The sequence below is a fragment of the Bos mutus genome, chromosome 25, assembly GCF_027580195.1.
Source record: "Bos mutus isolate GX-2022 chromosome 25, NWIPB_WYAK_1.1, whole genome shotgun sequence".
Lineage (NCBI taxonomy): Eukaryota > Metazoa > Chordata > Mammalia > Artiodactyla > Bovidae > Bos > Bos mutus.
In genome coordinates this window covers 19,974,200-20,096,095 of record NC_091641.1, presented here as the reverse complement: position 1 = coordinate 20,096,095, position 121,896 = coordinate 19,974,200, and the positions used below count along the sequence as shown (strand labels likewise).

Sequence of the window (121,896 nt, the reverse complement as noted above, 5' to 3'; positions counted from 1 at the left end):
CCCTTCAGCACCACGGACCTAAAGCCTGGTCGTTAGGCAGGCGGAGGCGGGGCAACAGGCGGGGAGCTGTCCCTTCAGCACCGCGGACCTTTGCCCTCCGATGAAACCTCTCGGCCCCCGCCCCAGGACTGTCTTTTCTCCAGTTTGAGCGGGGGTGTCGGGAGCAGGCGGTGAGCTTTCCTGGGAGGCTGGGGAAGCAATGAACACTCTTCTCAGCGACTCGCCTCCCAGCAGTGCTATTTTTTGCCATCCGCCCTCACCCCCAGCACACGCGCTCGCACACACACGCACGCACGCACACACACACACACACACACACATAGCCCTCTCTGGATTTCTTTGCCTTGAGTCTCCCGGGGCTGTGAGGAGCTAGGCGCATCTCAGATTGAGCTGGCAGCTCCAGGCTCCAGAGCCATGCCCTGCACGGACCCTCATCCTTACCAAGCTCCCGAGGAATGAAAGGAAACCAGGGACCCTCAGAAGGCAGCGGTGATGTGGACCAACCCCCTGGAGCCTGCACCCTTCCGAGGGCCATAGGCGACCGAGGGAACTGGAGAGAGCTCCAGACAGGAAAACCCAGCTTTCCCAAAGTCCCTGTGGATGCCGACAAAAGGAGACCCGAATTTTTGGAATAGCCTGTCCTAGGTTACCCAGCTGCAGAGTGATTTTTCCCCTCTGGCATTGAATCTCCCTCTCCAACGCCCAGCCGTCCAGAGTACCATGAAGAATTATGAGGATGTGTGACAGAGGAGTCCAGATGTTGATCACTACTGTGGGAGCCTTCGCAGCTTTTAGTTTAATGACCATTGCAGTGGGCACGGACTACTGGTTATATTCCAGAGGTGTGTGCAGGACTAAATCTACAAGTGATAATGAAACCAGCAGGAAGAATGAAGAAGTAATGACCCATTCCGGGCTGTGGAGGACCTGCTGCCTAGAAGGTATTTACTAATTCCTCTCAATGGCCCCAAACAATCCAGTTTCTGATTTTTTGCTATTCCAGTGTGTGGTTGGGGAGACAGAGGCAGTGTTGGGGAAAGAGGATAGTTCGAATTATTGCCAAGAATTTGCAGATGTCCAGACTGTTCCAAGAAAGACTAATGCAGTGTGGGATGAAAGGGTTGGGTCTTGTTGGTCGTTTTTGGTATGAGCTTCATGAGATGAGATTTTGTGGCTCTCCGGGAAGCTTCTGCAGTTGAGAAAAGTCTTCAAATCTAAGATCCCCAGGCATATTGTGAACTACTTTGCTTTGATCTCTGGCTTTAGATGGGGTCTCTGGCTCTGCTTAAATTGCAGTTCAGTGGGGAAGAGGTGACAAGAGAGGAAGGGAAGGAAGGGAAAGCGGCAGGGGGAGAGAGAGATTGATTATGACCTAGCCTGGCATACTCTCAGCTATTTCCTGATTTCACACCATAGTCTTATCAGTTTAACTTCTGAGTTTGGTCTAACTAGATATTTTCATGAACTTCCATTGCCAATCAGTTCCAGACTAACCTATATGAACCTCTACATGCACACACACACATATTTTATGAAAACATTAATACATGTTTCTCCATTTGGGATCAAAACAAAACTGAAGTCTAGGTATTTAGTGTCCACCTGTCTTCTTTCCTAAAGCATTTGCAAAGCCAACATATATTTCTATGACATTTGCATAAGACTGATTCTCAAGAATCACAGCATACCACTTCTCATTCAAAAAATTGAAGATTCATTCTAAATTACAATGAAGAGGACAAACTAATTTTAGAATGTCAAGCCTGTCTCGCTATAAACTTGCCTTCAGAACACCAGAAGTCACTCTCAGCATCATTGGGCAATGCCTGGATGTCAGTAGGAGTAAATTAAAAAATAGAGAAGGAAATCAAAGCTCTTTAGAGACTGTGTGCCTGAGGGGAAGGAACTGGATTAGAGGGGCAGAAGGGAGTTTTTTCAGGCTTCTGAGGAATCTGTGAAGCTTGTCATAGTGATGAGCAAGGAAATCTGTGTTTCCTGTGTGCTTTCCTTCCCTGCCTGCCATTGGTTCTCCATGCCTGCATTCCCACTGGCTGGCATTTGTCAGGGCTTCTTGAGAAGTTGCATTTACGTAAATTGCTTAGGAAATCGTGCTATGACATCACTTGCTAGTGTAATATTGCATCATTCCCTGGCCTTCGTCCCATGATCTGACACTCTGAACAACTGCTCTCCTGACTGTAGCACTACTAGAGTTGATTCTGTTTCCACCGCAAATTTGCAACTGGTGGGAAGCCCAGGTAGGAAAGGATGACTTTAAATGCAACAGGATTACTGCACTTGCTAGCTGAAGACCTTGGTAATGCCGCAAACTATCTATGTGACCTTGGCTAAGACATTTACCTATCCAACCCTGAGCATATTAATCTGGTAGATGATTATTTTGGGATAGGTATTCATGAATTAGCACTATCCAAGGGTCTTATTATAGCCAATGTACTGACAGAAATTCTTTCCTAAACTTTGACAAAAATCTGATATCTGTGATTATTTGTAGTCAGATATGGTGAAGTCATTTACCTTAGGGAAATGCCATAATTCTCTTTCCGATGTTAACAATAAGGAATTGAGCCATCTTTATAAAGCTGCAATTTGGTGGATGTTTTGGTGTCTATGTGATTCTAAGGATGACATAAAAAAAACCTGAAGTGGCTTCCAAGCCAAAAATGGCATATAGGTAGACCATGTTTCATTTATTTCCAAATTTTCTGCCTCTTTGATGTAAATCTGGGAATACATAATTAAACCCCAGTTTTGGCCTCCCTCATTAGGTCCTAAAATTCCTGAATCCTTGTTCAGAATTTCTCAACTGATGGTTTCACTTTTCTCCAACATCATGTCCTACACCCACAGTTTGTATAAGGAATTGGAATCCCACCCAGGCATTCTGTGGGCTTAGTGGGAGAAGTGAGGATTTGAATCAAGAAGAAATTGGATTATCCTAAGATATGTTCTTGGTCAGGTGAATTCTTCTAAGAAAATTTTCTTGCAGTCTCCTTGCAATGTGACCCAGGTATTTTATTTTTTACATTTTTGAAGTATTAATACAGTGAGCTGCACAAACTTTAATGAATCACAATGAAATTTTAGCTATGTGTTCACCCATATAATCAACACCAAAATAGGCCTAGATGAAATCTGAAGCTAAGATTTTCCTTCATGCAATGAACATATCAAGTGTTCAAGGAATTTGCAGGAGCATCTGCTTTATGCACGGGAAGACACATGCAGGAGGCAGCATCCATCTTCTGCTGGAATGAAGGTGTACAGCCATCTCCTGCTCCATAATCTCTTGTCTTCCAAAGCCTCAGCATCTTCATTTTACTGGCCCTTTAAGTGTCAAAGGATAACTGGGTGGGAGAGGGCATCCATACTTTTTTAAGAGTCATGAGAGAATGTGGCTATTTCGTACAAGAAGGAGAGAATGCTCCAGAGGGACATGACAGCTGTCTGCAAATATCTGAAGGGCTGTCATATGGAAAAGAGGCTCAAAATGTTCTATGTGGTCTCAAGAGGATAGAATTAGGAGCTAGAGGAAAACAAGTTTTACCTCAGTATAAGTAACTCTCCAGTATGTCATAAGAAGCTTTCAGAGGTTATGAGTTGTCTACTACCAAAAATATTCAAGTATAAGAAAACTACATTAATTGTTTCCAGATTTAACTAGTCATCAGAATCACATAGAGAGCTTTAAAAACTAGATAATAAGGCCCCACAACTAGGTTCTTGGCCTCCATGGGTCTGCGGTAGGTCACTTGGAATCTTAATTTTCTGAAAGTCTTCCAAGCAATATATGTTAATGCCAAACCACATTGAGTATTTACAATGGGTCTGGGAATAACCATGTGTGTTAGGAAGGATCACATCTCTCAAGTGAGAGAAGAGATGTTTCCAGTTTTCTTTTCTGTAACTCAGCAGAACATCATACATATTTAGCACTTATTATGTGCTAGGATTGTGCTAAGAACTTTGAAAAATTAACTCTTTCATCTTCAAAGGCTGTCAGGGTGGTGGGTATAAGTATTAGCCTCATTTTACAGATGAGAAAACTGAGGCCTGGAGAAGTTATAGAACTTGCCCAAGGTCTCATACCTAAACTCAGCAGACACTACTGCACCTAAGCCATGTTGCTCCACCTAGCCCTTGCTAGAGAACATTAATTCATGCTCCAGAGGATAAGTTGCTACTGGTACAAATATAAGCCTGTGAGAGAACCCAAACACATGGGTTTTTCCATTCAGAAGCCCCAGATCCCACCATGCTTGTGCAGCATCTGCAGGGGTGTAGGAGCCACCAGACAGGCAAAAACTCAGAGGCAGTAAAGGACACTGTTTGAATGAAAAACCAATCGACCTATGTAGAGACACCCACACTGAGAAGCCAGAACAAATGCCTGACTCATTAGCTGGAAAGCACGCTAGGCATTCACAAGGCGGTGCCCCGACCTGCTGTGTGCTCTCAATGGCGGCATGTGAATTTGAATGAGAACATGTTCCATATGTGATTCTCTCATTAAGAAACCTCTTGAAGTTGTAGGTATAATCAAAGGGATGTGTGTAGATAACAGAAAGACCACTGGCCTAGTAGGAAGGACGCCACCAGGTGCTAATCACATTCCTATCTCCAGCAGTTGTGTATGTTAGTACACGCAGCAGTTGTATATGTAAACTGTGTATGTTATTTCCTCCTTTGGAGCTTAGTTCACCCAGTTCTAAAGAGAGAGCTTCAGGTAAGATTAGTAAGTAAGTAAAGTAGCTCTGTCGTGTCCGACTCTTTGCGACCCCATGGACTGTAGCCTACCAGGCTCCTCTGTCCATGGGACTTGCCAGGCAAGAGTACTGGAGTGGGTTGCCATTTCCTTCTCCATCAGGTAAGATTAGGAAGAAACAAATCCAAACATCCCTGTGGACTAGGCAAGTAATGTAAAGTGTGAAGTAAGTATTTCGCAGTCCTCTTAGCTCAGTTCTATTGTTGTGAGAAGAGGAGTAACACTGCAAATGAGCTGTCCATGGGATTCTCCAGGCAAGAATACTGGAGAGGGTTGCCATTTCCTTCTCCAGGGGATCTTCCCAACCCAGGAATCGAACCCGTGTCTCATGTCTCCTGCACTGGGAGTCGGGTTCTTTACCACTAGTGCCACCTAGGAAGCCCATGAGAAGATATCCAGTAACTGAAACTTGGCTTCAGTGTGGTGGCAACAGAGAGTGGTGGGGACTGCAGCAAACTGGGAACAATTGCTATGTGGCTTGAGTTGATTTTCACTCTGGGAAAATGGATCCCAAACTTGGCCCAATGCTCCAAATTTTAAAAAACCAGATGTTGAATCGCCTGACTTTTAAAATGTGGGCAACTGGCTTAACTTTTTAAACACACAGTTCCAGCCAAACCAAGCTCACTTTATGCCTGAATTTGCCCTGTGGGTTGCCTTTCGAGCCCTGAAAATGATCTAAAAGGCCCTTTAAATCCTAATTTCTGATATTTTCCGTAATGAAGTTGTCCTTCATTAAGCGAATTATCACTTTTTCAACTCATTAAAAAGTTGCTACTAAGAAAAACAAAAAACACTTCGGATTTTAGAATAGGGAACTTAAAATTATGAAAAAGAAGTTCAAGAAACTGATGTTTCTGCTACAGATGGGCCTGGATGATATCAAACATCTGGCTGAAAAACTGGAAAAAAAATTAGCTGGTCATTAGAAGTTCTCCCATATTTCCAAATCTCCAGATGGTTGACTTTTTCAGCCAGATGGGGTTCCAGCTTTATTTATGTGTTCAGAAGCCTTCGGGGAAGCTTCAAAGATGTGGTTGAGGACAGGGATGGGAGAAGGACATGAGTACTTCCTATGTACCAAGCCCATTCTAGGTGCTTTAACCTATATTAATTTACAATTTTCACATCTCCTATCTGCTCCCCAGTAGAATATAAACTCCATAAGGATGGAGATTCTTGTCTACGGGGGGGCACTACTATATCCCCAGAGCTTAGAAACAGTACCAAGTAGACCCTTCTGCTCCTCTGCCCTAGATTAATGCTGCACCTCCCCTTAAATGTGGGTGCAGAATGCGTCTGAACTCTCTTTCCCACTCCTGACCTTCCTTGTTCCTTTCTCTCCACTTTTCTTCCTTGATCTTAAAATCCAAGAGGCAGACAAAAGAGAGAAATGGGATGGAGGCTTAAGGCAGGATGGGAGAGACTGACCATGACTGTGTTTGGGGGCAGGTTAGGATTTGGGGAAGTGGCAGAGGCTGAGGTGTGAGCATGACTGACATTCAGCCAGAAGATGTTTATATAGCCATACTAGATGTTAAAACATGGAAATACTTCCTTATCTGTTGATAAATAGTATCTGTTGGTTCCCCTTACTGATGAATTCAATATAATTTGACATGAGCTCTCTGTGTATTTTAAGAGAATTATGTTTTTGACAATTTGAATGGTATACTCCAACATGTGAAAGTATCCCCAATAAAACCAGTCCTCACCAAAGCCCCACCACTAGCCCTTCCTCGAACCTCTCAAACATCCATTAGATCCAACAAGTAAAAAGTAAAAACCTGGCCCAGCAGGGCCATCAGGATCGTGTTCCAGGCCTACAGAAGCATCAATTCTAATTGGCTCATCTTATGTCCTACTGGTGGTTAAATATTTTTGGATCTTACTCTTAGCTATGCCATTCTCAATGGAAAGAATTCTCTTTTTTCTACCTCAAATCCAGACTTCTACCTTCTGACTGTAGCATTCTACCCATCTGAGAAAGTAGATAGCTCAGATATACTTTTTGCTTCATCATTTGAGATGTTATCTCTGGATTGGAATAAAGGCAAGTGACCTGCAATCCAAGGCTGGGTGATCAATGTGGGCTAGTAGCGTGGATGATTAGTATGAGTTACCAGCACATATGGAGAAAAGCAACAACAACAAGAAATCAGGCAAAAAGATGGGTATGCCCTTTTAATGTTTAATATCACAGGGTAGTGTCTGACAAGCTTACTTAAGTGGTCATCTAATTCCCTGGAAGTGTACCTTTGTTTGACCTAGCTTTTATTATAGATTCAGGCCTAGCTATATAGTTAAATGTTTACTTGTAGAAAACTTGGGAAGATGAACATTTATCTTTTTATTCAGTGGAGGTACAAATAGTTTCTGTTCATTAGAGGAGATAACTCCAAATGTTGTGGACAATTTGCCCATTCCCTAGGACATTAGTCAGTTTTATATATAACTTAACAATATTATTTCAGTTTTTTTCATCTAAAAAAAAAAAATAACATCTTTCTTTGAGCCAGCTTTGTCATTCTGCTGGTTCCCTTCACTGATGAATTAAATAAAATTTGACATAAGCTCACTGTGTATTTTAGTAGAATTATGTTTTTAACAATTGAACATTCTACCCTAACATGTGAAAGTATTCCCAATAAAACCAATGTTTCTGAGATTGAAAAGAAGCCTACAAAAACTCCAAGATTGATTTTTTCCCCCTCATTCTATGACCCTGCCGAGAGCCCATTTTTCAATATAGAAGCAAATGGGCCTTTAATAATTTATGGAAGATCCCAAAGAATATTAAATAATAGCAGGGGCTTTGGGGTCAGGTAGACCTGGTTTCTTACCTGAATCCTGCCATTTTCTGGCTATACGACTTCAGAGATTGCCAACCCTCTGAGCATGAGTTTCTTTACCTGTACAACAAGGAAACAAAAGTAGCAAGTACTTTCACCTGTTTCTTTCTTAGTTCTTAATTTATGTCTTATGGTTCCTTCATGCCTCTAAATAATATGTTGACCAGTAGTCCTTGATTCATGCGTTTTAGACAAGATGCATTTTCTAAGACAAATGATTTTGCTTTCTTACACTACTACCCTTCCTTCAATACTTTTAGCTTCCCAATAAGTTACCTGTGGCTTCCAAGAAGAATCATTCATAAAGCCTGAGGGCAGCTGGCATCTCATTCCTGGACTGGATACTAGCTGAGGCAGCACGACTGCTCATCTGCTCATGTGCACATTTTAGCAAGGAAGTCAGAAGACAAGAGCAGGGCTGAGAGAGAGAATGGCAGTGGGGCGGCCTGTTCGGAAGGGAGAGGTCTTATGAGTTGAGTGGATCTATGGTGGATACCTGAGAGCTTATGCCATTTTGTTCACATCCCACCCAGGAGAATAGCCAGTTAGGCAAGTAGACCCTAGACAGGGCTACATGATATTCAGGAAGATTGCCCTGCAGTCTGTTGCCCTGCACAGGGCTGCCTGGCCAAGGGGTCAAGCAGAGATTAACAGTCAGTCCATGTGCCATTCCCCAAACCACACCTGTTGATCCAGAACTGAGTCTATCCAAAGGGAGGCAGACCTTTAAAAGCATAAGGGTTCTGTATGGGGCAACTGCAGGTCCAGCAGCATAGGGCTATGCATTGCCAGTGATGGGAGCCACAGTGGGATGGCAAAGACTGACCAGACTCAGGTATCTCACATCAGGGAAGGAAGTTGCAGTGGAAGGTCCACAGGGCCTCCAGTAACTAATGCACATGCTTCTAATGGGAAGTCAATGTGTTGACTCCTGCATGCAGAGAATCTGACCATCAGTGTTAGATGCAGGAACAGTAGCAATGAACAGTAACGCTTTGCAAATCCACCCGCTAAATAAAGTGACATTTTGGCCTTTTTCCCTTCCTGTTCTTGGCCACAGCATACTGAATTTACTCCCAAATGAAAGAGGGAAGAGTAAGGAAATAGCTTGCAACCAGGTATGCAGTTGCAAGTTTTAACAACCAACAGTGGCTGGAAAGTTATGAAATCTGCCCAAAATATCACTAAGAAAATGAGGGATTGGACATAACACAGTTGAAAGCCAAAATAAAACAGTTGCCTCATTATATGCCACTTAGTTGAGACTTATCAATAAATAGGAAATATGTCATCACGCTTTGTCTCTAAAATTCTAAAAGTTGAAAACTCAGTGATGTACTATGTAGGTACTATGATACATAATTATATTTCAGGAGTTGGCAAATTACAGCCAATGGGTCGGATTTGGCCCATGGTTTATTTTTGTGTAATCCAAAAGCTAAGACTATTTTGTACGTTTTCAAATGGCAGAAAAAATTAAACAATATCCCCAAATATTTCACAATACATAAAAATGATAAGAAATTCAAATTTCAGCATTATATAACTCTTAGTGTTGTATATTTTTAAATTATGGAAATTTGTTTTCTTTCCTGTTATGTTAATACCTATATAGTATCCTCAATTTTGCTGCTTGGCCTGCAGAGCCTAAAATATTTACTGTCTGGCCCCTTAAGCAAAAGTAGTTTGCCAATCCCTGCTACACCTCACTGCAGAGATATGTAGGAATCTACAATAACAATTTATTTCGAGAAGTACCCTTTGTATTCCCAAGAGTGTTGAATTTCTTTCTTTTTTCCTGGTACTACGTTGCCTTTATCATAGACTGTTCATCTGATCAGGTATTCAGGTATTCTGTCCTCTCTTCTTTCCTGAAGAACTCTCATTTAGTTCTTTGCCCAGACAGTCCTTGTCCTCTTTCTGAGCCATGAAAAGTTTGAAAGAAAGTCAACGAGATCTTCCCCTCTCTAATGGTATCTAAGGAAGACAGCCCCTGCCAAGGTATGTAAGGAAAAACATCTGTTGGAGCCGGCAAGAGAAGAAAACTTTGGTAACCTGTGTTCTGGTGGCTACGAAGAAAAAAAAAAAAAAAATCCTAGAGGCAGACTGAAGTAGACTCAATCAGACATGGCTACTGGGTGAGTGAGGGTGAAGAAATTAAGTCCACAAGAGGCAGCTGGTATTGAAAATCTAGACAGAGCTACTCATCCATATAGTTCCAAGAATAAGGTTCATATGATTATGAAACTCCATGAAAAATATTATATGAATGGGCACTTTTTTAGAAGTAGTTTCATTCTCCCAAAGTGTTAAGAATCAGTAATACAGAGTTTAGGGCAGTGAAGAAACCTGGGTTGATACTTAGGATCATCTAGGCATAGGTGGTAATTGAAGACACAAGAGTACACAAGAAATGGCAGAAAAACCCCAGATGACTACAAAGAGGGAAACTGACAGAACCCCTCTAAGTAACATTAATACTATGGGGCAAGGATCAGGAAAAAAAAAAAAAAAAGTGAAAGTGTTAGTTGCTCAGTCGTCTGACTCTTTCTGATCCCATGAACTATAGCCCATCAGGCTCCTCTGTCTACAGGATTCTCCAGGAAAGAATACTAGGGTAGGTAGCCATTCCCTTCTCTAGGGGATCTTCCTAATCCAGGGATCGAACCCAGGTCTCCTGCATTGCAGGCAGATTATTTACCATCTGAGCCATCAGGGAAGCCCCATGGATCAGAGGAACTTGTGAAAATTTAAAAACAACAAGACCAACAACAACCAGAAAAAAGAGAACTGAAGAGGAGAAAGAATTCAGGATTTAAATACCATTTTGAAGTCTACTAAGGCTTGCTCCAAAACGATGCAAATGAACAGAAACATCTGGTGCTAGAAGCTATCTGGCTTAGATAGCTCCTAGCAAGATGGAAAGTCAACATCAGTAGGCTATTTCCTGGGTTTGTGGGTCCCACAAAAGGGCCTGCTTCCAGGATAGGTCTGCCCTTCCTTCTGGGATTGGTAAGCAGGTGAGATATCAAGGTGGACCCTGGAGGATGCTTCTAAGGAAGTTGCTGAAGGAGAGAATGGGTCATGAGAATTCCAGAAAGAAGTGCCAAGGAAATAGTAAAATAATAATTAGCTAACACTTAATGAACACCTTCTGTGCACGAAGCTATGATTACTGGAGCAGATTGAGCGTTCATTTAGGGGCTAACTCCTGAGCATTTATTTATTTATTTAACAGACACATGCTTTATGCCAAGCACTGTTGTAAGTGAGCACTTGACAAACATTATTTAATCCTCATGCATTCTTCCGAAGGTAGCCATTACTATTCTCCCCATTTTACAAATGAAGGGATGCGGACCCAGAAGGGACATGGTTAATGAGAGGCAGAACTGGAATTCTGATCCCACCCTGTGTTGCCTTTCGTTACTGTACTCTACCTGCTTGGCCTGCTTGGCAGAGGATGAGATGATGGGATGGCATCATCGACTCAATGGACATGAGCTTAAGTAAGCTCTGGGAGTTGGTGATGGACAGGGAAGCTCTGGCATGCTGCAGTCCATGAGGTCTCAAAAAGTCAGACATGACTGAGCAACTGAACTGACCTGCTTGGCTAAGCACTTAGTGTAGACAGAAGGAACTGATTCTCATAATAGCCCTGGGGACAACCAGCAGGCCTCTCCCACCAATAACGACACTGAGGCTTGGACAATTGAAGATCACCAGCTAGGTGGTGGCAGGGCTGGGACTTGAACCAGAAAATTCACCCTAATCTCCACACTGCACTGTCTTAATATAAGATTCAAGGCCTGGTGGGCTGGGCTTCTCTAACCTTCCCACTCCTGTATCCAGGAGAGTTTGATGTTAGTCATGGCTCTGAACCATTCAACAGATGGAACTGTGGTGAAAAATAATTAACCCAGCCTTTGCCAACTTTTATTACAAAACCAGAAGCAAGATCAAGGGAAAGATATGGTAGAGCTAGTGAGACTGAGATATGGTAGCAGTAGGTTCTGAAGAAACACCACCTCTGAATAAAAGGTAAGTTGAAAAAAATTAAAAGGCAACACCAAGCATTTGAAATAAGAGCAATGTTTCTTTTCCAGAGTTTGACTAGAGGCAGATGAGTAAACTATTAGAGACTCTTGCATCCTCTACCTTAAATTTGTGGTGTTTGCAAACTTAAGAGTGCCATTAGATTCATGGGTGTCCCACTTCCTGAGGACTAGACTTGGGCACATCATTTATTTGACTTCTTTGAGCTTTACATTCTGTGTCAGGCAGGAGGAGTCAAGGTGTCTGACTTGGGTAACTCTGGTACTTAGGGTCTGCAGCCTGATTCTCACGCAGTACCCAAGGCCAAAGACATCTTTGAAGAGCACCTGAGTCACACCAGACATGCCAAAGACTCTTGTACCACCAGCTCTAGCTCTTAGTGACCTTGGGCGTGAGTAGGCTCACAATAGGCTGCTGAGGTGAGCTTGGGGCAGCAAGACTTAACACCATCGATCCACCTTTTAATTTTCATGTTATAAGAAATACTATCACATGTTATCTATCACATATGCTTTTTGGAGAATATGTAACATATAGCATATATGTAGCATATAACACATGGAGCATGTGTAACATATAACATATATAACATATAACATATGTCTCCTCCCTTTAAAATATTTGCTAATTTATTTTTGGCTTCATCAAGTCTTACTTGCAGCATGCAAGATCTGTGTTGTAGGAGGTAGGCTTCTCTCTAGCTGTGGCACACAGGCTCAGTAGTTGTGACGCATGGGTTTAGTTGGCATATGGGTTCTCAGTTCTCCAAGCAGGGATCGAACCTGCATACCCTGCATTGCAAGGCAGATTCTTAACCACTGGACCATAAGGGAAGTCTCCTGGACACTTTATCCACCACATTTCCCTGAACCACTGCCTAGAACAAGAGCCTGACACACAGTTGATGCTTAATAAATATACATTGAATTTATTGCTTGTGAGTAAGTAATTTCATTACCTTGAATTTCTCTGAGTGAATCCATGCTAATCCCTGACAATCGTTGTTCTGCCATTAAGTGCTTACAAACTACTTTTAAAATAATGTATCCTATAATCCCTGCCACAATGAATGGTAATTCAACAGTCTGTGTTTTGAACAAGTCTGACGTGAAGATCTCAATATTGTTTGTCCATAGCTCACTTTCCATTTTTTTCCCCTCAAAGATGATCCATAATATTTTAACCATCTCATTTAAAATTTCCCTCCATATCCTGGGTGCAAACTTGGGGAAGGAAAAAAGAAAATACATGTTGTGTGAGACATATTGTGTACAGATCCGGCAGGCACTGTTTCTATTCCTTGTGCTTCAGATTCTGTATATATTTGGTTACCTGCATATTTAGGAAATGGAATTTCCACCACTCTATATTCTGCAGCATATGCTATTCAGCATCATGCATAGCTGCCTTGGAATACAATAATACCTACCTGTTAAATTAAAGTGACTCCGAACCTCATGGGTAATAGCTGAGGTGTCTTCCATCACCTCATCTATTACAAAATTCTACTGTCACCTACGGAAATTGATTTTGGCATTGAGCCATTAATACAGATGCATATTTACAACAAACCATTCTGACCCTTTGCAAATCACAGGACGGCAGAACCAATTAGCTGTTTATCAACTTAAAATGTCTTAAAATATGTACTACCAAGTAAGTCCCGGCTTTTCAAAATATTGCTTTTCACCAAAGATGAATCTGGCTTGCAATCAAAATGCCTTAAGTGTTTAGAGAAAAAGAAAAAGATCAAATCAACAGGCAATGATGTTAATCTGAGTCAAAGGCCTGCTGCACAGCATCATAATTGCTCTTTTCTGCTTTTTCACTCTGTGCTGAGTGATGGCTTAGCTCTGAGCAGTGGGGAAATGGCAAGGGTTGGGTTCTAAGAGATAATAAGGTCTGAACCAAGGAAAATTCATTCTGGGCCACCCCCAAAGATGATTTTCCAGTTGGAGTCCCTGGGGCTGAGCATAGGAAATGGAGAGTCTTAGCCCAAGACCGGGGACTTTCTCCAATCTCTCTTAAAGCAGGCAGAAGAATGGGGTGGGGGAGGAGTGTGAAATTGTAAACAGCATGGTCAAGGTCAGCTTCCCTGAGAAGGTGACATTTAGCCCCAAATTTGAAAGAGGTAAGGAACCAAGTCAGGTGGGAAGAACGTTCCTGCCAGGCAGAAGGAACAGCAGGTGCAAAGGCCCTGAGAGGGGAGATGCCTTGGGTGTTTAAGGAGCAAGGAAGTCAGTGTGACTGGACAGGATGAGTGAGGAGGAAGAGAGAACAGGTGAGAAAGATGGAGGTCGGAAGGAAGTAGTAAGAACTTGGACTTTGAGTGAACTGGAAGCCTTTGGAAGAGTTTTTTAATTAATTTACTTCTTTGGCTGTGTGGGGTCTTAGTTGTGGCACACAGGATCTTCGGTTACAGCACATGGATTCTCTGGCTGTGGTGCTTAGGCTCAGTAGTTACAGTAGGCAGGCTTAGTTGCTTCGAGACATGTGGAATCTTAGTTCCCTGACCAGGGATCGAACCCACATCCCCTGTATTACAAAGCAGATTCTTAACCACTGGACCACCAGGAAAGTCCCTGAAAGAGTTGAATCCCAGGAATGACGTATTCTTGGATTTGCTGTGTCTGAGTCTTCTCACCTGCATTATTTGCTGCTTGACAGAAGGAGAACTTTGAACTGTGACCTTTCTTGCTTCCACCAGGCAAGAACTTCAGCTCTAACCTTTAAAACTTTCATCCCACCTGGTCCCCATGCTTCTCTAAGACTGGGCACAGTGGAATAGCATCTCTTCAGCCTCCTCTTCCTTCTTCTCCTGAAAACAAGCCACGGTCCCTCACTGTTTTCAGCATCATATTTCTCACTGTGAGGAAATGGGGTTTAAATGAAATGACAATGATGCGGAAGTTTCTAATGCTTTCTGGATCTTACAAAGCTCTTGGAGTCATCATTCCTGTTGGGTAACCCCTTCCTGACTCACAGATTATCCCAGTCAGGCTGGCATCTTCTCCTGTGCTCTGGTCCCTCTTCTCAGCCTGGAGAGACAATAAGACACTTCGAAGTAAGTGGTTTGCATTTGAGGGAACCTCCAGTCTGCCTCCTGCTCTGTGAGGGCTTATTTAACACCTACTATGTGCCAGACACTGTTCTGGGTGCCCAGGATTCAGCAGAAAATAGACAAGTTCACAGTTGTGTAGGAAAGATGCTGAGTGCACCTAGATGAACAGTTCAGGATTCTCCCAGGACATAGACCAGGGGATCCTGGATTAGGCAGGGGGACTATTCACTGTCACAGCAATGATCTCTTAGGGCTTGTGTGTCCCCAAGGTGCCTGGCCTACAATATGTGTTCAGAACACATTTGTCTAATGCACGAAGAAACTTGTGGAGGGCACACAGAGGAGAGCTGACCTCTGCCAGGTGCTGGGGGCTGGAGTAGAAATGAATTCAGAGCCCGTGGCTTTTTATCCTTCAGCAGAGGGGAAAGAGAACAGAAAAACAGTCTACCTAAAGGTCCATGGAGACTAACTGATGACACATCTGTCTCTTTTTCGAAATTCTTTGAACTTTTTAAAAAACAAATAATCTTGGATATTTGATTTTTGTCACGTTCTTTTGAGTGGCATATTTTTCCTATTGTATTTTCCTAATTAAAACACCTTGAATATAAAAGTAATAGAAAAACATATCCTCAATATCAACTTTTAAAATAAAATAGACAAGGCAAGTTTTCCCCTGGGCTCTTACAGCAATCTCATCCCCTTACCCCCAAACTATTGCTACTTCAGTTTGATGAATCTCTAATAAATATTATTTCCCTTCTTTTCCGGTCTACCATGTCAAGAAGATTAGAAAGCATATATTTTTCTCTTCCAGTTCAAATTATTCATAATTTACTCAAAAGCTTTAAAATGGTATCTTACAATTTATTAAGATATTTAATCATGCACACTATTTTTAAAAATCAAATCATACAGAAGGGCTTTTAATGACAAGCATGTACTTCAGGGGGCTTCACCCCTTCCCACTTCAAGTACTACTCCTTAGAGCAAGCTTTTTTTAAAAAAAAAAAAACATTTCTGATTCAGTTCCTCTGGTGGTTACATCCACATCTCTAAATAGTATGTTTCTTCTTTGATAAACATATCATAAACATTTTTTGATTTATAATCTATTGACTTCCTGCCATAATAGGCAAGGATTTAGCTAACTCACTCTACCCTCTGTATTGATTATCTTTCTAATTTCTAAAAATAACATTAATCTTCATTTCTTTTTCCAGCCACCTTGGGAAGAACATCTTTGCTTCCCACTTTGCAGAATGAGGATGTACATATACCCTCCTTCCTACCCACCCATGTCTGTCAGTTATGTTTGGACTTTTTCATGGTCAAGATTCACTCCATTTGCATTCTATTCTATAAATATGCTAATGTCTTCCATGCTGGGGCTATAGATTGACTCTGGAGTTTGAAAAACAAATGAACATTATTATGATTATGTAGACAATGTTTGATACAAAGCTAAGTTGTTTTCTAGGATTACATGTTTTTCTTTATGCTTTCAATGTCATTGCAATCTGAGTCATTCAAAGATAAATGTCCTTATGGAGTCTCCTTTCTAACGCTCAACTAGTTGTTCAAAATCATTCCATATATTATTTGCTACAGTTTTCATTTTTCCTGGAGTTTCTGATTGACTCAAAGAGTTTTCTAACTGGTCATTTAAGAGCAAAATTAGGCTTTTTAAACAGAAGCCCTGTGGCAGGGAAAGGAACGTTTTGGAAAAAATCACTCCGCCTTGTTTTTTTTCCTGTTTCCTCAGTACAGGGTAGTGGTTAAGAACTCAACTCCTACAGTTAGACTAGTTGGGTTCAAATCCCAGGTCAACCGCATATGGTTATATAACTTTGGATTTGTCCACTAATTTCTCTGTGTGTTTCCTCATCTATAAAGTGGTGATTATTACTCATAAGGTTGTTTCAGGGATTTAATGAGTTAGTCCTTGTATAGCACTTAGAGCAGTGCCTGGCACACGGGAGTACTAACTTGGTGTTGGTTGTTACCATCCTCCTGTGATAAACAGATCAGACAAAATCTGCCCATTGGCACTGTTCTGCCAACAGCAAGGACTCGCCCAGGCTATAGTTACCACTGTACTGTTAGTCCCCAAGAATTTTCAGTCTTGGCTTTCCTGAGGCAAAGCCAATGATGTAGCTGATTGCAGACCCTATCAAGAAACAAAATTCATGATTTTTGGTGATACACCTTGGACCTGATTCCTTTCATACTGGTTGATGTACGTGGTCAAAATGTCGGGGAATATGTATTCTAGAATATCCCCCAACTGAGCCACAGTGAGGAACCATTAGCACTTAATACATAACAGTAGCAAGGGCATACTGAGTACCTGTATGCATTATCTCCCTTAGTCCTCTCAAGAGCACTATGGGGTATTTATACTTACTTTACCAATGAGCAAATGGGCTCAGATGGCAAAGAAGCTGCCTGCAATGCAGGAGACCCAGGTTCAATCCCTGGGTCGGGAAGATCCCCTGGAGAAGGGAATGGCAACCCACTCCAGTATTCTTGCCTGGAGAATCCCATGGACAGAGGAGCCTGGAAGGCTACAGTCTGTGGCGTTGTAAAGAATTGGACATGACTGAAGCAATTCAGCACACACATGCCAGTGAACAAATGGAACTCAGAGAAGTAACTGTTCAGATTCTCACAACTTGTGAGTGGTCGTAGAAGTGAGATTGAACTCCGGGTCTTTTAAATCTGAAAACTGATACCCTTAAGGCTGCTGTCAAGAGTCCTCAAAATGTCTTTTGTTAACTACGGAGCCTCCCAACATCATTTCATGGGGTCTGCAAAGTCAAAACTATTTCATAGTGATAATAAAATGTGATTTGCCTTTTTCACTGTATTGACATTTGCACAGATGATGCAGAAACAAAGGTGGAGAACACTCCTGAAGTCTGGAATAATGGCAATACGCCAAGTGGTTCCAGGTGTCACAGTGTTCACCACCGCCACCCACTCACAGTGAAAGGAAGTGCTAGTTTCACTTTGTATGTAACAACACGGGAAGGACAGGTAAAGTACTTCCACCATAAACCAAAAGCCACCGCTGGTCTCCAGCAAAGCCACTTGTGCCACTGAGGTGCGAGCTGAACTAGCTGCTTTTCCCCCACGAAACACCCTATTTACTTGAAAGGATGACTGACAGGCAAATTATGGTTATTCAGACTTGGGTATTTGGCAGACATTTTCTCGAAAATGAGCTAAGTGAGCCTGTCACTTCAAGGAAAGCAACTGACAGTGTTTATTGCCAAGGAAAAAAATTCAAGGTTGCAAGTAAAATTACAATTTTGTTTCTATCTGCCCCCATAAGTGAATGCAATTTTTTTTCTATTTGTAATGAAATGTGCCAAATTTGGAAGGTTTGTATAACTCAGTGAGCTGATATTTCCCGAGTGACCAATGCATGATGTTAAAAATGATCCCTGGATAAATGATTCATTCAAAATACAGGATTAGAAAGAGCCATGGATTTTAATGTACTAGAGCATAAAAAGTTAATGCATATGTTTTCAAACTCCACATTGCAACTAGCCATTTAAAAAAAAAAAACTGCTTGATGAGTTTTGGCGTACTATCAAAGGAGATATCCGTGATCATCTTCAAAGGCTATTCAAATTCATTGATCTTTGCAGAGCACATATTTGTATGAGGCTAGGTGTTCTTCATATATTTCAACAAAACATTTGACAACAGATCTAATGCAGAAGCATATATGAGAACCTACCTCTTTTTTTTTTTTCTATCAAGCCAGACAATAAAGAGATTTGCAAAAATGTAAAACCAAATGCCACTCTTCTCACGTTTTTTGTTTTAGAAAATAAAGCTATTTTCATATAAATATGTTATTTATGTTAGCATGCAATTGGGTCTATCATTGTTTTCAAATGAATATGAATTTTTCTGAGTTTTATTTTCTAATACAGGAAATACTGTTAGATTTAATGCACAGAAATATCTCAATAATGTGCACAAGTGTAATAGGAGTCCTGAGACCAAAACACACCAGAATCTCTTTATAGATAAACTTTTACTCTTGTTGACAAACTTCAAGTGGTCGAGGAGAGAAACTAAAGAAGCCATGTTCACACTTTTGTCAGAAGCTTTCCTTCTAGTTCTGTCTTTTCTTTTCCGCTGGGACCTAAAACACGGTCCCTTGGCACATTCTGGTCTCTCTGTTTTTGAGTCCTCTTTAGTTGCAGCTGAGCTCAGCCATTGTTCGCCCATCACTGGGATGTAAGAGGCAATGTGAGATTCCAGCAGGCACTGAAAGAGGTGTCTTTGATTAAAATGCAACCCTGCTGGTATCAAGTTTGACAGGGCCTGAAGGATTCACCGTGTCTTGTGTCTTTGTTCACAAACACTGACAAAGCTTAGCCATGTCCTCACAAAGAAGGGAAAGCTCGGGATTTGTGGTGTGATTCCTTACATGTGAGACAAAGCAGAGGGCGGGGAAACTGAGCTGTGAGTCCTCAGGATTCTGTGGGTAAGGATTTAAATTGATAAATTGTCTGTCTTCTACCTCAAAGTAAAGGAGACCATGTGTGAGGATGAAAAAATTCAGAAATGGAAGGGACTACTGAACAGTCACTGAACAAATATTTCTTGTGCCCAGTCCTAGTGCTAGGCACTGGGAAACAAAGAGAAAAATGGGAAATCAGAGGGAGGCTTGGGGATGCTTCCAGAAACGGCTGTTCCTGTTTGCGTGTTGTTTTACCAGCCCCACATCCACCCCACTTTTCTGGTAAAAGTACTCTGTTTTTCTTTTCGGGGTTACCATGTCACCCTATCACTCTGTCCACATGATTTGAGAGGAACTGACTCCAGCCTGACCCTCTGGATGAGCATGTGACTCAGGAATGACCTTGACAATTATAAAAAATTTAAGCTAAGTAGCGGTTCTCAATATGGTATAATTTTGCTCCCCATGGGACGGACATTTGGCAAAGCCTTGCGACATTTTTGGTCATCACGACTTGGTAGGAGTGTGGGGGAGTACTCCTGCATCTTGTGGCATCAGGGGATGTTGCTAAATGCTCTGCAATGCACAGGAAAGCCCCCACAGTGGAATTTTCTAGTTCTACGTGTCAACAGAGCGGGGGTTGATAGCCCTGATCGAAAGATAATAGGAAGACATTGAAAGGTTTTAAGCAGAGGAGTAATGCAATGTGAACTGATGTTTTTAAAATTATAGTCGGGTGTCATGCGGCAACAGATTTTAGAAATCAAAGAGTGGAACAGGGAGCGGGTGCGGGAGTGCTATTGCCATAACCCCGGTGAGAGACTAGAAGTTTGGAAAGAAGTTTGATTTGGAAATAAACATTTGCAAATCATCAGAGGCAAAGCGTAGAGACTTGGATGAGAATAATAGCCTCCCATAAGGCTGTGAAAAAGAATAGAATAGAACCAAAGACAGAGCCTCTGGAATCACCCATGTATGGCACGTAAAATAATGATAATATCTAACATCGTCTGACAGTTTATGCGCCAGCCACTATGCCAAGTCATTTACGTGATCGCGTTTAATCCATTTATCAAAGCTTTCATCACCATTCTACAGATAAGAAAACTTAGGCACAGAGAGGTTAAGTAACTGGCCCAAGGCCACACAGTTAGCTATTGTCCAAGAGAATTAGAACTAAAAAGATATGATCATATCGCTTTCCCACTTAACTACCAAGCTGCCTCCCTGGTCTAAGAATTTTCCAAGATAAAAACTACAACTCTCACAAGAACTGAAGGATGAATGTGAGTTAGAAAATGAAAGGATGGAGCAGTGTTCCAGGAAGAGGAAAAAGCACATATGGATGTCTGGAGGCTGGCACCACAGAGGAACTAAAACACTCAGTAATGGTTGCAGAGAGGTACACATTCATAGGTGGGCCGAGTGCACAGAATGGCAGGGGCCAAGTCATGCAGATCTGGGGAGAGTGTATTAGGTTAGACTTTATCCTGGGGGCAACAGGAATCCTTTGGAAAATTTAAAGTGAGAGTTGGAAAAACTTATATGAGGTATGTTCCTGGTGGTCCAGTGGTTAAGACTTCGTGCTCCCAATGCAGGGGGCCTGGGTTCCATCCCTGGTCAGGGGAATAGATCCCACATGACACAGCTAAGTTCCTGCCTGCTGCAACTAAGACCTGGCACAGCCAAAAAATAAATAAATGGTGAATAGTAAGAAAAAAAAATCTGAGATGATAAAGTTTTCATTTTTGAGGCCCGTTGCAGATGCAGTGTGGACAGTGGATGGGAGAATAGAAGGCTAGTTAAGAAGCTTTAATGCAATAATCCAGGAGTAATGATAGATTTCCCCTATTGGTGATGGGGAATCACATTACTTTGGGAGGTGTGTAAAAGCTAAAATCCACAGAAGTTCCTATTTGTTGCTTGTCAATTGTGAAGAAAAATAAAGTCAGGGGATTCTTGTGCTTCTGGCTTCACCTTCGGATGAGCAATGATACCTCTTACTGATGGAAATTTTGAACAGGAAGATGGTGAGTTTAGTTTTGAACAGGTTGAGTTTACAGCTTCTCATCTAACATTCAGCTGGGGGCATTAAGAAGGTCATTGAATACACTCATCTTGATCTTGTAAGAGATGTCTTGTCTAATTACTTCTCCATGTATGTAGCTAGGCTTTTTGATCAGAAAACAAATGTGTACCTTCCAACCTCTGCTAATTCTAATAGAGTCACCCTGGACAGGTCATTCAATGAGGTTCTGCGTGACAGATTAACTGATGTTAAAAGTCTGATTTCAACATCAGGAGGTCACTGCCAATCTAACTGGGCACAGATAGAGTTTACTGGGTCATGGAAAGCAAGTAGTGTAAAACCATTGTTTCGACCTCATCTGCTTCCATTGTTGACTTATCATCTGATTTGGGGTGAACATTAAAGAATCTTTTCATAATGATGACCTTTTGAAATTTGAAAAATGGTTTCTGGTTAATTTCCATTCCAGCCCTGGGGCTGCTGCTTGAAGGTCATGAGCTTGAAGCTCTTGACTTGTTTCTAGCCCCATGCTCTCAACCAGAATTGGAAAAGGGCAGTGTTGTTTTTATCCTTTACATGCCCATCACTTGGATAAAGGATTGTCATACATAATTGTGTGACCAGACACTGAGGATGAAAAACATATAAAGTGTTGAGTTTCTGTTACTAACACGACCCAATCTGTTCTTTTCTGGAGAACCTGGGAACATTTGGTTTTAGGTCATCACAGTCCAATAACACTGTTTTATCACTTAGAATTCATTCAATTGCAAGTGACAGAAAACCCAATTCGAACTGAGAGAGAGATTCTACCAGGTCACATGCTTGGACAGTAAAGGTATGGCTTGATGTACTGAATTCACAAGTAACGCTATTTTTCTTACCATTCTTTCTTCTCTGTTGACTCCAGTTCAGAGTAATGGATTAGAGACTCAGAGACAGATACATAACAGCAACTCTCAGGGCTGAATGCTTCTTTGCTTGAACTCAGCAAAAGAGTATGAGATTCTTGCCCAGCAAGTGTAAATCTCATTGCATTTCATTGGCTCTGATAAGGTTCATGTCTGTTACTGAACCAATCACTGTAGACAAGGTGTCCCAAAGGGCTGACTGGTTTATGTGGTCAAACCTTGGAGTAGGAGACGCATAGATCCCAGAGATAATTACAATAATGAACAACAAGCGTCAGTTACTACATGTCAGGCACTGGTCTAAGCAGTATGCGTGCTTTTTAATTTGCTATTTGGAACAACCTTTGGGGTAGGTGCTATGGATATCACCCTTTCAATGATGAACAAAGTCAAAATACAGTGAGGTTAAGTAACTCGGGGCTTCTTTGATGGCTCAGTGGTAAATAAGCTGCCTGCAATGCAGCAGACTTGGCTTCAATCCGTGGGTCAGGGAAAATCCTGTGGAGGAGGAAATGGCAACCCACTCCAGAATTCTTGTCTGGGAAATCCCGTGGACAGAGGCCCTGGCAGGCTACAGTTCATGGGGTCGCAGAAGAGTCAGACCATTTAGCGACTATACAACACCAACGTAAGTAACTTTCTCAAGAACCCACAGCTGCTAAATGACAAAAGTAAGGTTCAGAAAGGTGAAGGAACCATCTTCAAATCAGACAGGTGGTAGATGATGGAACCATAATGTAACAAACACAGGCAGCCTCTCACCATAGAATGGGCTCTTAACCCATTCTCTGTGACACCACCCTAAGTTAGAGTGGGGCTACTAGATGTCCACTGTCACTCAACACTTCACTGTTACAGAGGGCTTTCATATAGACTTCAATTTCCCTCACCGCCTTATGAATGAGTCAGGACCTGGGTGCATTAGCCCCATTTTCGGATGAGAAAATTGATGTTCCGGTTAATTGAGTGATTCGCTCTAGGTCAAACATCAAGTAAAAAATAGTGGAACAGGGTCTAAAATCCCACACCCACCCTTTCTTTTCTTACTTTATTTTATATTTATTTGGCTGTGCCAGGTCTTAGTTGAGGCATGTGGGATCTTTGATCTTTGTTGCAGCTTGTGGGATCTGTAGTTGAGGCATGTCAACTTCTAGTTGGGGCATGAGAACTCTTAATAGAAGCATGTGGGATCCAGTTCCCTGACCCAGGATCGACCCTGGGCCCCCTGCACTGGGATCATATAGTCTTAGCCATTGAATCACCAGGGAAGTTCCCACAGCCATCCTTTCTAACCCTGCAATTACATACCCTGACAGTTTAGTGCATATTTTAAAAGCCTGCAGACTTTACTGGACTCATTGCAGGCTGGTCCTGAACCCTTGATTCCTGGAAGCTACCATCATGTTAATTTCTTTCTGGCTTTGCTGTTGGCAGATAAGAGAATCTCAAGAACTTGGACACAAAGCTTCCCTCGATATTTAAACTGCAAATTAAGCTATTTATAAAACAGTTCATCCACACTGAATTATGGCCTTTTTCTTTGATTCAGTTCACATATACACACACACACACAAACAAATCTGTATCTGCTTCTGGACTTTATATTCTTTACTTTGATACTTCTATTTCTGAGGTTCTATCATACTTTTGTTTGACTTAATACCACAGGTTTTTAAGATTCTTATTACCAGAAGGGCATGTACTTCCTTATTATGCTGCTGCTTTTTTTCCCTAAGAGTGGTTTGATTACCTTTTAAAAAATATCTATTTAGGTGCAGTCTGGGTCTTAGTTGCAGCACTGGGGATCTTTTTTAGTTGCGGTATACAGGATCTCTAGCTGCAGCATGTGAACTCAGTTGCAGCATGTGGGATCTAGTTCCTTGACCAGGAATCGAACCCTGGCACCCTGAATTGGGAGTCTTAGCCACTGGACCACCACCTCTCTGCTTCTTTTCCAGTACGTTTTCAGTTCTTCTGATTTTTCCCAGTGAATTTTCTGACCATTCTGTCAAGTTGCCAGAGATATGGAATATTAAGAAAAATTTAATTAACAGAGTTATTTGGGCACAATCGACATCTTCAGAACACTAAATCTTCCTCAACAAAAAGGTAATAAATTTCCCATGTGTTAGCATTTCCTGTAAGGTCTTTTAGAGAAGTTGTGCCAGTTTCCTCATTTAAGCTTGTGCATTGATTGGGTATATATTATTTTCAGGTAGCTTTTATGTTCTTGGTTGCTAATGTTAACAGGTACCTTTTCCAGGATATTTTCTAAATAGTTTGTATGTGAGGAAGGTATTGATTTGCAATTATAAGCTGCTTGAATTTTCTTATTGTTGCCAGTTGCACTGTAGTTAATTTCACTTGGTTTTCCAGGTAAACAATCATGACATCTGCAAATAATAGATAAAACTTAGTTTCTTCCTGCTCGCTTCCCTTTGACTGAGCCCCAGAGGATGAAGGCCAGAAATGGTAGTGCTTAAAGTGCCTTGCCCCTCACTATAAATGCCTTTGGACTGTAGTTCTCAAAGTGATTTATCTAGGTATAAATCCCCAAGTTTATGCAAACTTGCTAATCTGCATTTTAGCAAGCTCCTAGGGTGATTTCTTCTCCCCTAATCCTGCTTTTCACTGTTTCACCAAGAGGCATGGTTTTTGCTGTTGGTTTAGAAAGGTTTTCTTTATCATGCTAGGGAGGCTTCTATCAATGTCTAGCTAACTAAGAATCTTAAACAGGTATGGAGGTTTACATTGTTCTTTGGAGGTTTACATTTTTTGATATCTACTGAGATTGCAAGCTTTTTCTCCCTTGACTTGTTAATAATATGTTTTTAAATTTAAATTTATTTATTTTTTAACTGGAGGAAAATTGCTTTACAATACTGTGTTGGTTTCTATATATCAACATAAATCAGCCGTAAGTACACATATGTCCCCTTTCTCTTGAACCTCCCTCCCACCTCCCACCTCGTTAATGCCTTTTGTAATAAATCCTTTTGGGCTTTATTTTGCTTTTGATATATAATGCTGAAATAAATCTGCTAATAAATAATTTAGACCCCTGCTCTATATTGATCAGTAAAATTTATCTGTAGTCTGCCTTTTGTGTGCTATCTGTGTTTAGATATCAAAGTTGTGATAGCTTGAGAAAATGATTTGCTATGCTCTGAAATAGATTCAATAACATGGAGATTTTCATGTAAAACCCTCTGGGCCTGGGGCCTTTTTGAAAGTAGTTCTTTGACAAAATCTTTCATGTGTTACTTGCTTGTATCAGGCCTTTTTTTGGAGTCATTTCTGTTTCCTAGAAAATCATTCACTTCATAGAAACATACAAATGTTTTGGTATAGAGTTGAACACTGTAATTGCTTAAAGCTTGTGTTTTTCCAAGTCTATCTTTTCTCCTCTCTAGTTTATCATTTTGTCTCCAACTGCGCGTACAGTTGGTTCTGTTTTTTCCAACACTGTGCCATTGAGTTGTCTTTCAGCCTTCAATTTTTCAGCTTTGAGGTTTCATCTCTTTCTGGGTTTTTATGTATTTTTTAAGAAGCTGGGAAAAACTGTTTGAAGGCAGCTAGCCAAATGCATTTTGAGCAACATGTTTTTTCTCTTGGGACTTTTTAACCCAGATTTAAAGTTTCATCTTGTTCAGGTTGGCAGGTTTTAATGGGAAGAAGTCCTTTTGGGGATCCCAACTCATCCAGCAAAGGCACTAGAGTTCCCAGCTAAGTGTCATCTGCCAATGTGATTGACTAGCTTGCCACTCTGATTCTCACAGAGTCATTGATAAAACCACTGAAAAGGGAAAGTTCAAGAATGTAGCTCAGTGGTAAAGAATTAGTTAAGCATAATCATTATCAGAAGATTCATCTGAATATAAACTCACTTCAAGTTCAGTGAGTTCACTGAAAAGCCAGAGCCCCTAACGCTGGCTGAGTTAAGTGTTATTCACTTATATTATACAATCATTGAGTATTTCCTCTGGGTAAGAAAGGCACCTTGCTGGTCTTAGACACACAAAGCTGAAAAGATGCAGCCCCTTTCTTCGGACACTTAGGTTGTGAAGAAAATCCTTTCTTAAATTATGTGATCACACAAGCTTGCCTCACAAGCAAGCTTTTCTTATGTAGGCAAACGTTAAGTTTCTTTTTTTTTTATGTAGGCAAACATTAAGTTTCCCCTTCAAAAACTACAGAAGTATCATATTTCCTGTAATCAGTGAAACTATGAAAACATAGAAAAGGTAGTAATAATATACCCTGCTCAATTCCAACTCTATTTCCACATTACCCTACTCCAAAGCAATCCATGTTAACAGCTAGATATGTTTCCTCAACATCTTCTTCACCCTCAAAACACACACATACATGCACAAGTGGGGCGGGGGGGATTTTTTTTTATTTTTAAAATTGAATGAGATATTAGCTGCTACTTGCTTTTCTCCTTGAATACGTCATGGGTTTCTTTCCAGGGCAATAGACACATATCTAACTCAATCCTTTTAATAGCTATATCATATTCCATAGAATGGAATCACTTCAGTGTATTCAACCATTTCCCCATGGGTGAGCATTCACCTTGCTTCCAGTTTTCGTCTTGTTTCTAGTCATTCTTACAAATATGTCACTACATACTCGTGCTTTTATTTTTATAGGCTAGATTACCAAAAGTGAGATTGCCAGATACAGGCATGGGCTTATCATCCTAAAAGGTATTGACAGACTTGAAAATCTTGAAAGATTTTAGCAAGTAGGGGATGGTTACCAGGCAAATACTATAATTATTAAACTAAAATGCTGCCTGCCCACACAAATTCAAGACATTTGTTTGAAAGGAAGCTTTCTAGAATGGGTCTGTTGGATGCACAAAATCCAGGGGGCACTGCTCTGAGAACAGTAATTGTTGTTGTTGTTAGTCACTCAGTCGTGTCCAGCTCTTTGTGGCCCCATGGACTGTAGCCTGCCAGGCTCCTCTGTCCATGGGATTCTCCAGGCAAGAATACTGGAGTGAGTTGCCAATTCCTTCTCCAGGGGATCTTCCTGACCCAGGGGTCGAACCATGGTCTCCTGCATTGCAGACAGATTCTTTACCATCTGAGCCACCAGGAAAGTCATTGAGAACAGTAAAAACAACAGCAAAGCCATTTACTGAGCCCTTCCCATGTAATCAGCCAGCACCTTAAGTGTGCATCTTTCATTTCACTCTCGCTGCCATAGAAAACAGATACTGTTTATTACCATCCTAACTTTCCAGAAACAGACACAGGCCTAGCAAGTTGAAGTCACTTACTCAAGGTTACCCATCTAGTAGGTGGTGTAGCTGAGATCTGGCTCCAATTCTGTGTGGCTCCAGGACCTGTGCTCTCAACCACCATATGGGATTTCTTCCAAGGATGCCTTTGCTGACACTGTTTTACTTGAGCCCCAAAATGATGTGACCTTTGATGTTCACTTTGAACAGGCTAAGCTGTGCCTCCTGCTGGGAAGGAGGAACACAGCCGCGAGCTTGATTGACCTCCACGTAGGACTTCCTCATTCAAGGGGAGCTGAGTGAGAAGTGAGCTCCCAGGATGCTAGGTGGACATGTTTGTTTGCCCTGCACACAACTCCAAAGCCAGCTTTCTCCTCCTCTTCCCTCTCTCCTCTTTTCCTCTCCCTACTCTCTTTCTTTTTCTTTCTCAGAGAACTGAAGCAACTAAGAGAAACTGGGAACTTTTTACCTGTCTCCATTCTCTCATGATAGCCAACACACAATCATGGTCAAAAGTATAGACTCTGGAGTCGGAATGACCTGGGTTGGAAACCAACCTGCTATCCATCCTTGAGCAAGTTTCATGAGACTCTCCAAGCCTCCTGGTCTCCCTGGCAGCATAACCATCCCACTCAGTGTCTTGTCTTACCTATTAGAGCATCATCTCCTTGGGGACCAGTCAATGCCCATGCCTCCCAGTTTACAGGTCCTGAGGGAACCTGCATCATGCTGGCCCAATATTGATTCTCAGCAATTAGATTTGATGATGTTTTTAGTAAGACTCAAGGCTAGTCAGGGGAGAAGGGAAATGAATCCAGCTTTGAGAGCCTATGTATTGAGTACTGTCTTGGAACTTAATAAACATTGACTCAACTCTGTGACCTAGGCATCATTATTTCCATCATACAGAGGAGAAAAATGACACTCGGCAGAGTCAAGATCATCTTCCTAGAACTGCAGAGTAGAAATGATAGTGATGGTTGTGATAACTACTGTTTATCAAGCATTGGCTATGAGTCAGTACTACATCAAGAACTTTGTTTGCACTCTCATTCAGTCCTAACAAAAACCCAACACATGAACCCTATTATTAACCCCTTTTACAGATGAGAAAACTGAGGCCCTGAAAGGTTAAATGACTTCAAGAGCACTCAGTAAGTGTAGGAGCTGGGATTTGAACTGAGGTCTTTCAGATTCCTTAGAAGCTTACCTTGCCCTTCCTTTGGTAGTGAAGACCTTGGTGGCAGTTATTCAAATTTAAACATTCAGCTTCTTGGACCATATCTAAATGTCATGTCATGCAGCTGTTTAGAAGGCCAGGCCTTTGGAAGAAGGAACCAGATTGCATCCCACCAATCTTCATCCCTTCATCTTCTGAGGTGTGTGGGCATCACTTGCATGGCAAGATTCTGCATCCTGTCTCGTGGGCACACGTACCGTCTGTGCTTGGCACAGCCTGCTGCCTCCCTGGAACATCTGTGGCTCCCTACTACCGTGAGTGATTCTATTTTCCACACATCTCCAGCTCGTTAGAAAGCAAGGCTCCTATTTGTTGGTAGATGTTTGCAATCTGAAGCTGAAACACTGCAAAACGATGATTGAGCTGATTCACACTGGGGGAGAGTCTTTGACACATAAACACACACACACACATACATGCACACGACACTTAATTAGTGAAGACTGAGCTGGCACCTGATCCAGTGGGCGTGGTAACTGTCCACTGAGGGCCATCTGGCTCCTGGTGACAGTTGCAGAACCGGAAGCTTTTCACACAGCCATGGTGGTCTTCCCTGGCCATGGTTGCTATCCAAATGTCCTCTGGGTCACCCAACTCACTGAAGTGTCAGTGTCCCAGGGATGCACTCTGTCACTCAAGGGAGTGAGAAAGCTGAAATAAACAGCATCACCCCAGCAGACCTTGGGTTATGCAGCAAGGAAAGAGCTTCCCCTCTGAACGTGTCTTAGAACTTCCTCAACGTTCCTCCCAGAGTCTCCACTTCTGGTCTTTGGCCAAATGCAATCTTTAAAAATACACATTTGGCAAGAATCTGAAAGAAAAAAAAAAAAAAAAAACCTTCAGATTGTTATGTGATGGTGGGGAAAAGACACATTTTTTTAAAACTCTAAAAAAAGCACCTTAGCATTTGTAGGCTTTTATAATTCTGAAACAGCTGAAATGCTAAAACTTTCAAGTTGGCAGGATTGAAACTGAAATCTGCAAAGCCCGTTCAATTTGACAAGAGTGGGAGCCTTGCATCTCAGAGGGATTTGATGAAGCCTGTGGGCCTGAGCCATCAACACAATGGGTGGCCACCCACTCTCAGGGGGCCCTTTCCTTGCCTCCCTTCCAGCTTCCTGCAGACCTCATCTTCTGGGGCTCTGTCCACTCAGCCCACCAAGGCTGTCCCACTGCCCTCAGAGTGGCTGGGAGCACAGCATCTGGCTAAGGATTCGGGTTGTGAAGTCAGACCACTTGGGTTTGCAGTACTGATTCCATGACCTACAAATTCTGGGACCTTATTCAAGTTACTTGATTCTTCTGTGCCTTGGTTTCCTCATCTGTAAAATGGGAACAATATCTATCTCATGACATAACTCTAAGTGAGTTATGTCTTGAAAGTGCATTAGAGCAGTACCAAGTACATGGGAAACATTTAATAATGCTGGCTATTATTTATTAGCAGAGACAATGCAACCACAAAAAAAGATGTGGGATTATGGCTAAAAATGGTGGGAAGCCCAGGGCTGAGGGGTTAGAGAACCTTAGATTCTAGCCAGTCAGGGGTGAGGTTAGGACAAAAATCATCATAGGTATAATCAAGACCTACTATGTGACAAAAGCTCTATGGGGATTCAAAATTAATATTTAATATATTTGTTGATTTATAATCATCTTCTTGGGCTTCCCCGGTAGCTCAGCTGGGAAAGAATCCGCCTGCAATGGCAGGAGACCTGGTTTCAGTCCCTGGGTTGGGAAGATCCCCTGGAGGAGAGCATGACAACCTACTTCAGTATTCTTGCCTGGACAATCCCCATGGACAGAGGAGCCTGGCAGGCTACAGTCCATGGGGTCGCAAAGAGTTGGACACGACTGATCAACTAAGCATGGCACAGCACAATCATCTTCTTCCAGAAAGAATATAAGGCAGTTTCTAGGTACATAACATAAGAAAAGATAGGTTCAATACTGGATTAAGAAAAACGGGACAGGACCACGCCAAGAGTGAGAGTAAATGCATCTCATAATGAAATATGTTCTTGGAAAAGTGGTTCCTAAGGCTGCCCATAAACCAGGCTTCCTTGAACAAGGGGAAAGAAAAGAAAAGGGAAAGTGAAGTCGCTCAGTCATGTCCGACTTTTTTCGACCCTGTGGACTGTAGCCCCACCAGGCTCCTCCATCCATGGGATTCTCCAGGCAAGAATACTGGAGTTGGGTGCCATTTCCTTCTCCAGGGGATCTTCCCCACCCAGGGATCAAACCCAGGTCTCCCGCATTGCGGGCAGACGGTTTAACCTCCGAGCCACCAGGGAAGCCTCAACAAGGGGAAGCTTGGTCAGATGCATGGCTGCAGCACTCGAATGCAGGTAAACCTGAGGGCTAAGCAAACCTTTGATCAGGCCCACCTGGGGTCCCAGACGTGCTTCAAGGCTTGTCCCTTTGCAAATTACTTAACCTCTTGGAGTTCCTTCACCTGTCATGGGATACTGTGTGTGGCCATGGGGTTATTTCAAGTGTAACTTGGAATCATAGATGAAAAACATTTATCACAGGGCCAGCCACTTAGCAAAGAGTCCAATAAATCATTGTCAAAATAAATAAATTTCAGAATATATAGATACCTGCCACTCTCTTTGATACCAAGCTCAGAAAGTACTGTTTCCCTTCCTAAAAGGATGCTGTTTCACATAATAAAACATGATATCCTCATCGTGGGGACGATGGCAAAGTCCCCAAAGCCACCGTGCAAACCCCTGAGGAGCAAAAACAGAAGTACAGGTTCAAGGTCGAGCTCTACTGCTACTGGCGGTGAGATCTCTGATCCCTCGCTTCACTTTCCTGATATTTGGGTTCTATGTCTGTAAAAGGGCAAAATACTACTATTAATGCTTTTCTTATAGGGATGTTATAGAAATTAAATGAGATAATGATTGATAAGATATTTGGCATCGTTTGGGCATGTAGGTAGCACTCGGTGGCCCTGACGTTGTTTGTTGCTGATGTTGCCAGCAATGGTTCATCTGCACTGGTCTGGCTTCATCCAGAGGGACACCCACAATGCCTGATAGGTGGGGGGTCTGCATATCCCTCCGGCCTGGCGGGGTATCTCCTCTGTGTGATGACACACTTACAGTCCGCATTTTTCGGGCAACCATTCAAATATTTTATCTTGTCAACTGAGGACAAACCATGTAGCTTAAATCAAGCGAGGGGTAGAAGGATCCTTTCGGAGAGGACGAAGTGCCCTTGAAGGGCCTGGACCTGAATAAATGGCCATTTCTGTGTCCTCCTTAGAATGGGTTGTGTTGGTGAAAGCCAGCAGGGCAGGGCTGAGGTATTATGGCTTCATGGTTAGGAGCATAGGTTTGGGAGCCACCCTGTTCAGGGTTCAAGATCTGATTCTGCTACTTACTGGCTGTGTGACCTGGACCAAGTTACCTAACCCCTCTGGGTCTCAGTTTCCTCATTTCTTAAACAAAAGGGGACAGATGATAACAGCTTCAACCTCATATGACTGTGATAGGATTAAGCAATCCGAAAGATGCCGTTGAACAAGGGGCACAGTAGGGTCAGGCTAAGTGTTAGCTGTTCTTATCACGGAGAGTACAGAAGGTGAGAACCCGAAGACGCTATGGTGGTGGCGGAAAGAGTTAAAGGGGTTGTACTTCGTCAAGGGAGGCAGACTGGAACTCCAGGGTGAGCCGTGGGGAGGGAGACTTGGGTAAATGAGGGGTGCTTACTGATGAGGTAAGGACCTGGGGGCGACAGACGAGCCCGGCTCCCGGGCACAGGTGGAGCGGATAATCGGGGCCGCGGAGGTGGAAAGCATTCAGGCTGAGCAAGGTGGCAGCTAAGTTTAGCGCTGGAAGGGAGGGATTTGAATACGCGTGAACTGCCCTCCCGCGGTGCCAAACGGCTGAGGTTTTCAATCGCTCCTCACAGGGAGTCATGCATGAATGGGGAAACAGAGTCAGCAGGAATCCCCCTCTAGGGGGCTGTGTGCCCATTTCTCCCGGGTTCGGGCCACTGGCTTCCCACCCCGCGTCGGGGACCAGAGAGGGGCCTTCCTTGCTTTTGTCCAATGAAACTAGGCGTTTGGGGCAGTGGATCTCCAGGGAGTGGATTCCTTTTTGACATCAAGGAGGCCTGGTTTGGGGTGGTAGCTTGTACACAATCAGAAGTGGGAAAGGGTCCTGGCTCACTTCCTGGTACACTCCCTGAAACTCACATCCCCGGGTCCTGGCCTGCCTCCCCTTCCCTCCGCTGCCCAACCCTCCCCAGCCTCTCTCCTCTCCCCTTCCTCTCTACCCCTCTTCTCCTGTTCCCTCTATCTCTCTCCCACAAATCTATATTCAGTTTCTGTCTTCCAAAAAGAAAAACTGAGTAGGAGGACAAATTGTTTAAAAGCAATGCATCTATTTTAACAAAATGCTTTTTCCTTTGAGTCAGTCCTAAGAAATTTGGGTACCATCTAAGCCAGAATGAACCAGACAATAATCCTGAACGATGAAATGGATTTGGGAAGAGAGCCTCACCTGCTGGGACCGGGTGGAGAACAAGGAAAGACAGAGAGGATGTCACCCCAGTGTGTTAGAGAGGTAACCAAGCCAGGGTGTTTGATTAGAAGACCTGAAAGTCAGCAGAGAGAGAGTAAAGCATCTGTTCAGTCATTTGGATGTCAAGTCCATCCTGTGTCAAACATCCGGCTCTTGGAAATGTGTGGATGATTGCTTGTGTAGACCTGACCTTTCAGATCTTGGCCACCCTGGTTCTCATCCCAAGTCAAGAAGTCCTTCCTTAGTTGATGCATAGTGCAGGGAGTTCATCCTGGTGCTCTGTGACAACCTAGAGGGGCGCGATGGGGTGGGAGGTGGGAAGGAGGTTCAAGAGGGAGGGGACATGTGTGTACTGATGGCAGATTCATACTGATGTGTGGCAGAAACCAACACAGCATTGTAAAGTGATTATCCTTCAATTAAAAATAAATAAATTCTTTAAAAAAGAAGGGCAAACAACAACAAAAAAAGAAGTCCTTCCTTGTCCTCTGGATTTAAAGATCCCAGAGCTGTCAGGAAAATATTGAAGTCTTTTCTGTTGGAAAAGCCAGAATCTTAGCTCTAGTCTCAGCTCTGCCCCTTAGCTCTGAGCTGTGGAATAAACCATTCCCTGTGGGGCCCCTGTTTCCTTCTCTACACAATAAGAGGATTAGACTAGGCGACCTCAAGAGGCCTCCAACTGTGACCTTCAGCCTCTGGTTCTCTTTGTCCTTGTCACTCCACTTGACAGCCAGCTAAGAGTGTGATTTTTGGAACCACATCACTGGCAGTCATATATTGCCTCCATCCCTGGCAGCTGTGGATCTGCACACGCTACTTTTAACTCTCAGAGTCCTCAGTTTCCTCATCTGTAAAATGGATAACAGTACGGTTTTTCACTGCACTTGTTTTCCCCATTCCACTCAACAAAGCTTATCAGGAAGCCACTGAGTGAGAATAGAACCTACCCTGATTTATAAAAATAAAATGTACATCCCATGCATATTTCAGAACATACACTGTAATTGGTAATAAGATTCTTGGGATGCCTTCTGCAATTGACAGGGAAATATTCTGCAGCTGAGATTTGCTGGCTCCTCCAATCTGGGTCCGTTTCAGCTTTGCTTGAGAAAACTGAGGATCAGACCGGCCCAACTATCTGCCCAGGATCATCCAACAGATGTTTTTGAGTGTCGCTGAAAATGCCAAGGGAGATCTAGAGAGGGGAAGTCCTCTCTCACTCCTATACCCTGCATCTGGTTCTGGGATTCATACTGGAAACATTATGGGTAGAGGGGAGAAAAAAAAATCAAACCCGTGAATCAAGAGCTTTCCGATCCTTCTGCCTCTTATCCCCATCCATCTGATCTACAGCCTCTTCTTCTACTGCAGGAATGTGTTCTCAGAGAAAACTGCTTTTGCCTTATCTCCCTTCTGAGAAAATTTGCTGCTTCTGAAAAGATATATTTGTGCCACAAACTTCGTGTTTGTGCACCTGATTGTAGGTGCAGGAACAAGAAGGCAAATCTGGGTAGTAAAATTGCTTCCTTTTGCTTATCTGCAAACTCTTGACTTAGAGAGGACGTCGGAAGAAGACACCAGAATATCTCCCCCTCAGGCAGCTGGTCCCACATCCTCTTGGCTTGGGTACGAGAAATCCCCTGAGTTATTCAGTGTGAAGGGACATAACGGCATCCCTACTGGCAGCAGAACAGCCTATGCCAAAGCCCCAGGGTGCCCAGTCTCTGTTCATTAATGCTGCCCACAGGCTGCAGGAGAAGTCCTTCTGCTTTGACAGGCAGAAGGTCCAGGTTCCAGGGCACTGGAGGAGATAATTGTCTTTATAGCCAGGGGATGCTTGGCAAAGAGGTCAACTGACTTTATACACTCCCCTAAAAGTCTAGGCAGATGATAGTGATGAAACCATATTGTTCTTAACTCCTGGCAAAACAAACAAATGAAAAGATGTTTTAGAAACAGCATGCTCTAGTAGAAAGTACAATATGGGGTCGATATCTGGGGATCTTGCCAGTTATGAGTCCTGTGCTGGCTTCGCTGATGTGTGCTCAGTTGCTTCAGTCGTGTCTGACTCTTTGCAACCCACCAGGCCGCTCTGTCCATGGGATTCTCTAGGCAAGAATACGGAGTGGGTTGTCATGCCCTGCCCTAGGGGATCTTCCCAACCCAGGGACTGAACCCGCGACTCCTGCATGGCAGACAGATTCTTTACCCAGTGAGCCACCTGGGAAGCCCAGCTTATCTGGCAAAATTAGATAAATGATTCTTGCTCTGTGTATTTCCTTGGGTTGTTATGAGAATTAAATGAGATGCTAGGTATTAAAAGATTTGGGAGAATATATTGCACTTCTTTATTTATTCAAATCGTGGAGGCTGAGTGTTCTCTAGATGCCAGTAGTTGCAGATAGGGTGGTGCTAGGGGGTACCTGCTCTTACATACAGGTGGGCGAAGGCAGGTGTGCCCTGAGCTGAGGAATGGTTTCTCCAGAGCACCCTCCAGAGGCCACATCCTAGCCCTCCACCTACCAGGTTAGCTGGAAGTACAGATTTTTTCCTTAAGTCTCTTAAGTCTCCAGATTGCTTCCTGGGGTCTGAACGGTCACTCGGCTTCCTCCAGATTTGCAGCCTGAACTCCAGCCCAGATGTGCTCCCTGGAGTAGGGTATGTCACAGCTGCCCCCTGAGATGCCAGCTTCAAAATGGGCCTCCATACAGCCAAGTCCCCCAGCCTGCTGCTGGGAGGGGAAATACCCAGTAGATTCTCAGCTTGCTACTCCTGGTACCAATGACAGCTAGATCTCAGTCCCCAGAGAGGGTGGGATTTCTACCAAGGCTTTTCTGATCCTTTAAGGTGTGAATAATAAAACAGCTGATTTCTACTGACTGATTTATCAATTGATAAACTGGGTATTATCCTGAGCATATTTCATACAGTAACTCTTTCAATCTCGAATTGAAAACAACTCTGTGAGGGCAGGATTAGGATTATCCCCATTTTACAGGCGAGGAAATCAAGGCTAGGAGTGACCCTCCTAAGTCACAGCTCTATGTGACAGAGCCAGGATCTGAACCAGAGCCATTGCCTCTAACTGCTAACCTCTCCTGAAGGAGCAAAGGAGGAGACTTTTCCATCATATACCAAAATAGGGCATATAGATTCAAGTTCAAGTCTGCCCTCAGGATGACAAGGTCAGGGGTGCTTCCAGTGTCCACCAGTTCCTGACTTAATGTCCTCAGTCCTGGTCCTGTCTTCTCCCATCCCGCCCCGCTCCTGCCCCGCTCTGGGGTCACTTCCATCTAGGAGTCTGCTTGCCCTCCTGCACGTCAGCTGGGCCAGTTTGCACTAAACAGCGTTCCACAACTTCACGTCTTGGTCTCCTTCTGTGAATTTGTCCTCTGAACATGCAGCTCTTCCGGAACTACAGTTTCTCTTGCAGAAAACAAAATTAAACCGCTTCCTCACCAGACACCCAGCTGTGCACAAAAAATTAATCAATTACTTTTGAGATAAGAGCTGCAGAAGAGAAGCTCAGGGGGCTGTGGTGATACTGCTGTTATCTCTGAAGACACTCCTCAGCCATTCTATGCAAAGGGAGGCTGGGTTTGTTGAGGACGAGTGTTCATCCTGGTGGATGTTTCGAGGCCTACAGATGCCCCCATAACCTCTCCTGCCGTCTCCTCTCTCCCTCCCTCCCTCCCTCTTAAGTAAAGGTATCAAATCATTAACCCTGCTTAACTACTACTGTGTGATAGGGGCTTCCCTGGTGGCTCAAACGATAAAGAATCTACCTGCAATGTAGGAGACCTGGGTTAGATCCCTGACTCGGGAAGATCTCCTGGAGACGGAAATGGCTATCCACATCAGTATCTTGCCTGAAGAACTCCATGGACAGAGGAACCTAGTGGGCTACACAGTCCATGGGGTACAGAGAATCAGACATGACTGAGCAACTAACATTTTTTCACTTTATTATGTATAATGGCTCTTTTACTGTAGAAGCATTGCACTATTCACTATAAAAAACTTAGATAATAAAAGTTAGCTTGAAAGTAACATTAGTTATCCTTATATTCTCTTATCCCAGATATAACCTGGAGATATAACCTTTATTGAATGTATATGTTTAGGTTTTCTATATTTTCTAGTTATCCCTTACTTTTAACTCAAATGGAATTATACCACACATTGTGTGTGTGTGTGTGTTAGTCGCTCAGTTGTGTCCAACTGTGTGCTAACTCATGAACTGTAGCCCACCAGGCTCCTCTGTTCATGGAATTCTCCAGGCCAGAACACTGGAGTGGGTAGCTATTCCCTTCTCCAGGGGATCTTCCTGACCCAGGGGTCAAACCTGGATCTCCTGCATTGCAGGCAGATTCTTTACCATCTCAGCCATCAGGGAAGCCCACCATACACTTTTTATAGTGTCCTGTTTCCCTTACTAAAGCATCATGATCATCTTTTCTATATCGACAAATGTTTTCCCTTATCATCTAATGACTGGATAATATTTCATTGTATGCTGTGCCATAACTAATTTAATCTCTTTGGGTTGGGTATTTAGTTTGTTTCCAGTTAAAAGCAATAGACACACATACATTGCAATGAATAAATTCCTGCACGCACTCATGATAATTCCTTATGGAGAATTTCTAAAACTGAAAATCACTGGATCAAAAGATGTACATATTTTAAAATATACTTTTTACTTAGGATAGTTTAGATTTGCAGCAAAGCTGCAAAGACACTAGAAATAGTTCCCACATTCATTTTCCCCTGTAAAGTTCTCAGACTGTGATGTATTTGTTCCAACTATAAACCAATATCGGGCTTCCCTGGTGGCTCATATGGTAAAGAATCTACCTGCAATGCAGGAGACCGGGGTTCAATTCCTGGGTGGGGAAGATTCCTTGCAAAAGGGAATGGCTACCCACTCCAGTATTCTTGCCTGGAGAATTCCATGGACAGAGGAGTCTGGCGATCCCGTCCACAGGATCACAAAGAGTTGGACATGACTGAGCATCCAACACCTAACATAAACCAGTATTGGTACATTATTAACCAAAGTGAAAGTGAATTAGCTCAGTCGTGTCTGACTCTTTGCGACCCCCGTGGACTGTAGCTTACCAGGCTCCTCCGTCCACGGAATTTTCCAGGCAAGAGTACTGGAGTGGGTTGCCATTTCCTTCTCCAGATATCATCCTGACCCAGGGATCGAAGCTGGGTCTCCCGCATTGCAGGCAGACGCTTTACCATCTGAGCCACCAGGGAAGCCCTATTAAGTCACATGCTTTATTCTGATTTCCTTAGCTTTTGCCTAATGTCCTTTTTTCTGTTCCTGGATTCCATCCAGGATGTCATATTACGTTTAGTCATCACATCTCTTTAGGCTCCTCTAGGCTGTGACAGTTTTTCCTTGTTTTTGATGACCTTCATAGTTTTGTGGAGTACTGACTAGGTATTCTGTAGCATGTCCCTCAGTTTGACTTTGTGTGATGTTTTTCTCATGATCACATCAGAGACTATGGGGTTTTGAGAGCAAAACCCACAAAAAGTGCCATTCTCATCACATCATATCAAGGGTACGTGCTGTCCACATGACATCACGATTGGTGTTGACCTTGATCACCAGACTGAGGTTGTGTTTATCAGGTTTCTCTGCTGTAGAGTTACTCCCCCCACTTCCTGTACTGTGTTATTTGGAAGGAAGTTACTCTGCAGACAATTACTCTGATTCCCACACTTAATGAGTGGAGAGTCATGGTCCCCTTCCTGGAGGCGGCAGTATCTACATCAATTATTTAGAATCCTTCTGTACGAGAGAATTGTCCATGCTTCCTTATTCATTCGTTCATTCATTTATATCAATATGAATTCACAGACGTGCATTTTATACTGTGGATTATAATTCATTACTCCATTATTTATTTTGCTCCTTCAATTGTCCCAGCTCTAGCCATTGGGAGCTCTTTCACTTGGCTCCTTTGTCCTTTTGACATTCTCCCATCAGTTTGTGTCTGAGAGCCTCCTTATTTTTCTGGACTCCAGGATGTTCTGGGCTCATCTTGTACATTCTCTGCCCAGAAGAAGTCGTTTTCCCAAGAATTCTTGGTTCCTTTTACAGGAGAACGGGATTAGAAACCAAGACTGGGTGCTGGTTATGCACTTTGCTGTTTACTCCAGGCCCTCCTGGCAGACGGAGCTCGGAAACATATGTGTGCATTGAGCCATGTGCATGGACGTGTCTATCATCATTTCTGTATTTATCCACCTGTATCTGTTTTAAGCTAAACATGAGTTCATATTCATGTCTCCAGTTCTAGTCCAGTATGACATGGTTTGCTTTAGCTTTCTTCTTTGCCATTAGCTATATATATTTTTTAATTGAAATATAATTGACATACAGTATGATGTTAGTTTCACGTGTACTGCATAGTGATTTTACATTTGCATACACTGTGAAATAATCACCGTAATATGTCTGGTCATCATCTGTCCTCCTACAGAATTATGACAGTATTATTCACCACCATATTCTTTAGGCAACATATTAAATCCCTGTAGCTTCTTTTATAACAACTGGTTTGTATCCCTTTCACCTATTTTGCCCCCCAACACCCCTTCCTCTCTGGCAAATACACATTTGTTCCCTGTATCTATAAGTCTGTTTTGATTTTGTTTTATTTGTTAAGTTTGTTTAGATTACACCTTTAAGTAATCATATGGTTTTTCTTTCTCTATCTGACTCATTTCACTTAACATAATACTCTCTAGATCCATCCATGTTGTACAAATGGCAAGATTTCATTTTGTTTATGTCTGAGTAGTACTCCATTTCGGAGAAGGCAATGGCACCCCACTCCAGTACTCTTGCCTGGAAAATCCCATGGACGGAGGAGCCTGGTAGGCTGCAGTCCATGGGGTCGCTAAGAGTCGGACACGACTGAGCGACTTCACTTTCACTTTTCACTTTCATGCATTGGAGAAGGAAATGGCAACCCACTCCAGTGTTCTTGCCTGGAGAATCCCAGGGACGGGGGAGCCTGGTAGGCTGCAGTCCATGGGGTCACACAGAGTCGGACACGACTGAAGCGACTTAGCAGCAGCAGCAGTACTCCATTTTATATATATGTGTGTGTGTGTGTGTGTGTGTGTATATATAACGTATCGTCTTTATTCTTTCATCCATAGATGCACAATTAGGTTGCTTCTATATCTGGACTATTTTAAATAATGTTGCAGTGAACATTGGTATCCGTATAGCTTTTCAAATTAGTGTTTTTGCTTGGAAGATAGCTATATTTTAAAGGCTTTTGACTTATACTGCCATATTGCCTTCCATGAACTTCTTTTGAGGGGAGGACAGGAGTTAGAGAACTATGCCCTGAACCTCTTTGCTGACAATCAGGTTAGAATAAAACTGATCACACACACTGCCTAGAATGACACATTCTAAGCTAACATTTCTCATGCTATATGAGAGATATGAAGTCCCTTTTTGCTTGAAGAGATCAAAATCTGAAAGTACTTGTGTGCACACCTCCCCCACTTTGAGAATCAGAGACCACTAACATCAGAGAAGCGCTCCAGGTGGAAATCTGTGGTTATTTCTTGCTTTGTTGAGTACTTTTTTGAGCCATGACTAAGATCTTTTGATCTGAGTGGCTTCCAAACTGCTTTTAAGTCCAGATAAAGAGTAGGTCTTTTATTCCCAACTTGTGGACCTGAGACCTCATGGGGTAAACAATGGACTATGGAATCTGTATAAAGGGTCACAAAACTCAGGTACCTGCAGAACCAGGTGGGTTACACATGAGGGAAAGACTGCTGGCAAACTGGGAAACTCAGGGCCTGGTTATAGAAATGTGGGCCCAGTGTCACCAGGGCCTCTGATTTCTTTTGAAGAAGCCAGAAATCTAGATTTTTGTGTGAACCCCTGCAATTTTTAAATGGTGGTCATGATTGGCAATCTTTCCAAAACACTGTCAGAGCCAGCCAAAATATGTCCTCTGGCAAGATATGACCTTCAGAATTCCTGTTTGGGACTTTGGTATTGGCACTCACTTGTTCATAGGAAAACCGTTAAGTCAATTACGTGGGAATCCATGACCATCTTTTTATACTATAAAGGGATCCCACACACAACAAGTTCAAATAACACTGGGTTACTGGGTTACAAGTTCAAATAATTTGTGTTCAAATAACACTGGGTTACTTTGTCTTGCAAAAGCATTCATTTAAAAAATTTTTTTATTTTGTATTGGGATATAGCCAGTTACAATGTTGTGATAGTTTCGGGTGGACAGAAAAGGGACTCAACCATACATATACTTGTATCCATTTTCCCCCAAACTTCTCTCCCATCCAGCCTGCCACATAACGTTGAGCAGAGTTCCATGTGCTATAGGCTTCCTAGGTGGCACCAAAACTGAAATTGTTGGTCACTCAGTCGTGTCTGACTCTGCAATCTCATGGACTATAGCCCACCAGGGTCCTCTGTCCCTGGAATTCTCCAGGCAAGACTGGAGTGGGTTGCCATTTCCTTCTCTAGTGGATCTTCCCGACCCAGGGATTGAACCCGGGTCTTCCACACTGTAGCCAGTTTCTTCACTGTCTGAGCCACCAGGGAAGCCCTATTGGTAAAGAACCCACCTGCCTACCGATGCAAGAGACATAAGAGATGCAAGTTCGATCCCTGGGTTGGAAAGATCCCCTGGAGAAGGAAATGGAAATCCACTCCAATATTCTTGCCTGGGGAATCCCCATGGACAGAGGAGCCTGGTGGGCTACAGCCCATAGGGTCGCAAAGAGTCGGACACGACTGAAGAAACTTAGCAGGCACATATGCACCATGTGCTATACAGTAAGTGCTTGACATTTATCCATTTTAAATATAATAGTGTGTACATGTCCTTTCCAAACTGCCTAACTATCCTTTCCCCCCATCCTTCCTCCTGGTAACCATAAATTCATTCTCTGTGAGTCTCTTTCTGCAAAGAGAAAGAGACTTTCTAAAGACTTTCTCATTCACTTTTTTAAAACGTTATTTATTTTTCAATTGGAGAATAACTGCTTTACAATATTGTGTTGGTTTCTGCCATACATCAACATGAATCAGCCATAGGTATACATATGTCCCCTCCCTCACCTCCCACCACTCTAGGTTGCCACAGAGCACCAGGCTGAGCTCCCTGTGTTATACAGCAGATAGCCAGTGGGAAAACATTCACTTTTATTTCTTTCCTCAATCAGTGAGTTTCCAAACAAGTTAGAATTCAGACTCTCTGGAGGCTGAGGGATTAAGACTGGAACGCAGCAAACCATTAGTGGCAGAATAAGCCAGGTCAACTTCATGGGGTGTTGGGGGAAATGTGACTCCCCTACCACCACCCAAAATAATCACAAGATGTGTGGGGACAGGGGGGACATCTGCCCACCCTGTGAAGGCATGTCCCCCACACTCTATGGTCTTCATTGCTTCTGCTTTTCTGACTCATGAGTCTTTCAGGGCTGTGGGGGATTGATTTAAAAGCATCCCATAAGGCAGGGAATGGAGCTGAGGGAATTATTATCCATCCAGCAAGATTAAGCCTCCAAATGAAAACCATACTTCTTCGTTCATCTTGGCATGCAGACCATGTTCTCTCACCCAAGAGAACACTATTAGTTGGCAACCAAAAAGCTGCGATGTTCATGATCATTTTCTTAAGTTTTTGAACAACTGTATTTTCTTCTGGTCCTCTGGACTTCCCTAAATTGGCATCTCCTTTCTGCTTCCTAGATTTCTGTGTTTGGGGCATAGATCTGGGTTTGAAAGTTATTACTTGGATGAGTAATTCTTCATGGAATAGTTCTGAGTGTCTAGTGAGATGACATAGAAAGGGATTCTAATTTTTATTTATTTATTGTTGGCTGCACTGGGTCTTCGTTGCTGTGTGCAAGCTTTCTCTAGAGGTGGCACGTGGGCTTCTCATCGTGGTGGCTTCTCTTGTGGCAGAGCATGGGCTCTAGGGCATGCAGGCTTCAGAAGTTGTGGTGCAGGCTCAGTAGTTGAGGTATACGAGCTTAGTCACCCCATGGCACGTGGGACCTACCCAGACAGGGGATGGAACCCATGTCCCTCGCACTGGCTCATGGACTCCAAACCACTGGATCACCAGGGAAGTCTTAGAGAGGGATTCTAAATTAAACACCGGGACACTGTAAATTCTGAATCTTTCTTCTGTTATCCTGATGCCAGGGATCCCTAGGACCCAGGCACATGGAAAGCAAGAGCAGTCGCTCAGCTTTTCCCTTTTACTCCCTCATCTCTTATCTTCTGGCTTCCACTGTGTTCTCCTTCTAATCCATTTTCCTCATTGTCTCCTGAGTAATCTTTTGAAAACACCCATAAGGTCGAGCTCTCCTTCTGCTTAATATTCTCCAAAGGCTTCCCAAGGTTCTTTTAAAAATAAGCCTTCTTATCACAGCCCCGTTACATCTTGCTACTCGAAGTGTGGTCCTTGGACCTGGAGCATCAGCATCTTCTGGGAGCTTGTTAGAAATGCAGCTGCTGAATGCAACCTACTGAACCAGAATCTGCATTTTCACAAGATCCTCCGGTGACTGGGCTGCCCATCAAAACTGAAGAACCTATGGGCTTCCAGGCACACACTAGTAGTTCTCAGCCCAGGTTGCATACTGAGTCACCTGGGAAGATTTTGAACACATCCTGCCCAGCCCCCATCTGGATGTGGTAGATTCCAGACTCTGGTATATTTTTTTTAAATCTCCCCAGGTGGGACTTCCCTGGTGGTCCAGCGGTTAAAAATCCACCTGTCAGTGCAGGGGGCGTGAGTTCAATCCCCGGTGTGGGAAGATTCCACATTAGGCAGAGCAACTAAGCCAGTGAGCCACAACTACTGACCCTCTTGCCTAGAACCCATGCTCTGAAACAAGAGAAACCACCGCGGTCAGAAGCCCACACACCTCAACTAAAGAGTAGTTTGCAACAACTGCTGGCAATAACTAGAGAAAGTCTGGGCGTAGCAATGAAGACTCAGCGCTGCCCCCTCCCCCCAAAAAAACTCCCCAGGTGGTTGTAAGATACAACTAGGGGTCAGAACAACTGCTTTACTCTTGCTTGCCCCTCTGGCTTCATCCCCCAAGGTCCCCACATCCATCTTTTTTTTTCATACTCTAAAAATGCCGAGTGACATGAGTCTCTCGCCCTCATGTTCCTGCTGCCTAGGAAGCATCTCTTGTGGTCTTCTTATCGTTTAGAACGCTACTTCAACATCAGCGTTTCAGGTCCTCTTCCTTGGCTAGTCCCACTGCCCACTGGATCTGTACCCCACTGCCCTGTTTGATTGCCTTCAGAGCATTTATTGCTATCTGCAGGTAACAAACATGCTTCTGTATTTCTTGGCCCATGAAATGGTTGCTTTTGTTCATTAGAATTTCAGTTTCAGGAAGACTGAGACCTTGCAGGTTTTATTTACCATCAGGGCTGGATTCATGGTAAACTAAGGACGTGCTTTGCGCAAGAACATGTGGTGGGGGGAGAGTGACAGAAAGAAAAGCTTTTTAAAAACAAGATTTGATATTTCAAAAGCTGACCAAAGTTAGTCATCATGGGAAAAAAATTAGAATCTGTTGTACTTCCTTATACATATTTTAAAATAGTTCTTAAAAAAAAATACAAGAGGGAAAAGGTACCAATCATCTTTTTAGTACTTAGAGATTTAAAATTTTAAACTTAAAAAAATTAAAGTACAACGCACTCCAGCATTCTTGCTGGAGAATCCCATGAACAGAGGAGCCTTGTGGGTTACAGTCCATACGGTTGCAGAGTTGGACATGACTGAAGTGACTTAGCACAAATGCATGAAAAGTGTAACATGCATACAGAGAAATGCATCCTCAACTCAGTGAAATTTCATAAACTGAACACTCCTATGTATACATCACCCGATCAGCGTCTAGAAGCTTCTCTCATGCTCCTTCTGACCACTGTCAGCCCTCATTCAGCATAGACTCAGTTTTTGGAAAGTTCTAATCCAACATTGACACCTCTGTGGCCCCATGACTAGAGCAGTGCCTGGCAAATATTGGGCGACCAATCACTGTTTGCTGAATAAATGAATTGGCTCATTGATTAATTACTTCTTCCAATTATCTCTATGCACACTCCCTGATTGGGGAATCCAGAGAGGGCAGCTCTCAGAGGCTGGAATGTATAATTCGAACGACCAAAATCATGTGATAGGCTCAGAGCTGACCTCAGTCTCCTTTAGGATGCCAGCAATTGATGGCACATTTTCCAGGTCCAGTTGGTCTGTGAGCCTTTTGATGGAAGCAGGGAGGCGGTTTCGCTTTGGTGCCTGCCCCTCGATGGTACCCATCCAGCTGCACCACCGCCCATCAGCAGGAGTGGGAATTATCACACCAGTGGGCTGTTCCTGGCGTCACTGTGGTCACTGCCCTTTGGGTTTCTTTGCATTTAACTGAGGCTTATATTTCGCCCCATGGAAACTCAGGGCTCCTATTCTTCCTTCTGGGCTTTTCGTTTTTTCCCTTCTAGTTGATGAAGCAACCGTGCTGAGCAAGGTAAAAAGGTTGAATTGCAGTTTCAGAAGCAGAGAGGTACTAAACCACGGTTTCCTGTGCAGCAGGCGTGTGGGACAAAGGGAGGAGGGCACTGGCACTGACCCCAAAAGACAGGGACACGTGGCAGTCCATGGCCTCTTGCGCACCATTGTGCTAGGAAGTATTCCTTCTAGCCATTGGCTGTGCTGCTGTGCTGAGCTTAGTCGCTCGGTCATATCCAACTCTTTGCAACCCCATGGACTGTAGCCCACCAGGCTTCTCTGTCCATGGGGATTCTCCAGGCAAGAATACTGGAGTGGGTTGCGTGCCCTCCTCCGGGGGGCTAGCCATTGGCTAACCACCCCCAACACATACACATTTGCCTGCGTGTCCAGGTACCACGATGCCTTCAGAATTCAATTGTCCCCAGCTGTAAGAAGATTTCCTGGACACAATTCTTCCCACCCCCAATTCCTGCCACTATGCTCCCCCACCACACACACACAAGTTCAACAGTTTGCGTTAGGTGTGATGTCTGGCTCTATCTCAGGCATAAACACAACTTCTCACAACACTGCCACGCCCTGTGCTGCAACTTCACTGGCAGCCCCTCATTTAGTCCCCATCCCAGCTCTATGAAGCCCCTCCTGGCCTCATCCCCATTTTACAGATGGGGAAAATGAGGCTCCTGGAGGTTGACTTACCCAAGGTCTCTCAGCTAGTAAGTGGCAGAGCCAAGACTGGCACCCCTGTCTGTTCGAGTGACAGATGCTGGACAGCATCTGACCAGCTACAGGACTGCACCTGCAGACACGGCCCATTCATAGCTGAGCCCTCGGTATAAAGAGGATACAGTATAAAGAGCTCTCTGGAAATTGCCCTCAGTATAAAGAGCTGCCTTGGCCAATGTCATACACCTTTCGCAAGGGGCATCCCACATCCAACAGCTGCTTAAGGTATGGGGTACAAAGACCCCGCCCCCTTGCTTTCATTCAGGACATCTCTAAATATCAGCTCAGCTCCAGAGTCCCCATACCCATAGAGCAGACTGAGACCACATAACAACCACATCACAGTTGCATATGCCCCCTGGCCGGCCCTTCTTCCCTTGCTCCCCCACCACACAGGGAACATCCCCAGGAGCCCATCCCCAAAAAACCTGACATGCAAATCTTCAGGATCTGTATCCTGAGAACACAAACTGTGAAAACTCCAAGGCACACACTAGACTCTGAGGTCTGTAAACTTTACCTATGGTTTTCCCAGCCCGGTACCCAGCAGGCAGAGATGGGAAAACAACCCAAGCCTGCCTCTTCTCCATGCACCTCTTGGAAAAATTGGATGTTCTCACTTATAACAAAGGGCTTCCCTGGTGGCTCAGACAGTAAAGAATCCACCTGCAATGCAGGAGACCTGGGTGCAGTCCCTGGGTCAGGAAAATCCCCTGGAGGAGGGCATGGCCACCCACTCCACTATTCTTACCTGGAGAATCCCCATGGACAGAGGAGCCTGGCGGGCTACAGTCCATGGGGTCTCAAAGAGTCCCCAAACATGACTAAGCATAGCATAACTTATAACAGAATGATTGTAGGGGTCTTCCCTGGTGGTCCAGTGTCTAAGACTCCATGCTTCCAATGCGGAGGGCCTGGGTTCAATCTCTGATTGGGTTGCATGCTGCAACTGAAAAAAAAAAAAAAAAAAAAAGATCCCTCATGCTGCAAGGAAGATCAAAGATCCTGCATCCCGCAACTAAGACCTGCTACAGTCAAATAAATAAAAATAAATGTATTTTTTTTAATGGTGTAGGACACTATGTGACCAGGGAAGAAATCTTTCCTGGGGTGTGATAGGCAGGGACTCTGATCCCCTGAGGACTTCACTGCATTGATATTCTTTCTGACTCGCAGCCCTACTTCTGGTGGCTGGTGGCATCTCCCCAAATAGGGGGTGGGGTGGAGAGGCCATGATCCCTCCAGCAGACCCAGACCTGCAAGAAAAGGATCTCCCTGTGCCCATCCAGGGGCGTGAGATCTGTGTTCCTGATGGGCATCTTGCTGCTGTGTCTGCCTCCCTGGCTCCATGCTGAACTCTCCACTGGGCCGTATTTGTATCTGAAACTCCTGGGCATCTGACAGGGCCTTTGACTCTGTGGACACTCCAAAAACCTTGAATGAGCAGATGAGCCAGGGACCCAGGAGGAAGGTCGATAAAGGGGGAAGGACCCCACGTGCTAGGGGGTAGATGGTGGATCACCACCAACACCGTGTCCCCATTCATTGGTGACCTTGGTCCCCACCCCCGAGGAAGAGGGTTCAGATCCACACCTCACAGCTTCGAGTCTGGGTGTGGCTGTTCCTGAAGCCATCTGCTCTACCAGTGTCTACAGCGGCCAGGGCAGAGGCGGTGCGCCCACTTCCTTCCTCTGCACGTCGGAATCTGCACAGCATGTACGACTTCGCTGGCTGGGCCCTTGTCTCTTCCACACCATCCATCATCTCTGCAAGCTGTCCTTGCAGCCGGCCTGTGTCTTACTTATGTCTGGATTCCAACATCTTCTTGTCCAGGCCGGATCTCATTGTAAGCACCTAACCAATTAATATTATCAATGGTAAAAGCTAACAATAAGCATTTGAAACATTTACTATGTACCACTGGCCTAATTAGCACTTCGCTGATGGCTCAGCAGGTAAAGAATCTGTCGGCAATGCAGGAGACCAGGGTTTGATCCCTGGGTTGGGAAGATCCCCGGGAGGAGGATGCAGCAATCCATTCCAGTATTCTTGCTGGGATAATCCCATAGACAGAGAAGCCTGGCGGGATTGAAAAGAGTTGGACGTGACTGAAGTGACTGAGCAAGTATGCGCTGGCCTAATAACCTCTCCCGAATGGACTTATTTAACCTTCACAGCAGCTCTATGAATTGTTGTTCTCACGTTGCAGAGGTAGAAACTAAGGCACAGAGATATCAAGCAACCTGCCTGAAGTCACGCAGCTAGTCAAGTAGGACAGTCAGGCTCTGAGTGCAAGTGTTTCAGCAGCACTTTGTACCTCCCCAGTGAGCACAAAGTTAGGGCGATACGGACAAAGAAAAAAGGACTGATGAGTAGATAAGGTAGAAAAGGAAGGTAATAAACAAATGCTATTTAGTGCTTAATATGTGCTCAGATCAGATCAGATCAGTTGCCCAGTCGTGTCCGACTCTTTGCGACCCCATGAATCGCAGCACGCCAGGCCTCCCTGTCCATCACCAAATCCTGGAGTTCACTCAGACTCACGTCCATCGAGTCAGTGATGCCATCCAGCCATCTCATCCTCTGTCGTCCCCTCTTCCTCCTGCCCCCAATCCCTCCCAGCATCAGGGTCTTTTCCAAGGAGTCAACTCTTCTCATGAGGTGGCCAAAGTACTGGCGTTTCAGCTTTAACATCATTCCTTCCAAAGAAATCCCAGGGCTGATCTCCTTCAGAATGGACTGGTTGGATCTCCTTGCAGTCCAAGGGACTCTCAAGAGTCTTCTCCAACACCACAGTTCAAAAGCATCAATTCTTCAGCACTCAGCCAGGTACCTTCTTATAGTTTTTCTCCCAACACCTGCACAGTGAGATAGGAGAGGCTCAGAGAGGTTAAGTAACTTGCTCAAGGTCATCACAACAGGCGTCCATCTGTCTGGATTCAAACTCAGACCTCCTGACACCTGTTAGAGCAACCTTATTCTTTATAGGAATGAAATGCTTTCAGCATGAGAAAACCACCAGGTAAGCCTCTCACTCAGGCTGTGACCTCCTGATGGGCCCACATAATATTCGTTTGTCTTGGTTTCGCACACACGTCCTAACACAAAGCCTGTTGAGTGAGCAAATGAATCATCGTTCACGTACTTTCACAGAGGGGTGCCTGATGGGACTTCATAGAAATAGTGGAGGGATGTGTTGCGAAGGTAATGATTTCTCCACAAGGCAGACAGAAATGATCTTCAAAGAGTGAATCAGATCATTCCCACCAAGGGATGGCAGGGAAGGCCTCTCTGAGGAGGTGACATTTGAGCTGAGACCTGCAGCTCAAGAGAGAAGTTGCAGGGAAGAAGAAGCCGGCCATGTGAGAATATAGGAGAGATACATTCCAAGAAGAAGAAACAGTGTGTGCTAAGGCCCTGGGGCAGCAAAGAGCTCTGTGTGTTTGTAGCTGGAGGGACCAGAGCATGATGACCCATGGAACAGCATGGTAGATGAGGGCCGGAAGGTAGACAGGGACCAGATCAGGACGACATCATAGAATTCAGTGGGGACGTCAGATGTAGGTTTACATGTAGTGGTGGTGGTGGTTTAGTCGCTCAGTCGTGTCTGACTCTTTGTGACGCTATGGGCTGTAGCCTTCCAGTCTCCTCTGTCCATGGGATTCTCCAGGCCAGAATATTGGAGTGGGTTGCCATTTCCTTCTCCAGGGGATCTTCCCGACCCAGGGATCGAACCTGGGTCACCTGCGTGGCAGGCAGAGTCTTTGCTGTCTGAACCACCAGGGAAGCCTAATTCTAAAAATAGTGGGAAGCTATTGGAGGACTTTAAAGCAGAGGGGAAGACATGAAGTGATCTTCTTTGTAAAATATCACTATGGGAAAGAACTGAATGAGACCAGAAGCAGGGAGACCATTAGGAGGAGACATCCAGGTGGGAGGGGATGGTGGCTTGGACCAGTGTGAGGAAGTCAGTTCAGTTCAGTCACTCAGTCATGTCCGACTCTTTGTGACCCCATGAACCGCAGCATGCCAGGCCTCCCTGTCCATCACCAACTCCCGGAGTCCACCCAAACCCATGTCCATTGAGTCGGTGATACCATCCAACCATCTCATCCTCTGTCGTCCCCTTCTCCTCCTGCCCTCAATCTTTCCCAGCATCAGGGTCTTTTCAAATGAGTCAGCTCTTCGCATCAGGTGGCCAAAGTACTGGAGTTTCAGCTTCAGCATCAGTCCTTCCAATGAACACCCAGGACTGATATCCTTTAGGATGGACTGGTTGGATCTCCTTGCAGTCCAACACCACAGTTATCCAACACCACAGTTCAAAAGCATCAATTCTTCAACACTCAGCTTTCTTTATAGTCCAACTCTCACATCCATACATGACCACTGGAAAAACCATAGCCTTGACTAGATGGACCTTTGTTGACAAAGTAATGTCTCTGCTTTTTAATATGCTGTCTAGGTTGGTCATAACTTTCCTTCCAAGGAGTAAGCATCTTTTAATTTCATGGCTGCAATCAGCCATCTGCAGTGATTTTGGAGCCCCCAAAAACTAAAGTGTGAGGAAGCAGCATTCCTAACAGCAGCAAGCTTTGGCAATTGAGTTGACAGACATTGATAACAAACTGGATGTTTGAGAGTGAGGGGAAATCTATGAAAAACTCACCTGCCTGAGATAGGGAAGACCAACAGTGAAAATAGCTATTGCTTAAACAGCGGTTGCTAGGTGCTGTTTTCATCACTTACTGTATGTTAATACTTCCTTTCAGCTTCACAGCAGCCCGAGGAGGAAGCTAATGTTATTCCCATTTACAGATGGGGAACACTGAGATACAGAGAGATTAAGCGATGTGCCCAAAGTCCCACAGCTAGTGGGTGAGAGTGCTGGGATTTGAGCCTGGATTCAGATTCCAAGCACTGGCATTTCACTGTGGATTCTTCCCCTTAGAGAAGAATGTTGACAAGGTAGGGGGCTTTCTGGACTCCCCCACATCCTGCTGTGAGCTGTCAGTAGGCAGAGATGAATAGCTATTCTCTTGAGGCTGTTAGAGTTCAAGTGGATGCACGTACAGGCTTCCCAGGAGGCTCAGTGGTAAAGAATTTGCCTGAAATATAGGAGATGCAGGAGATGCAGTTTTGATCCCTGGGTTGAGAAGATCCCCTGGAGAAGGAAATGGTAACCCACTCCAGTATTCTTGCTGGAGAATCCCAAGGAGAGAAGTGCCTGGTGGACTATAGTCCATAGGATTACAAAGAGTCAGACACGACTGAAGCAACTTAGCGCACGCACACACACACACACACACACACACACACACACACACACACACACACATGCATGGAGACACATATTCCTCCTAGATACACGCCAGGTGATGACCCTTCAAGGCCCCAAACCAGGGACTCCATCGGGTCCTGCTTCCTGGCCAGCTCCCCAGCGTGGACACAAAGGAACCAGTCCTTAGGGCGTTTTCAAGCTGTTTCCCTTTTCTGGGTGGAGACCCTTGAGCTGTCTCATTCAGCCACAACATGGGGCAGAAGTTAAGAGTAAAAACTCTGCAAAGAGATGTGAGGCACATTACTTGACCTTTCTGTGTCTCAATTTTCCCATCTGTAAAATGGGAACAATGTTAGTTATAATGGGGTTATAATGAGTTAATATATATAAAGTATTATTAAAAAGTGCTTGGCACATTCTAAGAGCTTTTTCACATGGGTGCTAAGAAATAAAATGGTGATAGGTGAGGGCAAGGGGGAGATGCAATACTTCTCCAAGCCAAGATCATCATCCACAGAACAAAATGAGCACACATGTCTATCCAGGGACCTGACCTGTTTGGGGGTTGATGTTGGGGAAAATGTTAAAATCAGGCTTCAGTCCATCTGTTCTAAATATGAAATCAGAGTCAACAAGAAGGAGTAGGATGTTAAATATTGGTGGCTGGGCTGGACTGCATTAGGCAATAGGAGCAAATATTTTACACGATGAGCCACGACCCCCTGGCTGGGAGGCTCCAGGTCTAAAATGGATCAGAGTGTGAACCCAGGTCAGCGTCTCAGCCCATCAAAACAACCCACATCCCACTCCAGCTTTGGTGAATTGTGTTAAGAGAGGAAAACAGTGTAAAAGTGCAGAGCTAGACTGATTCAATGGAAAAGGGAATGGCACCCCTCTCCAGTATTCTTGCTTGGAGAATCCCATGGACAGAGGAGCCTGGCAGGCTACAGTCCATGGTGTCGTAAGAATCAGACACAACTTAGTGACTAAACCACCACCACCAGACTGGTTCAAAGCCCAGCTCTCCACTTGTTAGCTGTGCTTCTTTACACAAGTCACTTACCTTCTCTGTGCCTCAGTTTTCCCATCTGTAAAACCTTGGGTGATAGTAATAATAATATGTATCTTATGGTGCTGTAGTGAGGAAAGAATGAAAAGTATGATTCTAGCACCCAGTAAACACTGAATAAATAGCAATCTCAGTGTGTATAATGCTTTGTCATTTTTAAAAACATTAATCTGCTCTTATTTTAATTAATTAATTAATTTTGGCCATGCCACATGGCATGTGGGATTTTAGTTCCCTGACCAGGGATTGGACCTGTGCTCCTAGCATTTGAAGCGGTCTTAACCACTGGACCACCAGGGAAGGCCCCATGATGTATCTTTTCTAAAATATTAAGTTAAAACTTCTATATTAAGAACTTTATATGAACTGATTTATTTCTCACAACAGCTCCCTGATATAAATCCTATTACTGTCCCTCATTTGCTGATGGAAAAAATGAGACTCAGAGAGGTTAAGCAGTTTGCCCAAGGATACACAGCTTGAAGCATCAGGACTGGGATTTGAATCCAGGTAGCCTGGCTCCAGAGTCAAGGCTCAAAATACCACACTAAGAGGGTTTTGTTTTGTTTTTAATGCAATGATATTTTTAAAAGCTTCATTTTCTGCACTGTTCAGGATCTGTTTAAAAAAGATGAAACTGGCCAAAAAGATATACTTACTATGTCTTCACTATCCGAAAGCAGAGCTCCTGGGACTCCCCTGGTGGTCCAGTGGGTTAGGACTCTGCACCTCTGATGCAGAGGGCGTGGGTTCAGTTCCTGGTTGGGAAACTTAGATCCTGCATACTGCGTGGTATGGCCCCCCAAAAAAGAACAGATACCCGATTATGACGGGGCAGAGCTTCTCTCCAGAGGTAGGCTCCTGGTGAGCAGAAATAGATCCATACTTTAATAGACCCAGTGCAAAATGAAATTTTTTTTCATCATTTCAAAAATATTAAGAATTTCAAGACGATAAGAACAAAGCATTCAACCAAGGCCAGGATTCTTCTGAGCATGGGACGCTGTGAGGCTGCTCCGCTCCTCTACCCTTGGAGCTGCCCTGATGCAGGGGCCTGGCTCCACTTCACCCGCAGGGCAGCCCCGTGGCCCTGGCTGAACCGTGTCACCTGAGAGGTTGTGAGTGGCCTTGACCTTTCACCCCAGGGCACCATGCTGTGAAAAAGGAAGGAAGCCCTGCCTTCCTGGATGAATCTAGAAAACACTTCTCCTCGGTCTGAGCCAAAGCCCCATTCTTTCCCCAGGATTTATCAGCCTTCAGAATGCTTTGTATGTATGGGACGCCCCCCATCCTTACAATATGGATGTTGCTATACACCTCTGTGTGCCCACAGATGCCCCAGCAACCCAGCTTCATTCTGAAACCCAGCAAACTCCCCAAGGATGCCCCGTCCCCTTCTCAGTCCCTGCTCTTCCTTCTTTTCCTTCTCCTCCTTCATCCCCTCACTCAACCTCCTTCATCTTTATGCCATCCAGAAGCCTCCACAGTCAGGAAATCCAGGTAGGAAGAAAGTGAAAAGTGGAAGCCGTGGGCTCTGAGTGTTATGTGATTGAGAAATCAGGGAGTCTGTAAGGGTGGGAGCCCCCCAGGCTGCTGTATTAGGGAGCTGTGGGTGCGTGCGGGCTTTTTTTATTCTCTACCAGGTTCTTCGGGAAGTTCCTGGAACATGGGAGCGGCCTTGCCCACCTGAAGATCCTAAGGAGGTGGCTCCATCTGGGAGCTTCCAAAACAAACCCCCCACTCCCGCTGGTGCTTCCCTTACCCAGCAGCCCCGGCTTCTCCTCTGTGCCTTGCAGGATTATTTTTGGAACTCTACTAATTCAACAGGTATTCACTGAGCGCTTCCCCGAGGCCAGGCCACACTTGTCAGACTGCTGACTCGCTTTGTATCTTGGGTGGAGATTCACCCGCCTCTGTGTCTCTCCCAGCCCAAGAGAGGGCTCTTTGAATCCAAAGAAGGGACCTGTGTGCTTCTTCAGCTGTCAGAACACACCTGCCACCTCACTGCTCCCTCCTCTGATCACCAGCCTCACCACAGCGGTATCATCGGATTGCTGGCATTTACTGAGCACATACTATGTCCCAGACAGCATGGTGCACCTAATGAGGTGGTACTGTTATTATCCTTGTCTTACCAAGGAAGAAACGGAGGTTCGGAAAGTATAACGTGTCCGAGGCCCCATAGCCTGGGAGCCAGGCTGGACCTAAGGTCTTCGCCACCTGGAGGATCTCAGGGACCCTTTGGACTTCATCCATCCTGAGACATCAAGGGCAGACACAACCTCCCTTTTACCATCCCTGGCAGGAGCCCGTCCTGTTTGTCTGCCAGTGCCTGCCCTGCCACATGCCCCGGGCCCTCCCCCATCAGTGCCCTGGCTGAGCTCCGGTGTTAGCCTTTCCTTGAGCCTCTGCCTGAATGCCCAGCATGCTGCGAGCAACTCTGAACCCTGGGCTCTCACTCTGGCTTGTGAGCCTGTGCTTGTGAGCTCCCTGGGGAAGGTTCTGGCCCACTTCCCCGAGCCCCCACGGAGCCAGTGCGGAGCAGGCAGCCATGCCGCTTGCTGGGGTGACAACGGATTGGCCCATCCGTGGCTTCGTTCTGCTCTGTCTTCCCAGACCTTCTCCCAGCAGTCCGACTGAGATACCCAAGACTCCACCCCACCCCCAGCAGCCCTGGAACCCCCCAGCTCGCTCCAAGCTGTGCCTGGTCTGCACTTGGATCCTCGGAGTGAGAGACAGTTTGGCACCCCGCCCCCCAAAGTCCTGATGTGGTGGCCCCGTGGGGAGCAGAAATGAACAGATCTGGGTACAAATTCCAGCTTGGCTACTTGGCCAGGTCATCAAGCATTCCTTGACTTCCCTGATCTGCAGTCCCCTCACTAATGAAATATGGATAAAAATGCACAAATAATAACATCAGTTCAGTTCAGTCACTCAGTCGTGTCCGACTCTTTGCGACCCCATGGATTGCAGCACAGCAGGCTTCCCTGTCCATCACCAACTCCCGGAGCTTACTCAAACTCATGCCCATTGAGTCAGCGATGCCATCCAGCCATCTCATCCTCTGTCATCCCCTTCTTCTCCTGCCCTCAATCTTTCCCAGCATCAGGATCTTTCTTTTCTAATGAGTCAGTTCTTCATATCAGGTGGCCAGAGTATTGGAGCTTCAGCTTCACCATCAGTCCTTCCAGTGAATATGCAGGACTGATTTTCTTTAGGATGGACTGGCTTACAACATAGTGATAACACAGGGGAAATGTCTTCTGTAGTACCTAGGACACAGACATCACATGACAAGTAGGACCAGCTTCCAAAACTAGAGAATGAGTGAATGAATGTGAATGAAGGGATCTCACAAATGACCCACCAGGCTGCAGAGTAACCATCATCACCCTTATTGCCCACATAGGCTAGGTCCCACGGACATGCTCCATGCTTTATTTATATTATCTCATTTAATTGGCCATTCCAGCTTTCCAGTTAAGGAAACTGCAGCTTGGAGATGCTGAAAAATTCAAGCAAGGCTGCATGGGCAAGAAGGGGCAGAGACAGGAGACAGTTTTCAGCTTGGGGTTGGCTATGCCTGAGCCTGAGCTCTTAACCACTGAGTTATGCCTCTAGGCTGGCTCTCTTTGAGACCATTGCGTGCGTGCAGGCTAAGTCTATTCAGTTGTATCTGACTCTTCACAATCCCATGGACCAGGCTCCACTGTCCATGGGATTCTCCAGGCAAGAATACTGAAGTGGATTGCCATGTGCTCCTCCAGGGGATCTTCCCGACCTAGGGATCAAACCCGTGTCTCATGTCTCCTGCACTGGCTGGCAGGTTCTTTACCACTAGCGCCACCTGGGAAGCCCCTCTCTGAGGCGGTTAGACTCCACCTAACCATGGAATCACATGGTGGAAGCGATGTGGGTAGGGTGGAGGTGATGGGTGTGTTCCTCAGCCTGTTCCAAAGACTACAGACAGAACATGAAGGAGCCACTGTTCACAGGGATGGGTGAGCCCTGGGGGCTACCGTGGAGCCCCCAGACCAGCAGCAGCAGCAGCAGCAGCAGCATCTCCTGGGAGCTTGTTAAACGTGCAGAATCTAAGACCCATCCCAGATCTGCTGAGTCAGAATTTCTCGGGAATCTGCATTGTAACAAGCCCTGCAGGGGACCCTGTGCCCCTGAAGTTTGGGAAGCGCTGCTCTCAAGGGTTCCAGCCTCTGGGCCTTTGCACTTGTTGGTCACCCAGCTAGGATGCTCTCCTTCTTGCTCTTGGCATGGCTGGCTCATGTTCTGCATCCAACCTCAGCTCAGATGCCCCTTCCAGAAGCTTCCTTCTCCTCCCGCTGTGACTGGCTATGTTACACTTTGTTGATTTCCTTCATAGCATGGTCCCCCTCATGCTATGTTGTTTGAACAAGAAAGGCTTGTTCTTTCTCTCTCTTTCTCCCCCACATCCACAAGGGCAGAGATTTTGTTCATTTCCTGGAGCCAGGTGTTATGCTTAGCACCCAGTAGGCCCTCCGTAGACATTTTTATGGATGAGTGAATGAACAAACACCACCTTCCTGCCTGGCATCAGCTCATAGGCTGGCTACCATCTGGTTATTATATGATAGCCCTTTCAACACGAAGTCTCAGCAACACAGGCCCGAGGGGCCTTGTATATTAGGCGGAAATGGCCTGTTACAGGGTGGTTAGGGTGGCTTAGGGAAAATTTTGGCTCAGACGGTAAAACATCTGCCTGCCAAGCAAGAGACATGGGTTCAATCCCTGGGCTGGGAAGATCCCCTGGAGAAGGAAACAGCAACCCACTCCAGTATTCTAGCCTGGGAAATGCCATGGACAGAGGAGCCTGGCGGGCTACCGTCCATGAGGTCACAAAAGAGTTGGACACAACTCAGCAACTAAGCAACAACAGCAAATCACATTAAGGGCCCTTATTAAGGCTGTTCCTTGAGGCATTGAAAATCAGTGCCACCCAGCCTAGATGAAATGAGGTTACCTAGCCCTCCCTTCTGCCTGGGGGTTACCTGATAGCCCACCCACAGAGGCTCCCATGCCTCAGAAGGTACCTACCATGGCTGATGCCTGGAATCTGGACATGGCATTAAATAGCATCTTACCACATGGTGAGAAAGCTATTTGCTTTTCAATTCACAGTGTCTAGCTGGAATTTAATAACATCATTTTGTTTTCATTGTGTTTATTTTCGAGGTGGCCTTCTATTTATGGCCAGCAACACTAGTTCTCCATTTACAGTCAGGTTATAAAGCCTCCTTTTAAATAAAATTGGGTTTTAAAAAAATTAAGTTGATTTAAAGAGACGTATCAGACAAATACTAAAAGGTGGTGTAAATATATGGAGACGGCCATAAAGGCTGGGGAACACGTAGTTTGCTAACCCGAGTACATTTCATGCATCAGAGTGTTTAGAATTTTAGAGAGACTAGGGTACATTTACCATAGATGGCTTTATGACCCTGGGTAGCGGAGAAGGCAATGGCACCCCACTCCAGTACTCTTGCCTGGAAAATCCCATGGATGGAGGAGCCTGGTAGGCTGCAGTCCATGCTAAGGGTTGGACACAACTGAGCGACTTCACTTTCACTTTTCACTTTCATGCATTGGAGAAGGAAATGGCAACCCACTCCAGTGTTCTTGCCTGGAGAATCCCAGGGACAGGGGAGCCTGGTGGGTTGCTGTCTATGGGGTCGAACAGAGTCGGACACGACTGATGTGACTTAGCAGCAGCAGCAGCACCCTGCCATCAGATGCATTAGTTACTCTGTGGCAAAACTTCAAAATAGTTCCAACAAGTGAAATCTGTAAAGATGACAGTTACTTTCTCAAGTTAGATTGTTAGGTCAGGTTTTATCAGCAACTGAATCCATGTCATGACCTCACAGTTTTGTTACCAAATACATAGCAAGGAACTTTTTTTTTTTTCAGAGCTTTTTGGATTTCAGAATTTTGGATAAGGACTTGTAGACCTTGGAAATAATACTCACACAAATCCTAAATGGGAGTTCATGAGCATTTCACCCTGTGACATGCTTCCCCTTATGTGATCTCATTTAATCCTCATGACAACCCCAAGAGTCAAGAACTATGTTTATACCCATTTTCCAGATGAGGAAACTGAGGCCTCAAGCAGTTAATTCACCTGCCAAAGTTACACAGACAGTGGGACTTCTTTGGTGGTCTAGTAGCCAAGACTCCGAGCTCTCAATGCAGAGGGCCCAGGGCTCAATCCTGAGGGCCTGGGGTTCAATTCCTGGTTGGGGAACTAGATCTCACATGTTGCAACTAAAGAAAAAAGATCCCACATGCTGCAACTAAGACCCAGTGCAGCCAAATACAGAAATAAAATATTTGTTTAAAAAACACAAAGGGAAACAAACTTACACAGCTAATATGATAGTGGGACCTGAATTGGAAGCCAGACAGACTGGAGGAGAAGGGCAGAATGACCTGGAACTCAGATGTATCCACCCCCATGGCCACTCCATGACCTATTGATGATTCCCACTCTCCTAGCACTGAAATTCTCACATCAGCATCACTCCTTAGCTAGGTGAGAAAAAAGAGCCACCGTCTCCAGATGCCCAAGAGAAACAAGCCCAGCCAGTGCCTGAAAACAGCTCTATGATTTCATTAGCACTTCGAGGGAGCCCTGGTCACCCCTGGGTACCCGCCAGAAACTGCCAAGACAAGCTGTGAGCTTCATGGCCACAGTTTCTTTTAGCCTTCAGACCTGCCCCTCCCCACCAGGCACACATTGCTTCTTTTCCTCTCTGGTTGCCATTTTTATTGAACATAAAAGCCCTTTGCCAGACACTGATCAGCTAAACATTTTCTTAAACACTACCTCTGTTTCTGGAGGGGAGCTTCCTTGGTGGCTCCGTGGTAAAGAATCCACCCACTAAGGCAGGAGACACGGGAGACCCAGGTTTGATCCCTGGGTTGGGAAGATCCCCTGGAGAGGGAAATGGCAACCCACTCCAGTATTCTTGCCTGGGAAATCCCAGGGATAGAGAAGCCTGGTGGGCTAAAGTCCATTGGGTCGCAAGAGTTGGACATGACTTAGCAACTAAAACCATCACCACCTCTGTTTTTAGAAGAGTTTTTAATTTGAAAAATATAGGGAAATGAAACCAAAAATATAAAACTCATTCATGATCCACTTTAAAATGTAGAGTAAGAGGGGAAAGTTCCCCCAAACCCATTCTGCCGCTCAAATTCTATCCCCTCCACACCCCACAAAGGTAAAGGAAACCTGACCTCTGCCTAGAAAGGCAAAAGGAAGAAAGCTGAAGCCGACTTTTATTTAGCACCTAGTATATGGGCTTCTGGAAAAGGCAATGGCACCTGACTCCAGTACTCTTGCCTGGAAAATCCCATGCACTGAGGAGCCTGGTGGGCTGCAGTCCATGGGGTTGCTAAGAGTCGGACACGACTAAACAACTTCACTTTCACTTTTCACTTTAATGCATTGGAGAAGGAAATGGCAACCCACTCCAGTGTTCTTGCCTGGAGAATCCCAGGGATGGGGGAGCCTGGTGGGCTGCCGTCTATGGGGTCGCACAGAGTTGGGCACGGCTGAAGTGACTTAGCAGCAGCAGCAGCATATGGGCTTCCCTGGTGGCTCAGAGGTTAAAGCATCTGCCTGCAATGCAGGAGACCTGGGTTTGATCCCTGGGTCAGGAAGATCCCCTGGAGAAGGAAATGGCAACCCACTCCAGTACTCTTGCCTGGAAAATCCCATGGAGAGAGGAGCCTGGTAGACTATAGTCCATGGGATTGCAGAGTTGGACACAACTGAGCGACTTCACTTTATATGCCTAGCATCTTGCTGGATGCTCTGTAACACATTATTTCATTGAATGCCCCCAAAGACAAGCAATAGCAGTAAAGCCTTTAGAAAAGATAATAGTGTCCTTGTTTATAGAAAACTGAAATTCAAGGGCAATGGAAACTGCCCAAGATCACACAGGAAGTGGTGGAGCTGGGGTTCCAATCCCCTTCTTCTTTGCTTCTATTTCTAAATGGATACAGATCTCAGCCTAAAATCCCAAGTCTGCATGACACAACTGTATTTTTCTGCGGGTGAATTTAGTGTCTTAATTTCCTTCTGAAACACGCTCCTTGTCCAGTTTTCCCGTCTCATTTCCTGGGACCACTACTTACAGCGCTCTCACAGGCCAAAAATGTAGAGAACCTCAACGTCTCTTTTCTCCCCCGTCATCCAATGACCAAATCTTTTCAGCTCTGCCTTCAAAATACAGAATTAACCAAGCGCTTCTCCTGCCTCCTGTCTTCTTAGTCCTAGCTGTCATCATCCATCACTCCCACCCCAGGACCACATGGCCCCAGCTTTTAGGCTTCTCTCTGTCAAGACCACCCTCCACCTGGCAGCCTGAAAATGAAAGTCACTCAGTTGTGTCCGACTCTTTGCGATCCCATGGACTCCATGGAATTTTCCAGGCCAGAATACTGGAGAGGGTAGCCATTCCCTTCTCCAGGGGATCTTCCCAACCCAGGGATTGAACCCAGGTCTCCCTCATTGCAGGCAGATTCTTTACCAGCTGAGCCACCAGGAAAGCCCAGCAGCCTGAGATGTCATTAAAATGTCCATCTAGTCACATCACTTTCCCACTTACTCTCCCTCCCCAAGCCCCCACCATACTTGGAATAAGACCCCAGTGCTGTTCTGTAGCCCACAATTCTTGTCCCCTCCTCTATAGGCTCAGCCTCCATCTCCTCCCCACTCGAATCTCCTGTTCCCTACTGGGTCTGCCCTGTCTCTCCACAGCCCAGCTCACTCCCACCTCAGGACCCAGTGCTTCCTCTTCCTGCCACCTGAGGTGGGACTCTTTCATTCCCCATTCAGTCTTCAGGCCACACATGCCCCTCAGAGACACCCCGATGGATCGTGCTTCCCGAGCTTCTTGTCCTGCTTGAGATTCCTCACAGCTCTGATCACTGAAGTCACTTGTTCATTCGTCCTCCCCACCCTCCAGAAGGACCTGGTAGCTTCTGAGAACACCAGAAGGGGTGCTTTCTGAGTCACAGAACAGTAGTTGCAATGCAGTAGTTGGAGTCCTGGAAACTAGGAGGTGGCTCATAGTTATTTCTTTTCTAACATTTATTTATTTTGCTGCTCCGGGTCTTAGTTGCAGCATGTGGGATCTAGTTCCCTGTGCTCAGTCACTCAGTCATGTCCGATTCTTTGTGACCTCATGGACTATAGCCCGCCAGGCTCCTCTGTCCATGGGGATTCTCCAGGCAAGAATACTGGACTGGGTTTCCATGTCCTCCTCCAGGGGATCTTCGCAACCTGGGCATCGAAGCCAGGTCTCCTGAATTGCAGGCAGATTCTTTACCATCTGGGTCACCAGGGAAGCCCAAGAATACTGGAGTGAGTAGCTTATCCCTTCTCCAGGGCATCTTCCAAACCCAGGAATTGAATTGGGGTCTCTTGCATTGCAGGAGGATTCTATACCAGCTGAGCTACCAGGGAAGCCTGACCAGGGATCAAACCCAGGCATCCTGAATTGGGAAAGTGGAGACTTAGCCATTGGACCACCAGGGAAGTCCCCTAATAGCTATTTCTTGAGGGACACGAATGAATTTCTGTTATGAGCTCTGCTCCATTGGAGGAAGGATTTCATCTCAGCCAATCCCTTTCTTTGAAAGGCATCTAAGCTCAGAGGATGGAAATGTCTGGTCTGGGTCATCTTGCCTGCATGTGCCATCTGCTGAGGCTTTCTCATTTCTTTCACCTCTTTGGGGTGAAAGGAAGGATGATGGAAAAAAAACGATTGGGGAACATCACTTAATTTATAGCAGAAGAGTCAATGACCACACAGCTTTGTCCCACTTTATTCCTTCATACACTTCAGACCCAGCACACTCAGTAGCCTGAGTCCCAGAGATACACAAGCCTCGCCCAAGCCAGGGAGCTCTGCTCCTGGGGGACCATGCTCAACACTGTTCCTGGGCCATGGCCTCACTGATTCTCACAGAAAGCCTGAGAAGCAGGACAGGTAGGACTGGTGATCCTCATTTCACAAACGTGAACACCAAGACCAGAAGTGGTTATATGAGTTACCTGGGTTTGCAACATGGGTTTGGGGCAAACCTGAAGTTGGGAGACAGATGTGCTTTGCTCTGGGTTCACCAATTTTCTTCAGTGGGTAGCTTTTAAGACACCTGCTGGAAGTTGAAAACGGGAGGAGTGATGAGAAATCAAATCCTGATGACCTCATTTGAGATCCTGGATCCAGCCATGCCTGAATCAGGATCACCTCCTGGATGTATCAGTAACTGCTGATGGTCAAGCCAGCCCTTCCAGCAGGAGGCACACCCATTCATTTACGAAAGAAATATTTACTGAGTAAAGAAACAGAATCTGGATTCCTTGGGGTGAGACTTATACTTTGGTGAAACAAAAGTCTGTGTCAGGGGAGGGTCGGAGGGGGAGGCACAGGCTTAGACTGTGACATGATTGAGAACTCTCACAGCCAGGGAAAGCCCTGTGGAGGAATTAGAGTCAGTGAGAACCTAGAAAAGGGCTGGGTATTGAAATCTTCTTTAGTTAGTCACAAGGAAGCACGCTGAGATTCTGGAGTCAGAAGAACCTGGATTTAAGTTGTCAATCTGCCCCTCTCGGGCTGTGTTAATTGGGTAAGATACTTACCCTCACTGAGCTTCAATTTACAAATTGTAACGTGTCCATGACAAGAGCTGATCCATTTCAAGTGATGTGGTGTAAGGATGAAATACTGTGTGGCCAACACTGAGCAGAGTCAGTACAGGAAAGAGACAGGCAGGGCAGGAGAGTGGTACATGCATGGTCTCTGGAATGAGTCTCTGGGTTTGAATCCTGAGTTTGCCACAGGTCGCCTGTGTCATCTTGGACAAGTTACATATTTCTCTATGACCAGTTTCCTTATCAATAAGATGAGTACCTATCTCATCGGGTTAGACCGAAAGTGCTTAAAACTGGACTTGGCAGATAACAGGATTTTTACTGTTCCAAGAAGATGATCCTATATTTGTGAAGACTCTCATTCGTAAATGACAGAAATCCATCTCAAATAATTATAAACTGCCTGAGGAGCTGGCACTACTGGAAAAGAACCCGCCTACCAGTGCAAGACACGTTAAGAGACATGGGCTCGAATCCTGGGTTAGGAAGATCCCCTGAGGAGGGCATGGCAACCCACTCCAGTATTCTTGCCTGGAAAATCCCGTGGACAGAGGAGCCTGGTGGGCTACAGTCCATAGGGTCACAAAGAGTTGTACACAACTGAAGTGAGTTAGCATGCATACATGAGGAGCTACTGGCTTATGTAGCTGAAACACTCAATGGTTTACTTAATTAAGACATGGCTGCATCCAGGGGTTCAAATGATGTCAACAAGATTCAGACCTTTCAACACCTCTGAGCTCTACATTCTTGTCTCTGTTTCACCCTCAGGCTGGCCCTCTCCAAGAGGGGTCCTTGGCAAACTCCAGTTCCAGCTTACTACCTTAGCAACCCAGTGGGAAAGAGCACTTTTCTTCCTTAACAGTTTGAGCCAAGGCTCCAGGACCATTCCTCACCAGACCAACTTGGTCACTGGCCCATCCCTGAACCAATCACTCTGATCAGAGAGATGGAATGTGTTGGCTGGTCAAACTTAAGTCACGTGTTCCCCGCTTTAGTCAACCACAACAGCCAGACCTATTTGGAATTTTGATGGGTCATCGCACGTCCACCTCTAAGCTAATAACGTCGTCACTCTTCTCATCCCACCCCTGACACACAGGCTGAAGTGAGGCAGAAATTGTTTCCTACAGTGGAATCAGGGTGCTGATACCAAAAGACAAGAGTGTAGACCCTCCTCAGGCAGATAGAACACATGTGCCCTCCAGAGTCCTGGTACTGACCTCAGCCTCCCTGGTCATCAGAGAGACCCACCTGATCTCTCCCCACCATGCCCTGATCCTGAGCCAGTTTAGTTAATGACAGCTGGCTGTAGGCTCCAGGCTTGAGGCTGACTGACCATGCCCGGGGACAGCACTGCCAGGAACCCAGGGAATGTGCTGTGAACCTCAGCATCCCTCCTGGGAAAAGATGCACATCTCTAAGTAGTGGGCTGGGCTTCAGGACCCCAAGAGAAAAAGCCACAGTCCTGGAGGAGGAAAAGGCAAGGGGGCAATTCCAGGGCCCAGATTTTGCAAGGCTCTGGAATTAAGAGGGTCTCAAGCAGTGAAGAGACACTAACACAAGAAACTTAGGGAAGAATTCGGACTTGGAGGAAATGCTCCATACTCATCCCTTCACTGACTTATTTGTTGATTTGATGACCTACTGTGTGCCAGGAACTGGGAAGTCAGCAGCAAACAAGGAGTGTGTTCTTGGAGTTTATGGTAGCACAGAATAAACAGACATATAATTAAACCCATAATTAATTATTTATAATATGTTCCCCCAAAAGAGAAACATGGGGTGCTGTGAGAGCAAACAATTAGATGGCATCAGCCTGAGTACATGTGGATGGTAAGATCTTAAGGGCAGGAGGAATTAATCTAACAGGGAATGGGTAGAGAAGGATATATGAGGCAGAGAGAGTGCAGGTGCAAAGTCCTGAGGCAGGAGCAAGAGGAGTACGGGCAGAAGAATCTGGAGCTGGGAAGAGGCCAGATGACACAGGACTGTGCAGAACTTCTGTCCTTATCCAACAGGAATCCACCTTGTCTAAAATTCCCTCAGGTACAATACACAACAAACAGACGTTTGATAAATACTGATGAATCACCTACTATGTACCAGACTTTGTACAAGGTGTCTGAGATACAGCAGTGCTTATATTTTAGTGAAGAAGTCAGAAATTAAACGAGGCAAGAAGGGCTTCCCTGATGGCTCAGTGGTAAACAGTCCACCTGCAATGCAGGAGACCTGGGTTTGATCCCTGGGTGGAGAAGATCCCCTGAAGGAGGAAATGGCAACCCACTGTAGTATTCTTGCCTGGGAAATCCTTGGACAGAGGAGCTATAGTCCATGGGTTGTAAAAAGAGTCAGACGTAACTGAGTGACTAAATAGCAACAGTAAATATAAACAAGATAATAAACAACTTACATATAATCATAAACGATGTGAAGGAAGCAACTAGAGGCAGGTGGAGACCTAAATGTTGAGAACGAGACAGCTCCGAAAAGGGCCAGGAGAGAGCAGGGCAGGCAGAAAGCTGTGTTCCTCAACCTCCTGCACATTAGAATCACATGTGCATGCTCAGTCTCTAAGTCATGTCCACCTCTTTGCAACCCCATGGTCTGTAGCCCACCAAGCTCCTCTGTCCATGGAATTTCTCAGGCAGAAATACTGGAATGGGTTGCCATTGTTCATCAGGGGATCTTCCCAACCCAGAAATCAAACCTGAGTATCCTGCTTTGCAGGCTGATTCCTTACCACTGTGCCACCTGGGAAGATGCAGCATTTTAGAATCACCCAGAATAGCTAAAAAAGGCCAACCCCCACATCCAGAAATGTGGGTTGTGGATACCAATACTGTTTAAGAACTTCTAGGATGGTTCTGGGGTCAGCTGGGACTGAGAACCCCTGGGTCAGACCTGGCTACTCAAAGTGAGGTCCACGGACCAGCAGCAGCCACACCACCTACAAGCTGGTTAGAAATCCCAGAAGGGACAGAACCTCAAGCCCTTTCCCAGACCTACCAGTTTCAAATCTGCATTTTTTACAAGGTGCCCATGTTAAAGTTTGAGAATGGTTGACCTAGAGTGTAGTGAAAGAGAGAGGTGTAGGTAGGACAAGGTGGGACTGGAGAGATGAGAGGAGGTCAGATGAGCTTCACTCTAGGGGCCTCGCTTCATTCTAAGTACAGCACAGGTACACATGCCACACCCCAACACACACACACACAGCACACGGGCATGCAGCCATACCCACACGTGGGCACCAGGCCCGTTTACATTCTATGCTTTTCTAAAATATATTTGCACCCACCTCTGATAACTTCAGGCTTCCCTGGTGGCTCAGACGGTAAAGAATCTGCCTGCACCACGGGAGACATGGGTTTGATCCCTGAGTTGGGAAGATCCCCCGGAGGAGGGCAAGGGAACCCACTCCAGTATTCTTGCCTGGAGAATCCCCATGGACAGAGGAGCCTGGAGGGCTACAGTCCAGGGGGTTGCAAAGAGTCAGACACGACTTAAGGACTAAGCACTGATAACTTTAGATGCCCTCCTCAGGGTAGGTAGGGGCATCCCTATCCCATCTCCTCTCTCTCTCTCTCTCTCTCTCACACACACACACACACACACACACACACCCTGCCCTTAGACTCACCCCACCCACAGACACCCCTGCCTCACTCCAATCATATTGCAACTTAGAAAGACTCCAGTGGGTGAATGTGCAGGGAGAATGGAGGATCTAGAGGAAGAGGCCACACCTTCTTTCTCCTGCCCAGATGGGGGAGAAACCATCACATCCACACAGGTTACAGGGAGGCAGCCAGGCTCTGTACTTTGCAGAACTAAATCCCAGGATGGAGTTTGCTCCAAACGCCAGAACTATTCCTGGATGTCAGGTGCAGTTAATGGTTGCCGTGGCAACCACCCATGCTTAATGACTAGAAGAGAGTTAAAGATGCTGGATAAATGTCAGGGCCCAGGATGGATTTGCTGGGAGCAGATCTGTTCGCACGGGGCAGAGTTGCCCAGTGAAGGTTGAAATGAGCAGTTCAGGGTAGCTGGAAACAGATGCAGAAGACTCTCTCTCCCCCTTCTCAGGTTAGTAGAGTCAGAATGGCACAAAATGTCAAAAAGTGTAGATTTCTACATGGACGGTTTCTACATAGACTCCAGGTTTGGGTTTGATCCTGCAACATGTTCTCAGAGATTGCAGAGGGTGTAAATCTAAGTCTAGGTCCTTGATGAATTAAAAGATGTCACTTTATTAAAAAAAAACTTTTCTGGAGGGCATCCCAGGTGGCACTAGTGGTAAAGAATCTGCCTGCCAATACAGGAGATGTAAGAGACCTGGGTTCCATCCCTGGGTGAGGAAGATCCCCTGGAGGAGGGCATGGCAACCCACTCCGGTATTCTTGCCTGGAGAATCCCAGGGACAGAGGAGTCTGCAGGGCTACAGTCCATAGGGTCGTAAAGAGTCGGACAAGACTAAAGCAACTTAGCACACATGCATGTAAACTTTACTGGATTACTTTTTTAATGAAGAAAATGCCAAATTAGTGCTGAAAAAACAGCCTTTTGTAAAGATGATGTCCATAAAATGAGATGATAAGCCACAGACTGGGAGAAAGTATCTGCCAAAGACACAGCTGATAAAGGGCTGTTACCCAAAATATATGAAGAACTCTTGAAACACGTATATTACCATATGTTAAATAGATGACCAGCACAAGTTTGATGCATGAAGCAGGACACTCAAAGTTGGTGCTCTGGGACAACCCAGAGACATAGGGTGGAGAAGGAGGTGGGAGGGGGGTTCAGGATGGGAGGGACACATGTGCACCCATGACTGATTCATGTCTGCTGCTGTTAAGTCACTTCAGTCGTGTCCGACTCTGTGTGACCCCATGGACTGCAGCCCACCAGGCTCCCCCGTCCCTGGGATTCTCCAGGCAAGAACACTGGAGTGGGTTGCCATTTCCTTCTCCAATGCATGAAAGTGAAAAGTGAAAGTGAAGTCGTTCAGTCGTGTCCGACTCTTGGCGACCCCATGGACTGCAGCCTACCAGGCTCCTCCGTCCATGGGATTTTCCAGGCAAGAGTACTGCAGTGGGGTGCCATAGCCTTCTCCATGATTCATGTCAATATTTGGCAAAAGCCACCACAATATTGTAAAGTAATTATCCTCCAATTAATTAATTTTAAAAAAGAACTCTTAAAGACCAACATTAAGAAAACAAGGAGCCTGATTATAAAATGGGCCAAAAACTATAACAAACGTGTCACTAAACTCAAATTAAGACAACGAGATACCACCAAGCACCTAGTAGAACGACTGAAACCCAGAACGCTGACCCCACCAAAAGCGGGTGAGCAGCAGAAGCTCTCATGCATTGTTTCTGTGCTGGGCTAAGTTGCTTGTCATGTCCAACTCTCTGTGACCCTATGGACTATTGCCCTCCAGGCTCCTCTGTCCATGGGATTAGTGGGTTGCCATGCCCTCCTCCAGCGGATCTTCCCAACCCAGGAATCGAACTTGTGTCTCTTTATGTTTACCTGCATTGGCAGGTGAGTTCCTTACCAGTAGCACCACCTGGGAAACATTGCTGGTGAGAATGCAAAATGGAACAGCTGCTTTGGAGGACAGTTTGGTGCTTTCTTACAGAGTAAATATACACTTAACATACAATCCAGCAATCATATACCTTGGTATTTGTCCAAATACTCCTTGGTATTTATATCTACACAGCAACCTACACATGGATATTTATAGCAACCGTGTTCACAATTGCCAAAAACCTGGAAGCAATCAAGATGCCCTTCAGTATGCATGCGTGTATGCATGTCGTGTCCGACTCCGTGCCACGCATGGACTGTAGCCCACCAGGTTCTCCTGCCCGTGGGATCCTCCAGGCAAGAATACTGGAGTGGGCTGCCATGCTCTCTTCCAGGGGATCTTCTCGACCTAGGGACAGAATCCATGTCTCCTACATCTCCTGCACTGGGAGATGGGTTCTTTAGCTCTAGCACCACCTAGGAAACCCGTCCTTCAGTATGTGAGTGGATAAATAAACTGTCGCACATCCGAACAATGGAATATTGTTCAGTGTAGAGAAAAAAGCTATGAAGCCATGAAAAGGCATGGAGGAATCTTAAAAAATATATTTTTTATTGTGGTAAAAGTCACATAATATAAAACACACTGTTTTGACTATGTGACTGTACAGTTCAGCAGCACCAAGTACATTCACCTTGCTGGACCTCTCTCACCATCATCCATCTCCTGAATTTTTCACCTTCCTAAGCTGAAACTCTGTCCCCATTAAACACTGACTCCCCATTCCCCCGTCCCCATTCCCCATCCCCTGGTCCCTGGCATCTACCAATGTGCTTTCTCTTTTTAACTTTTTATTTTGTATTAGAGTATAACTGATTAACAATGGTGTGATAATTTCAGGTACGCAGCAGAGTGACTCGGTCATACGTATATACCAATGTACTTTCCGACTCCACGAATTTGACTGTTCTAGGTACCTCATCAGAGAAGGCAATGGCACCCCACTCCAGTACTCTTGCCTGGAAAATCCTGTGGGCAGAGGAGCCTGGTGGGCTACAGTCCATGGGGTCGCTAAGAGTCGGACACGCCTGAGCAACCTCACTTTCACTTTTCACTTTCATGCATTGGAGAAGGAAATGGCAACCCACTCCAGTGTTCTTGCCTGGAGAATCCCAGGGACGGGGGAGCCTGGTGGGCTGCCGTCTAACGGGTCGCACAGAGTCGGACATGACTGAAGTGACTTAGCAGTAGGTACCTCCTACAAGTGGAATCAAGCAGTATTTGTCCGCACCTAAAGTATATTGGAATGCACTTTCCAGGTTAACTTAACATATGTCCTACAAACAGACTGTGTCTTCTTTTTATTTCCCCCTGTGCTATACAGTAGGTTCTCATTAGTTATCTGCTTTATACATAGTAATGTAGGGGGTGGGATAAATTAGGAGATTGGGACTGACATGGAGGAATCTTAAATGCATATGGCTACGTGACAGAAACTGTATGACATTCCAAGTATATGACACTGGAAAAGACACAACAAAAGGAGACAGTAAAAGGAATGGTGGTCAGCAAGGGTCAGGAGAGAGATGGATGGATAGGTGAAGCACAGAGCATTTTTAAAAATTAATTAATTTATTTTAATTGGAGGATAATTTCTTTACAACATTGTGGTGGTTTCTGCCGTACATCAACATGAATCACCCACGGTGCATATGTGTCCCCCCATCCTGAACCTCCCTCTCACCTGCCTCCCCACCCCATCCCTCTGGGTTGTCCCAGAGGACCAGCTTTGAGTGCCCTGCTTCATGCATCGAACTTGCACTGGTCTTCTATTTCACATATGGCAAAATACGTGTTTCAATGCTATTCTCTCAAGTCATCCCACCCTCGCCTTCTCCCACATAGTCCAAAAGTCTGTTCTTTACATCTGTGTCTCCTTTGGTGCCTTGCATATAGGATCGTCGTTACTGTCTTTCTAAATTTCATACGTAAGCGTTAATAAATTGTATTGGTGTTTCTCTTTCTGACTTACTTCACTGGCACAGAGGATTTTTTAAGGCAGTGAAAACTATTTTGTGTGATACTATAATGATAGATACGTACTGTTAGATATTTGTCCGAACCCAAGAATATACAACATCAAGAATGAAATAGAATATAAACTATGAATTTGAGTGATAACGATGTGTCAGTGTGGGTTACACAGTGTAACCCATGTGTCATCGGTTATAACAAAGGTACCATTCTGGTGGGGACGCAAATAAAGGTAAAGTAATGAGTGTGTGGGGCAGGAGGGTATCAGAAATCTCTGGGCCTTCCCCTCAAGTTTGCTTGGAACCTAATACTGCTCTAAAAAGTACAATCTATTGAAAAAATAACAATAACTTTTTGAACCCCACGTCTCCACCTGTTACACTGTAAGTGTGCCGTTCACATGCTGCTTACTCGTGTTAAAGAACACAGGCAGGGAGCCAGGAGTCGGTTCCAAGTTGCACAGTGGGTGTCTCTCCAATGTGTCTCTGTGACGCTGTGTGGCGCTGCCCTTGGAACTGCTAGCACCTGGGAATGTGGAGGCCAAGTCCAAGGGATCAGCTGCTCTGAGCTCCCCACTCAGGGCAGGGACTCAGGGCTGTGTGATGCTCCCTTGTTGAAAAAAAAAAAAAACACTTGTATGGCCTCAACCTCAACCTTGTAAGAGTGAATTGCTTTCCACAAACCCTTGCAAACCCTATCTGGACCTGCTCCACGGTCAAGGTCTCACAAACTCACAGAGGTCAAGTTCTTTGTGTGTGTGACAATGATCCTGTGTCTGTCTGGCTGCAGAATGTGGCTCTCAGACTCTGGTGAACCTCAGAATCCTGCAAGAGCCTGCTAACAAGCAGTTTCTCAGACTCTCCCTAACTCACTGCCTTGTGTAGAGAACCCAAGAATACACTTCTTTTTTTCCTAACAAGAGCCCAGGTGATTCTCATGTGGATGCGCCCAGCTTTTCCAGGAATCCAGAGAAAAAGGGTTTCCCCCAGAACCCCTGCCATGGCCATTTGTTTGGTCTGGAAACTGATGGGTTCTTTGACTACTGCCAATGCTTGCCAAGGTGAGATTAAGATGATTTTTCACTAAAATGATTATGGGGATCATCCCCCACCCTCATAGATAATCTGATATTAAAATAACAATAATAAGCTGTTAAATAAGGAAGGACAACACATTTCAGGATTTTTTCCATGCTATTTTAATTTTGTTGTTGTTCAGTCACTAAGTTGTGTCTGACTCTGCGACCCTGTGAACTACAGCATACCAGTTTCCCTGTCCTTCAATATCTCCCAGAGTTTGCTCGAACTCATGTCCATTGAGTTGGTGATACCATCCAACCATGTCATGCTCTGTCACCCCCTTCTCCTCTTGCCCTCAATCTTTCCCAGAATCAGGGTCTTTTCCAATGAGTCACCTCTTCAGCTGGCCAAAGTACTGAAGCTTCCTCAGCATCAATCCTTCCAATGAATATTCAGGATTGATTTCCTTTAGGATTGACCGGTTTGATCTGTGTTGTCCAAGGAACTCTCAAGAGCCTTCTCCAGCACCACAATTCAAAAGCATCAATTCTTTAGCTATTTTAATGATATTTTGTAAAAGTCAAATATCGATTAATTTCCCATCCTCATTTTTTCCTCTCTCTGTTTTTACCCCTGCTTTCCTGGTACCCCCAAACACATGGCTTATTCTGCCTAGTTGGCAGAAGTAGGCGTTCTACATCAGTGCCTAAGAAGTTTCAGGTGCCAAACTGGGCATCCAAAACACAGAAGTGGAGAGAACTGCTGTCTTGGCTAGGATGGGCCAGGCTCTTGACTCTGCACTTCAGAACCAGCTAGGACCCAGGCTTTGGGTTAGAATGGAGTTCCAGTTGGGCCTGCAATTGACCAGATAATTAAAGACCACAAAAAATTTTTACCCCAAACCCAGCAAAGGGGCTAATCAAGCAAAATGCCCAATGTCAGGCTCTGCAGAAATAAATCAGACCTAGAACTGGTGCAGAGAAGGACAGACAGCACCACAGGCCCCTGCTCTGAGCTCAACTTTCTGTACTTGCTTCTAAGGCAGGACACTCACTTGATAAGGCATCTCTCTCCGGGTGGATGTGGCTGGACTCTGGCTGGATCATTGTTCCTCCCCCATCACCAGTTACTTCTTCAGAAGGTTCATGATAGCTTTCAATGACTCCTCTGATGATGCTCTTCCCTTCCTGCGCCTATGCAAGCCCCTGCCACCGTCTAAGAGATCTTCTAAAACTGTAAATCAGATTGTGTTTCTCACCTATGTAAAGCCCTCCAGAAGCAGGGACCACACACCTCTCCAGCTCCCAGCCCTGACCTCAAAGGGACTCCATCCTCTGGCTCCTTTGTGGACCTGTTTTTTTTTTTTTTTTTCATTCAAATGTTCATAACAGCTTTATCTATAATATAATATTTCTACTTATGAATAATTCATATACAATGAAATGCACCAATCTTAAAATTTTGTAATTCATTACGTTTGGGTTAATGCATGCACTCTTGTGACCCACTCTTTATAAGATTTAAAACGTTTCTAACGCCTCAGAAAGTTCCTTTGTTCTTCTGGTTAATCTCTGCTACATCACTCCATCCCCAACTCCCAGGGTATTTAGTAGTCTGATTTCTTTCACCGTAGATTAGTTGTTTTTTTTTTATTTTATTTTTAAACTTTACAATATTGTATTTGTTTTGCCAAATATCGAAATGAATCTGCCACAGGTATACCTGTATTCCCCATCCTGAACCCTCCTCCCTCCTCCCTCCCCATACCCTCCCTCTGGGTCGTCCCAGTGCACCAGCCCCAAGCATCCAGTATCGTGCATCGAACCTGGTTTTATCCTGTCTCCCCCTTACTCTGCTCCCTGCACTTCCCTCGATTCCAGAAACACGCTCCATATTACCCTGCCTTGGGGCCTTTGCACTTGGGGTGCCCTCTTCCTAGAAAGTTCTTCCCTCACATCTTCAAATCTTGTCACTCAGGTAATCTTCGCAGAGAAGACTTCCCTATCCACCCAATCTTACAGTTCTCTCCCTCCCCTCCCAAGACACTCTCTCTCTCTGGAAATTATTATTTTCATGGCATTTATCACTATTTGAAATCGCCTTTTCCATTTTTACAGAAACCTTTGTTTCATTTATTTATTCATTCACTGTTGGTCCCTCTGCACTAGGCTATAACAGCCTTGAGCTCCAGAACCTAGTCTGTTCATTCACTGATGAATCCCATGTGCCCAGGACACAGCTTAATGCAAACCAGGCACCTTGGCAGACATCTGTTGAACAAAAGACTGAATTTGGATGTGCACTGACAGCAGTTCGGGAGCCTCAGAAGAGCCTGTTTATTTCTCCTTAATTCACTCATTCCTATTAGGAGCCATGAGCCATAATTGCTGTACCCCCAAGTGCTGCGTCTTGCTCAAAGACACCTAGTTCAGGGTCCTCATTATTGGTGAATTCATTATCCAAATCCTGCACATGCGAGGCTGCATGGATGAGCCAGCGAACTCCGTCTTACTGTGAATGTGTGACCTGACCTTTCATAAAATCAGTCTCTGCTCAAACACACCCCCAGCCCCATCCCACCACACCCCCGTTGAATACCCTGTGGTTCATGGTCCTGGCCAGGCAGCCTCTCTCTGATTGCCAGCTCATGTCGACATGTGACCAAACCATGCAAATAGGAGGCAAAAATGACTGCAAAGTGAGAATGGGTGTCTTGCAGCATAGTCAGGACTTCACGAGATGGATGTGAGGGTTGTTGGGGATTTGGTGGCGTGGGGTGACATGCCAGCCAAGGGCAACCAAGAGCCGGCGCAGAAGGGCACCGGTTAACAATGGGAGAAGAGAAACCCAACAAGAGTGATGATGTGATAGGCGCATCCCAGCCATTTGAATATCAAAGGATCAAGAGGAGCCCTTGAGAAAATGATGACGTGCTCAAACATTTTTCGCAAAAGTGACCCACTTTATGATCCGGCTCCGAAAGTCAGACTTTATAATCCAGCCGGGAAAGCGAAGGATTTCATATTGCACCATCATGCGATTGTATCAGACAAAGGTTGCCCCCTCCCACCAAAAATCCACATAACTGACTTTTGGGTTCATTGTAGTGTATAGTTAGAAAAGATAAGACAAAATAAACATAGTCTCACTAGTGATGATTCTATTTTCAAGATAAGGCTGGAAGAACAACCTTGAATTTTATTATTTGCTATGAAATGATGGTCCCTATTTTTATTTATTTATTTTTGGCAGCTCTGGGTCTTCACTGCTTCTCGCGGGCTTTCTCTAGTTGCGGCGATTGTCACGGCGCACGGGCTTCTCATTGGGGTGACTTCTCTTGTTACAGAGCACGGCTCTCTGGTCCACAGGCTTCAGTACTTGTGGCCAACAGGCTTGGTTGCCCCGAGGCACGTGGGATCTTCTCAGACCAGGGAGTGAACTTGCATCTCTTGCACTGCAAGTCAGGTTCTTAACCACTGGACCACCAGGAAAGTCCCGGTCCCTATTCTTAAGTGAGCTCTCCTGAAGGCTATGAGTCTCAACCTTAGTTGATCAGTTATATTTATCTGGGCAGCTTTACAAACTCCAGATATCCAGGCTAATTAAGTAAGAATCTTCAGAAAGATTCAGAATCTTCAGAAACTAAGATCAGCATTTTCCAGCTGTGCCCTCAACCCCTGAAATCCCCATGTGCATCCCATGTTGGGAAGCACTGTTTCAAGGTACCCAGCATATTCAAAAGCAGAGACGTTACTTTGCCAACAAAGGTTCGTCTAGTCAAGGCTATGGTTTTTCCTGTGGTCATGTATGGATGTGAGAGTTGGACTGTGAAGAAAGCTGGGCGCCAAAGAATTGATGCTTTTGAACTGTGGTGTTGGAGAAGACTCTTGAGAGTCCCTTGGACTGCAAGGAGATCCAACCAGTCCATTCTGAAGGAGATCAGCCCTGGGATTTCTTTGGAAGGAATGATGCTAAAGCTGAAACTCCAGTACTTTGGCCACCTCATGCGAAGAGTTGACTCATTTGAAAAGACTCTGATGCTGGGAGGGATTGGGGGCAGGAGGAGAAGGGGACGACAGAGGATGAGATGGCTGGATGGCATCACTGACTCAATGGACGTGAGTCTGAGTGAACTCTGGGAGTTGGTGATGGACAGGGAGGCCTGGCGTGCTGTGATTCATGGGGTTGCAAAGAGTCGGACACGACTGAGCGACTGATCTGATCTGATCTGATCTTCTGTAATAAAGATCTGCTTTAATATCAGGAACCCAAGCATCTTTACCATCAGGTGGTGGTTTTTGCTTTCTTAACACAAGTACTTTCAGGGCACAGACTTGATGTTTGTTCTTCTTTCCTGATTTCTCAAGGCAGATTCATCACAATGAGCATTTAACAAAAGACATATATCACTGGACCCAGATCCCTTGTCTCAAGTGAGCCTCGGTTTTCATTCTGAGCTGGAGTTCAGGGGCCTGACATTTGACTGCAGCAGCCAAATGGAATGGGTGCCAAGGTCCAGGCACTGGCTTGGCTGTGTTTCTGGGCTGGACCAGGTTCTGGGCATTGATGCTGGGCTGGGTGGGGCTGGCTAGGAGCATCCACCCTCAACCTGAACACATGGTCACTGTCCAGAGACTGCTCAGAAGTAATCCTTTGTCAGGTCAGATGGTGCCACAGCCACCAAATTCTGCCCCAGGACTATCAACATGGGCTGCTCACAGTCTGCAGGAGGTGGATGGTAGGAGACCCACCTGAAGACCACTGAGGGGCTCTGCCAGACTGATCTCCTCCCTTCAGAGGATGGACATCCTGTGGACAACTGCCCTCCATTCAGGGTCTCCCTTCAGGACTGCAAACTTGAAAAAAGGATGGTTGATTTGATTTGAATGACTCTCTCACTTCCCCTGGTCTTTCTGCTCTGGGTCTGGTATTTCCCATCTTGAAGCCAAAACCACTGAAATCAGAGCTGTCTTTAGCTGACCCAGAAAAGCTCTGTCGGGCCCTTGCCCAAACGTGGTACAGCCGGCAGTCTAGGCCTGTTCCTGCTGGGGTGTGGCAGCTCCTCAGGCTTCCTGCCTGGCTCATCTCTATGTGGGAATCACACGTGTGCACACGCCCACACACAGGTCTGTGCATGTATAGACATGTCCATGTGAGGGTGGCAGGGAGAAGACACGATCTCCAGCTTCCCCATGGCTTCCTTTCCCCCTGTGCCCCAAATAGTTAGTAACAACATTAATAGCTGTCCCTTGGTTTGGGGTTGTTTTTTTTTTTTTTTTTGGCGGGGATGGGATGCAATAGGAGTCACACAATGTGGCATGCAGGATCTTAGTTCCCCAACCAGGGATTGAACCTGTGTCCCCTGCATTGCAAGCTTCGAGCCTGAACCACTGGACTGCCAAGGAAGTCCCAGAAGCTGTCGTTTGTTAACGCTGTTCTTGGGGCTCAGCACCATGTTAGTACCATTTAGGGGATTTTGCTAAGACCTCAGGCTCTGAAGTTAGACAGACCTTGGTTTTAGGCCTCAGGTTTCCTGTCTATAAATGGAGTGATTGGATTAACACACACATAATAGTAACCATCAATCTAAAGCTCTAGACAAACATTAACTCTTTTAATCCTCATTTAACCCCACAAGCTATATACCACCAGTATTCTCAGATTACAGACAGGAAACTGAGATACACGTAAGTTCAGTAACTTGCAACACAGCCAGCTCTCACAGTCAGGCATTTTGGCTCCTGAATCCACGCTCCTCACTCCAGTCTACAACCAGCAGGAGTACCCGCTTCATGGGGTTGCAAGCACTACACAAAGATCCCTTAACTTGACGCGTGGCACAGGGCACATCTAAACAAACAGCAGGTAACATACTTATTTCTTTGAGAAGTTATTTGCAGATTATTGTTTTCTTACAGGAGACCGAGGCTCAGTGGAATAAATAACTCATCCAAGGTCGCTCAACCAATGAGTTAGTAAGTGGTGGAACAGAGATTTGAACTCAGGCCTGAGGGCTCCAAAGCTTTGTTCCTATGACTGTGCCACTGGACAACCTCTTTCTAAGTCAAATATGTAGCTGCTAAAGAGGTGTTGTTCAGTTGCTCAGTCGTGTCTGACTCTTTGTGACCCCATGGGATGCCAGGCTTTCCTGTCCTTCACTATCTCCCGGGGTTTGCTCAAACTCAAGTCCATTGGTGATGCCATCCAACTATCTCATTTTCTGTCGCCCTCTTCTCCTCTTGCCCCCAATCTTTCCCAGCATCAGGGTCTTTTCCAGTGAGTTGGTTCTTCATATTAGGTGGTCCAAAGTATTGGAGCTTTAACATCAGTCCTTTCAATAAATATTCAGGATTGATTTCCTTTAGGATTGACTGGTTGGATCTCCTTGCAGTCCAAAGGACCCTCCAGAGTCTTCTCCAGCACCACAATTATTTGAAAGCATCAATTCTTCGGTGCTCAGCCTTCTTTATGGTCCAACTCTCACATCATACATGACTACTGGAAAAACCATAACTTTGACTATGTGGACCTTTGTTGGCAAAGTGATGTCTCTGCTTTTTAATATGCTAAGTTCATCATAGTTTTTTTTTTCCTAAGGAGCAAGCATCTTTTAATTTCATGGCTGCAATCACCATCTGTAGTGATTTGGAGTGCAAGAACATAAAGTCTGTCACTGTTTTCATTGTTTCCCCATCTATTTGCCATGAAGTGATGAAATCGGATGCTATGCTCTTTGTTTTTTGAATGTTGAGTTTTAAGCCAACTTTTCCACTCTTTTCTTTCACTTTCATCAAGAGGTTCTTTCGTTTCTCTTCACTTTGTGCCAATCTCACCTGCATAGCTGAGATTATTTTTATTTCTCCCAGCAATCTTGATTCCAGCTTGTGTTTCATCCAACCTGGCATTTCACATGATGTACACTGCATATAAGTTAAATAAGCAGAGTGACAATATACAGCCTTGATGTACTCACATCAAGGGAGTAATTTTGAACTAGTCCATTTTCCATGTCCGGTTCTAACTGTTGCTTCTTGACCTGCATACAGGTTTCGCAGGGGGAAGGTAAGGTGGTCTGGGTTCCCGTCTCTTAGAGGGTACAGCCTTTATTTCTCCAAATTACAAGAATCTGACCTGTTTGTAAAAATTCCAGAAAAGTATACTCAATATTTTGTAATAACCTATAAGGGAAAAGAAGCTGAGAAAAATGGATATATGTGTGTGTGTGTGTGTGTGTGTGTGTGTGTGTAAACTAACACAGCATTGTAAATCAACTATGCTTCAGTTTTAAAAAACTTGAAGAAAAAAAAAAAGAAATTCCAAGCAAAACAGCCTAATCCCCACTTCATGATTGTTGATGGCCATTTCCCAAGATCAGGCTGGGTGCCCACGGTACTCAGATCTGAAAGGAAATATTCAGGATGGAGACTGAGCCAGGGAACGTGGAAACACCACTTTCCCTGGAGATACGTGACAAGGGCTTTATGAGTTAAAAACACAAACATCCCATTTTCTGGGCTCCCTCCCCAGCCTGGCTGCCTCCCTGACATGTCTGGAAGCCCCTCAAGGCCATGTAGATCCTTTAGGTTACCCCGACCCTCGAGGCCATGTAGATCCTTTAGGTTACCCCGACCCTCAAGGCCATGTAGATCCTTTAGGTTACCCCAACCCTCAAGGCCATGTAGGTCCTTTAGGCTACCCCGACCCTCAAGGCCATGTAGGCACTTTAGGCTACCCCAACACTAAGGAAGAGATGGAGGTGACCTTGGTCCTTGTGCAACCCGACCTCTGAGATATTCCATAGACCTCAGTGCTGAAGGCACAGCTTGAAGGGCAGCTGATGGACCCAGTAACACCCCCACAAGAAGCCCTCTTCCACCCACTGGCCTCCTTTCTGTTCCCCAAGCTCATTCCCAACCCCAGACCCTTGGCCCTTGCACTGCCCTTGGCCTGGAAAGCCCTTTCTCCCGCTCTTCACACCACTGACTCCTTCTCTGTATTCAGGTCTGAGCTCATATGTTCCCCTGGACCACCCTGCCCCAAGTTGCCAACCATCTCCCCCACCATCACATCATCCTGTAGGGTTTCTTTACAGCAAAGTTATCTTATTCTTTTATTGAATAGTCTATAGACTCTCTTTTCCAGCAAGGATATAAATTCTGAGGACCAGAATCTTCTTTGTCTTGGCCACTAGTCAATTCCTAGGACTTAAAACAGCTCTGGTACACTGTGGGTGTTTGATAAATTTGGGGGAAGGATGGAAAGAAGGAAAGGAAGGAGGGAGGGAGGGAGGGAGGGAGGCAGCAGGAGGTTGAAGCAATCAATCTTCACAGCCCAGTTCTCATGCCTGCCCTACCCCAGGTATCCATCACCTTATCACCTGTCACCAGTGGCTACTGGATCTGTCTCCCAGACCAGCCACCATCGATCCTCTTAACACCCTGAATCACTCAGAGGACCCAAAGGAGTTTTTCTTTCACTCACTCCCTCTCATCATCTCACAAGTTATTCCACTCTGCCTGGAGCCACACACCTCCCTTACTCTGATTAACTTTTAATTAACCTTCAGATCTCAGTTTAGACATGATTTCATTCAACATTCAGTTAACAGAAATCACTCTACGAAGTTATCAAGTGAGAGAATTTTGGGTGATGAAGGAAGCGCTTTTCCTTTAATCTTATGCCTTTTCTATATACACTGTTTGAATTTTCTAACTACATACATATATTCTTTTAGTTTAACAGGGGTTATCTGAATACAGAATAATGGATTGCTCCTTATTTTCTTTCTAACATTTCTCTGCTTTGAAAAAATATCCTAATAAATGTACTTTGTCAATGTCAGTACCACAATGACTTAATTATTACAGCTTTGTTTTATGGTTTAATATCTTACCAGGAGCCACCTTCCTGACTTCTTTCATTCATTCTACTATTTTTTTCATAGTGAATTGCCTCCAGCTTCCATTACCAAATAGACAATTCGATCACCTGGAAAGAAATGATAATTTTACCCTATTTTTTATCGTGTATAACTCTTAATTCTGTTTTATTTCTTCTTGTATTGGAGCTTGTAGAACCATGGTACATAAGAGAGGCAATTGTGGGCATTCATATCTCATTCTTGATTGTAATGGGACTATTTCTAGGGTTTGACCTTTGAAAAGGATTGTTGGTTTAAAGGAGGTGTCTTCCTCATAGGAAAGAAGTATTCTTCTATTGTCAGAGCCAGGGATGAGCTATTAGTGTAAACTTCTCTGCAAGATGAGTCTTGTTGTCACCCCAAATCCAGTCCCTGTAATTACACTTCAACACTTCAGGAAATCTGTCTTGGGTCTCCCTGTCATTCCAAAGCTCTTTTTGGGGTCCTTAGGTCTGTGAGTGCTCACAGCCTAGCTCCCTATGTGCTCTACTTGGGGTTCCCATCCCCTCTCACCTGTAACCGCTGGTCTGTCTCCTAGACCAAGCACCACCGAGCCCTCTCCTGGTGTACCACATTCCTGGTTTCTGCTTCTCTCAGCCCCAGTGTCTTAGCCTTAGCTGTACTAGGACAGTGCTTATCTCTGTATCCCGACTTCATCCTCGCAGGGTACCTGTTTTCAGCATCTCTCTTGGTTCCATCCTCTGCAATTCATGGGCAAGTCCAATCCCATCCTTTGTTTTCCTTAGATTTTACTGATGTGGGGAAATACTGATGAGAAAATATAAGTGAGAATAAGAACAGCAAAATCTTTATTTAAAAAAAAAAACTATTTGTGTGTTACAGCCTGGGGGGTGTGGGGAGAAGGCTGGAAGGAAACATACAGAAATGCTAAACAGTGGTTATTTCTGGGAGCTGGCAATATGCTACTTGTACGAATGGCCAAGTTCACTTTTTGATGAGTGTATGACTTATGGTGCCAGCAGCTTCATTTTCAGTGTGGAGTCTTCCTCAGGGAAATTCTTGATTCCCTTTCCTTTTGTATTGCTTTTTAAAATCTCATCATGGCACCAATGTGTCTCTTCTGGTCCTAAAATACCTCCCCAAGCCAATGGTAGGAATAGTTATAATTTATTGAGTTCTTACTATGTGCCAGGAACTATACTAAGTGCCTTTCGTCATTGCCTGATTAAAAGAGTTCTATAGAAACTGCTGAGTACAGCACTACTATTACAGCCTCGATTAATTCTCATGACAACCTCATGAAGTTATTATTGTTATTATCTTCATCCTGTAGAAGAAGAAATTGAGATTTGGAGCGGTAATTCGCCACAGGTAGCTCAAGTGATGTAGAGCCGGGTGGGGACTTTGGCCAACTAGAGAAACTCACATCCAGTCCAAAGCAGGGGAGGGGTTACTGATGCCCAGCTGCTGGGGATTGTTTCCACATGGACACGTGGGACAGAGCGCCCCATTGTTCAAGAGAAGCTGCAAATCAGATTTTCCTGGGACATATCCTGAATTTTAAATTGCAGTGATATACTTAACTTATAAAAATATACAGGACTTCGCTGGTGGTCCAATGATAAAGAATCCACCTGCCAGTGCAGGGGACATGGGTTCGATCCCTGGTCTGGGAAGATTCCACATGTTTAGGAGCAACTAAGCCCATGAGTCACAACTGTTGAACCTGAACTCTAGAGCCCGGGAGCCACGACTACTGAAGCCCGCGTGCCCTACAGCCCATGCTCTGCAACAAGAGAAGCTACTGCAAAGAGTAGCCACCTACCCCCAAGTCTCCCCAACTAGAGAAAGCCCTTGAGCAAGCCCACATGCAGCAAATATGACCCAACACAGCCAAAAATAATTAATTTAAAAATATTAATAAAATTTAAAATCAAAATACAATAAAATACAAGTGAAAAACAGAACGTAAACAAACAAACACACCAAACAGAACATTCTTCAGTCCAAATTTGCCCTAGATGAACATTATCTGCTTCAGAAGCTCCAGCTTGGATTAAGTTCTCCAGCCCCAAGAAGGCCCATTTGTTTCCCACTTTGCCCCCACCGCAGGTTGTACACAGTCTGTGTCTGACTCTTTGCAACCTCATGGACTATAACATACCAGGCTCCTCTGTCCTTGGGATTCTTCAGGCGAGAATACTAGAGTGGGTCAGGGATCTTCCCAACTCAGGGATCAAACGCACATCTCTTATGTCCCTCGCATCGGCAGGTGGCTTCTTTACCACTAGAGCCACCTGGGAAGCCTCCTTAGGCAAACAGTCAATAATTTTGGCTTTGCTGTCTCTACCACAACTACTCAGCTCTGCCATTTTGGCACAAAAATCGTAAACAAACGGGCATGGCTGGATTTCAATACGATTTTATTTGCAGACTCTGAAAGTTGAATTTCGTCTAGTTTTTTTTTTTAATGTGTCATGAAACAACATTCTTCTTTTGATTTTTCCAACCATCTACATATGCAAAAACCAGCCTCAGCTCGTAGGCTGTACGAAACAGGTGGTGCAACGCTTTAGACCACTTAAAATTCTTGACCGTTTCTCCAGGAGCCACTGGTGTTCGCTGGCTCTGCATCCTAGCTTCAAGCTGCCTTAAGCCCCCTTAGGTAAGGCGCATTTCACAAGCAGATGCGGGCGTGTGTGTAGCCCTCCAGTCCCGTGTGGTTCTGACTGGTCTGTTTCAGTAGTTCTCACATTTAGTCTTCAGCTGAACTTTTCCTTCCTGTGAAATCTCTTGTTGGGAATGTGAAATAGCTATTAATAGGTGGTCCTACAACCACTCTTCTTGCCCTGCCCAGTGGCCCCTGATGTAAACCCTGGAAAAAGCATAGTGGATGGAAAAACCACCATCCTATGGTCTGGTTTATAACAGTGGATGGACCATGAAATGGTCATAGAGCCATCTGGCAAAGGACTTTGCTTACAACCCTAAAATGTGCTGAAGAGAGTGCAGTTCTGAGTAGTGATTATGAACTTGGCTTTGGAGTCTGAAAGACTTACATTTGAGTGTGCCGCTTGTAGCTGTATCCTTGGGAAAATCACCTGCTTTATAGATTTCCTCATCTGTGAAATAGGGCTCATAAAACCAGGTACCTCAACAGGCTGTCTTGAGTGCTAGAGAGGATTTAGAATGGCATGTGGTATACGGTAAGTGCTTCACATGTGTGACTTATTCTGATTTGTTATCCAGCCAGGTGGAAGGGGATGGGGCTTAAAAACAAACAGGAATCTGGCTGAAACTCTCAAATCCAAACAAGAAAAAGGAAGGCCTTTTCTCAATATCAGGGAAGGAGTTCTGAGTTTGTCCTTCTTCCAAGAATTTCTTTGAGTCTTCAAGCCTTCTCTCCAAGACTCCCCTTCTTGGTTCTGAGTCCCTTCTCTGCCTGGTAAGTGGAGAATCAAAACCAAGAGAATGGGCTCATATCGCATGCCATTTTCTGTGAAATGCCTCTGGTTTGGAGCATACTTGTAGTGCGGGTTAAATACATGGCTCTCCTCAAGACAAGGAAGCAACCTAAATGTCCATCAACAGAGGAATGGATAAAGAGAGTGTAGTACGTATACACAATGGGATGTTGCTGCTGCTGCTGCTGAATCACTTCAGTCGTGTCCGACTCTGTGTGACCCCATAGACGGAAGCCCACCAGGCTCCCCCGTCCCTGGGATTCTCCAGGCAAGAACACTGGAGTGGGTTGCCATTTCCTTCTCCAATGCATGAAAGTGAAAAGTGAAAGTGAAGTCGCTCAGTCGTGTCCAACCCTCAGCGACCCCATGGACTGCAGCCTTCCAGGCTCCTCCGTCCATGGGATTTTCCAGGCAAGAGTACTGGAGTGGGGTGACAATGGGATGTTACTTAGCCATTAAAAAGGATGAAATAATGCTGTTTGCAGCAACACGGGTGAACCTAGAGATTATCATACTAAGTGAAGTAAGTCAGAAAGAGAAAGGCAAATACCATATGATGCTACTTATATGTGGATTCTAAAATATGATGTAAATGAATTTCCACAAAGCAGAAATAGATGCACAGACATACAGAATAGACTTGTGGTTGCCAAGGGTCGGGGTCGGGGGATGGTAGGGAGAGGGATGGATTGGGAGCTTGGGATTAGCAGACGCAAACTGAGACATATAGAATGGATAAACAACAAGGTCCTACTGTATAGCAAAGGGAACTATATTTAATATTCTGTAATAAGACATCATGGAAAGAATATGAAAATTATATATATACACATATAACTGAATCATTTTGGTGAACAGCAGAAACTAACAGAACATTGTAAATCAACTACACTTCATTAAAATTTTAAGAATATACACGGCACGGGACTTCCCTGGTGGTCCAGTGGCTGAGACTTTGTGCTCCCAATGCAGGGGGCCCAGGTTCGATCCCTGGTTGGGGAACTAGATCCTGCATGCCACAACTAAGATCCTGTGGGGCCAAATAAATAAATAAAATGTATTTAAAAATGCATAGCGCTCCTATTATTATCAGATAATAATAGACATAGTGTAATGGTAAAGCCAGATGCAAATATTGACTCTTCCCTTCACCAGCTATGACAACTCTCTCTCCTCTGCGATCCTGCGTTGGCTCATCATTGAATGTCAGTGTGAACAGTCCCTACCTCCTAGGGTGGTGGATGAGAGTAAATGAGAAGAATGTAGGTTTTAGCTCTGTGCCTTGCCCACTGGAAGCACTTCAAAGGTGCTAGCCATTATAATGATGCGCCTAGAGCTTTGCAAAAATTATCTTACTTCATATATGATCTTATTTCTTACAGTAACTACTCTGAAAATATAAGCCCAGCTGTGTGTGAATATAAGCCTTGTCTGCGGTCCTCGACACCACCTGGCCCCTCACCTCCACGCCATCTCTACGGGCAGAGACAAGAACAATAAGGCATAATTTCACACTGTGTTGTGGTGAGAGGTTCTGAAATTGTTTGTCATTTATGAGAACTGGCAGAGCCATTAACTGCCCTGGAGACTGGCTAATTGGCTAGTTAACAAACACCCACAACGATTATCAAACACCCGCAATGAGTTAACTCAGGCTGATGGCGAAGGAAGAAAAGGAAAGAGAATGCTGACTGTCGTTTCCCCAGGATATACCCGTGCAATTCTGTCCTCCTGAAGGAGTGAGCTGCACAGCAGAGCCCAGCAAGCTGTGGTTCCAGGCAAGGGGATCGTTAAAGGGGACTATCCTGTGTTATCTATCAGAGAGAGTAGGTTACTCCGAATCCGTGCCTGGAATCCACACCGAGGAGCCAGCAGACCTTGACTGTGTTCTGGCTCACCTCTTATGCATTTGAACGCAAGCACAGTTTTGTTTTGTGTTTTAATTGGAAGATTATTGCTTTACAATGTTGTGTTGGTTTCTGCCATACAACAACTAGAATCAGTCATAACTATATATTAATATATATCCCTTCCCTCCCGAGCCTCTCTCCCATTCCCCTCAAAAATATTTATTTGGCTCCTTGGGGCTTTGTTGAAGCATGAGGGGGTCTTAGTTCCCCTGACCAGGGATTGAACCCAAGTCTTCTGCATTGCAAGGTGGATCCTTAACCACTGGACCAATGCTATTGGCCAGTTGCTTCATCTGTAAAATGGGACGATAAGATTTTATATATAAATATATATATACACACATATATGTCTACCCACTGGGTTTTCCCCGATGGCTCAGCAGTACAGAATCTACCTACAATGCAGGAGCCACAGGAGACACATGTTTGATCCCTGGGTCGGGAAGATCCCCTGGAGGAGGAAATGGCAACCAACTCCAGTATTCTTGCCTGGAGAATCCCATGGGCAGAGGAGCTTGGCAGGCTACAGTCCATGGGGTCGCAAAGAGTCAGACACGATGAAGCAACTTAGCACGCACATGCACACACACACATGTATATTCCACTTTCTTTTCCCCTTTCCCCTCATTGACTGGGGAAAAAATAACAGCTCTCATGATGAATGCTTATGCTTCCTAGCTCTTTGCCCGTCTAAATAGATCCCAGGATCATGCAAAATCTAAGCAGAAAGTTTCTGTCTCCAGCTTTATTTATTTTTTTCCTCTGCTAATCTCCTTTTTGTGCCCCAAGAAAGATGCTGATTGACCCACCAAGGCAGAACCACCAAGTCTGAAGGATCTTCACTGTGGGAGAGGAGAAGCCCCAGGCTGGGCCCAGGTGTTCTTTCTGCCCCCCTCCCCCGACTCAGGGCCACACTTGTTTCCACAGGGGCTTTCCGAGGCGTGTGCAAGAAAATTGATCACTTCCCCGAAGATGCTGACTACGAACAGGATACAGCTGAGTATCTCCTGCGTAAGTTTCCCCGACTTCCAGGGTCCCCCTGGCGGGAGGGTGATGAGGAGGGGTGCCCTGCAGTCACCCAGCTGCCTCTGAGTTTGAGGCTCCCCAATACCTAGCCTCAGAAATGGATATGTGCAATGAAGCTTCAGGAAAATCTTTGCTACTAGACAGAGACATTCAGGCAGTTCTGATATCTGAGTCTCTTTCATTTCAGTGAACTAGAAACAGGAAAAGAAAAAAAAAAAGGTGAATCAAACCTCAAAAGTTCTTTTTAGTCCACTTACAAGAAAATCTAAGGGTTTTCTTCAACTTGAATACAAGTTTTCACCTGCCCCAGAGGGTGGATTTGAGGTGCTAATGGGTGAGGTGCTAATGGATGAAGTGCTAATGGGTGAGGTCCTAAGGGGCAAGGCCTGGGAGAATAAATGTAAACCAAGGTTCACCCTTCTTCAGTTTCAACAGCATTGGGGCAGGGCTAGTGTCTCCCCGTAGATTGTCCCAAGGTCAGTGACCCTGATATGATGGGGAACTGTCATGAACACAGAACGTAGGAGGCAGTAGGGTATGCTGAGCAAGGGCTCTGGATTCTGGTCGACCAGGGCTTTTACTCCTCTGACGCCCTACTAGCTGGGTTAGATGTGGGCCAAGGTGCTTTACCTCTCATTGTAAAACCAAACACTATAAAACTCTTAGAGGAAAACAGAGGCAGAACACTTTGCCATAAATCGCAGCAAGATCTTTTTTGACCACCTCCTAGAATAATGAAAATAAGAATAAACAAATGGGACATACTTAAACTTAAAAGTTTTTGCGCAGCAAAGGAAACCATAAACAAAACAAAAAGACCATCCCCAGAGTGTGAGAAAATATTTGCAAACAGAGCAATTGACAAGGAATTAATCTCCAAAACATACAAAGAGCTCATGTAGCTCAACATCAAAAAACAAAAACAAATGACACAATAAAAAAATGGGTGGAAGACCTAAAATAAACCCCTCTCTAAAGAAGACACACAGATAGCCAACCAACACATGAAAAGATGCTCAACATCTCTAATAATTAGAGAAATGCAAATCAAAACTGCATCATCAAAAAGCCTCTCACCTTTCTTTATAGTCAGGAATGAAGACTATAACGTCATCCATTTAACAGGGTCACAAAAATTACATAAGCTGATGCACATTACACACCGCCTGAAACCATACGTGTTGGCTCTTTTTTGTGGCATGGGATGAACAACAGCCAAGGCCAACAGCAGCCAAGGGCCTGACATTGATCCTGGCACAGAGAGAATTGGAAACAATGTAATTTAAATAGAATTTCTTCAACAGGAAGCCTGAGTTTCCTCAAAAGGGAAATTTTAAGGCACTGACTAATCTACTATTAGAGAGTGTTAAATGTAACATTTTTTTAAAAAAACTACTACAGTAATATCAATAAAAACTTCAAGAAATTGTGGTATTCTGATTATGCCTGTAACTCATAACTCAAGCAGAGTGTTTTACAATTAAAATCAGTTTTCACTCTACTCATGCTTGCTAGTCTGCAGAGGGACTGTGGGTATTCATATGAGCCTTTAATCACATAACAATATAAGTGGTGCTGGGGGATCAGTTTGAAAGAAACAGACACTTCTAAGCTAAATTTTAAAATGTAAACATATTATTTCCCTTTTTTCAGCTACTTGGATTTGTCCAATGCTGCCTAGGGTTTATATGAGCAGCTCAAAAAGATCTGATGTGGGAATAGAAGCCACATTTAGAGAGGGAGCTTGACCAGAGTTTGGGGGATGACATAGATTATTATTACTTGGACTTCCTCAAAAAAAGGATTATTCTAAAGCCATCACAAGTGGGCTTTTATCAGAGTGCCTAAGTTTTTACTTTTCTTCCCTATTTTGATGTTTGCCCTGCTGGGGATGAAACAGAACTGTGAGTTCTATTTCACAACTTGCAAAACTGATTTTAAATTCTTCCAAGAGATGCACCTCTTTTCCAACAAAGTATATCTCTCCCCTCTTGGAAGGTGAAGGTGCTCACCATCAGCCACCGAACCAGGTTAAGGAGGGACTGTCCCAAGCACATGAATTTCCTGCTGGGAATGTTGGAATCCCTGACCCAGTCACGTGGGGCCAGGGTCCCATTCCTGCAGGGGTCTCCAGCCCGTCCAGTGCCATGCTGCTAGTTCCTGCTGTGACCACACCCCAGGACAATGGGATTCTCCACACTAATTTGTTTGCTTTTTCTTCTTTCTTATATGTGGTTGGGGAGGTTACAGCTTAAATCTGTAGCAGAAGGTTTAATCGCCCACAGGTCCTGTTGACCTGAGCAGTGGTCCCCAACCTTTTTGGCACCAGGGACTGGTTCCATGGAAGACAATTTTTCCATGGACAGCAGGGGTCGGGTGGTGGAGGGGATGGTTTCAGGAGGATTCAAGCAATAGCGTTCTGGCTCCTGTGAGAATCTAATGACACTGATCTGACAGGAGGCAGAGTTTAGGCAGTAACGTGAGTGATGGGGAGCAGCTGTAAATACAGATGAAGCTTCACCCACTGGCCCGCCACTCACCTCCTGCTGTGCAGCCTGGTTCTTAACAGACCACAGATGGGAAGCTGTCCAGGGCCTGTAGGTTGGGGATCCCTAGACTAGAGAAATCCCTAACATAGCACTGGACCTGGCCAAGCCCTGCTCAGACAACGAAGGTGAAATTACCTTGGAACAAGCTTCCCTCCCCACTCCTAGGACCACAGCTTAACCCCATATAGATTAGGGAGGAGAAACAGGGAAAGAAGACAGTAAGACCTCTTTAATTGTCCTGACGCCAGACAAAAACCTTCTTGTTCATCTAGATAAACCAAATCCAAGGTTGGGAATTCCCTGGCGGTTCATTGGTTAGGACTTGGTGCTTTCACTGTGAAGCTGGGGTTTGATCCCTGGTGAGGGAACTAAGATCCCACAAGCCATGCATCACAGCCAAAAAAAAAAAAAAAAACCAATGAATGAATCGAGGGTAGACTCCACCTGACTTAGGAGAAAGTGGCAGCAGAGCACATCCTGTGTGAGGCTGGCACCTGTAGCCAGAGTCTTTAGAACCTGCTCTGATCCCGCCCGTGGGGCAGAAATGGGATCTGGCCACCGCCTGGTTTCCAGATGGTTCCCACACCGCATAGGAAGCAACCACATTCCCACGTCTCACAGCCACACATCGCAAATACACACAACCAACGCAATTCAGTAGCTTCCAACGCTCAGATCATCTCCTTCGGGCATAATCACACTGTAATCATACTTTGAAATTTTTTTTTAATTGTTTTTAAGGTGCTCTCCTTTAATCAGTTGAACTCATCACATTGAATATTCCAGCAATTCCCATCAAGGATACAATGCAAACGATTGCCTCAGAGATCTGCACAAGAGTTCCTAACAAGTCCTTGATATCCCTGGGGGTAGACCCACTTCTAATATTTGTGGGGCTCAGGGCCAAGGTTCATATGGAAACTCATAGGCCATATGGGTAAATATTTAGATGCTATAAATAAGCTATGCCCACCAAAGACCCCAGAGCTTACTTCCCAGGATGCCCCTTGACATGGGCACTAGAGGAACCAGGGGGCCCGCCCTGCCCCCTGCAAGCCTGCGTGGGGCCCCAGATGTGCAGGGCAAGCCAGGCCTAGGCTAGGACTCCTGGACAGTGACTGACTGGCCTGAAGCCAGGATGGGGACTGATCTAATCACCCTCCCAGGGGTCAGGACATCCAGGACCCCTCCCTTCATGCTTCAGGTCTCCTATCGAGGTTTCTAGTTAGTTTGAAGCCCCTCCCAAAACTTTCGCATCACGATGAGGACAGTTACTGGGATCCTGGTCTGCCCAGACCCCAACACTGGGTGACTTGGGGTGGTCATCCCTAAACAAAAGCTAGAATTTTTCTCATTTTCTTCTTTTCATGAAGAGAATCTCACGCCAGTTCTCCTCTATCGGCCCTCCCAGGCAGATCCCAAATCAGCTACCAAACTTGCAGAAAACTTTTTCCGTGAAAAAGACAAAACAAAACACCAGCAACAACAAAAGCAGAGCCCAGCCCTGTGCCCTTGGAGCGGGAGGACCGCCACACTGTAGCAGTAGGAAGAAAGCATCCGTGAGAAAACAGACAGGGCCGTGAAGTTCCGAGCACTGAGCTTGAACTTCAACGCCAAGAATGCACTGACCGCCTTTTCCCGCTGCCCTACTGCTCCTGCACACGCGCCGTGATTTTAAAGATGCTACCGTCTGCTCAGCGGCTAAGCACCAGGCCCTCGAGTCATTGTCAACCCCTCTTTCTCTCACGTCCCACTGCCAGTTCTTTAGGATTTACCTTCAAAATGCATCCTGAGTCTCTCACCACCCATCTACAACCGAGTCCATGCCACGGTCAGCTCAAGTCTGGGTTCTTACAGCCCTTTCAGCCACACCAGCCCCACCCTTAAAGGGCCCACACTTGGGTCCATGCTCTCTGCTCTCACTATCTTGGAAGTCTTCTTTTTTTATATATGCCTTTGACAGTCACCTTTATTTCATCTTTTCTTCCAGTTTTATTGATATATAACTGATATACAGTGCTGTATAGATTTAAGGTGTACTGCATCATGGTTTGACTTACATACATCATGAAATGATGACCATAGAATGTTTAGTGAACATCCACCATCTCATACAGACACAAAATTAAAGAAGCAGAAAAAATTTGTTTCCTTGTGATGGAACTCTCAGAAGTTACTCTCTCAGTTTTTATGTATAATGTCCAGCTGTGTTAATTTTATTTACCATGCTGCGCATTAAATCCCTAGTACTTATTTTTCTTATAACCTGGGAGTCTGTACCTTTTGACCACCTTCATTTCATTCCCCCTTCCCCTTAGTCCCCACCTCTAGTAACCGCAAATCTGGTCTCTTTTTCTATGAGTTTGTTTTTGAAGTAGATCTGACCTACAATTGGAGCTTCCCTGGTAGCTCAGCTGGTTAAGAATCTGCCTGCAATGCAGGAGACTCCAGTTAGATCCCTGCTTCAGGAAGATCTGCTGGAGAAGGGAACAGCTACCTACTCCAGTATTCTGGCCTGGAGAATTCTATGGACTGGGGTCCATGGGGTCGCAAAGAGTTGGGCATGACTGAGTCACTTTCACTTTCTAACCTACAACACTATGTTGGTTCCTGTTACACAACAAAATGATTTGATATTTCTATACATTTCAAAATGATTGCCATGATAAGTCTAGTCACCATACCATCTTGAAATTCTTAATAATTTTATAACAAGAGGCCTTGCATTTTCATCCTGCATAGGGCCCTAAAAATTAGGTAGCAGCTCCTACCCGTCATCTCTGTTAGAATGCAAGTCCCATAAGGGTGGGACCTCAGCTCTTTTGTACCTCAATGAAGGCAGAATTTATCCAACTGATATTCTGGCCCAAGTATTTCAGGAAATACTCTAATACTGGTTGGGCAAATACTGGAATCCCCACCTGAAGGCCCCTTCCCCCAAAACCTTAGGGCCTCTCTATGATCTAGTAACAAGAGTTAACACACTTGTTTTGAAGACTTGCCCTGGGCCTCAACTAGCATCCTCTCTTTCCCCTTTGAAGGGCCACACCTGTGCCCCTGGGGGTGTTTAAACATTTCTGTCAGTATGCCAGGACCCAGCAGAGCCCCTGGCATTTTGTAGGTGCCCCAGAAGCCTTGATGAATGAATAACTAAATTCATGTGTTTATCCAGTGACTAAATAGATATTGCATGGTCATTGCCAGACTCAGTACTAAATGAATGTTCGTGTGTTTTGGGAAAGAGAGCTTGTGATCTAATGGGAATCCCAGGATGCCCCACCAGCTACCTAAATTGCAGGACCCAGGGCAAAATGAAAATCCTGGGTTTCTGGTTCAAAACGCTGGCCAAAAATGCTGTTTCCCTTCTTCTGCCTTCTCTCTCTCCACCTGTCATGGTGTCTTTTACTTGCTATGTAATGTCACACTCCCTCCAGCATAAGGACACTCAAGGGTGCCCAGGGCTTGCACCCAATCCTGATTCTCCCTGTGTCCATGCTCAGGAGCCGAGGGTAGCAGCGGTCACTTGTTGGGGTGGGGAGGGGCAGCTAGGAACCACCCCACGGAGAACGGGAGGTAGCAATGTGGTGGGGAGTGGGATGCCACATGAGTCGAGGTTCGAAGCCCATGGCGCATGCTCCATTGGCCCATCAGACTTATTTGAAAAACACACATTCAAAATAAAGCTATTATGCATTTCAGGATGATGACTACAGACCGTTAACCCCAAGCCCAGGGTGTTAGATGTAGACTCCTCCTGCTCACGTGCTGTCCTCCAACCAGGCACCCCCATGTCTGTGGAGGGGGATCTCAGGGCTGGCTGGGTGCAGGCAGAACCCTCTCTCCTTCTCTCCACAGGGGCTGTGAGGGCCTCCAGCGTCTTCCCTATCCTCAGCGTCACGCTGCTCTTCTTCGGCGGGCTCTGCGTGGCAGCCAGCGAGTTCCATCGCAGCAGACACAACGTCATCCTCAGCGCGGGCATCTTTTTTGTCTCTGCAGGTGAGCATCTTGGCTTCTGCCCAGAGAGCATCACAGACACCAAACCCGAGCCAGGGCCAGAAGGACAAAGCCATGCTATTCAGGGTTCCCTCCAGGGAAGGAGCAAGAAAATGTTCGACCTGTGTGTTAAGAATGAGAACCAAAGGCTTTAATAAGAACCAAAGATGCTGACAATCTAGCTGGAGAATGGACAGAGGGAAGATGAGGAGGAGATGGGTACTTAGGTCGGCTCAGAGATGGGAGAATGATTAATAAGAATGTGCCTGTGTATGTCTGTTCAGAGTGGGCAGGGAGCGTGTATGGTGTGTGTAAGGTGTGACTCGAGAGATGAGTCCAGTGTGTTTTAAAGGGGTCCAACTTCTGGATACGATCATACACTATTTCTGGCCCCGTGAGACCTGGGTTTACTGGTGAACTACTGGTCACAGCTCTTCAAGAACTCAAATCCTCAGGCTGTCCAGAGCATCTCTGGGAACAACAGAAAACCCAGCAGCCTCAGATGCTCTCAGGAAAGATCTTATCAATAGCAGCCCTGACCGGAAGGTGGCAGAGGGTGGTAAGGAGGATGAGACAGTCTCGAGAAGGGTTCCTGTTTCTGCCTCCTCTCTCCTCCTTTATCTCCATCCCTCCTCCACCCGCTCATCTTCCTCCCTTTTGGGTTTCCACGCCTCTTTGCTTTGCAGTCTCTTCCCACCCCACCCTTCAGTCGATGCCATCTGAATGAAATGCTTTAGAGATGAAAAGAGGGAAGAGAGCTTGACTCTTTGATGACGACCTCCAAACTTTAACCCATAATGGCAGAATATTTACTTGGGTAGAAACAGAGAAGAGGCTTCACAGGTGGTGATAGTGCTAAAGAATCCTCCCGCCAATGCAGGAGATGCGAGAGATGTGGGTTTCTATCCCTGGGTGGAGAAGATCCCCTGGAGGAGGAAATGGCAACCCACTCCAGTATTCTTGCCTGGGAAATCCCATGGACAGAGGAGACTGGCAGGCTACAGCCTATGGAGTTGCAAAAGAGACAGACGCGACTTAGCGACGAAACAACAACCACAAAAACAGAATAGCTTACCTGCCTGGATTTGAATTTTGGCTAAACTTATGGGACCCTGGAAATGTTACCAAATCCCTGTAACTTGATTTCCTCAACTATAAAATGGGGGGAAAAGTACCAGTGCTTATTTCATAGGGTTGTTGGAAGGAGGTTGAACGTAAAAAGCACAATATTATTTTCTAGCAAGTTAAAAGCAACACAATAGTTCTGAAGTTGGAAGCCCAGCTTCCCAGCCCCCTCTAAGATCTTTCTCAGTATCCTCCCTATTCTTTTCCCTTCTTGGAAAAGGGGAAGGAGGACGGAATCCAGCGCTGAGTGTCTGGGAACCAACTCGAGCCACAGACCATCTTGTCAGGAGAATAAGATCAGCTTATGATTTTATTAAAGGTGACACTCTGTGTGGACAGACGCTAACAGCTGGCAGACCCAGGGACTTGCATTGCTTTGAGGCACGTTCTAGTTGTCGGGGGCCCCTCCAGACCTCCCGGTCTCTGACTGACCCAGGGGATGCTGTGTTGTGCTGACATGAGGGTTTCCTAAACAGGAGAAGATCATTATTTTGTCCCCCAAGGGGATTGTGAAGGGAGAGTGTGTCACCAGCAAACGTCCTGTTACAAGGGGTGTTGTGAGAGACAGCAGGTAGAATAGACTCACGGGAACCGGGGAAGACAAGGGGCAGCAACAAGGGCCTGAGGGGAGCCAGAAGCTGGGGGTCTGTCTAATCCTAGCTCTCCCCCCACCACTGACCTCCCTGAGGGCCCTAAAGAGCCTCTGTTCTTCCACCTACAAAATGAAAGTAGGATTCAGCACTCCCGAAGGCTCTTTTTGCTCAGTTATTCTAAGGTCCTATGATTTCTGGCAAGCAGTCAACAATCCTTTATTGAGTACCTACTATGCGCCAGGAACTGGGCATTATGCTCAAGACCATGGGCTCTGAAGTCAGGCTGCCTGGGGCAAATCGTGGCTCTACCACTCCCCTGTGTGGTAACCTCAGGCAAGTCTCTTAACCAATCAATGCCTCCATTTCCTCATCTGAAAAATGGGGGTAATAATGGCTCTACTTCTTAAGCCTGCTCAGAGGATTAGATAGTTGGTATGTGGAAAATGCCTAGAACTGCATCTAGCTGGCAGTAACTGTGGGATGCATAGTGCTAAGTCACTTCAGTCATGTCCAACTCTGTGACTGCATGGACTGTAGCCCACCAGGCTTCTCTGTCCTTGGGATTCTCCAGGCAAGAATACTGGAGTGGGTCACCATGTCCTTCTCCAAGGGATCTTCCCAACCCAGGGATAAACCTGCATCTCTTATGTCTCCTGCATTGGCAGGCGGGTTCTTTACCACTAGGACCACCTAGGATGCATAAAAGCTGGTATTATATATGTTGTACCATTTAATTCTCATGTTGATTCAATTCAACAAATATGCACTGTGCTCTTGCTTCGGGTCAGGCTCTGGGCAAGGAGATAAGACCATAGCGGTGAACAAACCTAGCTAGATCTGAGCTCAGGGAGCAAGAGACAATCTTGGGTTCAAACCCCACCTTTGCCATTTCCCAGGGCTTCCAAGGTGGTAAAGAACGCACCTGTCCATGGAGGAGATTTAAGAGACACCAGCTCAATCCCTGGGTCAGGAAGATCTCCTGGAGGAGGGCATAGCAACCCACTCCAGTATTTCTGCCTGGAGAATCCCATGGACAGAGGAGCCCGGTGGGTTACAGTCCATGGGGTCACAAAGAGTCGGACACGACTACAGCAGCTTAGCACAAGCACACAGGCCATTTCCCAGCTGTGTTGACTTGGGAAGTTATTTTCTCTGTGTCCCAGTTTCCTCATCTGTGAAAAAAAAAAAAAGGTTTTTTGTTTTTTTGTTTTTTTAAAGCAGGACTGTTGCAATGATTAATTGAGATCATGCACGTAAAGACTTTGCACAGTGCCTGGCGTATCATCAATGCCATAGAAACAAGTGGCAACTCGCTTGGCTTGTCACCTCCTTTAACCTGCGCTGACATCCAAGTATCTCTTTGAGTTTCTTTCTTTTTTTTTTTTTCAGCAAGACTTCTTTCCAGGGCTTCTCAAACTTTGCCACCAAAATTTCCCTGCAGGCAGAGGAGAGTGAAAAATGTGACCCTGGGGAGTCAGGGGGCATCACCAGAAGCTGCCTTCCATGAGCTGAAATGTCTTTGAAGTCTGTCTCCCATTTATACTTAAAAATTCATGTGAATTCTGCTCTCTTCTCCTTATTATATCCATGTTCATTTTAATATAAAAGAATGTGTCTTCCCTACTCATCTTCAAGCCAAACTGACACTCCAGAAACAGGAGCCGTTTTTTTCACCCTGTGGTTTTCTGCAGCTTGACACAGGGCTGGCCGTGTCAACCCCCATATGAAGAAATAGCTCCATGATTAGAACCCGCTGCCTACCTGCTGAGTGCCTGTGCTGGGTAAAGCCAAGAGGAGACAGGGAAGAAGCAGACCCTGGCCCTGCCTTCTAGGGGAGAGTCCTAGATGGAGTGTGGCCAGAGATCATATTCAAAACATGAATCCCTTTAATGCATGAGCACCAGTCAATCAGAACTGGAGTAGAATGGAGTGGCCCTTGCTATGCCAAGCTTTAACCCTTTGTACAGATGAACCTATTTGCAGGGCAGAAATAGAGATGCAGATGTAGGGAATGGACATGTGGATCTGAGGTGGGGGGATGAATTGGGAAATTGGGACTGACATATGGGCACTGCCATGCATAAAACAGATAGCTAGCAGGAACCTACTGTAGGTTCCTACTAGCTCAGTTCGGTGCTCGGTGGTGACCTAGATGGGTGGTAGGGATAGGGGGTGGAGAGGTCCAAGAGGGAGGGGATATATGTATGCCTATTGGTAATTCATGTTGTTGTACAGCAGAAACTAATACAACATTGTAAAGCAGCTATGTTGCTCAGTCACTCAGTCATGTCCGACTCTTTGCAACCCCATAGACTGTAGTCCGCCAGGCTCCTCTGTCCATGGAATTTTCCAGGCAGGAATACTGGAGTGGGTTGCCACTTCCTACTCCAGAGGATCAAACCCATGTCTCTTGGGTCTCCTGCGTTGGCAGCCAGATTCTTTACCACTAGTGGGAAGTTCCAAAGCAACTATACCCCAATTAAAAAGAACAATAACAACAACAACAAAAACTTGGTTGCTGGACTCTGGGGAAATCCTGAGGATCCCCAGGAAGAGTATGAGGTGTTCAATGGTGGGGATGCTCAGCAGGCCAATGGAAATGGTTATTTACCAACTAGTACTGGGAACGATGGGCTTTCCAGGTGGCGCTAGTGGTAAAGAAACAGCCTGCCAATTCAGGAGATGTAAGAGACCTGGGCTGGATCCCTAGGTCCAGAAGATCCCCTGGAGGAGGGCACAGCAACCCACTCCAGTATTCTTGCCCGGAGAATCCCATGGACAGAGGAGCTTTGTGGGCTATGGTCCATAGGGTTACAAAGAGTCAGATATGACTGAAGTGACTTAGCACGTACACACTGGGAACTGTAAGAAGGGACAACTTCCATTTAGAGGCAGCCTGGGTTTGTAGGCTAGAAGACTCCAGCTGATGTACAAGCCTCCCTGAGTCATTACTGGTATAAGGCTTAGATGAGGCCCTTAAAGCAAAGAGACACAAAGAGATATTGTTAGCTTTGGACAATCGTGTGAGAGAAGCAGCCACAGACCCTCAGGTTCTTTCATTCCTTCTTACTACTCCCTAGAGAATCAATTCTCTCCAAGCGACTGGACAGCTCTTTCCAGAACTATTCTTTTGGCCCTTGGGGACACCAAGTCTGCAGACCTTGCCTACTGAGGACAACAGCTTCACATTCCCCAATTCCTGATGTTTGAACAATAGCTAATTTAAAACATTATTGTATCCCCCGTGCAGATAAAAAGATATAGTTAGTTACTGTCCCTTACCCATGGGTCATTCTTTCTCCAAACTTCATTCCAGACCCAGAAATATCCACTGGGAAGCCATATCTGGACTCTCAATAAGCACTTCTAACCCCGTTCTTCTTCTCTAAGCCTCCTCTCTCTGCTGCCTCTTATTGAGGCTCAAGATGCCATCAACCTTCCCACCATCCAGGCGAGACTGCTACTATAAGTTATTCTCAACTCTGTTGTCAACAGCCTTTCATCTCCTGGTGAGCCAGGAGCTGTTCAGGACCTGCTCAAACGTCACCTTGTCTTCAGGACAAAGTGGCTGAGTCATCTTCTCTTTTTGCTCCTGAACCATTTTATGTATGTCTCTGGTGGAGCCCTGACTGTATTTTGCTGTAATTGCATTTACATGTCAGTTTCTCCTACTAACGGTGAGAAACTCAAGGGCAAGAATCTGTATCTCGTTCATTTTACCATCCTCATGACTTAGTGCTGAAGACTAAGTTTTGATGGAATGAATTGTTTCTAAGGGAAAATACATGCACTTTGATTTCTGCTGCACTTGCTGGAGGAGTAAGGTGTATTCTTTAGCTGAATGCTTCCCACCAGGGATGGATCAGCAGAATTTTTCATTTCCCGAGAGACACACCCTGCGGGAAGAGTTCAGCAGCTGGATTTCCGGCCATAAATCCATTCTCCTCTCTCCCTGTCATCTTCACATTTTCAAAATAAATAGTTCAAGCCTAAGTCACAGTTACCTCTGAGGTTTATAAAGGATGTATTTTTCTTTCCCCTTCTTTTAGGGTTAAGCAACATCATCGGCATCATAGTTTATATATCAGCCAATGCTGGAGACCCTGGGCAGCGTGACTCCAAAAAGAGCTACTCCTATGGCTGGTCCTTTTACTTCGGAGCCTTCTCTTTCATCATCGCGGAAATTGTGGGGGTCGTCGCGGTGCACATCTATATAGAAAAGCATCAGCAGTTACGTGCCAAATCCCACTCGGAGCTCCTGAAGAAATCGACCTTCGCTCGCCTTCCACCCTACAGGTATAGATTTCGGAGGCGGTCGAGTTCCCGCTCCACGGAACCCAGATCCCGAGACCTGTCCCCCATCAGCAAAGGCTTCCACACCATCCCTTCCACTGACATCTCAATGTTCACCCTGTCCCGGGACCCCTCAAAGATCACCATGGGGACCCTCCTCAACTCCGACCGGGACCACGCTTTTCTACAGTTCCACAACTCCACGCCCAAAGAGTTCAAAGAGTCGTTGCATAATAATCCGGCCAACAGGCGCACCACGCCCGTCTGAACTGACCTCGGCCCTCTGCCCTCCGCCCCAGCACAGCGCGGGGGGAAGTGGACAGAGGAGTCTCTGAGGTTGCATGGCATGGTCCTCGTGATGGTATTACTTTTTACAAAGAATGAAACCAAATGGACTCAGCCCTCTCCCACACTTCACCCCTCCCCCTCCAGGTCCTAACCGGTCCATCCCTTCCCCCACTTTTCAAGCCAATCCCATGATGTCGTTTCTCTCTGTGTGTATCTGTGACAGATGTTTTCCTCTCTTCCTTCTTTACTGGAAGGACCTCCTCATTCTTCCCTCCTTGGAAGAGGACTTTACTCAAAGTCATGGGTGGTGGCTGGGTGGGGGGTGGTGGGGTCTCCAAATCCCCAGGTGTGTGCACAGGTGTCCCCATTGTCCACTCATGCAAATCCTCAGGCCACTTAACCGCCCAGGTGGCCCGGAGGGAGGCATTCACCTTTCCGTGTTAGAATAACATGACCAGAAATCAAAGATGTCAGAGCCCCGAAGCAGCTAATGTAATAAGCACTCATGTATTAAAAGTTTTGCCTTGTTGTAACTCACAGAGCGGGAGTGCTTTGTTTCTTCTGGGTAATTCCTGCACAAATTCACTGCCCTGCCCTCAAGCTGACTCATGTCCACGTTGAAAGCTGAACTTTACTCATCCACACTCCAGTCACCAGGAAGGATCCGCCTTCCCCTCTTGAGGACAGCAAGGTGCTCTCACCAATGGCAGAGTCTGTAACCCTCGCCTGAATCCCCAGAAGCTACTGGAGGCAAACATGTGTTCAGAAATATAGCTCTGGTACCCAGTAGCTCTAGGAACTGGGGAAAGTCCACCTGACCTTCAAGCCTCAGCCTTCTCATCTGTAAAATGGAGCATGGTACAGTATTCTCCTTGACAGAGTTGTGAGGCTTAAATAGAACATCTTGTGTAAAATTATTCAGTTCAGTTCAGTCGCTCAGTAGTGTCCGACTCTTTGCGACCCCATGAATCACAGCACGCCAGGCCTCCCTGTCCCTCACCAACTCCTGGGGTTCACCCAAACTTATGTCCATCGAGTCTCTGATGCCATCCAGCCATCTCATCCTCTGTCTTTCCCTTCTCCTCCTGCCCCCAATCCTTCCCAGCATTGGGGTCTTTTCCAATGAGTCAATTCTTCACATGAGGTGGCCAAAGTATTGGAGTTTCAGCTTCAACATCAGTCCTTCCAGTGAACACCCAGGACTGATCTCCTTTAGGATGGACTGGTTGGATCTTCTTGCAGTCCAAGGGACTCTTAAGAGTCTTCTCCAACACCACAGTTCAAAAGCATCAGTTCTTTGGCACTCAGCTTTCTTCACAGTCCAACTCTCACATCCATACATGACCACTGGAAAAACCATAGCCTTGACTAGACGGACCTTTGTTGGCAAAGTAACGTCTCTGCTTTTGAATATGCTATCTAGGTTGGTCATAACTTTCCTTCCAGGGAGTAAGCGTCTTTTAATTTCATGGCTACAATCACCATCTACAGTGATTTTGGAGCCCCAAAAAACAAAGTCTGCCACTGTTTCCCCATCTATTTCCCACGAAGTGATGGAACCAGATGCCATGATCTTCGTTTTCTGAATGTTGAGCTTTAAGCCAACTTTTTCACTCTCCTCTTTCACTTTCATCAAGAGGCTTTTGAGTTCCTCTTCACTTTTTGCCATTTAAGGGTGGTGTCATCTGCATATCTGAGGTTATTGATATTTCTCCCAGCAATCTTGATTCCAGCTTGTGCTTCTTCCAGCCCAGTGTTTCTCATGATGTACTCTGCATAGAAGTTAAATAAGCAGGGTGACAATATACAGCCTTGACGTACTCCTTTTCCTATTTGGAACCAGTCTGTTGTTCTATGTCCAGTTCTAACTGTTGCTTCCTGACCTGCATACAGGTTTCTCAAGAGGCAGGTCAGATGGTCTGGTATTCCCATCTCTTTCAGAATTTTCCACAGTTTATTATGATGCATACAGTCAAAGGCTTTGGCATAGTCAATAAAGCAGAAATAGATGTTTTTCTGGAACTCTCTTGCTTTTTCCATGATGCAGCGGATGTTGGCAATTTGATCTCTGGTTCCTCTGCCTTTTCTAAAACCAGCTTGAACATCTGGAAGTTCACGGTTCACGTACTGCTGAAGCCTGGCTTGGAGAATTTTGAGCATTACTTTACTAGCATGTGAGATGAGGGCAATTGTGCAGTAGTTCAAGCATTCTTTGGCATTGCCTTTCTTTGGGATTGGAATGAAAACTGACCTTTTCCAGTCCTGTGGCCACTGCTGAGTTTTCCAAATTTGCTGGCATACTGAGTGCAGCACTTTCACAGCATCATCTTATGCTTTTTACCTTATGGATGACTTCTGGGTAGACTGAGCATTAGCTGAGTTTGGGCTTCCATAACAAATACTATAGATCAGGGTGGCTTAATAGCAGACATTTATTTCTTAAAGTTATGGAGGCTGGGCAGTTCCAGATCAGGATGACAGCAGATTTTGTTCTTGGTGAGGGCTCTCCTCCTAGCTTGAAGACAGCCACATTCTCACTGTGTCCTAACATGACAGAGCCACTAACTCCATCACAAGGGCCCACCCTCATTAAGGGTTTTCCCGATTTCTCAGTGGTAAAAAAACATCTGCCTGCAAAGAAGGAGATGCAGGAGGTGCGAGTTCAATCCCTGGATCAGGAAGATCCCCTGGAGAGAACCCACTCCAGTATTCCTGCCTAGACAATCCCACGGACAGAGGAGCCTGATGGGCTACAATCCATGGGGTGACAAAGAGTCAGGCATGACTGAGCATGCACTCTTGAGCTTGAGCTTGATCCCTAATTACTTCCCAAATGCCTCATCTCCATATGTCATCATTTTGAAGCTTAGGGCTTCAGTGTGTGGATTTAGATGGTGGGGAGGGATCCCATTCAGTCCGCAGCAAGCATGACTATAGGAAGACTGAAGCCAAATGGAAGCTAGTCTCTTCTGGGGGTAACGGTGTACTTTGCACAGTCCCTGAGGGGCTCAGGGGAGTGAAAGTGGAAGGACATTTGAATATTTTGAATACTGATACCAGAAAGCATGAGAGACAGACAGCATCCCTGCCTGCAGTGACTCCTGGGGTGAGTGTGGCACACACCAACTTGTCAAGCCTCCATCCCACTTCCAGCTCCAGCCACTCAAGGAGGCAGAGTTATGGTCATAGGAGCTCACGCTTACCTAACTCTGCTGGGTACCAGGCTGTGTTGTGGAAACTTACACATATTGCATCATTTAATCCTCCCAGAAATATCCCCATTTTACCTAGGAGGAAACTGAGGCCAGAGAGGGTGTGTGATTGTCAAGACTTCATTCCCACTGCAGGCTCCAAATTCTGGGAAGCCAATCACGTGCCCACACTCACACCCACAGTGAATTTTATTGTAGAGTGCAGACTAGTAACAATTTGTTTTGTTTGACACTTGAGAGACATTGTTTGCAAATTACACACATACATCAAATTATCTCACTGAATCCTTAAGACAACCCACGTGTAGGAAGAATTATTATTCTCATTTCAGCAGGTGAGGAAAGAGAGGCTTGAGGAGAGTGTCTTAGGTACCGATAACAGAGCCAGCATTGAGAGCCAAGACTCTGCTTCCTAATTTGACCAATTTCCTCCCTCTGCCGCATTTCCCAAACCTCAGTCATTTGAATTCAACCCTTGCAAAAATGTTTCATATCCACGTACCACATCAGCCATTATTTATTTAATGTTTCTCTTTAAATTGACTCGCTTTTTACTTTAATAAATATATCTTGAAAATGAACTTTATATCACTATTGTAAAAAAGAAAATTGAATTGCTTACCATAAGCAAATGGTAACTAGGAGAATAACTACAGAAAAAAGCAACACAATCCTGCCATATTCTAGCCGCTGCCTATTGTAAGCCAAAGGCCGGCTGCCTGCTCTTTGTAAAAATGGACATAATCAAAGTGTTAGAAAGATGTTAAGATACTCTAGCAACAAAGAAGATGCTTCCCTTGGCTTAATCAGGAAAAACGGCAAGGGGAAAACCCCCTCACTAACACTGCTCTCTAATACTGCGGCCATGTGTCAGGTCAAATTATCTCATCTAACACTTCGGGAGGAGTGGCTCCGGGCACTCTTGGAGAGGGAAAGATCTAAGAGATGGAGCAGGTAGGTGATGGATACTGTGAAGGGAAGACTCAGCAACCTGCAGCCCTGAGAACCAGGAGTTTGCCAAAAACAGGGCATCTGGGGAGCTGATCAGGGATGGAGAGAAAAAAACCCAGGGGCTTAACTAACTGGACATCTGCTCAGGAGACCCAGTACGAATTCCTCTGCAAAGGCCAGAGAGCTGGAGGAGAGAAGCAGGCACCTGACCCTTGGAAGGACCCCCTTGCTCCCTGCAAGGTTTCAGCATGTGAGACCTCAGAGTGCCTTTGCGTGAAGGCCGCTCAGATGCACCCGGCTGGCTGGCATCAAGTACATATTCATATCAACACTTCCAGTTCACGGCCAGGACCCTGGGCAATCCTGTCATCCAAAGTCCTGTGAAGAGTATTCACATTCACTAGGCGCCTACTGTGTGTGCCAAGCAATGTGTCAGGAGCTTCTCTTAATTTGTGTTTTTCCATCCTAACATTTGGGTATGTACTATCATTAAATCCATCGGATAGATGTTAAAACTTGCAAAGAAACAGCAAAGGAGGTGCTCGGACTGGCATCTACCTGACTCTAAACTCTATGCAATAGCCACTCACTAAGCCTTCTGGGTCACACTTCTCAAATCTCTTGCTCCACCGCTGAGGTCCCCCCCATTTCCTTCACCACAATGCAGCTCCTTTCCCAGTCCTCTCATTTATGGACCAGCAACATCCTACGGCCGATTTCAAGAGCAGAACACTGGGGCTTCTCTGTCTTGTATCTCTATTCTGCAGCCCTCAGGGCCAAGTTTTGTCTCTACCTTTCAAGAGAGCATAACATTCAAGCAAGCAGATGCTGTAGCTGCACTGCCCAGATTTGAATCCCAGCTCTGCATTCATCAGCCATGATGACTTTAACAAGATGATCTCCCTGTGCCTCAGCGTTCCCTGCTGTAAAAGGGAAGCAAAAGTAGTCCTTACTTCATAGGTTTGTGGTGAGGATTCAATGAGCTTATTTTCATAAAGCACTTAGAAATATACTTGAAAGAAAATATGTACCGTATAAATGTTGCTATTTTGTGTCAGTTGCTCACTCATGTCCATCTCTTTCTGACCCTATGCACGGTAGCCCACCAGGCTCCTTTGTCCATGGGGATTCTCCAGGCAAAAATACTAGAGTGGGTTGCCACTCTCTCCTCTAGGGGATCTTCCCAACCCAGGAATCAAACCAGGGTCTCCTGCATTGTAGGCAGATTCTTTACCAGTTGAGCTATCAGGTTAGCTAATATTTATTATTGTTCTCAGATTTACATTGTTCCTACTGGATCATTTCCCACCAATCCAATCTTATTTTCCAGATTGTGTCAACACACACTTCTAATCAAGCCAGCATCTACATGCAAGCCTGCATGCTAAGTCGCTTCAGTTGTGTCCAACTCTGTGTGACCCCATGGACTATAGCCCCCCAGGCTCCTCTGTTTATGGGGATTCTCCAGGCAAGACTACTGGAGTGGGTTGCCATGCCTTCCTCCGGGGGATCTTCCCGAGTCAAAGATCAAACCTCTTATGTCTCCTGCACAGGCAGGTGGGTTCTTTACCACTAGCGCCACCTGGGAAGCGCCCACATCTACATACCTATTCCCAGCTCTCTGCCATTGCCGATGAGTGTTATTCCTGCCTACAACGTTTCCCCTTGCCCTCTCCACGTTTGTCCATTCTTCAAGAGCAAAATCAAGCCTCGTCTACCTCCATGAAGTCTTTAGTGGCTTCTTGGGCTACATAACCTCTCACTTCATGACATTCATTCCTTCATTCATTTATCTAGCACTTATTACCAAGTACCTACTATGCTACTGTGTGTCAGAAACAACTACAATCCCCACAGATACAACTGCTCTCAGTCCAGTGTGGGAGACAAGTACTAAACAACTAGACACACGAATCAGCATCATTTACAATCATGTCATAAGGGGAAAACAGAGAGCAAAAAGTACATAGGCCTGTAAATGGGGAGCTCTAATTTTGTTGGAGGGTCAAGTCTCAGGAGTTGGCATTTACAATTATACCTAAAAGTAGAGTTTGTGTTATCCAAGTGAAAGAAGGACACAGGGAGGGAAAAATTAACCTCAGCATATGCAAAGGCCCTGAGACTGGAGAGACCCCGCCTCCAACTCCTAAAAAGTCAGTAAAACTGCAATGCATACAGGTTACAGGAAGGGCGGCATCAGACAAAACCAAAGGAAAAGCTGGATCCAGAGGATAGAGAATTACAACCATGTAAAAGATTTGGAATTTTGACCCTGAGTACATTCAGAGGCCACTTATCAGCCATAAAAAAAAAAAAAAAAAAAAAGAAAAGAAATAAGGCCATTTGCAGCAACATGGATGCAACTAGAGATTATCATACTAAGTGAAGGAAGTCAGAAAAAGAAAGACAAATACCAGATGATACCACTTATATGTGGAATCTAAAATATGGCACAAACGAACCTATTTACAAAACAGAAACAGATTCTCAGACATAGAGAACAGATTTGTGGTTGCCAAGGGGAAGGGGGGGCGGGTGGGGAAGGGCTGGGAGTTTGGGATTCCTAGATGTAAACTATTATATCTAGGATGGACAAACAAAAGGTCCTGCTGTACAACAGAGGGAATTATATTCAGTATCCTGTGATTAAACCATAATGGAAAAGAATATGAAAAAAAGAATGTCTGTATGTGTACAATTGAGTCACTTTGCTGTATAGCAGCGATAGGCATAATGTTGTAAATCGACTATACTTCAATTTAAAAACAAAAAAAATGTTTAGAAAAATTTTTAAAGACTTTGAAACATAAAAAAAAAAAGGAATTTTAATTTTAGGTATACGTTCAGTTCAGTTGAGTTCAGTCGCTCAGTCGTGTCTGACTCTTTGTGACCCCATAAATTGCAGCACGCCAGGCCTCCCTGTCCATCACCAACTCCCGGAGTTCACCCAAACTCATGTCCATTGAGTCAGTGATGCCATCCAGCCATCTCATCCTCTGTCATCCCCTCTCCTTCTGCCCCCAATCCCTCCCAGCATCAGAGTCTTTTCCAATGAGTCAACTCTTCGCATGAGGTGGCCAAAGTACTGGAGTTTCAGCTTTAGCATCATTCCCTCCAAAGAACACCCAGGACTGATCTCCTTTAGAATGGACTGGTTGGATCTCCTTGCAGTCCAAGGGACTCTCAAGAGTCTTCTCCAACACCACAGTTCAAAAGCATCAATTCTTCGGCGCTCAGCTTTCTTCACAGTCCAACTCTCGCATCCATACATGGCCACTGGAAAAACCATAGCCTTGACTAGACAGACCTTTGTTGGCAAAGTAATGTCTCTGCTTTTGAATATGCTATCTAGGTTGGTCATAACTTTCCTTCTAGGGAGTAAGCGTCTGTTAATTTCATGGCTGCAGTCACCATCTGTAGTGATTTTGGAGCCCAAAAAAATAAAGTCTGACACTGTTTCCCCATCTATTTCCCATGAAGTGATGGGACCAGATGCCATGATCTTAGTTTTCTGAATGTTGAGCTTGAAGCCAACTATTTCATTCTCCTCTTTCACTTTCATCAAGAGGCTTTTGAGTTCCACTTCACTTTCTGCCATAAGGGTGGTGTCGTCCGCATATCTGAGGTTATTGATATTTCTCCCAGCAATCTTGATTCCAGCCTGTGCTTCTTCCAGCCCACCGTTTCTCATGATGTACTCTGCATAGAAGTTAAATAAACAGGGTGACAATATACAGCCTTGACATACTCCTTTTCCTATTTGGAGCCAGTCTGTTGTTCCATGTCCAGTTCTAACTGTTGCTTCCTGACCTGCATATAGGTTTCTCAAGAGGCAGGTCAGGTATATGTTAGAGACAATCTATTTGTCTTTTCAGAAATTTTATGTTAGGCACCTAGTGAAATATTAGTTCCTAAATCTCATCTTTAGAAATAAATACTTCTTCAATAGTTTTTGTATTACTTGCTTTATCCACAGTCTCTGGTGGATGGGGGCTTCCCAGGTGGTATAGTTAATAAAGAATCCCCGCCATTGCAGGAGATGCAGAGGAGCTCGGCAGGCTACAGCCCATGGGGTGGCGAAGAGTTAGACACGACTGAGTGACTCACACAAACATACACACACTTACACACACACACACACACACACACACACACGTACACACTTGCTGCCAGACACAGCTGATTGGATCACAGTTTGTACCTGATTGAAGGCTAGCCAACTCATTCATAGGGAGGCCGGTAACCTGGAACTTGTGACTTGACTTTAAAAGGTCAACTGAGCCAATCAGATGATCTCTGCTGGAACTTTTAACCAACAGCCACAGAAATCAGTTGCTAGTTGGCTAGGGACAGCGAAACAGAAAAGATACAAGGAAGCCTTGGGACTAGGGTGGCAACAATGGGGCAAAGGCAAGCTGAAGTTATTTTTTAAAATAAGACAAAACTGTTTGGTCATGAAGAGACAACCCTGCAAAGCCTTCCCATTACACTTAAATAAAATCCAAAATTTTGCCATAATCTCCAAAGTCTTGCATTATTAAGACCATACGAACCTATCCATCTTTATTCCATGCCACCTTTCATGTTGCGGCCTACACTCCAGTCACATGTCCTCCCTTTTCAGTCCCTTGATCCAGCCGAACATATTTCTGCCTCAGGGCCTTCACATCCAATGCTCCCACTGCTTGAAATCTCTCTCTTTATATGGTTGTCTTCTTCCCATTCTTCAGGTCTGAGCTGACAAGTCACCTCTTTGTTTGCCAACTGTCAAAAGCAGATCCCCTGTTATTCTCTATTATAGTCCATACTTATTCCCTTGATCATTCAGAAGGGCGTAATATTTTATCTTTTGTGTATTTGTTTACTTACTAGAAGATAAGTTCTGTGAGACCAGTGTCCTTGACTGTCTTGTTCTAGCTTTTCATCTGGTAAGTGCTCAACTATGTGAAGGGAAGAAAGAGAATGCATGGAGTATTACTTAGGGGAAAACAAGTAGCACAGGGAGAGGAAAAGCGTGGCCTTCTTGGATTCTAATGGCTTCTCTGTCCCATTTCCTTCTGGCCCAGTCGTATTGCAGGGGATCTCTGGGAGACTTTTTCTGAATTCCTTCAACAATCTCCTCTTTCCTCAAGCAAGCTTGAGTGGGTCTCTGTTCCTAGTCACCAAGTGAACAGTGACAAGAACTTCTGAAGCTTCCAGAGCTGGAGAACACCCAGCCATATGGGAGCAGCTGAGAGTCCCTCTTGGGGACAGCAGGATAGCTGGACCAGAATAGTATTTAGCCAGGATGTTTCTAGAAGGGGGGTCAGAACTTCAAAGCCAGTTCAGTTCAGAAAGAGCCAAGACTGAGACAGAACCGGGGACCGAAAACCAAGGGGCAGTGTCTGAGGGCCAGTAAATCATGAGCCTAAAATCAAAGTCAGCATAAAGCCAATGGCAAGGCCATGTTATTGGCTGAAAGCAAGCACCTCCTGGGTGTCAGGTAAAATTTGTGGGCTGCTGATTCCTTCTTTGCAAATAATAGCAAAACCAACCAAACAAAAACCAGTTTTAAGACGGTGGCCTGTGGGGACTTCCCCTGTGCTCCCGCGGTTAGGACCCAGCACATTCACTGCCACAGGTTTGCTCCCTGGTCGGGGAACTAAGAACCTGCAAGCCTCACGACACAGCAAAAAAAAAAAAAAAGATGGGCATCTGGACTTTAGAGGGCCTTCTCTGATGCTTTCAGTAAAAACCTCTTGACTGCAAGTAATACTCCGTTCTAACTTAACTAGATTGTATTGATCAGGTAAACTAAGTTATCATAACAACCTCCCAAGTTTCTAGGGTTTAACCAAATAAACCTTTACTTCTTGCTCACACAAAGTCCAATGCCGGTGTTTTTGGCTGAGCCATGCTCCTGGATGACTCTACTCAAGTTGTAACTCAGGAGACAAAGCTGCTTCTGTCCTGCAGTTGTGCCATCTTGTGGCTTCAGGGTGGCCTGATCTCATCCACCTGGGTAGATGGGGGAGGGAGAGTGGTAGTGGTGAGAAAGCGAAGGGTCATGCCCCTAAACTCAATCACCTTGACCCAGAAGCAACCCATTCATTTCATTAGTAAGAAGAGTCACGTGGCTCCAGATTCCAGGGGAAGTGATGTTGAAAACATCATCCACGGCTGGAGAGTTGGTTCCCAGTAATAACTCTACATGACGTAAGGTAGGCATTGATCTTTAACAAGTGACTGCTCATTTCTGTCATTCAACTTAAGCAAGAAAAAATGTTGCCTTTGTAAAAAGAAATCTCAAGATAAAGGGACCCGCAGGTTAGTTAATGGTTTCCCTGGTGGTTCAGCAGTAAAGAATTCACTTGCAACACAGGAGACACAGGAGACGTGGATTCCATCCCTGGGTCAGAAAGATCCCCTGGAGGAGGGCGTGGCAACCCACTCCAGTATTCTTGCTAGGAAAATCCCATGGTCAGAGGAGCCTAGCAGGCCACGGTCCAAGTGGTCACAAAGAGGAAAAGATGACTGCAGCTGTTGAGCACACACACAGGTTAGTTAATTCAGCAGCTCAAAGATATATCCAAGGACCCAAAGACTTTCCATCTTTCCACAGCTCCATCCTTGGGCCAGTATCCATCATGCCCAGGTATAATATCCCATCATAGACAGATGCAACATCTGTGCAAGATGCTGCCTCTTTACTGTGCGTCTTTAAGAGGGAAGAAATCTTTATTAGAAGCTACTCCATTACATTTCCCCCTATTCTCTTTGGCCAGAATTGGGGCATATGTCCACCCATAAGCCAGTCACCAATAAAGGGAATAACATTACCATGAGGGACCCAGACCAGTGGTTCTTAGCCTTGGATGTCCATTAGCACCATCTGCAGGACACTTTTTAAAATACAAATGTTCAGACACTCTTGCAGCTGACTCTCAACTTAACTGATCAAAAGGGGGCCTGAGCTTCAGTAGTCGCCAATGACAGATTAAGGAACAAAGTTTATTTACATTCTTGTTTAGCTTAATCCATGAGATGCTCGTAAAATTTGGGAACTTGAAGTGATAAAGCAAATGGGGAAAATGATAGCAACCGGTGCATCTGGATAAAGGATAGGGGAAGAAGCTCTTTCTTCATTCTTGTGATTTTTTTTTTCTATAGGCTTGAGATTATATCAAAATTTAAAGTTACAAAAGAGGGGGGTGATGGGAACTTACATATAAAAGCCAGGATTTTGAAATTCTTTTGAAAATCAGAAAATCTGGAAAAGTGGAGTCTGTGTTCCTGCAGAAAATAAAAAGTAGATCTGATAATAGAGCCCAGAACTCTGAGCAAATACATCCAAGCCAAGGGCCTTGGCATAGTATCATTATCTGGAGCTCAGGTGAGTCTTAGAATCAGTCTTGGGACTCAGTGTCTGGAATCCTTTCCATTTCTATTCATTCTCTTCTATCCTGCTCCATTCTCTTCCAGCCTCTAAGTATAGCTTGGATTATTTTCTGCCAAATGCAGCACCTTGCACTTGCCCACACTGAAAGCTCATCCCTGGCAACTCCTCTGCCCACTCGCACAGCCTGGTGAGCTCTTCCTGCGACGACGTGTCGCCAGCGGCTTGGCATTTCACTCCCTGGCACAGCGAAGTGTCACCGACGCATGTGGCTCTCTCACCACTCACTCCTCCGGATCAGTCAGGCAAATGTCAGCGAAGACCCAGCCCAGCACTGACACCCTGCTGTTTTCAATTAATTGATTAACTAACTCATCACAACCCAACCAAGCCTCTGGTGGCAAGCAAAAGTGGCCAGCTGCGGTTAATGTAAGCAACAGAGCGATTTTGTGTAAGGCAGAACTTCTCAAAGGTGGTGCAAGCGACATTGGGGTCTGGATAACTCTGCTCTGGGGCTGCGCTGAGTATTGTAGGATGTTTAGCGGCAGCCCTGGCTTCCACCCACCGGATGCCAGGAGCACAACTGCCCTGCCCCACCCCCAACGTTGTGACAACCAAAAATGTCTCCAGACAATGGCAGAAGTTTTTGGTGGGGATGGGGGAATTAAAAGCTGCTCCCAACAGAAAGGATTAAGGATTAAACCTAAGAAAAGACGGCAATCTTGAAACAGAGCAGGACCCTGTGGGGCTCCTGGGCCTGGAAGCATTTCTGTGTCCCCCATTCTTTCCTTGTTTATAGGGAGTAGACTCCAGTCTCCATGATCTTCCTTGAGTTCCAGAGGGCAGATTCAAGTTGTTGCTACTCAGGGAATGGAGGGGGGCTGCAGAGATAAGGAAGGAAGAGTGTGGAAACAGTGGTGAAGCCTTGGAGCAGGGTCCTGGTTCCCCCTCAAGGGTACCCATAAAGAGCTCATCTTTGAGCTCTTTATAGAACTCAGTCATTTAAGGGCATATAAGGGTATATAAAATCATTTAAGGGTACCCATAAAGAGCTCATCTTTGAGCTCTTTATAGAACTAAAGCCCCCAACAAATGGAAAATGTTAGCATTTGTCATTCCAGAGAAGACCACCTGAAGCCAGATTAAAGGAGTTCCAGCCCCGCACACACTTAATTCTTATCAGCAACCCCAGGCTTGAACCATTGCTATAAAACTCCTCACCAAATCCTCCCAGGTTGAGATACACAGTTCTTTAGGACACAAGCCCACTGGGTTCCCCTTTGCCTGGCAAAAAAATAAAGCTCTTCTTTTCTACTTCACCCAAAGCTTTGTCTCTATTCTATTCAGCACCAGTGCGTAGGGGCTGAGTTTTTGGCATCATACTGAGACATTGTAGGGTTGTAGACAGCAGGGACTGTTAGATGGTTGGATGTGAATCCTGGCTCCATCATTTTTATTTGTGTGACTTAATCTCTCCATGCCTCAGTTCCCTTATCTTTAAAGGGAGATAATCAGGTTAAATTAGGTTATACGGTAGAAACAAATAAGCCCCAAATATTAGTAGTTTAAAATACAGGCTATGTGTCCACTGGGGGTCAGCTGGGGTTTTGTTCATCTTGCTCAGTAGAGGGTCCACCATCTGGATATTGCTGGTCAAAATGACAAGGAGAAAACAACAAGATGCTAAACTGGCCCTTAAAAGTTTCTGTCTGGAAATGATACATATCATTCCTGTTCATAATTCATTGACCAAATAAGTTATGTGGCTATACTGAATTTAAAGGGGACAACAAAGTGAAAACCTACCACAAGCCCAGAGAAAGAAGAAGGGGAAATATTGATTGACAAACAGCACTAAAGTCGAACATGAGTAATAACAATACTGACCTTATAAGTTTGCTGGGAATAGTAAACAAATTAATCGTACAAAGTTCTCAGAACAGTGCCTGGCATCTATTAACTACTCTATAAATATTGGCTTATTATTACTGGTCAATTCGCCCAGCGTTTACTGAGCACTGTGATGGTCCATTTTATGTGAATATCCCAGTAGTCTCATCAAACACTCATCTTGGTGTTGCTTTGAAGGATTTTACAGATGTGATTAACATCTGTAGTTGACATTACGTAAAAGGAATTATTTTCAACAATCTGGGCCACCCGATGCAATCAGTTGAAGGACCTTAAGAGCAGAGCCAAGGTTACCCTAAAGAAGAAGAAATTCTGGGGAATCTCCTGGTGGTCCAGTGGTTAGGACTCAGTGATTTCACTGCCAGGGACTGGGTTCACTGGGTTCACTCCCTGATCAGGGAACTAAGATAATGCAGGATGTGTGGCATGACCAAAAAAAAAAAGAAATTCTTCCTGAGGACAGTAGCATCAGCTCCTACCCAGGTTTCCAGGCTGCCCTTCCTAACAGCCTGTGCTACAGATTTCAGATTTGCCCAGCCTGCCCCACAATCATATAAGCCAATTCCAGGCAATAAATCTCTTTACAAGAACTTTCCGGGTGGTCCAATGGTTAAGACTCTGCACTTTCAATGCAGGGATCTCAGGTTTGATCCCTGCTTGGGGAACTAAGATCCCATATGCTGTGCTGTGTGGCCAAGAATAAAATAATAATAATAATAAATTTTTAAAGGAATAATAAAAGTAATAACTGATAATAAAAACTCTTTACAGCCTTACCTGTCAATATCTTCCCTCTCCCGCTTTCCCTCTTCTTCCTACCTCTTGTTAAAGACGTAAGTTCTAGGTTTTATTCCCCACTCCTGTGATGACTCATTTCTGACTTCTGACCCTTTAGTACTGACCACCCCCCCGACCCTGCCCCCTGGCGGACCTTTCCTGGTTTGGCCCCATCCCCCTGGATCTTTCTGTTTACAGCCACCACCTACCTCCTTAGACGTCTAGCAGTTTCTTCCCCCGTGTTGGGCATCCTTAAGGCTAAAGAGCTTGAGAGAGCAGAAATTTTGAGCCACGTGACTTCAGGACCAACTGCCCCCAAAGTAGGCCTCAATTATGTACTGATTATGTTGAATTAAAGTTAAGAAACAATTGATGTAACAGGACACTTTGACCCTCCTCTGTGTCTCTCTGGAAGCAGGAAATAAACTTCCCATGTGATACACACAGCTATATATGAAATAAATAACCAACAAGGGCCTACTGTAGAGAACAGGGAACTACACTCAGTATTATGTAATAACCAGTAAGGGAAAAGAATCTGGAAAAAATGGATATTTATGTATATATGTATAGCTGAAATACTTTGCTACACACTTGAAACTAACGTAACATTGTAGATCAACTATACTTCATTAAAAATAAATAAATGAATCTTTTTTAAAAAGAAAGAAGAGGGCAGAGAATCCCCAGGTCAAAGAAAATCAGTCAATCAATAAATAATCAATCATTAAATTTCTCATGGGAAAGGTCCATTCTCTGCATCTGGAGGTAAAAAGGACACCCTTCTCATCTGAGGTGAGAAAACTGTATAAACAAGTCTTGTTACCTCTTTACTTTCCCCAAGCCCAAACTCTGTTTAGGTAATTCACTAAGAAAAGTGAAGCGTTAGCCGCTCAGTCGTGTCTGACTCTTTGCAACCCCATGGATTGTGGTCCACCAGGCTCCTCTGTCCATGGGATTCTCCAGGCAAGAATACTGGACTGGGTTGCCATTCCGTTCTCCAGGGGACTTGCCCAACCCAGGGATTGAAGCTGGGTCTTCCCCATTGCAGGCAGATTCTTTACCACTGAGCCACCAGGGAAGCCCCCACAGCCTGATTTTCTTTGTCCTATCAATTCCTCATACCTTTATTTCTTTGTCTAAAAAGTATACAAGCTGCCGGATTTGGCCACTTCTTAGATTCCATTTCTATAAGACCTCTGTCCATACAAATTAAAATTTGTCTCTTTTTCTCCAGTTAATCTGTCTTGTGTCCATTTTATTATGAGTCCAGCTGCAAGAACTCAAGAGGGGAAGGAGGTAAGTTTGCCCCTCCTCAACAATGACCATGACTGCTATGCCTTGCAAAGCTCCATCTGCTGCCCTGACCCCACCTTCCCTATCAAGTTCAAGTTTGTGCTCTGTGACTTTAAGTAAGTGACTTTCCGTGCTTCAGTTTAACTCAGCTGCTGGAGGGGATCAGGATATACCATCTTGAAATATGCCACTTTGGCAGAGGATTATTTTGAGCTGAAGGCAAGCAAGAAACAGCAAATGCAGAGAAAGTTCTTTATCCTCCTCTTTACTGCCTCAAGGCAAGGCATAAATTTACCTCCGTGAAGGTGTGCCCCCTCCTCAATCCTGTACCAAAAAGAGGAAACAACTCTTGTCACACTGGCGATGGCGCCAACTTGAATTTGCACAAAGAAATTGAATTGAAATAACCCTTATCGTGCATCATTTCTCCCATATATTTGCCTTCCCACAATCTACTGCCCCTAGAAGCCCAAACCCTTTTCCTGCCTCTTGTCACCTCTCTAACTAAATGTATTGTACTTTGTTAAAATGGTATATAACCTCTCAGACTAAACCATGCAATCAAATTGGGACTCGAACCCATGGTCTTTTAGCTGAGACCACACACTTGACCTCAGGATTTAATGATGCTCAGATTCTTGCAGTCTCTTCCCAGAAAGAATTCAGTGAGAGACAGAGTGATAGGTAAGAAGTAGATTTATTTAGGGAGAAATACACTCCACAGACAGAGTATAGGCCATCTTAGAAAGCAAGAGGCCCCAAAATATGGGATATTAGTTTTAATGTGCTGGGGAATTTCATAGGCTAATGAGTGGGAGGATTATCCAACTGTTTTGAGGAATTGGTAGGGATTTTCAGGAACTGGGCCACCAGTCACTTTTGGCCTTTATGATTAGCCTCAGAACTGTCATGGTGTATCATTTGGCTAAGGTATTACAATGAGGAATTAGACACATGAGCATCTAATGAGGCTCAAGGTCTACTGGAAGTTGAATCTTCTGCCATCCTGGGCTTGGTTGGTTCTAACCAGTTTTTGTCATGACTTGTGGCTATGTCATTCTTTTAAAGGTTATGTCCTGTCCCCTTCCCTCCCATTTCAGAAACACTTCTTTGAGCTTTCACTTCCTCTTCCATGAGATCCCCTTGTTTGTATAAAAAAATAAGTAAAATGTCAACGTCATATACAATTTGTATACCTTATAGGGGAACAAAATTTGCCACTCCAAAATCTGTCTTTGGGGCATGAGGATCATGATTGATTATTTAGGTTAGTTATTTTTAAGAAACAGAAGATTCAGCAAGAAACTTTGACCTCCTCCTTAGCTGCCTAAAGAATGTAGATAGAGGACATGTTATAACAAGGGAACATCACCAAAGACTATAGTAAGACATTAGGTGTGTAGACCCGGAGGAGCCTAACAAGGCCTGTTTGTTAAAACTCCTCTGTGTCCCACTGCCTTTGCCTGGACCAGCAAACATTTATTTACCAAATATTTGCTTTTCCATATCCATGTGAATTGCCTGCCTTACCTTTGAAGTCCCAGATCCCTACCCCTAACATCTTCTTCTATCTTAAGCTGAAGATGGTATTTAAGGTGAAGGTTTTAGTCATTTTAGTAAATTACTCCATTTTCCTGGGCTCTCCCATGTATGCTTGTTACTAAACTTTTGTTTGATTTTCTCCTCTTAATCTGTCTTGTGTCAGTTTAATTCTTAGGCCAGCCAGAAGAACCTACAAGGGAAGAGGAAAATGTCTTCCTCCCCGACAGCCTCTTTTTCTGTTACCTAGCTTTTCTTAGTTTAGTTTGCATGGCCCCATTCACTCAATTAAACAGTGTAAGAGGGAAAGTATTCTCCTCCCCTATACTGCAAAGTGGGAATCACAAGAGAACCCATCTTCTATTTGTGCAGTGAGGACTTAATGAGGCAAATGCTTGTGTAGTACTTAACACATGACCAGCTCATAGTCAGTGCTTAGTAACTGAGAACTTGTTAAATAATTACCAATACTACTATTGATGAAAAATTAATCAATTTAGGAAAGAAATGGAATATTTTATTCAAGCCAAATGGAGATTTTAAGCATGGTCACATAATCTTTTGAGACAGAGGGAGGGATGTACATTAAATGATGTGTTTTTGACAGTTTACAGAATCCAGATCTACAAGTACAGAGTGAGTAGTGGGTCATGAGTCATCATGGCCCCTTACAAGATTAAGAAAAGTTATCTCCTCAGTTCAGTTCAGTCACTCAGTCATGTCCAACTCTTTGAGACCTCATGAATCGCAGCACGCCAGGCCTCCCTGTCCATCACCAACTCCCGGAGTTCACTCAGACTCATGTCCATTGAGTCAGTGATGCCATCCAGCCATCTCATCCTCTGTCATCCCCTTCTCCTCCTGCCCCCAATCCCTCCCAGCATCAAAGTCTTTTCCAAGGAGTCAACTTTTCGTATGAGGTAGCCAAAGTACTGGAGTTTCAGCTTTAGCATCCTTCCAAAGAAATCCCAGGGCTGGTCTCCTTCAGAATGGACTGGTTGGATCTCTTTGCAGTCCAAGGGACTCGCAAGAGTCTTCTCCAACACCACAGTTCAAAAGCATCAGTTCTTTGGTGCTCAGCTTTCTTCACAGTCCAACTCTCACATCCATACATGACTACTGGAAAAACCATAGCCTTGACTAGATGGACCTTTGTTGGCAAAGTTATCTCCTAAGGAGTAATGAATCTTGATGAGATTAAGGAGGATTAATCAGATCTCCTAAGGAGATCTTTGCCTGCTAAGTCGCTTCAGTCATGTCTGACTCTGCAACCCTGTGGACTGTAGCCTACCAGGCTCCTCCATCCATGGGATTCTCCAGGCAAGAGTACTGGAGTAGGTTGCCATGCCCTTCTCCAGGGGATCTTCTCAACCCAGGGAACAAAGCCACATCTTTTATGTCTTCTGCGCTGGCGGGAGGGTTCTTTACCACTTGCGCCACCCGGAAAGTCCCCATGCAGATGCACACAACACACTAAAGGGACTTCCCTGGTAGTCCAGTGGTTAAGACTCTGTACTTTCATTGCAGGGAGCATGGGTTCGATCCCTGGTTGGGGAACTAAGATCCCACAAGCTACATGGTCAAAAAACAAAACAAAGAAACAAAAGATACAATAAATACTAAATGGGGAGGGGAAGCCCAAACAGGCAAAGAAACACTTTATCAAAATTTTTCCCATCTTGCCATAAATTATGAATTTTATTTCATCACTAGCCCTCTCCATCTTCATCCCCAGCCCTGGTATTTTTGCCCCTTGTGGTTTCAGGACAATTTGGTGAACAGCTGAGTCACAGAAACATAACCAGTTTTATTAAACACAACCAAGCTGGTGTTGACAAAATTAATCGGTCCATGTAAGAAAGCAATGGAAAATTTTATTTGAGCCAAACCAAGAATTATAACCTGGGAAAAGGATCTCAGAAAACTCCAAGAACTGTTTCACCCATTAGAAGTCAAGGCATAGTTTTATAAGTTTTTTGAGATAGAGGCCTGTACGTTAAATGACATATTATTGACAGTTTATACAATCCAGATCTGTAGGTACAAGGTGGTGGATCATCGTGACCCCTTACAAGATCAAGAAGGAATGTTAGTTACCTTTTAAGGTGTTGTGTTCTTGGTGCTAGGAGAATGCTGCTGTTTTTGCTGATGAAGTTTGGTCGATGCATAACACAGGCACACAATGCACAGTGAGGGGAGAGAGGGGACCAAAGGGCAGAGGACATGCTCTAGTTTACTTTTTTCTAATCTTGCCATAAAATATGAATTTTATATCACACTGGCATCCCCACTATAAGTCTCTCTTGAGAAGGGAAACTTCTACAATGTAAATCTATTCATCTTTTCTTCAAACCCACCCTCTCCCATAACATAAAGAGCTGCTTCCTTTTAGCAGGGAGCCCCAGGGAGCTGGCTTCTGTCTCCCTACTTCGATCCACGCTCAGGCACCCCATGGTCAATGTGTCCATATTGGCATCTCAGCTGTAGGGGACTCACAAGAAGTCTTGTGCTTTGAAGTATCGCACTTACCTACATTTTACATATCAAGAGGGAAGAGGATGGCAAATCATTATTGGCAAGAAAGATAGGGGAAATAGCAGAGGTCGTGTATTCAAAAGCAATTAGTTCGGACAACAGAAGGAACAAAAGGAAAGACATTATGCAAATGGAGGCCATTCCATCCCTCAGAAGATAATGTCCTCTTTGAACACAAAAGGAAGGCTTTTAAAGCAGCCCAGTTCTTTCCAGTTCTGTTCAAATATTAAGCTTCCTCATGATTAATATTAGGCCTGGGTAGCGTCAGGGCTCTGAAACATTAACACTTTCATATTCCTCAGTAATGATGTTAGTATTCACTGTATTAGATTTTAAATATTTCACAACATTGGGCAGGAGTCAGTACAGTCATAAATCTTTAACTTCTACCAAATAACTCAAAACTGGCATGAGCCCATACCGCTCTTCCTTTTTTAATATTTCCTCTATGTAGTCTTTTGAGGGCTACTAAATTGGGGATGATCTTCAATAGGAAGTCCATTCTCTGGGAAGCAAGTAGTGTCTGATTTCAGTTACTTTAGGAGGAGAAAGCAAGGTGTTACCAAACTCTGAGTGCCATTCAAAGGCCAAATTCAAATATTGAGAGTCAATTGGAAAGAAAAAGCTACTTTTTTTCAGGAGGCTAGCAACCTGGAGAGAAGGCTGACTTGTGTCCAAAAACCAATTCCGAAGATTCTGCTCAACCACGAAGTCTTCCCAGGTGTCTCAGACGATAAAGAATCTGCCCTCAGTGCTGGAGACCCAGGTTTGACTCCTAGGTCAGGAAGATACCCTGGAGAAGGGGATGAAAACCCACTCCAGTATTCTTGCCTGGAGAATTCCATGGACAGAGAAGCCTGGTGGGCTACAGTCCATGGGGGGTCGCAAAGGGTCAGATATGGCTGAGTGACTAGCGCAACACACACAAGCTTTTAAAGGGAGAATCATTTGTGGAGCAGGTCAAAGTCTTCATATCTTCTGCTGTGTGCTGGCTTTCTTCTGATTGGTTGGTGGTGAGGTAACAGGGCAGTGCTCCAGGAATCTCATGCTCAGCCTGAAGTCACCGTCCTCCACCTGGGTGGGGGCCTTAGTTCCCGCAGAAGAACTAAAGGGTATTTTGCTGTGCATTTTCTGTGAGGAGGAACCAGGGCCCTGAAATGTTGTTTCTTTTCCCTCTGGCCACACTTCATGACCTGCGGGATTTTAGTTCCCTGACCAGAGGAACCCGGGAAGTGGAAGTGTAGAGTCAACCAGTGAACTGCCAGGGAAGCCCCCCCCGCTATTGCTTCTTTTTTTCTCTCTCTTTTTATTTTTTAAATTAAATTTATTTATTTTAATTAGAGGCTAATTACTTTACAATATTGCATTGCACTATTGCTTCCTGACTCTTCCTCCTAAGTCTCTGCATTCCCTCCCATCCCTGGTAAGCAACTGTTTGAATATGCCCTTTGGAACTCAGGGAAGTTCAAGGAGGCTGAACGAAGCTTATTTCCTACAAACAGAAATCGGGAAACACTGAAAGGATCTGTACCCAGAAGAACCCCACAGGGTCCTGCTCTGTTTCAAAGGTAAGCAGAATTGGAAAATATCCCCTTTACCTTTCACCCCTTCTTCGTGGAACCAGGATTCTTCTTTCTCTCCACATGGAGAAACTGTGACCAAGTCCAAGCTTGCTCTGCTCACCTCACAATGAATCTGAGAGACAAAGTGTTGAGGCAAGGAGTATAACTTTATTCAGAAAGCCGGCTGATGAAGAAGATGGCAGACTAATGTTTCAGAGTAACCATCTCATCAGAGTCTGGATGCCAGGTCAGGGAGAGAAGCAATGAGAAGCTAAAATCAAAAGGCAGAATAGAGAGGGTCAGGCAGTGGGGAAATAAATGAAAGAGAGGAAGAGGTGATGGGGGGAGTAAAGTGAAAGGGTCTTGAGCCTTCCAAACATCTCTGGGAACGGCCAGATTTTGAAAGGGGTGTGTTCATGTCTTCCTTTTGTTGTAGCTATTCACAAGTGGCAGGGTCAGAG

At 45.0% G+C, this 121,896-nt stretch overlaps 1 protein-coding gene across 1 annotated transcript; it reads left to right on the top strand.

The window, feature by feature from the left end:
• Window positions 1-730: 730 nt before the first annotated feature.
• Window positions 731-100,257, top strand: CACNG3 (calcium voltage-gated channel auxiliary subunit gamma 3). Its single transcript, XM_005904773.3, has 4 exons — window positions 731-941; window positions 87,338-87,421; window positions 93,841-93,981; window positions 99,746-100,257. The coding sequence occupies exons 1-4, from the start codon at window positions 731-733 to the stop codon at window positions 100,255-100,257; spliced, it is 948 nt and encodes a 315-aa protein (XP_005904835.1).
• Window positions 100,258-121,896: the final 21,639 nt, after the last annotated feature.

Bases quoted from the DNA above. Each gene is read 5' to 3' on its own strand.
- CACNG3 (XM_005904773.3), top strand. From the start codon at position 731: ATGAGGATGTGTGACAGAGGAGTCCAGATGTTGATCACTACTGTGGGA. The intron at 87,422-93,840 runs GTAAGTTTCCCC...TTCTCTCCACAG, and splicing joins TACAGCTGAGTATCTCCTGC to GGGCTGTGAGGGCCTCCAGC. The intron at 93,982-99,745 runs GTGAGCATCTTG...CCCTTCTTTTAG, and splicing joins CATCTTTTTTGTCTCTGCAG to GGTTAAGCAACATCATCGGC.